Genomic DNA, 144,179 nt, shown 5'->3' with positions numbered 1-144,179 from the left:
TCCCCCCTCCTCCAGCCACACCCTATCACTCGGTTGCCACCCAGTTAATCCCATCAGGGGATTAATTCACTGATTTGGTTAAGACTCTTTTTTTTTTTTTGCATTACAATTCTTAATACATCATTATACCATAATTTATCATATCTCTGATTATATATAAGGTATGTTGTGGGTTAAGACTCTTATAACCCAATCGTTTCTCCTCTGAACCTTCTTGTACTATCTCACACGTGAACTTTTGGGGGACATCTCACATCCAAACCATAACACCTGGCGAAGAATAATGATCACTTCTACTTACTGGGCATTCACTATGTGCCCAGGGTTGTTCTGAGAACTTGGATATTTCTTTGTCCTGGTGCTGGGCATAGAACCCAGGACCATATGCAGGCTAGGCAAGTGCCACACCACTGAACTGCACCCTAGCCCTTGTTCTGACACCTTGACATTATTAACTCCATTGACTCTGGTTTAGATATGAGGAGACTCCCCCCACCCCACCCCAACCCCGTGTTAACACAGGAATGTTCAGAGGTGAAATGATTGGATTATGAGTGCTGTGACCTAATGCTTCCATCCTATTTTGAATGGACCAACTGGGTGGTAACTGTAGGCGGGGGACAGGACTGGAGGGGCTGTGTCACCAGGCCATGCCCTGGAGGGGGCACCTTCCCTGTAGCCCCTTCCCCACTCTCTCTCTGTCTCTGAGCAGGGCAGTGCCCTTCCACTGTGCCTTCCCGCTGTATGCTTTGCCTCATCCTGGGCCCAGAGCAATGGAGTTGGCCCATCATGGACTGATTATTGAGCTCAAATAAACTTTTTCTCCTCAAGATGTTCTTTTCTCCCTGCCCCCTGCAGTGCTGGGGTTTGAACCCAGGGCTTCATACATACTGGGCAAGTGCTTTGCCGTTGAGCTACATCCTCAGTTGTTCTTGTTGGGTGTTTTGATCACAGCAACAAAAACCCGACTAACGTACCCTCTTTCACCCTATGACTGAGTTCTGTCATTGTGCTCTATAAGACAGATGGGGATGTTGAGGACTGAGGGTAAGTAACTTACCCCAGGTCACAGAACCAGGACATGGAGGAACTGGGCTGCAATCCCAAACCATCTGGCTGCAAAGCCGGAAGTTTAACCCCTGGACCACATTCCTGCCTTGCATGGAATCTTTAAGAGACTCTCAGTCTTCATTATAAAGACATCCTAGCCAGGCACACATATCTGTAATCCTAGTGGCTCAGAGGCTGAGTGAGGCAGGAGGGTCACGAGTTCAAAGCCAGCCTCAGCAACTTAGTGAGGCCCTAAGCAACTCAGCAAGACCCTATCTCTAAATAAAATATAAAAAGGTTCTGGGGATGTGGTTCGGTGGTTAAGTGCTTCTGGGTTCAATCTCTGGTACAAAAAAAAAAAAAAAAAAAAAAAAGAAGATATCCTAGCCCCTCCCCCACTCAAGGGCAGAAGGAAACAGAGGGAACAGGACAACTCAGACTCCTTGGGGCTAGGGAGGACGAGAGGAACTCCCCCTGAGTAAAGGGAGCCTGAACCCTAACTTGGACAATATTCTGACATGGCCTTGGTGTTCCCTTTCAGGGCAAGAGAACAGCATTCATTCCCCACTGCAGGTCTGGGGTCCCAGGGCTCCCCCACTTCCACCCCTGGGCTGGCTCCATCAGCCACCTGTCACCAAAGCATCATACAGCAACTGTGCATGGGAGGTGGGCAATTCAACCCCAGTGTTTAGGGGCCCCTGGGCAGGGGAGAGGAGGCTGACCAGGACTGAGACCCCAGTAGGCTTTTCTGCAGGGATGTGTGACAACTCTCCCAAGCCAAGCTCGCCATTGGAGGGAAAGGAGGCGCTCCCTCCCCTTCCTGCACCTCTCCAGCCACACCCTGAAGCACGGACCAGCCCTGCTCCAGACCTGGGGGTCCTCCACCTGCAGTCTCCCTTTTCCCCACCCATAGCCACAATCCTAGCTGAGAACCCAGGGCAGGGGAAGGAGACCAGAGGAATGTGAGCCACAATGTCCCCAGAATGGGAAATAACCCAAGCCACAGCCTGGGGATCAGGATTGGAGAGAATTCCTAGAAGTGTCTCCAGAAAGACTCCTCCCCACAATGTGGCGTTGGAGAAGGCTCCGACCAGGCTCCAGATTCACTCTGTCAACGACTGGGAAATAGTCCAGGTCGCAAACAGCATCACTTGGGGCCTCAATTTCTTCCTCTTTGATATGGGGATACCATCCTCAGTAGATTACAGATGGATTCAATGGGCTAGAGGTAAAGTGGTGAATGGTAAGGATTAGAACAGGGGTCACATTTCAGCTTTGATTCCCAGAGTCAGTTATAGAGTAGATAGTGTTTTTGAATGAATTATTGTTGTGTGTGCACCTTACAGATGGCTTCCAAATTGAAGGCCACTGGACAAGCAGGATAAAGAAAATGCCAGACAGAAACCTGAACTATTAACTCTATAGCCCAATATCTTTCCATGGGTCAGAAAAACATTCCTGAGGAGTGGAGCTCCATCCACCAACACCTCCTCCCTTTTTATTGAACACCTACTGTGCACAAGGCTTCTTACTGGGAAAGCTCCCAGAGGGGAAGACAAGAGGGTATAAGATGTGCCTTTGCTTTGAGGAGCTCACAGACTGGGGAAAGGGAACAGATGAGGGCAAATCAGTGCCAGACTTGAAGGCAATTAGCAGGGGCAGGGTGGGGGGTAGGTGTGGGCACATGCTGGGTCAGGGACAGGCAGATCCAGTAAGCAGGAGGGATTGGGGGCAAGACATGGGAGTTTCTTTGCTCCTTCCTAGAGAACTCTGAGCATGGGGTCACTGCTGTAAAGAGATTCCTATTTAAAAAAAGAAAAAAAAATCAGGCTAGCCACAGGAGAAAAGTGAGGCCCTGAGGTCTTAAGAGGCTATAAAGATTCAGGTGCTGTAGCACACACCTGTAATCCCAACTACTCAGGAGGCTGAGGCAGGAGGATCACAAGTTCCAGACCAGCTTTAGCAACTCACAGAGACTCTGTTTCAAAATTTAAAAAGTCTAGGAATGTAGCTTAGAGATAGAGCACCCCTGGTTTCAATCTCCAATACCAAAAAAAAAAAAAAAAAAAAAAAGAGTTTATGAAGATACATCAAAGTATAAGAGATACGGACCTTACTTTTTTTATGAGTCAGTGGCCATGTTGCTGTCCCCACGTGGCCCCCAGGAGCCATCTGGTCTCTGACTCAGTAAAGCAGCAGCTCCCAGCTGTCACTTCATTGCCATCCTATCTTGACTCTGGCTTCTGGTATCTTCAATGCCTCCTGCGCTTGGCTTACCAGCCCATTCATTTCAAGAAGCCCTGTGGGAGTCCTAATCCTCCAGGCCAGACAACACCACCAGGCTGAAAGTGCCTTGCATACACGTGTCTAGTATGAAGTTAGGCCTGGGGTAGAGAGAGGGACAGGGAGGGGACCTGTGCAGGAGCACACCCATAGGCCCACCCTCCCTCCTTTAGGAACTCTTGTCTGGTCGTCCATCAGAGAGCCCTGAAGGAGGTCAACAATTCACAGTCTGCACTGGGGAGTGGGGTGGGAATAGAGCCCAGACAGGGTGAGGATAAGTTGGGCTGTGAGGGGCAGCTTGAGTTTTGTGGGTCTCTCTCCCTCTCCCCAAGTTGAGTCTCCTGCCTGAAGGACTCTAGGTTCGCCCTGTGTCTGCCTTTGGCATCTCAAAGCAGGCCCCATGGTGAAGGAACTGGCCCAGCCCAGCCCACCTCCAATTCAGGAGCCTGCAGTGGTTTCTGGAGCCGGGTCATTTTAGCAGGAAGGAGGTCCCATCTCTAACCTCCTGCCTATGAAGTCTGGGTATGGTTTACCTGTCCACATGATCCACCGCTTGCCCCAGGCCCCCTTATTCTCAGTTCCAAGGGTCCTCATGACACCCTGTGCAGTTGTTAGCGTTTGAGCCTTCCCATCGATCCCTCTGTCTCTGCCCTGCTTGGGTCCCTTCACACTGGGCTTTTGCTTAGTGATCCTAGCATGTCACCTAACCTCTTGGGTCCTGCATATCCTCATCCAAAGAAGGGGAGAGGAATGCCTACTGCTCAGATGGCTTTAGGAGGCACAGTGCCCAGCAAATGCCAAGACCAATACCAGGTCCTCCTAAGGCCCTGCTGTCCCTTGCTCATCCCAGGGGATTGAGGCAGACCTGAGCATCTGAGCTCCTGTCGCGATGGGAGCTCCTGTTGCGATGAGACTTGTTTGTTTTCCAGTGTCTTCTCTCCAGGTAAAGCCTGGCAGAGACTGTCCTTATAGAAATGACCTGGGCACCCGAGGGGCTTGGCAGCAGGACACCAAGGCCTCTCACAGAGCTTTGGAATGAGCAGAGTTTCCCAGGAAGTTCCCTGACTCCATGCCTTTAACCCATTCCCACCTGTGTGAAATGGGTTTTATTTTCCCAAATGATTTTCTCTAGAATTTATTTTTGGCCTTTAGTTCTTTGCCTATTTTGGATCCTGAAGTTTACTTATTGTGCTCTGGGTGTCCCCAAGTCCTACTGCAGGGAGTTAGTCCAAGGTCAGGGATTTCATCACTTCTCCCTATACCCTCAGGCTGCCAGGGAATGTGGGCCTTGGCCTCCAGGCGCTTCGCCCAGTGCCTCCCATAGGAAAAGGATCCAAGAACCTCTGTGCTTGAATTCTGCAGCCATGAAAGTGGATGTCGTAGAAAAACACTTTATAGCATGGGGAAATGTTCACTATAGATTGAGTAAAAATGGCAGGTAACAAAGCAGGAGGTTTATATGATCCAAGTTTTATTTTATATATAAAATATCTTGCTACCATAATGCCCACAGGGTAAAGTAATTATGGTAAAGTTTCAATTTTCTTTTTTGTGCATTTTGGCTTTTTAAAACACATTTACAGGTATTTGTTGTCAGATTGAAAAATGTTTTCCAAGTACCTAAAACCTTCATTTTCCCATGTTCATTTCCCTACCCTATGCAACTCCAAGGGCCCCCTTCAGTCCATGTAATAGAGTCAGTGAGAGGATTTTCTGTGCTGGAAGCTCCTGGGGTGGTGATTTTTAACTCTTTGGGAGCTGCACAATTCTCAGAGAATCTGACCAAGATTGTAGGCCTCTCTCTAGATAAGTGCACACACAGATGCGAAATGTATGCCTTTTAGAAGCCAGTGAAATGTGTCCATGAGTTTCAGGTTAAAAGCGTCAGGTCCAAGTGAATCCCCTGATTCTATGGATGAGGAAGTAGGCCAGGAGAGAGAAAGCAACTTTTCAATGTTGCCAGTGAGCTAGTGGCATTTGGGTTCCTTTAAGGCTCTAGTAGTCTGGTTCCCCCCACTCTTCCTCCCACCCTGCCCCGCATCCTGAGCAGACAAGTTGGTCATGCAGCATCTTATCTTCTCCAGGCTTTCTCCCACCATTGCCCTTACCCTCAGCCAAATGCTCCTTTTCCTCCTCTCTACCTTCCAAATCCTCTTCATCATTACCAAGATCAGCCTCAGTTACATATAGCTGAAACACTGCTCTCCCATCAAGAGTGACTCAAACACCCAAAGGTAGATTCTACCTGGGCAAAGGAAGACGAGAGGTGAGCAATGCAGACTGGGACAGTAACTCCATAAAGGACCCACGCTCCTCCTGGTCTCCAAGGACCCATGCTCCTTCTGCCTTTTTCTCTGCCATCCTTAGTATGCACAGTCCTCTGTGACCAAGTCAGCCTCTCAGACCAAGATGTCAACCGAGAGGCAGAATTAAGGAAGCAGGGAAGAGCAATAAAGGCACACCTCCCCTGTGAGTCCCTTCTTTTTGGGAGCCTTCCCAGCCCCCACTAACCCTTCTGTGTCTCACTGATAGAAGCTAGGCCCTAAGGGATAGCTAACTGCAAGGGAGGCTAGAAATGTAATTATGAACAAAAATGAGCACTCTGCTCAGGTTCTGTTACTAGGAAGAAATGGAGATGGACCAGGCAACCGTCAGCCTCTGCCCTGTCATCTCTGTAGCTCTTTCAGATCCCAATTCATTTATGAAGCCTTCCTTACCTGCCCTCTCCCAACTGCTGGTGGGGTCCTCTTCCTATGCAACTTTTTAGTCTGTGTCTAGTCTTTTATTTATTTATTTTTAATTTTCTACCTCTAGCTATTATTTAAACATTTTATTGCAATTGAAATGATTTTTCTCCCTAAACATAGCAAAGCTTATAGACAGCAGCAAAAGTGATTTGAGGAAATTTTATAACCCTAAATGCTTTTATTAAGAAAAAAGAAAGTTAGAGGTTGGAGCTGGGGCTGGGGCTCAGTGGTAAAGAGCATGCCTCGCATGTGTGAGGCACTGGGTTTGATCCTCAGCACCACATAAAAATAAATAAAGATATTGTGCATCTACAACTAAGAAAATATTAAAAAGAAAAAGGAAATTTAGTCATCTAAACTTCCATCTTAGTAAAAGAAAATCAAATTAACCTCCCCCCACACACACACATACAAAGAAAAAAAAAACAGAAGAAGAAACATGATAAAGAACAAATCAATTAAATCTTAAAAAGCAGAAAAACAAGGATAAAATTAATGGAAATAAAAGATGGTTTTTGGAGGTGGGAGGATTGATAAACCTCAAGTCAGACACACTAAGAAAAAAATACAGAAGACACAAATTACCAAGATCAGAAATAAAAGAGGGGATAGCACTACAGACTCCACAGCCATTGAAAGGAATTGAAGTACAATGGCCAATTTCTTACACAAACCACCAAATTTACTAAAAAAGAAAGAGATAACCTGAATAAACCTGTGCCCATTTAAAAAACTTATTCATAGTACCTTCCAACAAAGATAACTAGAGCTTCTTATTCTGTGAAATATTTAAGAAAGAAATAATACCATTTCTACACAGTGTCTTCCAAAAATGGGAGAGAGGAGCATTTTCCAATTTATTATATAAGACCGACATTATCCTAATGACAAAGTCAGACAAAGACATTTCAAGAAAAGGGGATTTAAACTCAATATCCATCCCTCATGAACGTAGATGTAGCAATCCTTGAGAAAATATTAGCAAATTGAATCCAGAAATATATAGAACAGATAATACACCAGGATCAAATGAAGCCTACTCCAAGAAGTCAAGACTGGATTGACTTTTGAAAATCAATATAATTCATCATATTGACAGAATAATAAAGAAAAACTGTATGACCATTTTATTAGATACCAAAAAAAAAAAAAGAAGCATTTGACATAATTTAACAGCCCTTCAAGATTAAAAAAAAAAAAATACACAACCCAACAAACTAGGAATGGAAGAAATTTCCTCAACTTGATAAATGGCATCTGTAAAAACCCTACAAATAACAACATACTAAATGATGAGAGGTTTAATGCTTTCTCCCTAAGATCAGGTATAAGTCAATGGTCCTCCCTCACCACTCCTATTCAACATTGTACAGGAACTTCTACCCAATGCAATAAGGCAAGGTAAAGAAATAAAAAATATATAGACTACAAAGAAAAATAAAACTTTCTCTAGTCATGGATAACATGATTACCTCTGTAAAAAAGCCCAGAACATCTACAAAAGGCTCCAGGAACCAAAAAGTAACTTTAGCAAGGTTGCAGGATATAAGATAAACATACAAAAAGAAGTTGCATAAGAATAGGTTAGTACATTAACAAAACAGCATAGGAAATCCAGAAATAGACCCTCACTAATACATTTAATTGATTGTTGACAAGGATGCAAAGGTAAAGCACTGGAGAAAGAACAGTCTCTTCAACAAATTTCTAGAACAATTAAACAAACTGGTGGGAATGAAACGTGGTATAGACCCTCTGGGAAACTTTAGCAGTTTCTTATAGAATTAAGTATGTAGTTATCATTTGACACAGCAATTCCATTCCTAGATATTATCCCAGAGAAATGGAAACATAATTATGTTCAAAAATGTTCATAGCAACTCTATTCATAATCTCTTCAAACTAAAACCAACCTAGATATTCTTCAATCAATCAATGGGTTGATTATGTCCTAAAATGGAATACTGTGAAGTAATAAAGAGGAAACAACACTTGATTCATGCAGGAATATCAAGTGCGTTTTTGCAAAATAAAGGAAGCCATATCCAAAAGCCTACATATTAAAATAATTCCACTTATATTACATTCTAAAACTGCAAAACCATAAGGACAAAGAACACATCATTGGTGCCAGGGATTTAGGGGAAGCACTGACTACTAAAGAGCAACACATGGAATTTTGGGGGAAGGAGGGCAGTGACAGAACTGTATCAGTTCTAGGCTTTGTGTGTGCCTGACTGTAAGCATTTTCCACAACCCTGAAACTGTCACCACCAAGAGTCTACTGGATTCATTTTATGTACACTTTAAAACTTTTTAAAATTTTCCTACTGTGAATTTCCTAAAAATTAAAAATATAAGAGTAGACCAGCTCCAGAACTTTGACCTTGGGGAAAAATAGGAAGCCAGTTAAAAGGGCAAGGCTGGGAATGTGTGGAGGAAGGAGGAAGCCTCTGACTACCAGGCCCTGCCTAGGTGAAATGTGACAAGGAAAGGAAGGTAGCTTGGGATTCCTCCCCTCCTGCCTCTTGCTTCCTTCCAGGCGTATGCCCTGCCCCTCCCCCCATCAGGGACATCACACAGGTGCACTCAGGGGCTCCAATCTCAGGAATTTACATATTGAAAGATACTACAGATATCACAGATCCCATGAGCATTGAGGGAGGAATTTCAGACTTCAATTAAAAAAAAAAAAAAGCAACAAGATGATGGGGAAGGAGAGGAAGCATCACTGGGAGTCCCCAGGGACTGGGCTAATCCTTGAAATTCCACCAGAAACTTGAGACACCCCTGTGCATCCCCAGGGGAAAGGCAGCATGATGCAGCCTAGGCATGAGTTCGTTTATTAGATTTCTTTAAAATGATGAAATGTGAGGTTTCAGGCCTCTGACCTCACCTTCCTGTGTTCCCCAGACCTTTGGCTCCTGCTCTGCCCTGCTGACCCAGCTTCCCAGGGAGGCCCCCATCCTGGGCCAGGGCCTGGCCATATGCTCCCTCAGCTGGATTGAATCAGGCTGTTCGCTTCACCACACAAGAGCCATCCCCAGACACTCAGCTGTTAGACAGCTGCCCTTTCCTCACAGCTGGAGCAAGGGCAGGACCTGGGGGCCTAGTGCTCAAAGACAGACCCTAACAGGCCTGGAGACCTACCTCCACCCTGCACTATGCTGCAACCCATGAAGGGGGCCAGGAAGTAGGTCATCAGGCAACTTCTGTCACAGCTGAACAACATAGTTCCAGAGAGAGTGCCTGGATGGAGCTCCTGGGAAGGTGTCCTTAAAGTCTTTCTTGCCCATGGTATTCATTTCCCAAACGGCTTTAGCAAATGACCACAAGCTAGGCGATTAACACAACAGAAACAGATCCTTTCACAGTTCTGGAGGCCAGAAGTCCAAAATCAAGACGACCACTGTTTTCGTCAGATTTTTTGCTGCTCTGACTAAAAGGGCCCAATCAGAACAACTGTAGAGGAGGAAAATTTTATTTGAAGGCTCACAGTTTCAGAGGTCTCAGTCCACAGACAGCTGGCTCCATTTCCCAGGGCTTCAGGTGAGGCAGAACAACACAGCGGAAGAATGTGGCAGCAGCTCACCTGATGATCAGGCAGCAGAGAGAGACTCCACTTTCCAGATACAAAATATATTCGCCATAGCCATGCTCCAATGCCCACCTCCTCCAGCCACACCCTACCACTTCAATTACCACTCAGTTCATCCCTATCAAGGAATTAATTCACTGATAGGGTTAAGACTCTTATAACCCAATCATTTCTCTTCTGAGTCCTTCTTGCACTGTTTTGTTTTTGAGCTTTTTGGGGACATCTCATATCTAAACCATAACAATCACAAAGTTGTACGCCTTCCAAAGGACCTAGGAGAGGGGTCCTTTGCCCCTTCCAGTTTCGGGTGGCTCTAGGCATTCCTTGGCTTGTAGCAGCAACACTGAAAACCCTGCCTCTGTGGTCACACGGCTTCTTGTGCCCCTGTGGCTCTAGCTTCTGTCTCTACAAGGACACTTGTCATCAGATTCCGGGCACACTTGGGTAATCCAGGATGATATCATCCTAATCACATCAGCAAAGACCCTTTTCCAGAAGGTCACATTCACAGGCATTTTGTTTTTGTTTTTTTGTTGACACAGTTGGGTGTTTTTTGCGTGTATGTGGTGTTAGGGACTGAACCCTGGACCTCACACTTGCTAGGCAAGCGCTTCACCACGGAGCCACATCCCCAGCCCTCAAGAATTGTATTTTTTTAAAATATTTTTTTATTGTTGATAGATCTTTGTTTTATTTATTTATATATGCTGAGAATTAAACCCAGCTCCTCACACATGCCAGGCAAGTGCGCTACCCCTGAGCCACAGTCCCAGCCCCTCAAGGATTGCATTTTGAAGGGTCCCTCATTCACCCCAATACACCAATCATGTCCCTTGGGCACTACATGGTCTCTGCCTTTATTTCTAGTAGCTCCTCCAAGAGAAGGTCACCTTTCCTCCCCTTGTGCTAGAGAGAGGCCTGATTTACACCTGTTACCCAATGTGATTGATAGTGTCCCTTTTCACTCTCAGAAGTGTTGAAAATTAATTCCACAGTGACATTATGCAAGGGCCAGACACTTCCCATGGCCCCTCAACATCCAGTGTCTCATTCCACCCTCTTGTTAGACTGGTAGCGAGTCAGGTCCAGTTTCATTTTGCAGCTGTGGACATTGAGACTATCAGGTCAAACCCTTGCTCAAGGTCATGCAGTTGGTGGTCATGCAAGGTTCCTGAGTTCAAGTCCTGCCTTGGAACACAGATGGTGACAATGTGCAGAACACCTAAAAGAAAAAGAGCCTCCTCTGTCGTTATGAGCATCTTTCAAACCAGTGGAGCTCGTGAGGACACACCTGTGTGGATCAGTAGCTGGGGTCACTGACACAGCGTTAACAAGGGAGACAGCATGCCCTGGGACCATGTGCCTCCCAGCCCGAGTGGTTAGAGAGGGGTTAGAAGGGAGTTGGTCTAGGTTTTGATGATTTTGCAGGGGGACAGGGTTCAGGGAAGCAGGGATTTTCTCTCTACTGGGAGATCTGCAAGGATCGGAGCCATCCTATGACTGGGAAGCTTCATGGTCCTGATTCAGAAGGGGCAGGAAAGTGAGGTGAGGCAGTCACCCCAGTTAACTGGGAAGGCAGGTACATGTGTGTTTGTGTGGTTTTGCTAGGATTCTTGTTTCTCTGTGCTTATGAAGAGAGCTCTTGTTTCTGTCTTGGTCCACCATGGCCTTTCATGGTGTTGGTGCTCTTTGTCATTGTTCCTGTTCAAGCAGGAGGGTCATCAGCTCTGATCTCACAGGCTGGCTTCCTTTTTGCAAACTGCGGTAAGTATCTCCTTAGTTTTGGTCCAGGTTGGGTCCCTAAGGGGTGGGGAAGAAATGAACCAATGGAGGTACTGCCAGACCTGAAGATGGGTTCCTGGGCTGGGCAGCCGCTTGGGGCCATGCCCAGAGTTAATTTCTAGGCACCCCCTCGTGGTGCCACCTGCACACACACAGAGAATGGAGAGCAAGGCACACGCGCGGTTTGCAAGTCTGGTGTATGAGCCCACTTCAGGGCAGTGGGGCAGCCCCCTTTCATCTCAAATTGCTCAGTGATCCTGGATCTTTGCTGGTGGTCTCCCTCACCCACTTCTAGTCATCTCCTGGCACCTGCCTGGTGAAGACTCTATTTGCCCTTGAATTGGAGCAACTGCACACCCAAATGTCCTATTCCCGCCATGGTAGAGGGGAAACTAAGGTAATTCAGTGGCCAGGTAGTCTTAAGGTGGGAACAAAACTAGGAAGCAGCAGGGAGATGGGGGTGGAGGGGTGTCTTACCAGAGCAGTGACATTCATGCTGAGCCCTGGGACTGACTGAGACCCTGCAGAGCAGCCAGAGCCCCATCCTGTTGCAGTCAGGGCACCTCCCCTTTGCTGTTCTGCCAACAGGGGCTCACAGCAGCAAGGTCTTATGGACCTCTCTGGGCTGGACTCCGGTCCCTCCCGCTCCCAGCTCCCAGGTACCCAGCCTCCAGCCCCTCTGTCAGTCTCTTTGATTCTGCTGAGGAGTGGGCTGAGATCTCAGCCCTTCTCTGATGGCAGGAAGAGACAAAATGACCAAGACACCATCTCTGGCAGAGGAGCTGAGGGAGGCCAAGAGTTCTAGTGAGAACTGGCTCCTCCGGGCTCAACAGCGACCCTATCACTTTTCCAATCATGTCCTGTCCCTCCCCCCAATACACACACAGGTGAGGTTGAGCCCAACTTGCTTGGGAGCAGGGGGATCCTACCACTTCCCACCCACCCATCATGAAAGATCTACCAGCTGTCCTCTCCCAGCAAGTTACTACCTCTGAAAGACACCGAGGAGCTTCCTTCTGTTTGACTCACAGCTGTCACCTCATCAGCCTATCTCATGCAACAGTGGGACAGGCAGGAAATTGAGGCACAGAGAAGAGAAGGTCCCACAACAGGCTACGGAGACATGATTTGGAGCCCTTGGTTCTTCAAGCATTCAGCATTTGGGAGAGTCAGGGCCAAATATTCTACAGTCAGGCAGAGCTAGCGTCAAACTATCCCCACAAAATAACCAGCAGTATGACCTCAGATAAGTAATATAACCTCTCCAAGCCTCAGTGTCCTCATCAGTAAAACGGGTACAGTGAAGTTCTTGTTTGGAAGTGTTGGGAGAATTGATGAGGAAACAGATGAAAAGACTCAGCCAGGCCCAAAGCATGGAAAGTGCCCAGAACATGAGACTTTTTTTTCTCCTCCTCCTCCTCCTCCTCCTCCTCCTCCTCCTCCTCCTCCTCCAAGGGATGGAATCCAGGGCCTTGCACATGCTAGACAAGCATTCTACCACTGACCTACACCCTCAGCCTTATATGAGAGCTATTGTTATTCTTTTTTTTTTTACTTTGTATTTTGTAATAATTTCAAATTCAGAAATGTCATAGGAATCCTTTGGTATATATTTCCTAAGAACAAGAATGCTCTTTTACATAACCACAGTGTAGTTAGCAAATTTGGTAGTGTTGAAACATTATAACCACTATTTTCATTTGTCACATTGATACAATTCTTTTTTTTTTTTTTTTTTTTTGTATTCCAATTTGTCAATTGTTCCAATAACCCTCTTTATGCTGATACAAAAAGAAAGCCAAAGAAGAAGAAATCAAGACTTACTTCTTGGGGCTGGGGATGTGGCTCAAGCGGTAGTGCGCTCGCCTGGCATGCATGCGGCCTGGGTTCGATCCTCAGCCCACATACCAACAAAGATGTTGTGTCTGCCGAGAACTAAAAAATAAATATTAAAAATTCTCTCTCTCTCTCTCTCCTCTCTCTCTCTCTCTTTAAAAAAAAAAAAAAAGACTTACTTCTTGTTCTGTCTGTAAACAAAAATTACTCAGGTTGCTTTCTTCCCCCCTTTCATTGTGGTTATTTTATTCATTTGAAATATGGTTGGATTCATGCATTTCCACTTAAACTCAATTTTCAAGTTCCCATGTCGTTGTTGAGTTTAATATATAGGATATTAGCATAATTCCCAATGTGAAGATTGCATGAAATAGTATTGTCACAAACCTTTTCTTCTGTCTTTGTACCCCTACCCATGACTATAGCTGACCTATTTCATTAATTTCTAGTTTATTCTTTCTGTGCTTCCTTTTGGAAGGGGGGCAAAAAAAGCAAAAGTCAGACACAGGCCTGTTTTCCTCTTTCCCTTGTTTCTTACATGAAAGATAATATACTGTGCGTTGTCTTTGCATTTTGTTTTTTCACTTAATAAAAAATCCTGCAAATCCCTTTCTGCCTGTCCAATGAGAGCTACCTCATTTCATCCTTAGGGCTGCATGGACCTGCCTATGCAGATGTCTCCTAGTGTATTCAACCAATCTCAGACACTTTGACACTTAGGTAGATCCTATGTTTGGCAATTACAAATAATGTGGCCACAAACTGCATGTGCTTATTTATTTGTATGTTGTTGTGGTGTGCCTTCAGGGTCAATTCCTAGAAATGGGCTGACTGGGTCGAAAGGCAAACATGTCTATAGTTTTCTTAGGTGTGAACAGATTCTCCTCTGTGGGGTGTGCAGCTCTGCGCTCCACCGGCAGTGAGAGCAGTCCCCACAGCCTTGCCACCACGGTGGGTTGTCCAGTTGTTGCCACCTGAGAGTGAGAAATGGTGTCTCAGCGTCGTTAACTAGGCTTCATCTAAGTAAAGTTCAATGTCTTTTCCTTTTCAGGGCTATTTTCATATCATTTTTGTCTCTCTGTGGGAAATGTCTGTTCATATCTTTTGCACATTTTTGTATAGAGTTTGAAATCTTTGGCAGCATTTAAGTAGTCTTTATATTTTGGGGATATATCATTTTATTATCACTATATTGGTACCTCCTCTGTGTTGGGTGCTAGAGTGGGTGCCATGGATCCTATGCCTTATGTAGGACACACAAGTGACTACCCAAGTGACAAGTGACAGAAGTGACAACACAATAGCCTAAGGCAGCAGTATGAAGCTCACACATAGCCCCTTTGAATGTCACTGAGCGGGTCCTGTGGCCCTGGGTCACCCCTGCAGATTGGTTCCTGAGGCTCCTTTTCCTCCCTCCCTCCCTCCCTTCCAGAAGGGACTTCTTTTTTGGCTTCTCAAGTGGGTTTTTTGTTTGTTTTGGTTTGGTTTTGGTACTGGAGATTGAACCCCTGGGGCACTCAACCAGTGAGTCACATCCCCAGCGCCCCCTCGCCTTTTGGTTTTTGTATTTTATTTAAGAAACAGGGTCTCACTGAATTGCTTAGGGCCTCACTAAATTGCTGAGCCTTCGAACTCATGATCCTCCTGCCTCAGCCTCCTGAGCCACTGGGATCACAGTCATGTGCCACCGCCCAGCTTCTCTGGTGTTTTGAAGAGGACATTGCATCTGCCCTTTGTCCTTTGTGCTGCATTTCTTGTAATGGAATTTACACAAGATAGAAAAAAGTCTGCTTTTAAAAAATTATTCACCGGGCTGGGGATGTGGCTCAAGCGGTAGCGCGCTCGCCTGGCATGCGTGCGGCCCGGGTTCGATTCTCAGCACCACATACAAACAAAGATGTTGTGTCCGCTGAAAACTAAAAAATAAATGTTAAAAAAAATTATTCACCAATACCATTTCCCATTTTTGAAAATCAATTTTTTCAAAATATTAATATAGGCTTTATACGTATACTAAATATTAGCATAGGCTTTATGATCTTAAAATATATATCACAGGGGCTAGGGTTGTGGATCAGTGGTAGAGCACTTCCTAGCATGTGTGAGGCAATGGGTTGGATTCTTAGCACCACATATAAGTAAATAAATTTTAAAAATAATAAATATATGTTATGTATATACATTAAATAAATCCAAATTTTATTCCTAGGGAAAAAAAAACCCTGCAGAGGTGGTGTGTAAAGACCTTCCTTCCTCCCTCCACCCCTCTGCAGCCTCTCCTCTCTCCTCCCTGAGCCTATCTCTCCCCTCTGGAATCACTCTCTCACAGGTTTCATACTTTTTTATACTTGCACGTTCTCGTTCAAGGTGCATATCCTTTTAATTCATGTAAATGGGTTGTGTCATGGATCTCCCTGTGACTTTTTTCTCTGACTCTGTTTTAAGCTCCTCCATTTGGCCGTGCGTACATCAAATCTGTTGCTTCTGACTGCAGTGTGGAGAGGAAGGAACCGGCTTTGGCATTGCATGGCTCCTAGGATAGAACAGGGAAGCTAGAGTCCAGGACCCAGGATGTTTGAGCATGCCGGGGTCGACCTGTCTGAAAGGCCCTGCAGTCACAGAATGGAGGCCTTGGCTCCCATGTGCCCATGCATGGGCTGACCCTGCAGCCTGGCTGCATGGATTTCAGAGGTGTTGGCCTTCCCTGGTGCAGGGAGATTGGGCAGTTCCAAGATGCATTTCGGGGGACTGGGAGAAATGAAGGGAACAGAAGGAGTAGATGGTGAGAGATCATTACCTCAGTTCAGCTGGACTTGGGAAACTGTTTCTAAAGTCCACCCTCACCCTCCATCCCTTCCCTCTGGGCCAGGGACACGGGGCTGTTGGGTTAGACACTCACTTTTCCCCTCTGCCAAGCTCCCAAGACAATAGAATGGGAAACCTCCAGAGAAAGGCTGTAGAGTAGGGAGGGCTTAGAGTAGGGAGGGGCTGGGGCTGGGCACACACCAAACACTGTGGGGGCCTTGTAGGCCCAGAGCTAAGGAGGTGGCCCAGAGGTCCCTTCTTATCCCCATTGTACCCCTGACCAGGGTCCAGCAGCAACTGGGGAACAGAGTTCTGAATTCAAGTGCTGGCCAGGTTCCAGAACTGGGAGGGAGTTGGCTTGTAGGGCATGGGGCAGGGACAGGAGGGACCACAGACTCACATGGCTGAGGAGACCCCAAAATAGAGATCTCTCTCCTTTGCTGTATGGCCCTGCTTCCTCGGTCCCAGTAGCCTGCACAGTGCCTCGGGCTGCTGCCTGTGTGGCGCGCAGCCTACCAGGGCCCTGACTCCTGGGCCTGAGCACTTGGGTGAGGGCAGGTGACGAAAGGGATCTGTGCCAGTGGAAGACCACATCTAGGTGCGGCCCTGTCTTGACCAAATGCATTCAGTCCTCAGCACCTTCATGAAAATGAGTTTATTAAGCCCCTTTGCCCCTGAATGGAGGGTGCTTTGGTTGTGTGAGTTCCTGAGCACTTTGGGGACCAGGGCAGCCTGCAAAGTGGAAAAGGGGAGGCTGGTGAGCCTGTGAGAACAGCTTCCCCTGCACGGCGCCAGCCCTCCGACCTCTCCCCAGCTGCCTTCTCTGGTTCCAGGCTTTCCACCTGTTCATGCTGAAAAGAAAGGACTGTCTGCACTGGGGACAGCCCCCAGAAGACAGAGGGCCCCGGGTGATACCAGAGACTCTCAGGTTCCCCTAACCAGACTCCCCAGCTCTGGACAAAGCAGGGTGGTCCCAGCTCCAGGCTGAAAAGAGATCTGGCTGGGCTGGATTTCAAGATGAGCCTCTGCCCGTTGACATGCCACCTCTTCCAAGCAAAGGAGGGAGAGGATCCACCTCTGGCATGGGCCTCGCAGAGACCACTGCTTCCCTTCACCCATGTCTGATGTCAGCGTAGGAAATCACAGCTGTGGCTGTGATTTTAAGTGGTATGGGTCAGATTCGGTGCTTGGTGCATTATCTCATTTGGTAAAGGCTTTGTTTATTTCCACGTTATAGATAAGCAGGATTGAGTGACTTGTCCTGGGTCAAATAGCTTGTGGAAAGGGTGGGCTAGTGACACCGCAGGCAGTCTGGCCCCCAGCCCCAGCTCCAGGCTCCTCTGGGAGCAGGTGGCTCCATTCATCTCTGAGCAGATCTGCATCCCCACAGGCTCCCCAGCACTCCCAGGAGCCTCAGTCATGGTTCTGGACTGTAGGTGGGTGTCAGATTTGCTCAGGAAACGTCCCAAAACACGCATATCTTCTTCCCGGCCCTCTTGTAGGTTAGACTAAGTAGCTCTTCCATGGTAAAAACTTCCCAGATGACTGTGTCTATCTTCCCAACTCCAAGGACTGCCATCCATGGATCTGTGGCCATCAACCGCAGGAAAAATAGCTTTAGTCCGTCTTCATGTCCAGAAGGAGCCTGGTAGCTCAGGTGGGGACAGTTCCCAAGCTGCTGCTGCTCTCCCGCCCCCAACCCAGAGGATCAGGAGTTCTGCCCATTTCCAAGCCAGGCTGAAGGGGTAGATGTGACGACACCATCAAATGTGCCAAGTGCCAAGAAGTGTGGGGGCAGCAAGCACAGAGAATCTAGGGATTTAACTTCTGCCCCCCACTGCAGAACCCTGTGCTATGGGACCTCACCAACATGGGCTTTACGCTAGAAAAATGCCACAGTGAAAAAGTGGAGTTTTTTTCCTAATTGTTTGCTGTGGATCAAATGACGTCATAGATGTCCTGTGCTTCCCTTCTGCTGGTGTGAGGATGCTTGCAGGATTAACTCATCTCTAATTCTGCCTGGAAGAGGGTCTGATGGAGGGTTGGGGATCCATCTCTGAGTAGGAAGAAAGACACAGAGACCCAAGGAGAGTGGCCAAGCCACAGATCTGCAGGCAGGGTACAGGGGTTTGAAACTTATGTAGCATGTGTTATGTAGTATGTGTCTATAAAATATATATATATATATATATATATAATGCAAAATTAATACAAAGATGAAAATTTATGTGGAATGAAAAATCATAGCAAATTACAAATGTTTAAAAACGGATAAATACCATGAATATCACAAAATTTAGAAAGATAACACTTAACTTTTAGTAACTAAGAGTCGATCCATCCTGGTTTTACTTTACCTCCAAGTTTTTGAGCTTCAGATGCTTTGATTACCTCTTCTTATGACAATTTTATAATTTTTTTCCATAGAGAAAATAAAAAGATGTTTCACTCTTTCATCTAACAGAGTTGATCCAAATTTGGTTTTTATTATGATTAGTTAAAAAAAGTTTATGAATTCTGATTGGCATTGTCATATAAATGTTTAGGAATGTGGTTAAATTTAGAAAAACCTCTATCAATGTCTTTTGTATATAACCCATAAGATATCAGGACATTTCGGGTTTTCTTGTTTAAGCCAGTCAGAAATCTAAGCACACAACAAAAAACCTGAGGAATTCTACTTCTTGTAATTTCTACTTTAAAAATAACAAATATGACCAGGCATGATGGCACATGCTTGTAATCCTCATGAACAGGAAGCTGAGACAGGAGGATCTCAAATTCTAGGCTAGCCTTAGTCACTTAGCGAGACCATCAGCAATTTAGTGAGACCCTGTCTCAAAATAATAAATTTTTTTTAAAAAGGGCAGGGAGCTGTAGCTCAGTGGTAAAGCACCTCTGTGTTAGATCCCTTGAACCAAGGGGAGGGGGGAAAAAGCATGGTATACATTACAGGTTTGAACTTCCACTTTGATGAGGAATTGATAAGAAGCAAAGCTTTTGATTTCACACATTCAACCCTCAGAAGAATGTTCCCAAAATTAGCTTCTAGCTCCATCTAGAAACTCTTCTTCTCCATTACTGCTGTATATTCTGTAATCAGCCTCCTGGGACACACTCATAGTACAACACAATCTCTCTGGTCTAGAGCCTCTACATCCCAGTGTTGGTGGAGTCAGCACCATGAGTCACAGGAACATCCCCTGAAGTCATTTCTACACTGGGACAACTGAGCAATAAGCTAATTGAACATGGTGGTGACAGTAAGCCATATAAATAATCTCCACTTAACCCTAAGTAAATGTATCTCCAACTCAACTTCCCCTTAGCTAGATCCCCAAATACACAGAGCCACTTCAACACCATCTGTCATGAGGGGAGTTACAACAGGGCTCCATCCGAGGAAAGAGACAATGGACTTAACCAATTACATTTAAGATTATTTTACTTTTGCAAATTTTACAAAAGCACCTTGGCCATGTGCACCTATTGCTGAGGCCTCTCCAGCACTGCTTTTTAAGTGGGGGGCTTTCACATTAAATCCACTTTTGACTCACCTTTGATTCAGTAAACATTCTCTCCATTGCAAAGTCAAGCACACACCACCATCTGGGCAGCATGAGGGAAGACTGAAAAATTAATATCCAAGCTCCCCCTTTAGATTTGGTGGGGGGTTGCATGTGCATGCCGGGCATTCTGGGCACTCAAATAGGGCCTCGTACATGCTAAGCCCATGTTTTACCACTGACCTACACCCCTAGTCCCTGAATATTTCATACTTAGAGGAGGGGACAAGTGTGTTCAGTGAGGTACTATAGAAGAGTGAAAAATTCAAAGAATTTGGCTCCAGGAATCCGGGGTTCCAGTTCACATCTGTCATGTCAGCCAACCACTACCACCACAAGGTCCCAGGTTCCTAAGTTGTAAATGGGCACAGATGATACCTCTTTTGACATAGCAGATATAGAAGCTCACTGTGCGCTGCAGATTTCTGAGCAGGTAGAATTGGAAAGGAACATGGTTAAGCTGCGTATTCAGTTGTATATAGACCCCTGCTGTCCACCTTGGGCGCCCGCTACTTTGGAGTTCTCATTCCTGGGGAGTTCGCGTTGGTTGGGGAAGTTCCGGAGGAGGGATTTCCGGTTGGTGGGGTTCCTGGAAGGGCCCCGCGGGAGTTCGGGCAATAAAGGAGTTCCTGTTTGAACCTTCAAGTGCCTCGTGGTGGCTCTGTTATTTTGTGCCCAGCCAGACTGCGGCAATGTCTGATATGACCACATCCACCTTCTCACTGGCCTTGACCCCAGGCACCGTTCCCACAAACCTGCTATTCATTCATTCATTCATTCATTCATTTATCAAGTGCCCAGGGCCCAAGTCCTGATAGCCTCTGGACACTACACTTTTTCACTAGAGATACAGCTCTGCACAGAAAGAGCTCAGAGGGTGTGAGGGGGCAGACAGGTGTGTTGAAGCAACTGTGAAACAAACACCTCCAGGATATCAGGTAGGCTAGTGGTGGTGGGGGAGAGGTACTTATCCTGTGCTGGGGCTATAATCCAGGTAACTGGGCTGGGTCTCGAGATGCCAACTCAGATGTCACCTCCTCTCTGATGCCTTCCTTGACCCTACAGGCTGAATGAATTATACCTTCCTCTCTGTTCCCCTTACTTTCTGGTGCATCAGCCTGCTCTAAGCACTCGGGTTACCTCTTTCAATAGGACTGCCCTATTGTGGAATCATTTGGGGTGCTAACTGCATCTCATCTCATAGCTTGGGCATTGAGCTGGCACATGGTAAGCATTTGGGGAATGTTTATTGCAATAAAGTGTTGATTGAGTAAATAATCATCCAGCATTGGAGGCTCAGTTCAAAGCCAATCTTGTATTCACAATAGCATCCCTATTACCAGCCTAATGTTTGTTGAGTGCCTGTGTGCACCCCACTCTACTCCAAGTGCTGAAAAGAAAACCCTTAGCACAACTGTGAAGCAAGCAAAGATCTTCTTTGAATATCACTGAAATTTCCATTCTCATCATTCCTGTTCCTAGGACTCAGAACCGCTTCTCTGGATTTCCAGGTCCCACTAACTGACCTAACCTTTCCAGCACCTTCTAGTGTGTCCTGCACTCAAGTCCCAAAATACTTGATGACATCAGTGTCTAGTGTAGAGCTAGGGCTTAGAAATTATTATTCAACTGAAGGAATGAACAAGCAAACCAATGTCACTCCCTTAATCCCACGAACCTCCCAATCGTAGTAGTGATGGTCCTCAATGAGTATTTGTGTCCTCCTGAAATTCCTGTGCTGAAGCCTTAACACCCAAGGTGATGACATTCAGAGGTGAGGACTTTGACAGGCAATTAGGTTTAGATGAGGTCATGAAGGTGGGATTCTTCTGGTAGGATATTATCTCCTCATAGGGAAAGAAGAGAAACCAGAGTCCCTTGCTCTCTGCCATGTTGGGACACAGTGAGAAGTGTTAGGTCGGTGGCGACTTAGTGGCAACTTAGAACAAAGCAGCCCGGGCCGGAAAAGAACATCAATCAGATGCCGGCGGAAACGCCTGTCAATCAGCCAGATCTCCTGACTAACGCCTGTCAATCAGCAGGACCCCCTGGCCAATCCTGGAGTTCAGCCAACTCACCTGACCAACTCCAAGGGGGCAAGGGACCCTAGAAACACCTTTTCCTGTCCCAAGCCCTTCCCTTCCTGCTGTAAGCCCCATAAAAGTCCAGTCCGGTGGAGCTTCCACGCGGTTTCTCCTCAGACCCTTCTCCTGTCCCCTCTGTGGGTCGAGTTCCGCCCGGGAGTGATAGCTCAATAAAGCCTGTTCAGCTGCCCTTTTAAATCTGCCTCCTTTGGCCACTGCCTGCCCCAACTGATCTGACAAGAAGGAGGTCCTCTGCAGGGAAGGAGGAGAGCCCTTATCACAAACTAGATGCTACCAGATCTTGACATTGCACTTCCCAGCCTCTAGAACTATAAAAAAATATTTGTTTAAGCTACCCAACCTGTGGTATTTTGTTGTGGCAGCTTGAGCCGAGTGAATTTCACTTACTATATTCTGTCATTGTGTCCCCATAAATATGCTATTTTTCAGATTATCACTCCTGAGTTTGGTTCAGCAAATAGGCTCATTATCATTGTCACTGTGATGACCATCAAATCTAAACAGCTCTGCTTGTCCAAGTCAACCCCACTTATGGATCCATCTAGAAAACATCCCCTTCTGCTCCACCCTGATCTATTGTCTCAGTAAAGGAAGCATCCTCCCACCTGACATATTGGATTTGAAAGTAAGTCAATTATTAAAAACGTTGTAAAAAATCAAAAGTCCAACAATGTAAAGCAACTCCCATAGACCAAGTTTAATATTCATTTTCTTGCCATCTCTTTGTTTTTTTTTGCCATGCTGGGGATTGAATTTAGGGCCTCAATCATGCTTGGAAAGTGCTCTGCCACTGAGCCACACCCCCATCCCACTTGCCATCTCTTCTTTTTTCTTTTTTTGGTACTGGTGATTGAACCTAGGGGCACTTAACCACTGAGCCACATCCTCAGCTTTTTTAATTTTTTATTTTGAGACACGGTTTCCCTAGTTCCTTAGGGCCTTGCAAAGTTACTGAAACTGGTCTTAAACTTGCAGTCCTCCTGCCTCAGCCTCTGGAGTTATAGGTATGGCACCACCACGCCCAGCTTGCCATCTTTTTTCAATGAATATGTACTTAACTGTATGCCTCTAAAACATTGAGAGCACACTGTTCTGTAACACACTCATCTCTCTTAGCAGTAACCAAATAGTTCCTGTTCCCTTCTTCACCTGCAGAGGCACAGGGCTTAGTGTTGAAAGGAGCCAGAGCAGGGCGGGGAATCTCCAGTGCCATTCAGAGAAAGTGACAAAGAACCAACTTCGGCTCAAATTCTCCCAACAAAAGAGCATTTCCTCTCTCTCAAGGCCTGCAGAATTGCTTCCTAGAAGGCCCTCCAGTTTTCCGTGAGCTAAAATTGGCCCCTCTGAGCCTTGGTGTTCTAGTTCCACCCTCTTAAACAGCACAGGATGGATTCTGCCTACCAACTCTAAAAGACTGACAGCAGGGCTCCTTCTGTAGGTTCAATAATCCTGAACCCCCGCCAAGAAATGTCCCCCAAGATCTGCTGTCACTGCCATTCTTCTCAGTTATGCCATTAAACTGTGCCACTCAGGTAGAGTTACAAGTGATGAAAAACCAGCCTCTACCTCAGAGCAAAACCTGTCCAAGGAAGGGACATCACCTTTGTCCTTGGAAAGACCCACAGCACACTCCTAGGCACATTCCTACCCTGCTAAATTGTTTATCTACAAATGAGATCTGCTGCACCTGGTGTCCCTGTCTCAGTCAGGCTAGGTAGGGACCCATAGCAACCCCCTAGCAGCCACCAACCGGCATGAGACAGGGAAATACCTGGGATGCCAGATGACCCTCCCAGTAGTTTAATGGTGTTGGGAAACCGTGTAATTCAGCATGAACACCCCTCTTGGCTTAAACCAATCAGTTCAAATGAATCCCTCTCTTTAGTAACCAATCACCCCTACCCAACTTGTTCCCACCAGTGAATGTGCTAATCATGTTTTAGAGTTGTTATTTGATTTTCCCGTGGTGTGTGATGATTTGCTAAGAGATGCTATGATGTATGTGGGGGTCCCTGCCTTCTCCAAAGAATGTATAAAACTGCTGCAAACCCTGGGCTTGGGGCCTCTCAGGTCACCAGTTGCTGTGTGCATGCGGAGGACCAAGCTAGCTCGCAATAAACACCTCTTTGCTGTTTACATCGATCTTGGTCTCTGGTGGTCTTCTGGGGGTCCCGAATTCGAGCATAATAGTGACTTTTAGTTACTTTGTTATGATTTTCTATATTTTTCAAATTTTCTACCATGAATTTACATTATTTTTTGTTACTAGGAAAAAAATAATTTAGCCAGACATGGTGGTGGCACTCTCCTGTAATCCCAGCAACTCAGGAGGCTGAGGCAGAAGGATCACAAGATCTATGGCCAGACCCCTCAACTTAGCATGACCCTGTCTCAAAATTAAAAAAAAAAAAAGGTCTAGGGAGGTAGCTCAGTGGTGAACTACCCCTGAGTTCAATCTCCAATGCCAAAAAAAGAAAGAAAAAATAACATTTCTACTTCTCTTTTTTTCTGTTATTAGTTACTTTTTGCTCTTAAGTAACTTTTGTGTGTGTGTGTGGTATTGGTAGGAATTGAACCCAGAGCCTCATGAAAAATATAAATTCTATTTTTTTCTTTTTTAAAAATGACCCAGCTAACACATGGTTTGGAACCATGACTCAGCCATTGTTTACTGGCAAAGGATTGTTTACAGTACACAAGTGTAAAACCTTTCTGAATCTCAGTTTTCTCATCTGCTAAATGGACATTATCATAGCATCTTTTAGCCAAACAATTAAAACTTTTATATATGCTTGAAAATATAATACAGTGATAAATAAGTAGTGAGTGAGTTAGAGTCCGTTAGCACAGTGCCTGGCAGAGACCAAGTGCCAGAGAACACACCTCCTATGTTCTAAGACCCACTATACTCTGCCATGCCATCCCTCCCCACTCCATGCTGACTCTTTAAGGTGGCTCTTAGGTTGCTGTTCTTTTGTTCTGGTTCTGGTGACCTATAGGAGTTCCAGAAAGGATGTCTGCTGATCCTGAACGGCCTGTGGAGGAGACGGGACTTACAGAGTGGGTTAGAGAGGAGAGGAAGGCTTCGCAGCCAAAGGGAGCAAAATGTCCTGATTTTCAAAAAGAAAAGAATACATTCTTGGCATGTAAGCTTAATGTCACTCAACAGCATTCTAGAATTATTAAACAGATGGTCTGGGAGCACTTTACAAAGAACCATACTCATTCCAGAATTAATTCATTAAATCATGTCAAACCAACTTCCCAGTGGCTTTTGTTACCAAAGGATTTTTTTTTTCATTCACTCTACATATTTATTGCCAGCCTGATAGGTAAGCACTCTACCACTGAGCTATATCCTCAGCCCTTAAATAGGTAAATTCTTTTTTTTTTTTTTTTTTTGAGTACCAGAGATTGGACCCAGGGGTGCTTAACCCTAAAGCCACACCATCCCCAGACTTTTATTATATTTTATTTAGAGAAAGGGCCTCACTAAGTTGCTTAGGACCTCATTTCATTGCTGAGGCTGGCTTTGAACTCCTAATCCTCCTGCCTCAGCCTTCCAAGCCACTGGGATTACAGGGATGCGTCAACATACCAGGCTTAAATAGGTAAATTCTTAAGTGCCAAAGATGTATAGCAATCATCTCTTATCCTCAGTTTCTGTTACCTATGGTCAATCTCATTCTAAAAATATTAAATGGAAAATTCCAGAAATAAACAACTCATAAGCTTTAAATAATTTTCACTAAAGTTTGTTGTTGTGATTCTACTTTATTATGAGTCATTATTAATGTCTTACTTACCTAATATATAAATTAAATTTAATCATGGAGCTGGGTATACAGTTCAATGATTATAGTGAGCTTAGCATGCACAAGGTCCTGGATTCAAAAAAGAAAAACTATATCATAGGTATTTCTGTAAAGAAAAAACATGGTGTATTTACTGTTGGTCCTAGGCACAGTTTCAGGCATCCTTTGGGAGTTTTCGAACACACCCCCTATGTTCTAAGACCCACTGTACTCTGCCATGCCATCTCTCCCCACTCCATGCTGACTCTTTAATGACTGGACTGGAGCCCCGTGACCCAGGGTTACAGACCTCACGCAGTGGAGCATCTCCTGCTCACAGGTCCACACAGCAGTTCCTTGCCAAGATAGCCTTTGCCTTTCCTACGATAACGTCCATTTAACAGATGAGAAAACTGAGATTCAGAAAGGTTTACACCTGTGCACTGTAACCAACCCTTAGCCAGAGAACAATCGCTGAGTCATGGTTCCAAGTTCTTACCTCTTCATTATTATGGTTTGGATCTAGAATGTCCCCTAAAAGTTCATGTTTGAAGGCTTGGTCCTCAATACAGCAATGTTCAGAAGTGGAACATTTGGAAAGTAATTGGATCATGAAGTTCTCTGACCTCATCAGTGGATGAATCCACTTGATGGATTAATAATTTGAATGGACTACTGGAAAGAGGAGGAAATTATGGGCAGGTGGGACATGGTTGAAGGAAGCAGATCACTAGGGGCATGCCCTTGTCCCTGGCCACTTCCTTTCTCTCTGCTTTCATGAGCTGAGAAGCTTCCCTCTGCTATGCCTTTCAGACGTGTTTCTGCCTTAGAACCAGTAGACCATGGACTGCAACCTCTGAAACCATAAGCCAACATAAATTCTTCCTCCTTCCAGTTGTTTGTGTCAGGATTTTTGGTCATAGCAACAAAAAGCTAACATACTTACCCCACCACCATGCCAACATTGTTTCTGGGGTTTCCATGGTAGTATTCCTGGCCTCTCCTATGCAAGATCTAACATGGCCATACACATACAGTAAGTTTTTCTTGAGCACTGGACCTGGTATTGCTTGTTGCTCGCATCCTTCACCTTCGTGCCAGGCACTGGGAGATGCCAACTCAAGGGGTTGGGCAGAAGCCCCAGGGCTGTCTCAACCTCGGTCTAAAGGATGGGAGAGGAAGCATGTTGGAGGGATGTGCCCAACCCCCTGAGGGCTGGGAAGGATGAAGGATGACACTGTGAGACGTTTCCACCTTCTGTTCTCTCCCACTGAGCCCCTAGAGGGCTGAGGCCCCAGCTGACAATTCTGATAATCTAATTTTCACCAAGGCCTTCCTGACTGGTAATTGAATTCTGTTTCCCTCCCAGCCCAACCAGGGGGCCTTACCCCACATCTGCTTCACAAAACACTGGGTCAAGCATCTTGGGAGGGACAGAGTCCTGAGAGACCCTTTACAGCTTCCATGAACCTCTATTTCAGGTGCCACAGGCACAGGGACTGAAATGCAATTGAGCAGCACCTCTGTGACTGCTATCCATCCCCAGGACCACCCCTGGGTCTGGAGGGCTTCAAAAAGGTGAAGCATGGTGTGTCTGTGGAGGAGTGGGGGTGATTGACAGCAGGATCCTGCTGCAGATAGGGAAAAAGGGAGAAATGAGCAGAGGCCTGGAGATGGGAATAAGCAAGACACATTCAAGCTGTAAGTGACCCTGCCTGGATGCTCCCTCACTGCCTTCAACCAAAGAATGACAAATGATTCCACCTCCAGTCCCCAGGAGGTGGAGGGAGGCATGCCAAATGTCCACTGTCACTATGCCCAGGACCCAGCTTTGACACCCAGAACAAAGAGAAATACTGGTGCTAGGACTGGGTGCACAGGGGTGCTCCCCAACTCAGGACACAGCCACCAGGTCTCTCCAGCCCAGAAACAGGGGCACTTCCTCATCTCCTCTCGCACACCTCATCCAGTGCACCTCCAAGCCATTTCAGCAGTTCTTTATTCCTTCTCCAGCAGGCTGTCCCTGGACGCCCCCCCTCACTCCCCCTCACCTGTTGCTCTCCAGCACTCTCCTCTCACATCCCCGCACATCTCCCCAGGGCCTGGCACTCTCCAGTGGCTCCCTAGGTCCAGTCTTCTGTGGCTTTGACCCCCCACCTCTCCAGGGCCATCTCTTGATGCACTGAGATCTCCCAAATGTTTTGGCTTACTTCTGCTCCTTTCACTCAATTTATTATTGTCCTCCTCACATTTTGTAGGTGTGCTTAACCCTTAATCCCATGTGGATGAGAAACAGGGAGGTTAAGAGACTTGCCAGTGCTCACCCAACTAGTGGCTTGTCTCCACAGCCCGGCTTCTTTTGCTTTATGTTTATTAGTGCACACTAATTGCCCAGAACCATGGGTTTCTTTGTGGCATATTCATACATGCATGGAATATGCTTTGATTATATCCACACCCATTTCCTTCCCCTTCCTGATTTCTCTGACCCCCCCACCACTTCCTGTTCTTTAATAGTCTTCTACTTTCATGTCATCTTTTTTTTTTTTTTTTTTTTTGGTGTGGCTATTTACTTGACAGGATGACCTCTAGTTCTGTTTTCCTGCAAATGACATGATTTCATTCTTCTTTATGACTGAATAAAACTCCATTGTGTGTATATATCTTACCTTCTTTATTTATGCATCTGTTGATGGGGTGCCTAGGCTGATTCCATAACCTGGTCATTGTGAATTGTGCCGTGATAAACACGGGTGTGCAGGGATCTCTATAGTATGCTGACTTTAATTCAGGTATATATTTAATTCAGGTATATACTCAGGAGTGGTATAGCTGGATCACAAGGTAGTTTTTTAAGAAACCTCCACAGTGATTTCCATAGTAGCTGTATTTTTTTTTTTTTTTAATATTTATTTTTTTAGTTCTCGGCGGACACAACATCTTTGTTTGTATGTGGTGCTGAGGATCGAACCCGGGTCGCACGCATGCCAGGCGAGCGCGCTACTGTTTGAGCCACATCCCCAGCCCCTCCATAGTAGCTGTATTAATTTACATTTCAACAACAGTGTTCCTTCCTGCCCTGCCCCCTGTATCCCTGTCAGCATTTACTATTTTTTGTAGATTTTTTTTTTTTTTTTTGTACTGGGGATTGAACCCAGGAACACTTGATCAATGAACTACATCCCCAATATGGTCTCACTAAGTTGCTGAGGCTGACCTGAAATTGCAATCCTCCTGCATCAGCCTCCCAAATCACTGGGATTGTAGGCATGCACCACTGTGCCTCCATTTTTGGTGTTCTTGATGATAGTCGCTCTGACTGGGGTGAGAAGGAACCTCAATGTAGTTTTGACTTGCACTTCCCTGATAACTAAAGACACTAAACATTTTTAAATGTGGCTATTTGTACTTGAGTGTCTGTTCAGTTCATTTGCCAATCATTGAATATGGTGTTTTTTTTTTTGTTTTTTTTTTGGCGGGGGAGGCGACTTTTTGAGGTTATATATTCTGGATATTAATCCTCTGTTGGAAAAGTTGCTCATTCCCCAGCTTCAGGGACACTCATAGCCTCTTCAGAAACTCCTATGGGCGCAGCAGGCCCTCCCCTTCTCCCCTCCGCTCCAGGTTCACTCCCAGCCCCTACCCGACTTCCATTTCTGCTTATATGACATTTGTCCAGGAAACTTGCTCTAAAAGCCCACCTCAGGTCAGAGTTAGGACAGAAGTCTCCCTACTTGGTTGCACAATGGCATCACTTAGGAATCTTTTTAAAAATACTGATGCAAGTGGACTGGGGCTGTGGCTCAGTGGAAGGGCACTTGCCTAGCATGTATGAGGCACTGGATTCGAGTCTCAGCACAACATATAAATAAATAAATAAATAAATAAATAAATAAATAAATAAATAAAATCAAGTTCCATCGACAACTAAAAATATATTTTAAAAAATACTGCTGCATGCATGCTGGGCATAGTGGTACATGCCTGTAATCCTAGAAGCTTGGGATGCTGAGGCAGGACGACCAGGAGTTCAAAGCCAGCTTCAGCAAAAGCAAGGCGCTAAGCAACTCAATGAGACCCTGTCTCTAAATAAAATATAAAATAGGGCTGGGGATGTGGTTCAGTGGCTGAGAGCCCCGAAATTCAGTCCCTGATACCTGCCCCCAAATAATGATGCCTGACTCCCATTCCTAGACACTGTGATTAAATTGGTACTAGACAAAATCCCCAGATGGCAGTGCAGCAAAGTCTGCTGGGATTGGAGCAGAAATCAGTCTCTGGGAGAACTATGCAGATTGCTGGCCATCCCATGAGTTCGTGACCTGGGTTAAGGACCCAGAATGTGTACCTGGCAAGTCCCCAGGTAAGGGTGCTGCTGCTTTGGATCCAGAAACCACATCCTGAGAGCCAGGGAGCTAAGGTGTCCTCCAGGTGCCCATGTGCTCCCAGAGCACTCAATGCTAAGCACACTTAAATCCATATCACTCTGTTGTAATTGTCTGTTTCCTCCCACACTGCCCAGGCCCAGAGCTTTCTACTTAGTTGCTACCTTTGGTAATAGGTGTCGACATAGGTCAGATCAATGAATCCATGAGACACCCAGGTGAGCACGTGCTTCTCAGCTATTGTTGTTTCTGAGTGGAAAGGAGCCGTTGTCACAATCAGTGTTCATTTTTACCAAGATCCTCCTGGGGGCCAGGTACTGTGGTTAGCAGCTCACATCCAGGGCTCCTGGAATCCTCACAAGCACCAAAAGGAGGCAAGTGCTATCATTCAATTTCAAAGACAAGGAAAGCAGATCAGATCTCCAGATGGACAAAGTGGCAGAGTCAAAATTCCTTTTTTTTTTTTTTTTTGTTTCTTTTTTTGATGGTACTGGGTATTGAGCCATCGGCTGGTGGGGCAGCAGTGGGGAGGAGGTCTGTCACTGAGCTACACTCTCAGCCCCTCCCCTTTTACCTTTTGACACAAGGTCTGGTTAAATTTTGAGGCTGGCCTTGAACTTGTAATCCTCTTTCCTTAGCCTCCTGACTCTCTGGAATTACAGGCTTGCACCACTGCCCTTCAAATGACTTGCAGTAATTTTTTGAATGAACAAGTCTCCAAAAGTCCTGAATGGAAACAGGCGAGTGCATCCAAGCAGTAAAAGTAAGCATGAGCTTAAATCCATGGGGCATCATGATGTAAAATGCATGTCTTACTGTGGATCACAGTCAAAAAAAAGTTTTAAAATACTACCTTAGAGAAAAAGCCTGCATCAGATCTCCATGCAAGTCAGCAGTTCTCCAGCCAGGCAGAAGCTGGGAAAGAGTTAGGTTGCCCTCTTCTGGGCATCTTCAGCATTACAGCAAAGCCAGGAGGAAGTGAAGACCCTGCCTGGTCATGCGTGTAAACCGGTTTCCTCCAGGCAGAATATCAAAACACAAAACAAACTTATAAACAAAATGGTAAACAAACATTTTTTATTTCCAAAATAAAATAATGCCCTGGTTATCAGTCCCACAGTCTTCACTGTGGTCTGTCCACAATTGCTTTGTCCGTTAACATTTCACCTTCCCAGGTACAGCAGAAGTTCCTGAGGAGCATCATCCCCACTGTGGCCACTAACCAGGAGCACTGTGAAAGGTGGCTGTCCAATAGTTGAGCTAATCACAGAGAATCACTTAGCTGACGCTTTTCAACCAGCAGGCAGGAAATATGAAAGCTCGTGTCTCTTTTATGTTGCAAAAGCAAAGGAAGGAATATGATGTCTAGAATATATTAGGTAGACATTTTGAGGCAGGTAATCTGATCTCCTACTTCTTTAAACTCTCATTCCTGCCTCCCTATTTTCCCTTTATGGATGCAAATACCAGGCCTGAGGTCCCATTACAAGGCTTATGAGCAGCTGGCAACTTTTAGGCTAGCCCACTGGCTATAGGAGGGTTGGGGTGGGGTGGGACCTTTCTCCCAGCTGTGCTTGCCTTTCAATCTCTCCCTACACAGTCCCTTCTAATACCTTAGAAGACAAGACAGTGGTCTTGGTAGAGTGGCGCCTTCCCAATTAGTGAGTAGCTTCAGTAGATTTGGGCATAACTCTTAAACTTTCGAAAACCCCACTGCTTAATTTGTGATCTTATGGAGATCACATTGTCATTATTTTTAACCATAACTGCCTTCTATTGGTGAAGAATCTAATAGAAGGCCAACTTGTGTACTGTGTACCATGATGGTTTGAGTGAAGCCTGTTTCCAGGTGTGGAGATCAGGAGAGCTGGGTAAACAGAGGATCTGGACATGAGACAATAAATGAAATATATGAGGAACTGATAAAAAGGGAAAAGGATGAGCAAGGTGCTCATAAAAGGACAGAGTGGGTACTCGAAGACCCTAGACCCCTACTTACCAGGAGGCTTGAAGAGGCAGGAGGCATCTATGTGGGGTTTTGTTTTGCTTTGGGGGGACAAGTATTCTATCCCCCAGAGCTACATCCCCAGAACACTTTTTTTATATTTTATTTTGGGACAGAGCCTTGTTAAATTGCTGAAGCTGGCCTTGAAGTTTTAGTCCTCCTACCTTACCGTTCTGAGTAATTGGAGATTACAGGCATGAGCCACCATGCCCAGCAAAAAGGGAGTTCTGTAGAACAAAGGGTTTTGTGTCTCAGTTTTAAGTCGAAGGCAAAACAGCACATGCAGACACAGGAACCAGAGACAGAAATGACCCCAAGAACCGAAACCAAGTTTATAAACATCTTGGAGAGAATTCTAGATTGTTATAGGGCATGCCACAAAGCAGGGGTGTTTCAGCTGATGTCTCAGAGGAAACCTGAGCTTCTACCAATAGCCCTGTGCTAGTCTCTGGAACTCATCAGGCAATAAAAAGGACAAACATCTTGGAGACCCTTTGGGAGAGCAGAGCAATAAAAATTTCAGCACAGTAAACAACCATGTGTAATGAATCCACAAGCAGTTATTAATAATAGGCCTCCTGCTCTAACCTTCTCTCCTGTGTCCTACAGATCCATCTCCTGGACTTGCAGAGAACAAAAAAGGCCTGCAATTCATTTCCTCACGTGGACACTCCCTCCCCACAACCACAGATACAACTCACCCGACTGTCTGCTTCCAGCCTCAGGGCAAGTTTTTCTTCCCCAGGCCAAGTTATATTGTCTGTACTCGGCTTCTTAGTACCATATATTTCCCTGCTCTCTGTCCCCATCAATCATCCTCCTTCTTGTGTCCCTTTATAATGGCACATCCAGGATGTTTGTCATTCCACTCTTTTCAAACTCTTCTTTGACCCAGTAGCTCTTAAACAATCCTAGCACCCACTTCTTTCCTTCACCTCTGAGATCCTAGGAAGATTCTGCCCTCACCTCCATTAACTGCCTTCCAGTCATGGCCTCTCCCATTCCAAACTGGCCGAACAGCCAACAGAACTGCTTTGGCAAAGGTTCTGGGTTGCTAACTTAATGGGCTGCTACTGGGTTTTACTTCCCTGGAGCCCTTGGGCAGCACAGTCCTGCTAGTCCTCTGGACTCTGGCTTTCACAGTGCCCTCCTGCTGCTCCTTTATAGTCTCCTAGAGCAGCTGTTCTCAACCTCAGCATGATGGCCATTTTGCCTGGATAATTCTCTGTTATGGGATCTGACTTGTGCATTGTGTGTTAGAGGATGTACGGTGTGTTCCTGACCTATACTTGTAGATGCCAGCAGCAGCAGACATTCCCCTCTTGTGACAACTAAAAATGTCTTCAGGCACTGACAAATGAGAACCAGTATCTTAGAAGGGTGCTTTATTTCCACTAGTCTCTTACAGATGAGTTTTCCCTAGGTCTGTGATTTTTATCTGCCACCCCATGCTAATATATAACTGTACATCTCCAGAAGTCATGTGGCCACTGCCTGCTGCCCATTTTCAGTGGATCTTTCTTCAGCCAGTAAAGCTCAGGGTGAAGGCCACTTCTTCCTTCCTGTCTTAGTTTGATTCTCCTGGACACACAGCCTAAGGCAAGGACTTGAGTGTAGGTGGTTTAATTGGGGGATGGCCTTGGGAAGTAAAAGTGAGGAACTGAGAATATGAAAGTGAAGGAGGAAAAGCCAATATAAGGCCCATCACTGAGGTCCCCACACTACACACTGAGGGCTCAATTCCACTGAGATCTTCCAAGCGGCATACAGAATGCCTCTCAGAACTGTCCAACCAAGAGAGGACTGGGACATTCATCCCATCATTGGGGCATATGAGGCTGGGACACTTATCATCTGGCTCCCATCCCATCTTCCATTGTTGAGGGTTGTCCCAGGGCCATTAACTCCCCTAACTTCTGGGCTTGAGCCACAAAAGACAAACAGACTCCTGTGGCTTTGGAGAAGGCCCTGAATAGAAATTGGATGGATACTTCATGTGCTTGGATTGGAGTGCTGCCAGCCTTGTGTCTGCTCACACAGTAGTGCAGCTGGAACCTGGAGCTGATGAAGGGGATGCAATGCAGACAACCCAGACGGTTCACTCATGACCCACAGGAAGTCCATCCTGTCACTGAATCTTCAGTGTGGTACAGACATCTAGTAAAAATGCTCTGTACAACAAAGACAGTGGACAAGCTATAACCCACTAACTGCTGTAGCAGGTCCAGAAGCTGAAACTGCTGTTCAGTATCTTCCTTTACCATCTCTCATACTCAATTTCCTCAATGTCAGCCAGCACTTCAGCTGATCCAGGTTTTTACTGGGTTGTTGACCCAGACCTACATCCCTGAGAGGTACGAGACCTACTCTGTCTTGCCCGATCACACCATGGTTGCTGCAAGGACCTATTCTCTGCTGTCACTAGTCACAGAAGCCCCAAAAGACATTCCCATGAATTTCAGGCATAATTTTTGGGCAAATTCCGAGTTCCAGGCATTTTTTTTTTCAACTTGGTGCAAGTGGATCACAGAATAATAGTGAGAGGGATAGTCGTACATTCATTACTTGCTTCCTGAACCTGTATATTCAGACAATTGGGGACCTAGAACTATGTATCAGCTGTATTCTGGACGACAGTAGCCAACCCCAGTCTTATCCTCGAATGCATACCTTAGTTGTTGTCCATAAGCTCTCCTCTCATTGTGGTAGGTCCACTACTTCCACCAACTTGACATACCCCAGACCATTGGCTTCCATGGTCATGTGCCCAATGATTTACCTCTTTTGCCATAAAATGGGCCTCCTGATCTAAGATGGTGGAGACATAGTACGTGGACAAATCAAAACACCCAAGAAAATCTTAGATTAAAACCAGAGTAGTTCTCAACCCTAGGAAATATTTTTAGCTGCCTTTTCCAAGGTGGAAAGGGCCTAATGTAATCAATATGCCTTCAGTGGCTGGTTGGTGGAGGGCTCAGGGCCTGTCTGTGATGACAGACCCATCAGCAATGGCAGTAGTTTGATCCCTGGGCCCATGCCTAACCTCCATCCTTATCACCATGGCTACCGCATTCATAGGTTCAAGGCTTAAGTCTGAGGACAAGGCTGACTGCCACAGGGTGAGTCACATGTCTACCTGGTTACCTGGCACTTCTTTCTACAGTAAATGTTCTCTGGTAGGCATTTGTGCCTATACCTATAGGATAATCCACATGCCTCTTCTCTGTACCTCAGAGCCCTTCTTCTCATCCTCTTGTCTTTCAGGCCCATGACCACTTACTGCCCAAGACTCCTTTTGCACCTTTACAGAAGCCTTCTCCAAGAGCTTGTGTATCTTTTATTCACCCCATCCTACCAGCTAGCTTAGAGAGACTTCTTTTTGTGCCCCTGGCTACTTTTCCCTCTACACTGAGTTGAATAGGTATACCTGAGCAGGTTTTGAACTACACCCACAAGGAGGGGTTCCCCTAACCATTGTCTTTAGGGCTACTTTAATTGGGCTGAAATAAAAACAATAGTCCATTTTTGGCCAATATCAACACCACAAACCAGGTCCAGGGTTGTTATTTTTCCATCAGCTGATCACAAGAAAACAAAATCCTTGGCATGATCTGAAGGCAAGTCTTCAGTTCAACGGGGTAAGGGCCTGGTAGCCAAGGAAGAAGCATGTGCAATGAAATCTGTTTATGCAGTTTACTTGTGCCTTCTGAACCCGCTCAGGCCCAACCCTAGATGTTCCTCTTCCATCTTAGAATGGATTGGTGTTAGGTCAGTCTGAATTTATGATCTGAGTGGTATATAACCACAATGAACAACTCTGATGCTTTGGTCAACTAATGTCCCATGGTCAGATGCTCTGTATCTATCAGGGACCAAAAAGCATGCTGGGAGCTGCTTTTCAGGCATAGCCTTGTTCCAAAGTCCTTAGGTGTCCAGACTCCACTCTGCATCCTTGTCCACTGCTTTAGTCAGCTTTTTCACTGCTGTGACTGAAAGACCCAACCAAAACAATTAAAAAATTTTTTTTTAGTTGTAGATGAACAATACCTTTATTTATTTATTTATTTAATGTGGTGCTGAGGATCGAACCCAGTGCCTCATACATGCAAGGTAAGCACTCTACCACTGAGTGACAACCCCAGCCCAATGAGAACAATTTTGAGGGAGGAAAAGTTTATTTAGGGGCTCACGGTGGTTTCAGACACCTCAGTCCATAGAAGGCCAGTTCCATTCCTTGGGGGATTGAAGTGAGGCAGAACATCACAATGTAAGTGTTTAGTGAAGGAAGGCTGCTCACAAGATCAGGCAACAGAGAAACTACACTAACCAGGTACAAATACATACTCCAAGGCCACACCCACAATGCCCACCTCCCTCAGCCACACCCTACACTTACCATTCAGTTAATCCTATTAGGGGTTAAGACTCACATGACCCAATCATTTCTCCTCTAAACCTTCTTACATTGTCTCACACATGGGCTTTTGGGAAACACTTCACATCCAAACCATAACATCCACCATAAATATCTACAGCACCAGTGAATTTGCTGGGTCATGTGGTCCAAGTAGCTGGTAGCCTGGATTTGCTGTAACCCTTGCTCCAAGTCACACAGTGAATGGGTCAGAGCAGTACTTCTAAATAAGGTATGTACTTGCTCCAAAGACAAAGGGCAATAACTGGCCTGGCTCAGTGGTGCACACCTATAATCCCAGTGGCTCGGGAGGCTGAGGCCAGAAACAGCAAGTTCAAAGCCAGCCTCAGCAACTCAGCAAGACACGGTTTCAAAATTAAAAAAAAGAAAAAGGTTGGAGATGTGCCCAGTGGTAAAGTACCTCTGGGTTCAATTCCCAGCATGCACCCCACCCCCCTCCAAAAAAAGGGCACTCAATGTCTTCCTAAAGTAGAAGGTACAAAAGGCAATAGGGCTCTGAATGGGACACTCGTAAGCATCTGCAAGGCTCTCCAAACCTGATCCCTTTTATTTCCTACTTGGTGGATGCAACACTGGCAGACTTCTTCCTCACCCACATGCTCTGCATCTCTCCGGCCTGTGCATCATAAGTCCTGTAGATTCAAACTCTCAAATATTTCTTCATTCTGCTCTTCGCTCCATTCCCCCCTCACTGCTTTGATTCCACTTTATCATTTATGTTTGATTCCTGTAGAAGCTTCCTAATAAAATCTTCCACATTTAAATATTAACTGTCCTCTCATTCACTTTGGGGTCAGGAAGCACTGCTCTTATTCCTTCCTCCATACAATACCTTAGTACTCTCCATCATTTCCTAAGTGCTTGGTTATTGCAGTCATGTATTTTGAAGTCCAATTCCTATCTCTAAATTTAGGCTTTTTCAGGGTAATAAAGTCTCCACCGCCAGTGTACTTGTGGGGTATTCAAAATGCATCCAAGGCCCTTCACCACAAGGCTCTTAGATCTCCAGCTTATTCCCTACTACTCCCCTTTCTCTCAACTAGAAGTTCTATGACAGTGAATGATACCTGCCCACACCCTAGACCCTCTATTTTGCCAGAAACCATAGTTCCTACCAACTTAGCTGAAGAAATCTCAGCCTTCTGCAAGAGCATTTCCATCATTCGTTCACCCCATCCTACCAACTGACTTGGGGAGACTTCTTTTTGTTCCCATGGCATCATGCATCAAGCTCTGAACTTAGCATTTGTCAGGTTTTATGACAATGGTTTATTGCACAAGATAAGGCCAGTTACATGAGGAATGAGGACTGACCCAAGGGTCTGGCCCAATGCCTAGCACAGCAAACAATTAAGTATTGGAGGAACCAGTGAAATTTGTACAGTACAGAGGTAGCAAACAAGTGGCCCACAGGCTAAATGAGGCCTTCATATGTTTTATTTGGCCCATACAGTTCCAGAGTTGGGCCAAATAGGATTTATTCAGGTTATGTGGCTGGCAAGATTTATGACACAGTTGGCCTCCATTTTCTTTGGATGTTTCTTTAAAAAGCCAAAGCTGTATTCAGGAAATACATCAGACCAAGGACATAAGATGCCATAGCTCTTATTGAGTACACTCTGTCCCTTGCTGGAGTGGCTCATCTATAGCTCAAAACTTTAGAAGCCTACAAAAAATGAAGGTTGGAACAGCAGGCACTCCAGACTCGTTTTTTACCCCATACCAAGAGGGCTTGAGGATAGGAAGTTGGGGAGGTGGCAAGTCAGTGATGGGTCCACCCTATTTTGACTTCTTCCAACCAATGAATCTATCAAGCTGTCCCTCCACAGGCCTGACCGTGGCCAAATACACACATTTATGAGTCAGAAATTTCATATTTTGAAAATACAGACTTTTATTTTCTTTGGAAAAAGTCATAGATCTGGCAACATCGAACTATACTGGCTCCCAACAAGAGTTGAAGTTTTCCCCTTTGGCCAAACAAATGCTCTCTCTAGAGTTTGCCACTCTCTTCTTCTATCTGGCCCAATGCATTACTTCTGTTACAAGGCTTGTTTCTGTAGTCATGAGTTTGCAACTTCTAAAAATGCTGTGATGCTGTCAATTATCTTATGCTATCCTATTACCTTATTCAATCCCCTCAATGTCTAGGGATGCTGGGAGGCCTACAAATAGGCCCCCTGCACAGATGAAGATGAGGTCTTGTAGGTCTCAGCTTATCAGTAAAGAAGGTAGCCCCTATTCTTGGGACTTTTTTCACTACTCCATGCAAGTTATCACAATCCCAAAGTCTGGCTTACTATTTCATTTAATAAAATATTTCACTCATATTTCCAAGAACACATGTAATACCATCATGTAGTTGCTATGAAATTATCAGCAGGCCAACAGACAAATTTTATGTGGTTTACACTTCTCAGTTGAGCTAGCCAAACAAGCTTTGGTGCAAGGCTGAAAGACCCATGACATGGACCTGGCCTCTATTCATTCACACCCGCTCTCAGTCTGGGGATTAAATCCCGGGATGCTTTACCATTGAGCTATATCCCTGGTCCCTTTTAGTTTGAGACAGGGTCTCACTAAGTTAATGAGGCTGGCCTCAAGCTTGTGATCCTCTTGCCTCAGCCTCCTAAGTTGCTGGAATTACAGGCATGTGCCACAGTGCCCTACCATTTATGTACTCTTTACGACAATCTAAGGAGTTGGATACTATTATTCCCATTTTTAGCAGGAAATCTGAAGCACAAAGAGGTCAAGTGAATGCACCAGTGTGGGTCCTATCATACTAGTGATGCCCTTTGATTCTGATTAGCAAACAGCCCCTGCCCTAAGCTGCTGAAGTGTCTTCCCCACTCCACTGGTCGCTGTCTAGCAGTGATAGGGTTGATATCGTATCTTCCACACACTGGGTCCCATGAGTATGCAGCAGCCATCTCTCTAGTGTTAGTTCTAACTGGTTGGTGCCTGAAAGAATGCTAAAAGAATCAACCTGGGGGTGAACCCTGAGTTCAATCTGCAGCATCACCAACCCCCCCCCAAAAAAAAACCCCAAAGATTTTGCACATCTCATCAGTTTGCATTTTTAACACTATACATTTTTAATGTAACAACAAACAAATATACTCTGGCAAGTACCCAAAGAGCAGCAGCAGAATTTAGTCAAGACTTAAGAGAGATCATGGAAGACCACTACATAGGTGAAAGTCAAGTACCCAACACTGCCTAAAGTCAACATCCTGTTTTCTGCCTCAGTAACACTGACAGGTACCACAAACTCTCCTCAGTTAACAGTGACTTTCCAGAGCTTACAACCAAGTGAAAGAATGGGAAAACGCCGTAGCAGAATCTTGGAGTGGGAAGGGTCAAGTATAGAAAGAGATTATCTCCAACCCAACCTAACACCCAATGGATGCAGTTACAGCCATTCCGGCAGAATGTCAGCTGTCACCTATGATCCTGTGTTAGCTTTTTTCTTTTTTTTTTTAATATTTATTTTTTAGTTATATATGTGGACACAACATCTTCATTTTATTGTTATGTGGTGAGAATCAAACCCAGTGTCCCATGCATGGTAGGTGAGCGCTCTACCTCTGAGCCACAATCCCAGCCCCTGTGTTATCTTTTTATTGCTGTGAAAAATACCTGAGAAAGTCAACTTAGAGGAGGAAAGATTTATTTCAGTTCACAGCTTCAAAGATTTCGGTCCATCGTCTCCTGGCTGTGGTGAGGCAAAGTATCATGGTGAAGAAGGCATGGTGGAACACTGGTTGCTCACATCTTGGCAGCCAGGAAGACGAGGGAGAACAAGGAAGGGGTCAAAGAGAAGATAAACTCTTCTAGGGCACACTGCCAATGACCTACTTCCCCAGCAAGGCCCTGATCCTCCGCTTCTACCACCTTCCCCAAAATGCTATTAAATATGAATCCCTTTGTGGATTATATACTGATAAGGTCAGAGTCCTAAAAATCAAATCACTTCCCAAAATTCCCACCTCTGAACATTGTTGCATTGGGAACCAAGCCTTCAACACATGACTGGGGAATACTTCATAACCTAAATCATAATGGGCCCTCTCAGAATGGCCACAAAACTTTCTGGGAAAAGCCAGGGTCTGAGCCAGAGGCAGGCTTCAGGAGCTCACAGGTTGTCCCTGAGGTAGATGCACCTGTACTCATCCACCCACCTCCCACACAAAGCCTGCTCCAAGCCTTTGCTGCAATATGGTCAGCACTCACAGTTCAGGAGGGAATAGAGGTTAGGTTTTTCCCTGAATAATCTTCAATGTCGGTCGACAAATATAGATGGCACAGAAACCCCAGCAAGCTACATCTCTTTCACAGAGGGTAGGTCTCCACCAGTCTGTAACCAGTGAGGAAGCTGGTCACGCCTTCAATTACAGTCATCTTAGTCTTCTTAGTCTCATGTAACTAGGATGTACCTTCCTACTACCTATGTCCCACTATTTTTTTAATACTTTTATTTATTTATTCATTTTTTTATGTGATGCTGAAGATTGAACTCAGTGTCTCACACATGCTGGGTAAGTGCTCTACCACTGAACCAGAATCCCAGCCTCTGTCCCCACTATTTACACCTATATTTAGAAAAGTGTGTGGCACTTATGCCAAAATATTAATAGTTTAAAGCATAGTAACTTGAATTGAAAAGGTTGTTGGCATTTTTTAATTCACATACTATAAAATTCATCCTTTCCTCCGGTTCTCCATGCTTCTCAGAGTCTAAGGGTTTCCCCGACTCATTTCTCCCACCCCTTCAGCCCATGACCGGCCTCCATCCCCTGCCCTCCCAGTCCAACCTACGATTAGTGACTGTGTCTGGCACAGCCGGTGTGAGACAATCCTTCTCTGGATAATCAAGAGTTTTGGCCGAACCTTTGAGTATACACGGAGATAGAGAAAAGCCAGACGAAAAGCACAGACTATGACACTGAAATGGATTAATGAGGAACTTAGTGATTTGGTCTGTGACCCTCCAGCACAATATTCTGCAGATCCAGTTAGGGATAATGTGTTTCATTGGCAAGCCACAATTATGGGACATAATGACAGCCTATGGGCTGTCAAGGTGGTGCATTTTTTGGACAATTCATTTTCCTTCAGTCTACCTCTTCAAACCACCTAAGGTTGCATTTACAACAAGAATTTATCATCCAAATATCAACAGTAATGGCGGCATTTGTCTCCATATTCTAAGATCACCATGGTCTCCTGCTTTAACTATTTCTAAAGTTCTTTTATCCATTTGTTCACTGCTATGTGATCCAAACCCAGATGACCCTTTAGTGCTGGAGACTGCATAGATCTATAAAATACAGATAAGTACAAGACGTATCTGTATAAGACTATCTCAGGAACGGACTCAGAAATATGCCATGTGATGCTACCTTAAAGTTAGAATAAACTGCATTATAGCTGGAATAAACTTTAGATTGCTGTTAAAAAAATTTTTGTCCTTTCAGGATGTACAATTCAATGTTTTCTAGTTACTCAGAGGGGCGTGACCATCACTACTACATACAGAATATTTTTATCACCCCAAAAGGAAACCCCCTATTAGCAGTCACTCCATTTTACCTTCCTCCAGCATCTGGCAACTAATCTACTTTGTTTCTATTGATTTGTCTGTTCTAATCATTTCCCAAAATGGAAGAATATGTGGTCTTTCATAACTGGTTTCTTTAACATAATTTCAAGGACCATTCATGTAATTAGTATTATGTATGACCAAATAATATTGCTTAACCATGAGCCAAAAATGTTTTCCAAAGTGGCTGTACAACTCTATTCCCACTCGCAGTGTATAATGGTTCCAATTTCTCTACTTCCACAATGCTTGCTGTTCTGACTTTTTGCTCTTAGACATCCTACTGAGTACGCGGTGGCATCTCTCTGGTGACATCATGTTCCCATGTTGAACATCCCTTCCTGTGTTTATTAACCAGTATATATTTTTCTCAAAGAAATTTTCATTCAGATACTTGGTCCATTTTTAAATTAGGCTTTCTTTTTACTGATTCGTAAGAGTTCTTAATATATTAAGAAGTTCTTAATATAAGTTCTTAGTATATTAATATATAAAGTCTTTTTTGTGTGTGTGATGCTGGGGATTAAACCCAGGGCCTTGTGCCTGCAAGGCAAGCCCTCTACCAACAGAGCTATCCCCATCCCTTAAAAAAAGTCTCATCAGATTTAAGGTTTGCACATATTTCCTCCCATTCTATGAGTTATCTTTTGAATTTCTTATGGTGTCTTTTAGAACACAAAAGCTTTTAATATTAATAAAGTCCAATTTGTCAAATTTACTTTTGTTGTTGTACAAGTTTTGAGTGACATCTACAAAATTCTAGGCATCTAAAAGGAATCAGTTTCAGATTTTACTTATTTCTACTAGCGAACTGGGAATGTCATAAAATGGTTTTTATTCTGTTTAAGACAGGAAAAACTTGATTTTATGATAAAATAATTGATATAGAAAAAGTACAAATAACAACATATATCTTATGTTTTCATTTTCCAATTTAAGAAATTTTACTAATAAAGTTGAAGTCCTTGTGTCCCTTCCATCTCCCCCTCCCAAAGGGGAACACAAACCTTACTGTTTATTCTTCTTGTGCATTTCATTATATTCTTATGATGTATGTATCCTATATCAATATATAGTATTATTTTGTCTTCCGAGATTTTGTACAAATGGTATCATATAGTACATATTCTACAATTTGCTTTTTCTCCAGTCTACATTGCTGAGATTAATCCATGTTGGTGGAACTGATATATGTGTATAAATATTGCTCAAATTCATTAATTTCCACAATGGCTTAACACTGCATAAATACTGTGTATCCTCTTGATGGATCCACAATGAATTTGCCAAAAAATGCAAAAACTGACATCAAGCATTTTGAGCACACTGTGTCCCTAAAACCATGGCTTTTTTTTTTTTTTTTTTTACTGCAACCCACAGTGTATTTTACCTCTCAGTGTGCTATGCGCGTGTAATCTTTTTGTACAGATGTACATCAGTATATAACAAAAGTTTCATATAATAATACTGTTTGCAATTATTTCCTACTATTCTATTTCCTTAAGCAAAATCGGATTTGTAGATAATGAACTGATCACGACTTCCCTATATAGGCTACAACCACAATGCCCAATGGTTATTATGCCAAGAAGTAGAAATGCTAGGTTATGGGGCTACACTATTAATAAGCTTGACTAGACAATTTCAGTTTTCTTAATTGCTGAAAAAAGTTATGTATGCTGCCACCGACAGACAAGCAAGTTGCCATTATTCTGACTTCTATTGGATTTAAATTGTAGTCCTACCTATGTGAAATATAAGTTTGTATTTCCATAATTAATCATGAGCCTGAACATCTTTTCCTGTTTATTGGTCGTCTATATTTTCCTATTCCATCAACTATGAGATAGGGAATCTGTCTATGGAAAGTTTCCATGGCTATTCCAGAGAGAGAGCTGGAACAAACACTCAGATGTGTAGTTCTGATCTATGATGTTTAAAATTGTGACCACTTGTCCAAGAAAAAAGGGAACTAATCAAGCATTACCTACTTAGGAAGAGTTCTTCTCAGACCAGAAGACAGCAAAATCAGCTAAAAGAATGATGAAAAACCAGGTAGAGAAGTGAGGTTTTGTTTTTCTTAAAAAGTCCTCCCTTGTACTAAAAAAAAAAAAAAAAAAAAAAAATCTGCTCAAGGGGTACGTTGTTCCTGTTCAGTTTTCAGTTTTCCCATCTGTAAAATCAGGGTAACAATCTGTACCATTTTTTATCCCACGTAGAAACTTTGAAACAAACAGTTTTTTAAAACTTTGAAAATAAAAACTTCACAGAAATTCAAAGTTGTGTGGGTGTTAGTCATTCAGTGCCCTCCGAAAGCTTAAGCAAGAGGAGCAAACTGAAGCCCTTTGAACAGCTTTTTGGAGTGAGTCGCTCTCTTGAGTTCTTGCCTGAAAACCTAATGGCTCTGCAGAACAATGAATTATCCCCTAAAATTACACAGCCTGAATTTTCAGTCTAGAAATCTAAGAGTCTCAATTTTACATGTGTCTGCTAAATCCATTATAGCAGACACATAGCCTTTCTGGGGTCTCCTATTTCCTGGATCAAGGCCTATTATAGCTCACTCATCCACCCTCTGGTCTGATCCCCTTCCACCCAAAAGTCAGTTTTGCTTTAGAAATCAGCCAAATGAATTAGAACTCAATACCTCACCTTCCCACTCCCAGGATGAAACAGTCACAGAAAGGAACAGATCTGACACCCCTTCATCAAAGCACAAAGGATAAAACTGGTATCAAATAGCTTCTTTCACCGGAGAGTAAGAAAGTAGACAAGTTCAATTTACAACCAAGGGATAGTCCCAACCAGTAGGCCAGGATCTAGGAGCAGATCACACCTGTCACTGCTGCCACCCCTCCTTACTGAGGTTTGACTTTGCTCCCTTTCATTCCCATCCTTTATATATCCACCCTACCAAATGGGACTTCAAGGTTTGGCAGAAAGAAACAGTGAAGCCTTAGCACACAAAGGGATCCCTGCCTACAGCCACTTCCACCTAGAGGGCATTTCACCTGTAGAGCTATATATAGGCAGTATTGGAGTGAGCAAACAAGATAGCATCGTATGACATCCAGGGCAAATAAGCGCTCTTTCCAGACTCTGTGACACTCATGAAAATCATCTGCATCTTTTTATGAGCTCATTGCTCCATCTGCTAACTTCTACTGCCTTCTTTTGCTCCAGATTCTCCCAAAGTTCCATTATAGCTGGGGAACTTCTCTATTTCTGTGCATCACTGCTTTCAAAGATGGAGTCAGGAAAGTAAAGAAAATCAAACCTACCAATAAAGTCAAGGAATATTCCTTCACAGAGAAGTAACAAAGTTGAAATAGAATCTAGAAGAAATTCACCTTACTCTGGTTGCAAAAATGAAGCTGAAGAAATATGTATGTATTTGGTAAGAGTTTTATTTGTAATTTTCTTCTATTTAGACTAAAGTTATAAATAGCTGGCATCTACTGTGAAAAACACTGAGGGAAGAAAAAGCCCAGAGCCAACAGAATAGAAGGGAGAAGCCCAAGTGAGATCAAGAACTACCCACAGAGGGCTGTGGATATAGCTCAGTTGGTAGAGTGCTTGCCTTGCATGCACAAGGCCCTGGGTTAAATCCCAGCACCACACACACACAAAAAAACCCTATCCACAGACTTTACTTACTTAAATCTGTCCTTCAAAGGCAGTTTTCAAGGATGAAACAATTCAAAAGTAAGGTCCCAGATAAATAATTTTATTCTAGAGTCAAAAAAGAGTTTCCCATAGGCACTAACATGCCTAGATCTCAAATACAATGAAGTATAAAAGAAGCATTAAAAAAAAAAAAAAAACTGAAAACATTTCCTACTTTTAACAGTTGTTAAAATCTAATTGTTGGGGCTGGGGATGTGGCTCAAGCGGTAGCGCGCTCGCCTGGCATGCATGCGACCCGGGTTCAATCCTCAGCACCACATACCAACAAAGATGTTGTGTCTGCCGAGAACTAAAAAAAAAAAAAAAAAAAATCTCTCTCTCTCTCTCCTCTCTCTTAAAAGAAAAAAAAAAATCTAATTGTTAATCTCTTTCAGTGCAGCCAGAACTAAATAAAAGATTCAGGAGTTGGGTGATTTAATAAAGATAGGTTTCATTCTCCTTGCCTCCTAATTCTCCCTCATGTGAAGTTAAAACCCCTTTAAAAGAAATTTCCAATGTCATAGGAATTATATATCACAGAATTTTATCATTTATACCTTGCCTGAAACCACATCTCCATTCCTCTGAATGTGTAGCATACAATCATGAGATGTTAAATATGATAGCCCCTATCATTTTGATAAACAAAAAATTTGAAAGTTGGCCCAAACTAGGGGGAAAGTTCATAAAGTTATTTCTGAAACAGTCTACACGGTATGTCAAGTGTAGGAAGTCAATGCATCTTATCCGGATGTGCCGGTCTCTGGAAAGTGATCAGCAGGTGAGTTTGGTTCCCAGGAGCACAGGTGCCCCAGCACTACATAGCTTTCAGCCCTCTCTAAAACCTGGTCCTAGCTGAAGGGCAAGTCAAGTCTACAGGAAAGCAGCTGTAAAGCTATTTTTTCTAGATCTGACAGATAACAGGATACCTGGCAAAATATCTTGGTAGTAGTATACAGATCTCTTTTGGAAAAAAAATCAGGCATCTTATTATGATCTATTAACAAAACATCCACTTTCACATCCGAAAGATAACTTGGGAGCTGCTCCAGGAACCATGAAATTAACTGAAGCAAACAGAAAAAAAAAAATCCTCAGAAAATATCATTGTTTAAATACACTCTATTTTATTTTGTCTTAAAATAGTTTAACCTTTATGCTACAGACTTATTTCAAAAAACAGAAAATCTTATCTTGCACCAAAAAATATATATATAACACTCTGTTTTATTATTTTTTTCTCCAAAGACCATTAAATACTAAATGGAAACAAAAACTAAATAATGAATGTAACGAACCAAATTTCATTTTAAAAACTAGAGTTGCACATTTGAAAACATTACTTCTACGCAATGATTTGTCGTCACTGCATCAAGTCCATGCTCACACCCCAGCAACAGCAGATCTGTTAACCGCCAAGTGCATTGGTTCCTAGCCATACAATGGCTGACATTTCGAGTTCACGGTAAGGGGAGTAAAAGGTTCGATGACCTTGTACTCTTTAAAACAAAACAACAACAAAAATATTTCCTAGTTATCCAGTGATTTTTTTTTAAGATCACTACCCTTTAAAATTTGTTAAAATAATAAGAAGTAGTGTTTTAAATAAAATGAAAAATTACAACAGCATTGGACTAAAATACGTGATTATTTTAAACAAACAGTGCACAATATGAGGAAGTTTGGTTAGGGTGCAATCATTTTTATATATACACATACTGGAGAACAGGGATTAGGGGCTCTGTTCTTTGCCTTTATGAAAACAAAAAGATTAAAAGACAAAACTGTGTCCCAAGCTTTTTCAAAAACCTTGTGACATGGTATAAAAAAAGCAGGCAACACAATTATTTTAAGTTATGTATGGTGTTAATCTGCAAAAGTAAAGATGAACAAATGGCTAAATTATCAAATCATATGGTTTGTGTTCGAAACTGGTAACAAAAAAAACAGTTTATGGGATGCTCAATTGTAAATACTGAAGTCCACTCGGTCTGGCCCCACCATCAAAATGAAAAGACAATTACTGGTGAGCAGCAATTTAAAATTACAGGGCAGTCATGATGATGCAATAGATAGATTGCTGGTCTATTTTTTCAAACTGGAGGGGCAGAGAATTTAACCAAGTTGGTGGGATCAGCCAATCTATGACCCAGCTGTACGACTGTAACAGAGATATTACTTTGAACAAAGTCCTGTAAGCATAAAGAACTACTTACATTACCAAATGCAAAAGTTTGGTTAAGAAAACGATTCCTTTAAAAGAAATTTCAAATGTTATGTGAGTTGTGTATCAAAGAATTTTATCACTAACACCTTGCCTGAAACCACATCTCCACTCTTCTAGAAATAGCAATGAATGAAGAGCTGAAACATCCTCTAGTTGTTAGGTGGCAAAGTTCCAACCTAATAGGTAGGGGAAAAAGCTCACTGCCTCTAACATCCCTTCCCTTTCCCTTTTTGCATCTTAATGCTTAAATCTCTGCTCTGGTACATCAGGTGAGGTAATGAAGAAGCTGGAAACAGAACAAGTGAGAAAAAAACTGCAACCTAATGTAAAAGCAAAAGGTCAGAAAAGGGCTTGGTTGCAGTCCAACTTCTTCCCCAATCCACAGTGCACAAAGCACACCAGAAAGTATTCTTCTTAGAGGATGACTATTAGGGGCTAAAGAAAATGTGTCATGGGAAATAAATGGACAAAACATACTATTAACATTAAAATAGATAATACAAGAAACATTCTTTAAAATGGGGCTGTGACCTGAAACTGGGGGGAAAATAAGCTGCAAGAACTTCAAGTTATATACTCCACTCTACTCTCTCCCCAATGATTTTCCTGGAAAACACAGACCAGAAATTGTACATTTCTGCTTTGTCTAGTATTTTAATTCAAGTAAAAAAAAAATGTGTAACAGTAAAATTCAATAAATTAATCCTAAAGTAAGATGTGAAGGTCCAAGGATACACCAGTAGTGAATCTTCAGAAGGTTCTGTTTCGCTCTGGCCTCTGGGTCTTTGGTTTTTGTCTAGGATTATAGCCATGTGAGAGAATGATACATGAGGCGCTAGAATTGGAGGTTTGTGCTCTTAAAGGTCTTACCAATTAAAAGTAGGTTGGAAAAAAATCAAAAGTTGGAGAAGAACAGAGGCCAGATCAAATGAGATGCTAATAGAAAAATCAAAGAACACATGCTGAAGTACATTTCTGTAGAAAAAGGGGCATATAGAATAACTCAAGTAACAGGAAGTAGGGTAAAGGAATAAACTTGTCTTTATATTTAAAAAAAAGAAGAAAAGGCCAGGCAGGTAGAGCCAGGCAGACTCTGATGCATGCACATGCAAGCTGTGCCTTCATTCATCTCAGGGCTTCCATGCACCCACCCTGCACAGTGCTTGATGCAGAGCAGGCACTTGGTAAATGTGTGTTCACTGAATGGAAACTGAAAACAGCAGATCTCGTGGTCTTATGATCAGTAAGAGCCACCAAGGCATTTGGGGAAAAAAGCAAAGGGCATAGCAACTTCATACCATAACAATAGAAACAAAAAAACAATTTAAGAAGCAAACAAAAACACTGAAAAACAAAAGGTGAAGTCTTCTGAGCCAATATTACTTCACACCTCCCTGTGCACAATACATAGTGTTCTAACTCTAGGTATTGCTTTTAAAATAATTCACTAGTATCTACATGTTATAGGAAAAAAGGTAGTAACTAATGCCACAAAACTCCAATGCTGGCATTTCCTGAATTCCCTGAAGTTTCCATTACCCTTTGCTATTATTACTTTTTGATACTGTGAGACTTACAGTGCCATTAATATGGTTTGCACTGACTTCTTATGACTTGTTTTTTCTTATGATATTTTTTTTTAGAAGGTAGAGGGAAAAAAACCCAAATATGATATCAGGTCCAGTTCAGCATAGGTACTGAACAGTTGTCATACACGCCTTATGGAGAGATCAGCTTTGAAAGAAGGTACTTTTCTCTCAAGTCTTGCAAGCACCTGAAGACTCAGAAGCCACACAGTTTTTCATAGTCTTCCTAGGTAATAGTTTTCTAAGTTCTCCCATTATTTTAATAAATCAGGGAAAAAAGTTAAAGAAAAAAGACTTTCCCACTAATCTCTCAATACTATCTCCACATGCCCAGAAAACCTCTTGATGGTTACCAATCCAGAATGCCTCTGCTCCAAAGGAGACATTCTTTAGAACATTATGAATTATTGCAGCAAGGAGACTAACTAAGTCACCTTAACAGTATTTAGAAATACAAAGGGGCATGTCAATTATTTGTGTTGTGAGGAAGTCAACCAGGAGTAAAGTCAGGAAAGAAGGCAGAAGACTTAAGCTGAAAGAACAAAACACTTGTAATACTTCTGTCTTCTATTTTTAAGGATAGATTTTAAAATACACATGCCCTATCAGGTGCCCATAAGGACCTGAGTGATATGTGTGCAAATGCCCTAAGGTGGGAGTGACAATGAAGTGGGCAGATAGTGGTCAAGTCTAGATATTAATTTCATTATACAGAAAAATAAATACAAGATTCAGAAACTGAAATCCACTTTACTTGGCAATTAAACTATTATTCTAAAAGGAAGGCAACTTTCCTAAGATTAAAAGTCACCAAGTAAAATGAAGTTGTCTAATGAAATTCATCATTTTCATATTCCTACTGAGGGAAAGAAGAAATTATTTTCTCTGTGATAAGTTATTTTCCTAAGTGACTTCTTTTAATTAAAAAAAAAAAAAAAAAAAAAAAAAAAAACAACAACAACAAGGTGTGGAGAGGTTTCCATGAGTTTCAATTCTACATATGTCACAAACAGCTTCTGAAGCTGAAGCTATGACAATGAACTTCTGTGTCACAAAGAGGAGGAGGAAGTGGGAGGAAACAGTGCAGAGGAAACACAGTGACATTGTATTACAGTAGGTATTTACGCCTGCTATCCTCATCCAAGGTAAGATCAACAACTTCTGCTGGTGAAGCCCAAGTCTGCTGGGGGGTCACAGTAGTCCATGACTGGTTTTGCCGGGTGCTAACATACTGTGTGCCAGAGCCGTGTTTCCATGAAGAAACACTCTGAATCACACCCCCTCTAGGATGAACACACCTGCAACAAAGATGAAGAATAAAAGCATCATTAACCCCACCAAAGGAAAACCAAAAGACAACATCACTTTAGTTGTACTGATCAATATTTTTACTATTATGCAAGTTTCATGAAACCCATAATCGATATTCTTCTTCCTTTTCTCTCCTCCTCCATATCTGCCTACCTCCCAACCCTCTCTGTCTCTCAGTTTAGCAGTAAAAAGGCCAAGTGCCTTGTCTCAGTCATAAACTCTGTGTCCAAATTAACTAACAATGGGTAAGATGATGCTTTCCTGGATGCATTTAAATCTCTGGCATCTTCATCAAGGGACAATACATATATCCACAACAAAATTAAGATTCTAAATCTTAGTTGGAACAAATGAAAGAGTAAGAAAAATAGGTAAAATTTGTTCTTAAAGTAAATTTTTTCTATATTTGAGTAATAATACCTTTAAGATAGTTACAGATCAGACTTCTAAATGTTTGTTAACCTCATACTTAACAAATGCATCCAGGAAAGCATCATCTTACCCATCTCATCCTGAAGGTCACAACAGAAACACATATCCCCTAAAAGGACCTATCAGAGACTCAGAACTGCCTTGCTGACAAATCAAAACCATTTCACACTGACAGCTTAAACACCACATTCCAGTCAAATGAGAGAACTCAGAGCCTCCAAGATGAAGCAGTGAGTAAGCTCTGACTCAAATGAGTGGAAAGCAGGCAGCTCGAGCTACCACTGCCACTTATGTCCTCACATCTATATCACTGACTAGTACCCACGCAGCTTATGTGAGAAATGTCAAGTGGCATGAGTTTTATTAACTGAACTCCTGAAGTGGCTCCTGACTAGTTATTCTGTCAATAAGTGTATCGTGAGTAATGTAGGTCACTTGAGAATTCCAATTTTGATTTAAATGCTGCCTGTATCACACAAGGTTTAAAAGAATATGAAAGTGACAACAAACATGATTCAGTGAAGACACTGCCCCAAGGACCCTTGGACTCCTGGAAAGAGGCCTGCCATCTGTTCAGAAACGGGCTAGTAATAGGCCAGAATAGGCTAGGATAGTAATAGGCTAGATTACCTAGTAAAAAGCATTAAATAAAGTAGGGGACAATATCTAATCCACTGCTGTCCAAACCATTAAGTAAACTACAGTCATGAAATAATGTCCACCAAAGGAGTCTATTCAGCATCTATGGAGATGGTTTTAATGACCAAGACCAACAGAACATGATGTTTACAAGGTAGTTTCACATAGCTTCACTGGACAGTTACAACAGACCTGTGAGAGAGACATGGAAGTTATTATCCATACTCTATAAGTAAGGAAATTAAGGCTTAAATAGATGACATAATTTGCACAGGTCAAATTGCTTTAAAGTTGTAGGCCAAGGAATTTCAAAGCAAATCTGACTGATTTCAGGCCCCAAAATGCTGTCACTTTACAAATGTATGTATTGTATTATATGAGAAGTAAAACTGCAAGATATCAGAAGAGTACAAAGATGGGTCCAAACTAAAATTTGGTTCCCCCCCACCACAGTGTTAGGGAATCTAACCCAGGGTTTTGTACACGCTAGGTAAGTGCTCTACCACTGAGCTACATCCCTCTCCCCCAGATTAACAATTAAAAAAAAAAATAAAGTTTTTCAACAATTCAAAAGCTCATTTGCATAAGCATTAACTGAAGTCAAATTATCCAGAAACCTAGTAAGAATTCAAAGATAATGGCTACCAAGAGAATTAATGTTATCTTTGGCAGAATCTTAGAAACTTCAAAGCAAAAGAGGAATTAAAAATCCCAATTGTTACTATGCACTGCTTTCCAAGTAACTCCACTATGTAATATATAAAGCAGAGTTTTTTTAAAAAAAGATCTAATCTAATCTGTTTATAGTACAGAAGAGAAAACCAGAGCCAAAAGACAATTGCCCTAGATCTTAAGCAATGGGAACTAAAACAAAACCATGTCTCCATTCAGGGGTTTGTTTTCCACTAAATTACTATGCTTTCCTCAGATGTAGCTTAAAGGACTATACTATGTGTGACTGACAGGAGCACTGCATGCATGGTCCCGACGGGGCCATATGACAACAGCAAAGAAGACTGTACAGAGCACCTGGTAGGAAAACAATTAGGAATAACAGGTTTAAAGAGACCGTATTTACTACCGATGAATGGATGAAGGAGAAAAGAATAAGGAGATGAAGCACTTCTTCAACTATTAAAACAGATCACTTTTAAAGTTATGCAACAAGTGGTGACAGTTCCACCAACCAACTTAGGCCTCTTGAGCAAAAGAGGAAATTTAATAAAAGGACACTGAAGCACCTGAAAGAACCTAAAGATAACAGAATGAGCCAACTCATGTCTGTTTCTCCTTAAAATTTTAGATTCTCTGGGCTGGGGATATAGCTCAGTTGGTAGAGTGTTTGCCTTACATGCATAAGGCGCCTTCCTGGGTTCAATCCCCAGCACCACAGAAAAAAAAAAAAAAAAAAAAAAAGATTCTCTGAAGAAAAGATACCATTTCTGGACCAAAGCTTTCCTACCTCTAATTAGTTATAGATGATTAAGTCAACTTTTGCCATGGCTAGCTTACCATTCAAAAAAAAAAAATGTTAAAAATTAATTTTATTTAGTCAAGCTCAGTAGCACATGCTTATAATTCCAGCAACTTGGGAGGCTGAAGCAGGAGGATTGCAAGTTTGAGGCTGGCCTCAGAAAGTTAGCAAGGCTGTAAACAACTTAGTGAGACCCTGTCTCAAAATAAAAAAAAATAAAAAGGGTTAGGGATATAGTTCAGTGGTAAAGTGCTCCTAGATTCAATCCCCAGTATGTATGCATATATGCATTAATTAATTAAACTGATTATTTTTGCTTTCATTTACAGATCATGAAGGTGACCTCTTAGATAATATTCCTACCTAGTTTTCTTAACTGAAATGAATTCTTTTGACTTTAGGGAAAAGTTTGTTTTCTTCCTAGCTTCTAGTGTTAATGTTATCCACTGGTTCTTTTTTTTTTTTTAAAGAGAGAGTGAGAGAGGTGGAGAGAGAGAGAGAATTTTTAATATTTATTTTTTAGTTCTCAGCGGATACAACATCTTTGTTTGTATGTGGTGCTGAGGATCGAACCCGGGCCGCACGCATGCCAGGCGAGCGCGCTACCGCTTGAGCCACATCCCCAGCCCTCCACTGGTTCTTAAATACAAAAGTTTAATATACCAATTCATTTACTGAGGGATTAACCAACATTAACATTGATGACCCCAGGGTTAATAAACTCAAATAAATTTATAGCCTGCTTATTTACAAGTCTTAGAACAGGTATCAAAGGAACTGTTCCCCAACAGTTCCCTAACAAAGATCTATGCTGTGTGCATTCATCTTCCTAGGAAAACTACTAATGAGGCTAACAGAAGAAAAGGACAAAGGAAAATATTGGCATGAGGATCAGAAACGTGTGGCAAGAATAAGCACTAGAGAGAACAGCTAGACATCTCAGGAAAGTCTTCATCTTTCTAGCAACATTTTTTTGAAACTGGATTGTCCCAAAATTAACATCTAGAAATAACAATTTAGATGCCAGGAGGTCACTACAGCACTACAAGGCAGATATACAAGATGCATTCAACCATTAACTCAGAAAGCATGCCTCTCATCTATGGCTAGAAGAAACATAGAAGCCAAGAGAACATATCAAAATCTGAAATAAAAGAATAGGGAACAATACCAGCATACAAGAAAAACTTTATGGGGGTGGGGGAATGCACATCACAACCAGAATGAATTCTTAAATATAAAGAAATGGCACCCAACACAAGTCAGAAAATACAACCCTAAAGAAAACAAAGACCAAGTATGAGTTTTTAAAACTTTCAGAAAGCCCATAACAATGTAGACTATCAAAAGAAAAATAAGAACAGTGCAACTAATCCAAACAAAACATCTATACATGCAAATCAAATGAGAACAAAAAGCTATGGATCAAAAACTAAAGCATTTTTCCAAGCGATAGCCCTGCCAGGAGCACCTCAGTACTTCGCAACTGCAACCCTAAACCTGTGGAAAAAAAGAAATTCCAAATGAGACACAGGTAGCCAAAGGAGTAAAGCTACCAAGAAGAAATCTTCTTCCCTACCTGCTTCCTAGTGTTTGAAACTCAATGTCTGAAAGATTTATCAGGTTACTTCTAAAGAAACTGCTGGGAAAAAAAATTAAAAAGAACAGAGTCAGTAAGCCTCTACCCAGCCCTAGACTCAAACCATATAAAATCTATCCTCAAAATGATAGAGGATTTAGTTAAAAATATTCCAACAGACTCTGTAAATTCTACAACCCATTGTATGGATAGCTACCAATGAGGTTTCAAAATGGATTGGTCACCTGTAAGACACTATTTTCCCAAGTTTCAAACCAATGGATCAGAATGAAGTACAGCTTTATGTCCAGGGTATGTAAGAAAAAGTCCTTGAAAGTCATGATATAGCATGGTATTTAAAATGTAGCCAAAGTCATTAGTTCAAGAGTAGAATGAACATGTCTCCAGAATGAAACAACAATTTGGATAAAAGACCTTCAGTTCAGAGATGGGATGTACGAGAGACAGAGACAGAGAGAGAGAGAGAGAGAGAGAGAGAAAGAAATGTGTGTGTGTGTGTGTAGGAGTGTGTATAGGAATGAGTATGTGTGTAGAGAAGGAGGGAGGGAATGGAATCCAGAATTTCAACTTCCAAGTTTCTATAAAAATATGATAAGCACACCTGCAATCCCAGCAGCTCGGGAGGCTGAGGCAGGAGTATCTCAAGTTCAAAGCCAGTCTCAGCAAAAGTGAGGCGCTAAGCAACTCAGTGAGACCCTGTCTCTAAATATAATACCAAAAAAAAAAAAAAGAACTGGAGATATGGCTCAGTGGTCAAGTGCCTCTGAGGTCAATCCCTGGTACCCTCACCCTCAAAAAAAAAAAAAAATTCATAATGGTAACAACTTAATGAGGCCAACAACAATGGAATCAATGACCCAGGTAGAATCATAACAGAGTAGCTTAGATTGTAGGAATTTCTGTTGCTACTGAGGAAATTTTTTATTCATACCAATAATACATTATTTTGAATTTTGTCAAAATATATGTACTGGGTTGTATATCATGCTATAGGATAGTAAATTTGGTGTATATCTTTCTAATGTTTAAAGTAATATAATAAATCTTTAAGAAATTTTTAGTTTTCAACACATTATGTAATCAGTGTTTAACATTTGACACAATAATTATAAGGAATTTCAACTTAGTGGTTACTATTGCCTCAATGTTCAAATAATAAAGAATAAAATATTTAAGGAAAAAAAATAATAAAAATTCTTCCCAGGCATGGTGGTACATGACTTGGGAGCCTGAGGTAGGAGGATCATGAGTTTAAGCTAGCCTCGGCAACTTAGTGAGACTCCTTATGATAAAAAAGCTCAGTGGTAAAGTGACCTTTGGCTCAATCCCCTGTCTCTCTCTCTCTCTCCCTCCACCCACCCCCCCTCACACACACACAAACACACACACACACACACACACGGAACAAGAACAAAAAATTCTTCCCCATCAAAACAGGAAAAAAAAAAAGAACTAACCATTAAAAACAAAAATTGGGGTAGGGGAGGGCAGCTACTCAGGCATACTTTTGGCATTGCTGTAGAATCAAGGATGAGGTACTAGAACAATACTAGGATGAGGTACTAGAACAACACTAGTTCCAATAAAGAAAGAATTGGCCACTCGGGGAATTTGCATGTTAAACTATAATGTAACTCTATATTCTTGAGTTCCATTTGTTTAATTGAAAAACACTCTTGAAATGTAACTAAGGGTTTGTGGGTATAAAAAATGTGCTCTAAGAACAACTGAAGACAGTATAATGTGTCTCAGAAAGTATAATCTGATATCACTAGAAAAAGGTAACCTCAATTTATATGCAATTTGTATTTCATTCCCTCTATACTCCTAAGTTCACCTTTTTTATAAATAAGAAATGAAAGAAATGCTGCTAAATGCTTTATTAATTTACTAACTAAAGAGTAAAATAAAACAGCAAAGTAACAGAGTTACTGTATTATAAGCCTATTTATCAGAAAAATCACAACTTAACCCTTGCATCATGGAAGAAAAGATTTTTGCTACATAAAATACAACCTAAAGTCAAAATTTTTCATTTGTATGTACATGTATATGTTAAATATCAAGAATATTTCTGAGAAGGCTATAACCAATTCTTATGAACATAAAAGCAGGAGTCAGCAAAAGTTTTTCTAGCAAAAAGCCAACCAATAAATCTTAGGCTTTGGGGGCCATACATTGTTGAAACAGCTCAACTCTGCAATTGGAGAGCAAAAAGTAGACACAGATGATATAAACAAACTAGCATAACTCTATAAGTTTATTTATAGACTCTGATATTTGAATTTCATGTTAATTTTCACATCACAAAATATAACTTTTCCCCAATTATTTAAAACTAGAGGGGCTGGGATTTTGGCTCAGTGGTAGAGTGCTCGCCTAGCACGGGCAGGACCGGGGTTCGATCCTCAGCACCACATAAAAATAAAGGCATTGTGTTGTGTCCACCTACACCTAAAAATAAATAAATAAATAGATAGATAGATAAAAATAAAACTAGAAAAACCACTCTTAGCATTCAGTCCATACAAAAACAGGCAACAGGTCAGATTTGGCTTTGTGGGTCATAGTTTGCTGACACCTATGTTACAGAATGCCAAACTTATGTGTGTAATACTACATGCCAGCTCAGTGAGAGGACTTGCCTAGCATGCATGAGGCCCTGGGTTCCACGCCCGGCACAGGGGAAGGGGCGGGGTGGAGACACCCCAACATACAAAAGGGATATGATATCAGACACATGGTTTCCAGATGTTTGTTCTCATTATATTTCAAGATAAGGGTGAAAGAAAACAGAAATGATAGGGCAGGAAAGCAGAAATACTTCTGCCTTAAGAGAAAAATCTGTCAAGCTTTTTAGACATTTGCTTAATATATAAGAGAAAATCAGCTCTGGCTCAACAGACACTGAAGCCTGCAATCATTCTGAGGCTCAGGTCATATTTTCAACAAAGCGTTTCTTGGATCCTAATTAGAAAAAGTTATATTCCATGTATGTATGATATGTCAAAATATATTTTATGCCATTTATACCATTTATACCTACAGAGAACTTTAAAAAAATTCAAAAACCAAACCAAAGCAAAAAAAAAAAAAAAAAAAAAAAAAGAAAAAAAGCAAAAAAGCATTTCTTAAACCAAAGAAAGATGAGAGGCCAACATTTCATGCCAGCCACACTGTAAGATCTGCCCTTTTCTTATCACTTATTTTCTGGTTAAAATAAAATTCACAACATAAAACACCAGAATTTTTCAATTAATAACCTACCTCGCATGTTCCTGAACACCCACAATCTCTACTTCACTATCTGAAGAGGCAATATTAATTTCTTCATTAAGTGGTGCATTGCCAGCAGATGTTTTGTCACTTGCTAGGAATCCTGGATCCAAGTGACCTGAGAGAGAAGAGGAGAGAGAAGCACTACAGTTTAATTTCTTACAAACAGCAGAAACAACCTGACAGATTTCTTACCAGTTTTAATCAAAGAAATGGTAACCTTATAATCCTATGACAGCTTGTGCCTCAGCAAAACTATTACCCACGTCAAGTAAGCTCAGCAGTGTTCTACCATTTTCTAAATTCATTTTAAACAAATAAAATAAGCTCATCACATATATTCTAACAGTTTGTCAGTACATAAAGGCATGAACTCAAAGTCACTCACTCTATACTCTTATTCCTTAGGAGAAAAAAAAAAAAACTTTCAATACTTTAGTAAATGTCTCTATCTAAATATATAAAATATATATAAAATACATAAAATTTCACAATGCTTTTTGTATTCAACTCTAGCCTACTTTTTAATGACCTACATAACCACCAAGAGGACAATGGGGTAGTTCTCTGCTGTTTATTGTAATAGAATAAAATTCTAAACCAGGCAATATAAAGGCATAAATGAAATAATACAAGTTTTCATTAGTACCATATTTATACTAGGATGCTTTGTGAAAGACTTTATATTTTTCTCTGTAATAAAGGAATGCAGATTTGACAAATCCTGACCCCAAACTATATCTAAAAGGGAAAGCTACAAGAAGATCACAATTCTGGCTCTGAGCAACTGAAGCAGTAACTGTATATTGTTGATAGTTCTCATTACACTTAAATCACACACACTGGAAAAGCACAACAGCTCATAAAGTTGTTTATTACATGATGAAATAAAATACATTCTCCAACATTACAGAAGCATGAGCTTCACAGACCTCTCTCTTTCAATAAAGGATAATGGCATAAAATCAAAGTACATGGCTCTACAAACAATTTTAGTTAAAATAACTCAGCTTATATGCCCAGCGCTTGAATGTTTTAACTTAAAAACATGAATATGGAAATGTCTAAAAGTTAAGACGAAATAAACAGAGTTGCAATAGATACAAATTTTCACTTCCTTTAAAGAGTACTTATATATTGATACATGATACAATGCGCTTTTTCCATGTTTAAAAAATTCTTCATGACACCTTACATAAACTATATCAATGTAAAGGAAGTTTACCATACAACTTTCCCTTTCCCCTCCTTTCACTTTTTCCAATACTTCAATGTCACTGAGAAATCTTGTACTTTCATATTCCTCCTGTCAACATTCAATATACTTCTTTCCTATACTTCTGCAAAAGTATAGGCAGTCTCAAAACAAATTTGACAATTTTTATATTCTCTGACCCTGTAAACCCATCCCTGAGAATTTACCCTAAGGGAAAAGATTTTAAATAAGCAATACATTAATGTCCAAAGACATTCACTGTAACACTAGATGGAAACTTGGGAAGGTCTTACAAATAAAATACAAATTATCACATACTAAAAAATGTGTAGATGAGGAGTAAAGCTGTGGAAAAAAAATGAATGAGACTGTGGGTCTTTTTCACAATTCTCCCCCCAATCCCCCCGTACTGAGGATTAAACCCAGCAGTGCTCCACCTATGAGCTACATTTCCCCAGCCCTATTTATTTAATTTTGAGACAGGGTCTCACTGAATTACTCAGGATGGATTCAAACTTGAAATCTTCCTGCTTCAGCCTACTGAGTTGCTGGGATTATAGACATTCACCACTGCACACAGCTCACCATTCTTTAATGTTAAGTTTACCTGTTTTTCTTCAATTGACAAAGATGTGCATATGAGAAAACAGAAAACTGGAAAGCTTAAAATGGACCCTAGACACAACTACATAGATAGACTAAGATATATGGGTCTGTAACCTAGATAGGATCCTGTACAGTGGCACAGGCAATACACACAAATCTTTGAACCCTACAAGCACATAAAAGGTACATCCGAAAACACCCAGTTTTTTAAAATCTAGTGTGGTTATTTAAATGGACTTTGGTTAAGTCTAGAATTCGTAACCTAATTCTTGCTCTGGCTCCCAACACCTTGCTATATAGCCAAGTCTTATCCAATTTCTACCTTGATGTTTTAATTATGGCTATCCACTGTGCACACTATTCCAAATGTACTGCTAGAGGAATACATACTGATAGTCCTCTGTCAAGCCTTCAACCTATCCATGGTCTTTACTGTTTTCTTTCTTTTTTTTTTTTTTTTTTGGTGGGGCTAGGGATTGAACCAAGGACCCTGTGCATGTAAGGCAAGCACTCTACCGACTACGCTACATCCCCAGCCCTTTACTCTCTAATTCATCTGTTTGTTCCTCAAAAAGCACTTGTTTGTGACATGCTCTACACTACTCCAGGTGCTCCAAGACTACAGAGCAAGGGCAGGCATAATCTCTATCCTCTATGAAACTACAACACATTCAAGGACAGTAAAAAATAGTCCATTGCACTGTGACTTAAAAACTGCTGATATGGAGATAAAGAATAGCCCAGAAACATACAGAAAAGGCACAGTCCCCAGATTTGAGGTCCATCTGGGAAGCTAAGTTCTCAGGGAAATTAGGCACAGGTGAGGATATGAAGTAGCACAAGGAACACTTTGTTGTCCTTGAGGGTCCAAAGGTTTATCAAGATTTGGGGTAATAGCAATCAATAAATTATTCCCAATGGGGATTAACTGAGTGGTATCTGAAGGCAGGTAGGATGTGGCTGGAGGAGGTGGGTCATTGGGGACCTGCCTTTGAGGTATATATTTTGTATTTGGCAAGTGGAGTCTCTCTCTTTGCTTCCTGATCATCACGTGAGCCGCTTCCCTCTGCCACTCTCTTCTGCCATGATGTTCTGCTTGAGCCCCGAGGAATGGAGTCAGCTGTCTATGGATTGAGACCTCTGAAAGTGTGAGCCCCCAAATAAACTTTTCCTCCTCTACAGTTGCTCTGTTCGGGTCTTTCAGTCACAGCAATGAAAAAGCTAAAACAAAGGAACATCTTGTTTGCATGTAGTGTCTAGAGATTGAGGAAAGTTGCTGTAAACATTCTTCTTTTCTATTTTAATATTGCCTTTTGCTTTTTGAGTTGTCTACTAAGAATAGAAACTAAAGTTTGAACTATTTTTTCCCTAGTCTGTTAGTTCTCTATTGACTTTATGATTTTTGCCTGACAAAATTTAGACAATTGAGCATGATTTTTTTTGTGAATGTTTTAGAAGCTTTATTCATAATCACTCAAATCTACAAATACTCCAAATGTCCAATAAGTGAACAAATAAGCACATTGTGGCACATCCATACAATGGGATATTACTCAGCTATAAGAAGCAATAAAAATACTGATGTTCTCAGCAACATGGAAAAAAAAAAGATTTGGGGTAATAGTACTAAAAGAGCAATGGAAAACAAAGCTGGCAAAGTCAGCAAAGATAACAGCATGGTAAACAGTCTGAGCTTGATCTTGAGAAGTGGGAAGCCACTGAAAGATCTAAGCTGAGAAGTGACATGATCTGTTTTTGTATTTCAGAGTCTCCTTCTGGAGCATAGAAATGAAACTAACAACAAAACAGGAGGCAAGGGAACCAAACGAACTACTACATTCTCCTGGGGGACAAATGACTGTGACTAAATTAAAAAAGGCAACTGTGTGTATGTATGTTCAGAGGGTTGGAGGTATTGGGAATTGGGCAAATGAAAGAAGAAACCAGGACATGAAAAAAATGATGCTTAGATTGCTGATTTAGGTAACTGTATAGAGTCATAGTACCATTCAATGCGCTAATGAAAGTGGAGCTGCTAAATATGTGTTTAAGATAGATATCCAGCAGGTAGTTGGAGGTACTCTTCTAAAGCTCAGACCAGAGGTTTAGAGAAGAAAAAGAGACTTGATAAGTCTTTGGTAACAGTGGGAAGAGAAATTTCATCCACAGGACTGTAGGAAGCCTACAACAGAACCCTGATGAACAGCAATAATTAAAGAGATGGGCAGAGGAAGGGGAACCCACAAAGAGAGAAAAACCTAAGAATGACATCATGGATAACAAAGAGCATTTCTAGAAGTGATTAATAATACCCTGAGAAATCAGGTAAGAAAAGAGATCCAGGAGACTGACTAGAATCAATGATAAGACAATCATAAATGACCTTGACAAGCAGAGCCTCAGGAGTAATAGGGCCCAAAGTCAATGTGGCAAAGCAAGCTGAAAAATAATGGAAGAGAAGGAAAAGCAGAAGTTTAAGTCTGAGTTGGAGGAAGGATACAGGTAGTACTGAGTGAGAATGCAGGTTTGAGAGGAGATGTGTGTGTATGTACAGTTTTTAAAGATAGGACAGTGAGACAGGTACAGTGGTATATGCCTGCAACTCTAGCAACTTAGAAGGTTAAGGCAGATGAATCACAAGTTCAAGGCAAAGGGCTGGGGATATAGTTCAGTGGTAGAGCACCCTAGGGTTAAATCTCCAAATCCCTCTCTCCTTCCCTCCCGGCACCCAACACACAAAGATGGGAGAGACCTGGTCATATTTATAAGAATAAAGGCAAAGAACAGGTTTGATGGCAGAAAGCTGAAGTGATAGTCACCTGTGAAGAACGTGCTGAGGCCATCTACAAAGCACAAATATGGTTAAGGTAGCAGGAGCTTAGAAAAGTAAGAGTCATTTTAAAAGGAGAATGCCCCTAAGGTAAGGGGGTAATTGCTGGGCAGCACTGAGAATAAGAATGAAGCTGCAGATATGTGATTTTCTCCAGCTTAGCTTAGCAGTGTAGACACAAGACTAAAAATTCATCAAGGGATCAGATTTTGTCAGGTGGGCACATCTGGAAAGTCAACTCTACAAGATAGCGGAGGAAGGATACTGGTAAAGCAGAGTTGGCCCAAATGCAGGCTTGACAGAGAAGAAAGTGAAGCTGTGAGGGGACTAATAAAGGGCTTTAGGGACAGGTACAATGAGGTACAGAAAAAGTAAAAATGGTATAGTGGAAATAAAAGTATGAGAGTACAGAAAAGCCCTCCAGTGGAAAAACAGAACGCAGTCAAGAGAGCTAGGAGGAAACTAGTGGTTAGGAGAAAACTGTATTTCCACCCTCTTAGCTACCCACAAAAATCCAAGTCCTGGGACCATTCCTTTTCTCCTGTCTTCCTTCCACTCTGTTGTTCTTTGCTGTGACTACCTGCAACTCACCTTCCTACAATTTTTCCATTGCCCTCCAGAATCCCAGTTCCTTGGTAAACTGAAAAACTGAACTAAATGTTCTACTTCCCTGTGGAAACAGCCTTTCCTGAAAATGCTGCCTCCCCTGCAGTCCTATTAAGAGGAAACTGTTTCTGACCCCTATTCTGGGATTGACATCACTTGTAAATGACTATCATCCATCCTACTGCACCAACGCTAGCAGTTGACATGCTCCAGAGTGTTACCTTTCACTGTCTTACAGTGACCCATGACAGTTTTACTTCATCATTAAACATTATTGGTACCTGGCTTAGTCTCTATTTCTACTTTCCAATCCTGCTTCATGAATAATTATTTATGTACACAACTTCAGAACTGTCATTGACTACTCACTAAGAAGCAAGGAGGTGAGCTCCAAAAGCCACTTAGAGTCACTTGTGGACACTCGTATCAAGGGGTTCAGTCTGCCTTGATCCTAAAAATAACAATGTGAATTAAATTAAACCAAGCTTAAAATGCAAATCTGAAGAGTCACTGTTGCTATAACCAAACTCTTTCTCCTTGATTATTCAATGCTCTTTAACAATAGTAGCTAGGTAAACACAAGAATACAACAGGATTTCATTTTTCTTTTTTTTTTTGCGGGGGAGGGGGGCAGGGGTACTCAGGATTGAACTTAACTGGGGGCACTCAACCACTGAGTCACATCTTCAGCCCAATTTTGTATTTTATTTAGAGACAGGGTCTCACTGAGTTGCTTAGCATCTCAATTTTTTTTTTTTTTTTTTTTTTTAGTTGTAGTTGGACACAATAACTTTATTTTATTTATTTATATGTGGTGCTGAGGATCGAACCCAGGGACTTGAATGTGCGAGGCGGGTACTCTACCGCTGAGCCATAACCCAGCCTAGCATCTCAACTTTGCTGAGGCTGGCTTTGAACTTGCAATCCTCCTGCCTCAGCATCCCAAACTGGGATTACAGGCATGTGCTACGGAGCCCAACCAGGATTTAGTATTTCTATCCCCAGTTCTAGCACCACAATTTTAAATCATAATTCCAACTTTTTTGGTAGGAATATTTTCTGATGTGTCTCAGTCATCAATATTTCTGAATAACCAATCTTACTGAGTAGGCCCCTCACCCCAGAGCTGGAAATGTCATCACTCCATTTTATTTTTCTTGCTTTCTTGCTTTCAAAGAATGGAAAAGAAAATTCACTATGCTATGTATTCATCTTACACTGTCTTAAGAAAAACAAGGTATCTATCACCAATATTTCAGACTTTTCTAACTTTATTCATCCGTTACATATCTAAAAACTATTAACTTATGCCCTCCTTTCCCATTATTAGATCCAAGCAAATTTGACAGAGTAATTTTGGCCACAGAATTGCAACCCAATACTGCTGGCATTTAGAATTATAACAAAACCTGCATAATGCTCTAAAACTGATCACTTAAAATCAGGATCTGTTCTTATAGCTAACATTATTTAGTCAAAAAATCATATGAGATAAATTAAGGGACATGATAAAGTAATAGGATCCTAAATAAAACTTCCTGGTAAATGTTAATAACTCCTAGACTAAGCTAGAGGGGTGGCACAGGCCTATAATCCCAGCTACTGGGAGGCTGAGGCAGGAAGATCACAAATTGAAGATTAGCCTGGGCAACTTAGAAAGACCATCTCAAAACAAAAACTAAAAAGGGATGGGGATGGAGTTTAGTGGGAGAGTACTATGGGTTCAACCTTCAGTACTGCAAAAATAAAATAAATAAATAAATAAATAATAAATTAAAAAAGAAACCCTCAGACTAATGGTGCAAGATTTTTGCACCATTTCTCATCACAGTCATTAGATAAAAGGGGCCACAAAGCCACACAGATAACAAGTGGGCTGGAAACCACATTAGTGGCCTGCTAGGTATATTAAAAAAAAAAATAGTATTAGCTTTAAAAATAACAATTATTAATTTGTGTTTAATTCGTTCAACAAAAACATGTCATACTCTACAAGAGACATGGAAGGCATTCATGGATGCCTCCCCCTGTTCTATCTCAGAGGTAGGACAATAGTCCTTTTCTCTCAAAATAACCCTCTAGAGCAAGCAACACATTCCTTTTGGACCTCTGTGTGGAACCTGACTTTCTCTGCAGTTGGGGTTCCTCTGTATCCCATGCCCCTCTAGGAACTCTCAAGAATTCAATGGTAGAACAGTCTCTAGAACATGCATAAAAACAAAAGCATAGCAAAGATTCTATGAGGTTCTGCACATACTGTTAGTGGTACTATCTTTGTTAGTTCTAAGACAAGAACAAGCCCTGTAGCAAAAAATATGAATACATGATTACCGTATATTAAACTGAAAATAAAGCAGAGTACGCATATTTAGTTATTGTGGCAGCTGGCTGTCTCCCTATAGGTCTTTGCCTGTGTAGATCTTTGGGAGAATTTCATTCACTGTGAAAAAATTCTAAATTTTTGTCCTCCCACTACAGACATAAATAAGAGTTACTAAGACAGGACTTTTAAAAAAAGAGAGCAGCAGCAGCAAAGAAAAAGTAGTAACTAAAATACCATGGTGAACTGGTGAACAGTTTCTTTTGTCTTCAAAAGAAATAATGCAGCTACTTTTAATCAATCCCTTTCTTATTCAGTCTAATGGACAAGCACTAGGCCTTTGCCTGTTTGCACATTAAAGCAAAGTATTACATACTGAATGACAAAGGGAAGGCTAGGTAAAACAAGGTTACTACCTTAAATCACTTTAGCCTTAAAAACATGCAAATTATTACTATGTGCTTACTTCTTTCAACAAGAACATTAAGGGGAGATGAGAACCTAAACTTATTACTTATGATCAAAAGAGGCTTGACCACATCACCTCCTTCACAAGACTCATACTTCTCTGATCTGCTATCAACAGAAACAGGGCCATTCTGGTCAAATTATTAAAAAAAAAAAAATCCTACATTAGGGACAGGAAAATCAAGGTTTGTTTCTCTACCACTATGCTTCTGTTATGCAAAGATTAAGATTACTATCCCTATTTTAAGGATAAGATAAAATGTTCACAGCCTACCTAACTTTGACCAGAAAGGCATGATGGAAAAATAGAGATGTTTAGAATTTATCATTTCCCAGGACAAAACCAACAAATTCTGTTTATCATCACAACTACAGATCTTTCTTACCAAGAGTATAACTCAGACTTCTTTTTGTAATTCCAATAGAATAGATACTACTTTTATCCCAATTTTTGCACACAAGGAAAACTAAGGCTTTACACAGTTTACCTAAGTAAGGTCACACAGTTTCTAAGTGGCTGCTTGTTGAAAACCACCCTATACAATTCTAGCATCAAGAAAGAAAAAGTAAACACATGGCAAGAGTTGAAATTTTAAGTCTTTTGTTGACCAGAGGCTTCCCTGATTTCAACTTATTTTTTTAAATCCGCTTGCTATTCAACTTTTTTTTAGGTTAAAATTAAAACTATTAAATAGCAACATCTATTTTGGATGTAAGAACTTCATCCAATTGCTTTGAAAAAGCAGCAAGTTATTCTATCTCCAATTACTACTTACATGACCCTAAAGGCTGTAGAACTGCTCTGAGATGCTACTACTGATTGAAATGAATTCTTAGTCTGTTCAGTCACTAGGATTCTACTTCATTATAAAGGGAACACAGAGGATCCAAACTAACCATTAGAATATTTATCTTAAGGCTTGGGATATAGCTCAGTTGGTAGAGTACTTGCCTCACACAGGGCAAGTACTGGGTTTTATTAACCCCAGCACGACCAAAAAAAAAAAAAAAAAAGAATATTTATCTTAAATTCAAATCTTAATAGGCCAAATCTTGAAATTATAAACTGACAAGCATAAACTCTTAACTATTTTGTTGTGACAATGTAAATATACTCAGCTTCGTAAGACGGGTTCCCTCTATAAATAACGACAATATTGTTTTATTTATTATTCACATTCCTACATCATCAAATTTTAATTTATTTGAAAGAGCAAATGGCTTCATTAGAAAACATCACTGGGAGCTACTAAACAATGGTGACTACATTCTATATCCTAAACAAAAACCTCCACACAATTAATGGTCCAATACAGACATGTGATCTCTATTATACACTATGAAAAATTATCACACACACATATCAAAAGACACATACAAGAAATGTTAACAACATCATTTAAAACAGCTCCCAAACATCCAACGAGAATATGTAAATTGGAATATATTCATATAGTGGAATACTAAATAGCAGGGAAAACTCAATGAACTAGACCACATAAAACAAGCTCAAAGTTCACAAAATGATGAACTAAATGAAAGTTTCAAATGATTACCTGCATGTGAACTACAAAGTTTTAAAACACACTTGTAATTACATAACACATGAAGTAAAAATACACCAAGAAATACATAGAACATCAAACATTAAATGTCAAATTTAGGACGGCTCTGGGGAAAATGGAAGAACAGAGATGAAACCATTGGTGCTTCCCTCCTCACATACTTTTGCCATGCTATAATTCTTAAAAACAATGGTAGGGGGCTTGGGATTTAGCTCAGTTGGCAAAGTGCTTGCCTCCCATGCACAAGGCCCTGGGTTCAATCCCTAGCACCACGGGAAGTGGGGGGAAACGACACAAAATGGTGAGTACCAGGATAAGATGTTTTAAATAAACAAGCTAACAATTACAGTGTGACCTCCATATCCACAGGTTCCACATCCACAGATTCGAGCAAATGCAAATGAAAAATATTGGAGGCAGGGGTGTTGTGACTGTACTAAACACATACAGTGTTTTCAGGTTACACAATATAGTATAAAAACTATTTACAAAGTTCTAATAATGTATTAGGTATTATAAGTAAACTAGAGATGACTGAAAGTATACAGATGATATGCACAGGTTATATGTAAATATTGAACCATTTCATATAAGGAACTTGAGCGTCCTTGGTCCCAGAACTTTCAGAGACCAATCTCTTATAGGTACTATAGGATTATATTTGAATCTGAAAATGTAAATGCTATCCTTATCCCTGATAATGGTAACTTTTTTTTTTTTAAATATGATCTTTTTAAGTGGCTGGTTTTTTTTTCTTTTTTTTTTTTTTTAAAGAGTGAGAGAGAGAGAGAATTTTAATATTTATTTTTTAGTCTTTGGCGGACACAACATCTTCGTTTGTATGTGGTGCTGAGGATCGAACCCGGGCCACACGCATGCCAGGCGAGCGCGCTACCGCTTGAGCCACATCCCCAGCCCTGATAATGGTAACTTTAATGATGTTTTAGGACCTCAAACCTTCACTATTTGGTTGAAACAAATAAAACTGCTAGGATTGTAATAGATCAAAAAGTTAAATTAGTAATTCTATATGGTTCTACTTACTATTAAGAATTCTCTACATGAAAAGCAAAATATTGAGAGTCATTCATTTTTTTTCCTACAAGAACTTTACTATAACATGGTCCATATTAAGGGACACACTAAGGGAATGGGGAAATAAAACTGAAGTAGAATGATTGATTGGATTATCAATGGATTAAAAAAAGATACAGATAAGTATACAGAACGAATTACATAGCTTACAAACCTATATTGTACAAAATGTGATTAAACTACTGTCCTTTGATATAAAGAATTATTATCATTGAATACTTTTCAAAATACTTACACATATTCATTGTATTAGTAAATCCTTAAAAAAGACCCTGCTTGGACCAAAAAAAATTATTTATAAAAGCCAAAGTCAAGAAGAGAAATGACTGATCCAAAATCAATGAGCAGGTTAGCAATCAAAACAAAGCCAAAATTAAATCTGGGCATAGGTTCAAAATCAGCCACAATAAATTAATCAAAAGGTCAACAAAGATTATAAGAAGAAGAATTCAGGACAATGACCAAAGGCACACTGCTATACTATAGTACATTCTAAACTATTACTCATTTTGGGGGTAATAAAATTCATTTTTCATAAAAATAATATTTTCAACAATGATTAAACAGATTTAGTACTTAAGTCAATGCACATAATCCTTCAAAAGAACTGAAGAAAATACACACTATATAACACTATATAAGCAGTCTGTTTTCTTATTCCCTCTTCCCTTTATCCTTAAGTTTTTTTTTTTTTTTTTTAAAGGTTTAAGTTAGAAAGAATGTTTAAGGATGACATTGAAGGAAACATGGAGACACTGTGAGAATTTTCCAAAGGAAATAGTGGTGGGCTTTTTAGTGAATAAATCCTCTTAAGAATAATCACAGAACCAAGATAAATAATGCAAGAGATAAGGACAAGGAGAAGAGTTTTTTCCCCTGAAATAACAGAAGCAGAAACCGAAAGAAAGGGTTAGAAGAGACAGAGAGAACTTACTGAAAAGAAACTAACAGAGACATTCCCCATCAAACAGAAGAAACAGTGACAGCATTGCAGATGAAAAGCTCCCTGTTACAGGTTACTATTCAGAGTTAAGTGACGAAAAAATAACTAACCAAAGAGTGCAAGAGTATCTGGATTGTTTTTACACGTTGGGCATTTTTAACTCAAGAAATATGCCTACTGAAATCTACTGATGCCTACAATTAACGTCTTATATATTCTTATTTTTGCTTCCTTCTGATTAAAAAAGATGATATGCTACCCAATTTTTTCAGTTATCAGTGGCAGCCTCGTTAGTCACAACCACTTGATGTTAGATGGCTCTGGTAATGGCCTGCTCTCCTCAGCAGGGTCCACCACCAGGAGATACAGCTACCAGGACACATGCAGATTACATCATTAGAGAAGGGAGAAGGGAGAGACCAACCTGCCTTGGCATGCAGCCCGCTGGTTCTCCAGGTAGCTCCTGTGTCCTGGCCGCCTACAGAATTAGCGTGCTCTTGAACTACTGCAGCCGCCAATAAATTGTCCACATTTACCACTTCTGGGTCAGAGCTGGTGTCAGACATATCATAATGAGCTACAACTGGAGGTCCATCTAGGGAGGAAAGAAAATGTATACTTGTATCTAACTTGTGGGGTGAAAAATACTTCTGAAACTAAACAAGAATCTTCTAAATGTCAGTTACCTTTACCATATTATTATCTCACTAGAAAAGCTGAACTTTACACATCTAATATTTTGTCATGATGTGAAAGTGAAAAAGATAATCCAAGTTTACAAAGATGAGGAACACATTTTGGAAGGAGGAAAAGGAGTGTTATTATGAAGAACAAAAGACAAGACTATACTGAACAATGTTACACTGAATTCCTGTCAGACTCCTAAAGAGCGACAGATTAAGAAAAAAGGGATGACTCCACAAAGAAAGTGAAAGTGACTTTTTAAAGGAAAAATCTGGTGTAAACTATTAAAATCCAATTTATTATTTTAAGAAAATGAATCTAGTTCTCCTTATAACTAAAAGACACTAATAGATTCAGAGAAGAAAATCAAATTTATATTTTCCTACTTAGTAAAGAAATAAAGTTAATACTAGAGCTCTACTTATTTATCTAGTAAAACCCTTTTATAATAATGTTATATACTCTACAACATTCTACAAAACGGCAATACCCACAGAAAATAATTATACAGATTATATGTGTATGTATGTATAGTTCCTGAGACAGACAACCAGCTCATACTCCAAGTAAATGATACGCAATTTTATGAATGATTTTAGAGAGAGACATAAAAGTTCTTACTGGAAAAATAAGAGATCTCTCCAATCCCCAAATCACCTTAACTAGTTGGGGGAAAAAAAAAAACAGTTGAATTTCAAAGTAATTACACTGCAGCAATTCATGCTAATATATCTCAATATTCATGCGTGTAAAATACATACATGCTTTAAAATGCTAATGCTACCTTTTTCCTAACATGACAGCAAAAGCAAAAATAGTTTTCTTTCAAGACATCCTCTACTACCCCCATTTTAGAATAAAGATAAAATAAAGGAATGCTGTTTCCTTCTCAACAGCTATTTATCAAATGCAAGCAAACCATTTATTTCTGGTTTTCTAATATCATCCAAAAAATAATAATATTAAACACTCCTACTTTATGAAACTTTGTCTAAGAAATGTATATGCCAATGAAAATATAAAAATGAAGAATTATTGTTTTAATTCATACATCCATTGTGTAAACTGTCACTGAACAATAACACAGAACACACCTGGGGTATTTATTACTTACAACTGAGCACCTAATGAACCATAGGTTTATGTAGCAATATCTTTAAAACAAAAGGTGACCAAACATAAAAGCAAATGAATTGTTAAGTGCCACTGTATAAAGAACAGACATGTCACAAAATGAAATTCTGACGATCATGGCAATTTTAGTTGGCTACTCAAAAATAATTTCCAGTTCTCCTAATGGGGTCAATCAAGTTCATCAAAGACCATGTGGTCTTGGTATCAGCTAGTAATGGATTTTAGTTCAAATAGAAAAAAAAAAAAAAAACAACTGTTGGTTTTTTTTGTTGTTGTTGTTTGAGATTTTTCTTTTCTAAGAAAGAAAAGAAAGTTTCATGATTCATGGAGTTTTCGTCAGAGTTCAAAATGATTATTATGGAATCAAGATACTGTGTGATGTCCAAATACTTAGGTGCAAAAGATATGAGGGCCAAGTACAATATTGACTATTTGACCATACATTCGATTTAAGTGGCCTTTGTGGATGTTTCAGGAATTTGCAATAAATTATTTAGTGATTTATTTTAAATTTATCAATATTACCATTCTGAACTTCTTGTCCTCACATTCCCCACCTCCACCCCTAAATTGAGGAACCAGGTCAACAGTCAAGTCAAAATTGTACCACTCCTACATGTATAATCATGCAAAAAGGTTTAAGTGTATATATCCATGCAGAGTGACATCACCTACCCATGGAAATAACTTGTCTGAAAGTCTTCATCAGTAGAAAATACAAGCAAAAACTTGTTATGTGGCTTCATTCTTGTATCTTCCATATTTCCAAACAGCATACCTTATAACTTAGCTTAAATTTAGTGTTTATCATAAATAAAGACAGCAAAATTTTCATATTTTAAATACATATAACAGTTAAATTATGACCACTGTCATTTTTCATTTCAAATATATTCAAACAATGACAAGGCAATACTATATTACTTCAATTTTTTAAAAAAGGGGTAATGGTTGCCTTTCCAACTTTCAAAGATAAATCACAATTAATGATCCTGTATTTCAAGGTCATCTCATACCTATCATTAGCAAACCAAGATTAAATAGCATGCTTAAAGCACTTGGCATCTAGGGCTTATACTCGAAACAAATACATGAATACCAGTTAACTATGACCCAGGAGGGCTTCAAACTTGTCATCCTCAAGTCTTAGGCTCCCAAGTAACTAGAATTACAGGTGTATGCCATACCTGGCTGTGATATTCTTTTAAAAAAGGAGATTCCTGCTACACAGAATGATGAGATAGGTGATATTTTGTAGTGATTTCATCTGCTTTTAAGAAAAAGTAGCTCTTGAAGGAAAAAAAGAAAGAAAGAAAAACCACAAAGAAGTAACTAAGAAAACTCAACACTAACAGGAGGAGTTCTCAAATCATTACAAGAAAGAACAAACGTGAGGACACCATCCTTGCTCTCACTTGATTATTCTTCTATACTGTTAAAACATTTGCACTGCTACTAACAGACTGTTTTGACTTTCAAGAACATCAAAATAGTCATTTAAATTTTACATGAAAACATGTCCAATTTAAGATTTAGTCATTAACATGAACACATTTCATGCTTACAACATTTAAGGTTACCCAATCTGCACATTCTCCCAGCTGCCAACTCTGATGTGTCACAATCTTTAAATATAAATGAACTTACTAGCTTTCCTAAATCATTAAAAACATCTCTCTTTAAAGGTAAATTTAACACAATTAGTTAATTACTATTCAATCTACAATTAATCCAGGCACTGTTTCTCTAATTGGAAAAATTTTTGCCATTTGTTACAAAGTAGAAAAAAAAAGTCAAGCAATCTAAAACTACTTCTTATTTAAGAACATCGATTCATATATACTATGCTAGATGTTTGTAATCTCTTACTAATCTCCTAGCCTACATAAATAAATTCTGACTTTTCAAATCCCAAAATGCTTACGTATCTATTGGCTCACACATTCCTATACAGTTTTCCTCTTTTATGATCTCAAACCTACATTATTGTCATTAAATGTTTAATGAAATTAGTTACCTCAACAAATATGTTCTAATGGGGGGGGGACCTGAAAAAGAAAAACAAAGCAAAACAAAACCTAACTTTTCCTTTACTATGTTTATCCATGACACATTTCTCTGTTCAAATCTGATGACCATAAGTACAGCATTTTAAACTATACAAGATAATGATGCAATTTACCACTCCTATGTACAGTCGAGAAATACAAGTTCCAATTAGGTAGAACCAAAAGAGACTACAGTTGTTCTTATTGTTGAAAGAAAGACTACCATACAGTTAAAGCCTAGAAGTACAGCACAGGAGCTACAGATTTCTGTAAGCAGATACACAAATTGAAGCCCTTCCCTGTCCCTCCACTTAAATGTGTGACTCTGATAAATTATTTCACTCCTCAGTTTCTTCACAGGTTATTATGAGGGTTAAGAAAGTCCTAATACAGGATCAAACAGGACTTCAAATACTGGTCTCACTGCCCTACCTTTCCATTGACTACAAGTAGTGCTTGCCCACTTCGTTATTTGTTTGCTTCTTCTTGCATATACACTCTGCTGAATACAGCCTACATTCAAAAAGCTTTGAGGAAACATCATTGCCTGGACTGATACTTTACACTGCACATACATAAACCCAAATTGTTAAATAAATGGTTTTCTGGGATTAAACAAAATTAGGTCATCACAAATGTGACATATTTTTGTTTGAAGTGAAATGTTAGACTGTATTCATATAAAAGTATTTCAAGGGCTGGGGATGTGGCTTGCCTAGCATGCATAAGGCCTTATGTTCAATCCCCAGCACTGGGGTAGGGATTGAGAGGGGACACGACCTAGGATTTCAAAACCGAATAGAAGCTGGGAGTACTGATGCACGACCCAAATCACAGGTACTCGAGTGGCTGAGGCAGAACAATGGCAAATTTGAAGCTAGCACAGACAACTTTGCAAAACCTGTCTCAAACTAAAAACAGATGGGGATATGCTCAATGGCAGAGCACCTGCCTAGCATGCTTGAGGCCCTAAGTTCAATTCCCATTAACAACATGCCCCACCCAAAAAAACAGAAAACAATTTTCCATTTGTCCATATTTAGCATCATCCTTTATAAAATCTAATTAGATCTAGAACAGAATTAGATCTTGTACCACAGAGACACCTAGAAACATCACTTCTCCTTCCCTATTGTGACATCTTAGGTTCAAGGAAAGGTGGTGCAATGCACCACTAAATGGCTCGTTTGACCTCATTTCTGTGGCTGTAGTAACACACAAATAAGTTCTAAGAAAATTCCTTTTTCTCTCTGCCATACCTGAGCTCTCCAATCCCCTCACCAGGAAATGAAACTTTTGTCTTGTTGCTGCTGAAGAACCATGTAAAAGCTCCTCCTCCCTAATCTTCAAAGGAACTAGGCCCAGGGCTAATTATCTAAAGAACATCAAGAGAAAGGAGGAAAGGATAGATACTATACTCAGCCTTGATCTAGATAGTAAGACTCAAAAATGTTAATCAGAAAAAGGGTTCTTAGAAATTAACAAAGGGACCTAAGACAGGAGATTATGTGCACACATGTGCAATGGTGCCAAGGTGTGGGCATGAGGCATAGAGGGAAACAGGCAAACCTCAAGAGATGTAAAAGGGAATTTGCATTTTAGAAGAAACTACATAAGAAAAAAAAATGCCATTTTCATTACATACTAGAATGCTTACTAAAGTGAAAATTTATATTTGCAAATGGCAAAAATACTTCTGCTACATTTTCAGTACAATAAGTCAAATAGAAAATACATGCAAAATAATCTGAAAAAACAGAAAGCAGTCATTGTCAAAGCAACTCTAAACAGATGAACTACATTAACCAAAGGCATTAATAACTTATACAGAAAAGTTCCATGTCCTTAAAAAAAAAATCTTAAATACCAAAAACATACATATTTTCTTTAGAATAATATCATAAAGCTATTTTAGCAAAAAACAAAACAAGAACAAAGGGTTAAATGAAAACGAAATGCAACAGTATGTACTTAAGTTTTATGTTTAGGAGTTAAGTCATCTTAAAAATAAAACTGAATCAATATCTGTTTTGTACTTTTCCCATTGCACTTATCTCAACTATTAAAAATTTAAACTTGACAAAGTTTCCAACATGGAAATAAAGTTTTAGGATCACACTTGGTCTTAATGTCATAATGGTAAATAACTGGTCATTTTATTATACCCAGAAAAGCTATATATGAATGATCTAAATGAAGAATTCATTTACCATTTTGAAAGAATTTCAAAGAAGTAGAAGACTCAAAGATTTTCAGAATAGCTGAAAGTTGATGAAAAGACATCCTTTTTAACATACCTTTAAGCTACAAAGTTAGAAAAGCTCTGAATCAAGTGGTTATTCAAAAGATAACTAAATAACATATCTGAATATTTAAGGGAACCTAGAAATACAGAAATAGGGCATTTGAAGAGATCACCATCCATGACCTATTGCTTTGAGAATTACCATGTGTAGAGAATAAAATTTAAATGCACTACAGTGTATATACCTAAGAGTACAAAAATCAGACATTAGATTAGCCACATTCCTGGGTATACTACATTGCTAAAGATACATCCTTTCCAGCTTATTACTCCTTGAAGTAGCCATAGTCTAAATTTTGCCATTTTTCAAATATTCCTTAGTTTTTAATAGGATAATTTAGTAGGGCATATACTTTAAGCAAAAAAGAATCTTGACTTTCTATGTTGATGGTGGTATTTCTTTTTTCAATGTAAAAATAATAAAACTGAAAATCATCTGAAAAAAGTCAGACAAAATCAATTATCTTTTATTCTAATTATAAAACCATTTATTTCATTAAAGAAAAGCAGGTTTCTTTACTCAGGAACACCTAATATGAAATCACTAATAGAACAACATTGTCCTCAAAAGAGTAACAAGAAACATTTCTTTTTCAAAACTTTTATTTATCTAGGTTAGTTACACTTCAAATGCACAGATGTGTAGAAGATAGAAAGAAACAATAATTTGATAATATTCTTCCCAGATCTTAAAAGTTATAAGGCGACTTCATTACCAAATACACTTAATGGACCATCTCTTCATTTTTTATGACATCCTCTATTTTATACTGTGGAAACTTAATACAATATGAAATTATCTACTCAATACTTATAAACTACTAGTTTGGTGCCAATTCCCACTAATTTTCCCAAACTTCTGAATAGGAGCAGAAAGAAAAAAATGAAAAGTATAGCGTTCTAAAGTTTTTCATATTATTTACAATTCATAAGTCCATATAACTTCTAGGCAAATTAAAATGGTACATTACTTCGCTGTACTTAAGTATAATATATGCCATTTTTGAAGAGGATGTTAAGAATTTTTAAAAATAATATTCAAAATTTCACCAAAAAAGTAAAGCCTATATTATGAATGTGTAAGTTTAATAAACTTGGATTTTTTTGGGGGGGTATCAGGATTGAACACAGGGGCACTCAACATGGAAATAAAGTTTTAGGATCACACTCAACTACTAAGCCACATCCCCCATGTTATTTTGTATTTTATTTAGAGACAGGGTCTCACTGACTTGCTTAGTGCTTCACCCACCATTGCTGAGGATGGCTTTGAACTTGTGATTGTCCTGCCTCAGCCTCCCAAGCCACTGGGATTACAAGCATGTGCCACCACACCCAGCTGGAATTATTCTTCTGATGTTATATTTTCTGACATGTAGCACTCCACAAAATCTTTTTCATCATGCCCACAATGTACTATACAAATAACTTTTAGAAGAAGGAAATCAACATGAGCTCAATAAAAATATAACAGGTACAATTACTTTAAAAAGGTTACCTTCTGCTGGATATGGTGGCAAGCACCTATAATTCCAGACTCAGGAGGCTGAGGTAGGAAAATCCTAATTCCATATTCAAGGCCAGCCTCAGCAAACTCAGTAAGGCCTTAACAACTTTGCAGGACATACACACACGCACGCGCGCGCGCACACACATGCTCACATACACCAATCTCAGAATTAAAAATAATTAAAGAGGCTGAGGGTGTGGATCTAATAAAATGCCCCTGGATTCAATCCTTAGTACCAAAACCAAAATAAAATGTCACTTTTTTTACTCAAGTAACTTGCTTATAAATTTTCTAGTCTAAACAAATGATGATAGCATGAAGTCCGCTTACCTTCTTTCTTATAATTTTAAGATACCTATATTATCAGGCAAAGTCAACTGTATATTAAAAATGAAATATCATTGCCAGGGTGTTCTGGCACATTTCTGTAATCCCAGCTACTCCGAGGCTGAGGCAAAAGGATCACAAGTTTAAGGCCAGCCTTGGCAAATGAGCAAGATCCTGTCTCAAAATAAAAAATGTAAAAGGGTTAGGATTCAAGTCCAGTGATAGAGCACCCCTAGCCTGGGTTCAATCCCTAGTACCACCACTAACCTCCCCCCACACAAAAAAATAATGAGATATATATATATCATTAACAGACTTAATGCACTTCAAATGATTTTGCATATAGCTTTTATGTAAATCTCATGTAAACTGAGAGACAACTATAGCCAGAGACCCTTGGTGTTAAATCTATTTAATTAGTAGGGGAATAGTAATGAAAAATACAATAAGCAAAATAAATTACTTTTCATATATTCTTCTATTCAATCTGATAGTTAAAAAAATTAAGTACAAAATATTTGGTTAATTTTTTAAAAGACTTTTTTTCTGATTTTTGTTGTTGTTATTGTTATTGATGGGCATTTTTTTATTTGTTTATATATGGTGCTGATCATAGAACCTAGTGCCTCACACATGCAAGACAAGCGCTCAATCACTGAGCTACAACCCCAGCCCTTTCCTCCTATTTAATTACCATAACTAGGTTTACAGGTGGGCAACTTTTGACTCACATACCTGGGAATGAATATTATGTTAGTGACCTGTATCCATTAGAATCACTGTAGACTAAAGCATTGTTAACTGCCTACCGTACTTGTCAAACATAACATTAAAGCAATTGCCAGAATTATTTCAGAATTCTGATCATGGGTATGCATGTGCATATACATACTCATATACAAATCCCTGAGATTAGGCTCATTTCTCTGACTTGGGAACAACAACAAACAGATAAGCTTCTAATTTTAAAAAACAGGATGCAAAATATTCAGTATCAAACTATTAATTTAACCATGTTATGTTCTAAATTTTTATTTGTACATTTAAAGTTATACTCAATTTTAGTACACATAAAATATGCATTAATACGACTAAGAAAGTTATTACTGCTTAGGAAAGTGGCTCAAATAACCAGACCTTCTAATCTGCTGGTTAAATTCTCTTGCAATGATTAGGTAACTAATGTTCTAAAACAACGAATTAGTAAAAACTAGGCAGAAGGCGACTGTGGACAGATTATCAGAAAATACACTTAACTTTAGATAGGGCCATCTAAATACTACCAACTAAAGAGAAATACTATGATGAAATATCAATAAATTATAACAGCCGGTAATAGTTATAACTAAAATTTTCCCCTAACATCTCTCAAGTGTTTCTTTAAAAGTAATTTTTTTAATGCAGTAACTTTTTAAGTATATAACTTAGTCATTTAATTAAAAGCTACAAGTGAAAGTATCTTCTGATATATTAGATAAAAATGCACATATTAGAGAGATGAAATATTCAGAATATAGTATTTTATTCTTAAATAGAAAGCACTTCAGCCATGTCTGGATTAGTGCTATAGGTTACAGATGTTTCCTGTCAGCATTAGTCCTTCATAGTCTGCAAATAAATCCAAATAGAAAACATTCTTAATCCTACTTAAAATTCTAGAAAAACTAAAGGAATTCAAGGGAAATGAAGGAAGGACCACTAGGCACTTAAATAACACCTAAATTACAGAGTCATCATCACATAATGCAAAAGTTATTCTCACTAGTATCAGTACTTGTAATCTTAGGAATACAGACGTTGCCTCTGTGAAGGAGAATTCAATAACATATAACAGTACTTCTTTAAATGTTCATAATACAAAACCAAATTATTTTGGCAGAAAAAAAATTTAAATTGTGCAATCTGGAAAAGGTGTTAATATTTTTAAGCCAAGTGTACTGCTTTTCAAAACAATAATCTTTATGACAGTAACATTATCTTTAAGGCACTGTACAAAAATGAAAATCAGAATTAAAAATTCTTTATGTTTTTGCTATAAAATTATTCTTAAGGTTAAACTCCAAACTAGAATGTCAAATTTTACTTCATAGTAAGTTTTTGACATATAATCTATTAATTAAAATCAATGTATTATGGAGCTCCTTTCTACCAAAACCTGTTTCTACATCTTTAAGCAAAATTGTGTAGAAAAAGGGCTCCAAAATTATTAGTACTAACTAACCTTGTAAAGTATTAAAATGATATTCTTATCTGGAATATCAAATACTCAAACTTGTTTTAAATTCCCTTCCACTGAAATTGTATTTATTTTTTTTAAATGTTGCTCCTTTTTTTTTTAAAGAGAGAGAGAGAGAGAGAGAGAGAGAGAGAGAGAGAGAGAGAGAGAGAGAGAGAGAGAATTTTTTAATATTTATTTTTTAATTTTCGGCGGGCACAGCATCTTTGTATGTGGTGCTGAGGATCAAACCCGGGCCGCACACATGCCAGGCGAGTGCGCTACCGCTTGAGCCACATCCCCAGCCCCTGTATTATCTACAGAGCTCTTACCCAATTATGCAATGATAAGAAAAATTAGAATATATCCAGTCAATACAATATTGGCAATAATTTGTTTAGATGTTATTCTTAAAAGATAAATAACCTTTCTAATTTAAAAATAAAAAGCATTTCAGACATGCTAAATATATTAAACATTTTATCATGAAACAGAAAACTGTGTTAAGTGCTTGAAGCAGTTTATACATGCATTTTAAAAGTCATTTTTTAATGTCATATTAACATGCTGAAATGAAGGTAATATTTTCTAATGTCCAAAAATTCATGTCTAGTAAAATCTGTGATCCTGAGAGAAAGGTAAAGACAGAATAAACATAAGCTTTTAAGATGGCAGATCAGTTAAAATTCAGTCCATCCAAAACCATATGCTCTTTTTGATGTAAGACTTAAAATACATATATATTAGCAGACACAGTGTGCAAGTGTTGTATTATCATTTCAAAGAAATACCCATCATTATAAATAAGCTTCTATATATTTTAGGGTGAAAAGTCTTGATGTTAAAAACCTATGCTTACTGGTCAAATACAAAGTTCAGCAATTCTGACAGTCATTAGACAATAAAAGTCTCTACTTATGCATACATAGATTTTTAAGTAAGTGAGCACATTAATAAGTCTTCCCCAAAGATAACTCCCAATTCTCATGCATCAAGTTCTGAAAAGAAAAAACTAAATCATAGTTATTTTTCAATTCAAGACTTGAAAAGGAAAAAACTTGGCTTAGTCTATTACTGTTAATTTACAATCTGTAAATATTTGGACATAGAACTGAATTTAAAAATGACAGGGCTATGATATAGCACAGTGGTAAAACATGTGCTTAGCATTCACAAAAGGCCCTGGGTTCATTCCCAGCAGGAAGAAAATAAAGCAATGACAGTTTTCCTAAGTATAGTTACTGACGAATACGAAGAAAAATTAAAAACAGTTTTTATATTAAACTCTAAATAGACCAGCTCTTATAAAACACTGGTTTAGATTTTTCAGAAGTTACAACTTCATCAAGTAATAAAATTAACATTTTTAATACAGTCATTAAGTTAACAAATGCTAAGAGAAAGCCCAAATTTCTATTTTAAGTGAAACTAGTACAAAGCACAATTTTTAAAAGCCAGTTACATTAGCAAAGTTACATATTCTTATTGAAGATTTTCATTCTAATTTAGCTGTTTCTCATGACATTCCTACAAATCCTGGGGCGGGGAGGGGAGACAGTATTTCTCAACTATAGGCCACATATAAAAACATATGTTCCAAGACTTTCAATCCTGTGATATTTCTTTCCTTTGACACACTCCATAGGTCTTTAACATAGCTAAGAGACATTTATTTTCAGTACAGAGATTGAAAACCAACAAACTTAGTCATCAGCAATTTAAAAACCCACTGAATACATATACTTGATAGAGTAACCATTTTGTCTGTCCTCTAGAGGTACCTTTATACTACAGTACCAGACAGTACCACTGGATGATATTTGCTAGATTATTACCTTGGGTACTGGGCTTTAAGTTAAAGCACAAATTAATTCATCCATTTAGTGATGAAAAATATAGTTAGTAGTCCCCCCCGTGGTTTTAGTTTCCTAAAGTCAACCACGATCCAAAAATAGTAAAAGGAAAATTACAGAAGTATATCCACAATGTATATTTTATCTGTCTATAAGTCACTTAATAGAAATATTGGCTATAAAATTGAGTGACTCAGTACCACAATTTTTTGTCAAGTAACCCTTACATAGTAGCCCATTTCTAGGCTACAATACCTACATCATTTACTTCATTTGTCTCCTCATGTAGGCATTATATCATTTCGTGTAATCACAAGAACAATGTGTACAATAAAATATATTTTGAGAATATTATTACAGTATATTGATTTTTCTATTATTAATTTGTTACTGTGCCTAATTTAAAAATTAATCATTGTAATAGTTATAGGAAAAAATAGGGTATATATAAGGTTTTATTTTTTGTGGAGTTTGTTTTTTACTATCCCCACAATTTCAGGCATCTACGAGGGGTCTTGGAATCCTCTGCCAATAAGGGAAGACTACTGTACTATTTTTCTCATACATAAAAATCACACTGCAATCTAATCTTTTTTCCCTACAATAGTAGGTACAGTCAACATTTGCTCAAAAAAACTAATGTATTCTTGCTATTTCAAATGTTATTTAATATTTTAACTCTAAATAAAGACTAGCAACAAACAGGTTCATTTAAATGAAATAGGTAACACTGATATAAAAACATTCATTCTGTACATTCATTCATCTTTACTAAATTATAAGACTTGAATCAGAAGGAGTCCAGTGTTGGTAGAGTATAAATGCTAATGCTAAGAGAGTCTCAAATTATTAACTATTTTCCTATTTTAATTCAATAAATTCCCAATGTTAAATGTTATTATTTTTTTGGCCTGAACGAGTATAAAGGTGAGAATTGCTCTGATTATTATATAAATACGATTCTACATTCCAATCTACATAACAAACTCAGACTAAAATTTATCAAACTCTACTGCTTTAGGACTGGAGATATAATGGTTCAGTGACAGTACTTGTCTAGTACACATGAAGTCCAAGGTTTGAACACCAATACCAAAAAAAAAAGAGAGAGAGAGAGAGAGAGACAGAGAACAAATAACCTTCTGTGCTTTGTTTTGAATACTTGATTTTTAAAAAAATTAGGTATTCAAAATTAGCCAGGCACATTGGCATCCACCTTAGCCAGGCACAGTGGCTTACATCTATAACCACAGCTATTCAGGAAGCTGAGGCAAGAGGATCTCACATTTAAGGCGAGCCTGGGCCAGATAATGAGGCTGTTTTAAAAATGTTTTTAAATAAACCATTTATTACTTTAGTTTTCAAAACATTATGAAATGAAACTTACAACGGGCACAATCCAAGAAGCAGTTAACAATTTTGTGATAGACCTTTAAATTGTTCCGTATTATTCCCATTTTTAGAAATATTAACTGGAAAATTGTTGTTTCTCTGGGCATTCTTACATTACTGTCAACATTTCAACAAGTCACAATAAGAATCAACAAAGGGTTATTGTGGCTGTACTTGGGAATCAGGCATCCATCTATAAGGGGATGTCACCTGATAGGGTGACAGGGGAAATTCTTTGACCAACTAGTGCATTTTAGGTACCCTGGGTTCCAGCAGCCGCTTGATCTCTTCACCAGCATCAAGATGAGTTAGTTTTTTCATTCGTATGCAGAATTTCTTCTGTCTGCTTCTGCATCTTGGAAAAACAGCTCATGCAGGGCCTCTTCTAGGACACTGCCTATGCAGTTGCTATCACACATAGAATCCCCATCAAGTAATCCTGGAATTTCCTTGGGTGCTCCTTCAGATACCCCAGCATGAATGAAGTCAGCTTTAAAGACATTGAGGTCATTTGATAAAAACAATATTAATTCTGAAAATTGTATTTTTAATAAAACATGCTTACTCAAAAAAAACAGCATAAATATTGCTAAGAAAAGCCTGATAAATACAGCACTGATAAGTAGCATTTCATTCATTAGCCAAATGAAAGTAACCAATTCCAAGAGAAATTAAAAAAAAAAGACTAAGATAACATTATCATTTTTCATAGCTTCAATGATTCTGCCTGGGAGCATGTATTCTGTTACTATACAACAGACTTAATATATAACAGTAGTTTTTAGCCTTTGCTGAACATTAAGACCTGGAATAATTTAACAATACCAAAACCTGGGATGGATACAAAGCATCTGAGGTTTATTTTGTTTTAAGCTCCCTAGATAATTTTAATGAACAGTCTTGATCCAGAACCACTGTATCCTTGAATATAGTGCTTTGACTGTGAAATTCTTAAGAATTATTTTGGCAGCTGATCTGTAACAAATCATTATATAATAATTCTCAGCTGACTGGTTTTCATGAAAAGTTTCATTAAAAAAAAACCCTATGGAAAAACACATAGAAGGCATACAGAATCCATATGTACCTTTGGGTTAGCTTTATATAAGCAATGATCTGTGCAGTATGTTCAAATGTATATATGCAATCAAAAAAAGAGTTTTATGGTTAATTGGGATATGATACAAATCGTATCCTACTCCTGTGGAGAAGTATGGCTGATTTGTCCTGCAGTAAAGAAAACCTGTTTACATATAATGCAGCTAGTTCCAAACATGTAAATATGTATATAGCTATTAATATCCAGTAGAGGAGTGATTTCATAGGATTCTAATTTAGGATATGGTCCCAAGCCATACTGTTTATCCTTGAGTTAGGCTAATTTAGGTCTCTAACAAAATTAACATTAAACTCTTCATTGTCAGGGACCTATTAAAAGTATTCATTCCTCAGACCACTCTTGACTACTCTGTTCCCAGTCAATCCCCAATGCTGCACATTAGATGTGCACAAAAATTCACTGAATAAATGATCAATGGAATCAATCAATCTTGGCTTTATACCATCTGCCTACATAAAGAAGTCATTTTGGGGGTAGAGAGAAGATACTAGTAATTGAACCCAAAGGCTCTTTACCACTGAGGCACACCCCTAACCTTTTTTATTTTTTATTTTGAGATAAGGCCTAACCAAGCAGCTCAGGGCCTCGCTAATTTGCTGAACTTGCAATCCTTCTGCCTCAGCCTCCAGAGCTGCTGGGATTCAGTCAGGCATGTGCCACCACACTTAGCATGAAGTTTTATAAAGAACTGTCCTATGAAATGGCTCTTATGTACAGGGTACTTTTGAAAAAATGGCTTATTTATCACACAGTGGCTGTTTATGAAGATAAAAAAGAATGCTTCAATATCAACCTCACAAGAATAGTTAGATACAACAAGAATGTTTTAATCAGTCACATCACCTATTTTCCATGCCTTTAGGCTATGGCACAACTTTTTAGCCCAATTCTACCCAGCAAATAAAAATCTCAGAAAGGCTTGTCCCTAACACCTCTCTAACTTCACCTTATTCCTTTTCCTCTGATTATTACTTACTCTATGTTATCTTGACTTTAAAACAAAACAAAACAAAAAACCTATAGAACTTGGGAAAATGGTGTACAAACACTTGTGCAGGGGGCAACGAAATAAGTTGTAGCCTCATAAAGATGACTACCAGCAATAAACACTGATAACCAAGACATTTTTGAGGCTTTAAAAAGAGGGACACATTTGCCCAAACCCACAGATCCCAGAACAAGAGGGCACCCTAACAGTAAAGGACAGACTCTGGATGACAATGACATGTCAATGTATGTTTATCATTGTAAAAAATCTAGATGTTAGTTCAGGATGGTGCGAGTGAGAAAGGCTTTTTGTAAGGGCAAGGGTTCATAGAAACTGCTCAAATCTGCTATAAACCTAAAACTGCTCTAAAGAAAAGCACATAAAAAATTCCAGTGGCCATATTTTCACTTTAAAGACACAGGCCACTTTTATTAACACTGATATATCCTATTTTGAGAAAAAGACTTATATCAAAAGCAACATTTATGCTTTAATATATAAAAACTTAACACAGGCACTCATTTTAGAAAATAAGGTAGGAAAAGCAAGTCAAAAATAGTATCTTACTGCTTTAACCCAACATACTGCCAAAGGTAGGATACCTACCAAACTTAAAAGCTTGTAAACTGAAGTTAACATCCATATTTTAATATACAGAAAACTACATTTTAAAAATTCATGCTTTTAAAATACTCATTTAAATAGAATAAAAGATGCTTATGCTTGTTAATTAATATAAGATAATGCATGGTTTACAATAATACAATTTCAAAAAAAACAAGGCTGCATTGTTTAGAACTTGAAAACCATTGCTATGAGAGACTTAGCATATCACTTTATTTTATTCTATTTAATTTTTCAGATGGAGGTCTTGATATGTTGCCTAGGTTGGACTGAATCTCCTGGGCTCAAGGGATCTCCTACCTCAGCCTCCAAAGTAGTTGGAGCTAAAGGCACATGCCACAGCACCCAGCTCACCTTTCACTTAACTGAAAGTAGTTCTCAATCCTGGCTATTCACTTTCATCACCTGGGGAGCTTTAAAACTGCTAATGCCATAGGATCAGACCCCAAAAATTCTAGTTTAATTGGGATAAAGTGGGTCCCAAGCATCAGAATATTCTCCCTGGTGATTTTAACATATAGCCAGGTTAAAGTGGATGAATTTTATCCACCTGGTTTGCATTTACTGAACAGTTTTTACCTGATTATTCTGTTTCAGTATTTTATTATCAGCTTTTTTATTTAGTAAGTCTCTTAAATAGCTATCAAAATATAACCAGATTACAAAAGGCCTACAATAGGGAAATGGAGCTTTTGTCACTAAGAGAATAACTTTGTAGTCAATCTAGGAAAAGGCCAATAATGTGCTTCATGGAATTCTCTCTATGGGCTTAGGGTCTTATGAGTTCATACTGCTCAAGTTATTCCAAACAATTAAATATCCAATAGGTTAAGAACCCTCACAGATTCATAAGGAAAAACAATAGCAACAAACCACACGCCAGAGGAAAATGTGAAAAGAACAAGAATAAACTGTTTATCAAAAAAATACAAATGGCCAAACATGATTTTTCAACTTTACTGTATTGATCAAAGAAATGCAAATTACTATAAGATACAATTCTTCTACTTCATCAGCAAGATTTTCTAAAAATAAATACTCAATAGCAAGAATATAATGGACAGACATCCAAAACTCCTGGATAGAATAAAATATATTTTATTATTTACTTGTTTTTGTGTGGTACTGGGGAACGATCCCAGGGTCTCATGCGTGCTAAGCAAGTGCTCACTGATCCACATTTCCATCCTAAACATTTAAAAAGCAGTAGGAAGTATAAGGTCAAGAGCCCTAGGTGTTCATACTCTTACTCATGATAGCAAGCTGTAAAAATAGCCCAAATGACCGACATAGAAGAAGTTATAGTTAGCTCAATTATTCAAAATCCAAATATCCTAGATAATAGCATTTTGGTTAAAGGCTCAAAATATAACTTTAAAAGGAAAAGGAAATAGAAGCATTATCTAGTGACAAATTTTGTTATATATTATGGAACGAAACATACTCAAATGTTGACAAAAGTGAATCTATGGGTGACTTTAATATTTTACTTCACAGTTTTCCATTTCCAAAACTTTCTACAAAGAATTTACCACTTCAAAAGAAATGTTGTTGTTGTTATTGTTTTAACTTCCAAGTAACAGTAAATTGATCAAGTATAATAATCTCTATCACAGGAAAAAGTGTGAGGTAAGACAACAGCTTGTTATGATACATTCAGTACATAAATCTGGTGAATAATGGGTGCTGGGATCCTAGCTTCGGCAGACTGAGCTACTCTGATTTGCTCATGTGGATTGAGAGAATTCAGGTGACCTTTAACAGCTGTCTTCAACAACATCTCTGACATTCTTCAAGAGAGGAAACTAAGTGAGACAACTGTCTCTTACCTATTACAATGGGTACCATTTTTGGAACCCTACTCTAGGTATTTTATCTGGTATACCATTAGACACACAAAAGCAAGCAATTATAGCCAAGACAAGATGAAGCTACCTGGGGTTCACCCTGTGTTAATTATGAAATTTTTTTCCTGCTGCCCATGTACACTGAAGTACATATCTATTCACAGAATGAATTTCTTGAACTGAATGGAGTCTAACGCCCATTATTCATATTAAAAAAATCAAAATCCCTCCAACAGCTTATTTTATAGAGTTAAGGAGTGATTTTACAGAGAGACTGCCCCCCTCATGAAAAATAATGCTCCAATCATGGAAATACATAAAACACACCAAAAAATCTGTAAAGATGAATCAGACACTTGATAAAAGTCATGAATAACCATTTTGACATTAATTCACTACAAAATACTACAAATTTTACTATAAAATACTCTTGGCTCATTTCTAAGTCACCCAAATGAAAGAATTGCCAGAATTATCTTGGTATGATATCTCCAAACAGATTATTATAACATCCATATTCCCAAAACCTTCGAGAAGAAAATGGTCGAATGCTAATAACAAGCCACCTGTCAGTTAACTGATATTATTTTTTAAAACCTTAATAAGCATCTGTTGCCTAGATATCAAAATAAATTATTAAGCTTGATCATGCACTATATTAGTCTACATCATTATTTGCACTTTTTAAAAGAAAATGCACTAATTGTTATATTACTTGGCATAAGAGTACATTCAAGATAATTCCTTCAACTTTTATGCTGCTGCCAAAATCTTATAAAGCATTTTCTGAATTATCAACTTGGTTGAACCTTGATGAAATAGCATGTAGTAAGAAGTTTTTACTTTTCCCCTTGGTTTCCATTCTGTGTAAACAGCTGGATGCAAATTTCAACATCCAAGATATTCTCTTAGGCACATCCAGTTTAAGTTTCCCTGAATGTCCATGTTATTCACTCAAGTTAGTTCATAACACAACTTTTCAACAATTGCTCTTGCTATATGGTTGAACATGTCTCCCCTCTTGCCCAAAGTCATAATCAACTCAGGAAACTAAAGTATACCTAATTTACATTAAAAATGCATGATGCAAAATTTTTCAGAGATAACAATATAGACAGCTGACCTGAAGTTTCTAATATTTAAACTCTAGGTTGTTCCATCTTTGCTGCTTTGCATAATAACAGAAAAGACCATTCATAGTTGTCTTATATGAATGGCACTTCCCCCGCAAAATTATGCAGTGCCCAACATAGGTAGTCGTATACGTGGGTCTGCACCTTAAACTGTCATTTGATTCTTCATCATTACCTTAGAAAACTCTACATATTTCCAAAAGCCAAAAATTCACTAAATAGTATAAAAAAAATAGAAACTATAGATTCAGATTAATTTACTTTGGTGTTTGATTAGTATACAATTCAGAATAGATAAGAAAGAGACTACTGGTGTTTTAGAGGTTTTAAACAATGGTCAAGGTAGTCAAATATGACTAAAGCATACCTAAGCTATTTAAATAAGCCAAACAGGGAGAATTACCCATGAAGATATTTATCATGGCACTTCTACAATGGGGTTCCACCTTCAAAGAGAATTCTGTCCACTCATCTTCTCCCTTTCCATAAAAGGGTCATGTATTGGGAAATTACATAAAAACTATTTGGTTAGTGGAATGAAAGACTGTTCAAGAGAGCTATCATGATCTTGATTAATACACCAGATCAGAATATAAGAATGCATGAGAACAGGATATAAAAATTCATGAACAATTTATGGGTGTTAATAAGGCTTTCTTAAAAACATTACTAACTCTAAAATTGAAATATACCTAGAACCTACCTTAGAACAACCCTGAAGTCTGCTTCTCTAATGAGCTTTATGTAAATTCCCTCTGAGTATTTTTTATACAAGGAACTAACAAATGAATTTTCAAGAGATATTCAAAGAATAAAAAGCATTTCTAAAGACTGTTTAAAATTCATATTTAATATTTCATATGGATGAAGCTTTTATTTGTAAATTGAACACCTATAAAGTGCTTCTAAAACCAATCATTCTTATTGATGAATTTATATAAGTTTGGTTAGTTATAGGCTTAATTAACCAATATGATTTTCCTTGAAATATCCTTTGTATATCAGCAATATGCTGTCTTTGTGTGTAGAAACAGAAAACTAGGGGGGGAAGCATAGTCACCTATAAAACTTTAGAAAACCAAAATCTCCCCCTCTTTAATGCAGCAATAAACAATATTATCATGATCTATTAAACATTAGGTAGTTTACAAAATTTTTCTAATCATCATCAGTCTTGACCAGTGAGAATTTCCCACTTCAAAATCATTCATATATCATCTTTCTTCCACTATGAAATTTCAAGACTGTCTGTCATAGTACACAGTATCAGATGTGATAATACAGGGAAAGTAGAAATGTCAAACATGTAATAAATTACAGACCCTTACACCAATGACAGCTGGAACAAATAAATTTCCAACAAACTTTTTAAAGCTTTGGGGATTAACGGGAAATTCTGCCAAAAAAAAAAAAATCTGTCCAATGTGAGTATGCAACAAAGATAACTAGTTTATCATTCATAATTGGGGGAAAACATAAAATTACCATTTTAGGAGGAGCAGTTCTTAGAAAACTTTAATGAAAGACAGAACGTGTCATTTCAGACACATAAGTGCAGTGACTATATAATAAAGCAAGTTGCCTATTCCTGAGGAAAACATACTTCATAATAATGCTGAATAGTAAATGTTAAATCTAAGCCGTGCTAGAAAGGCAAAGATGGGAGTTCAGGTAATGTATTACAGAGAAAGAGACTTGTGAGAAATTCCATTACTTAAAAAATAATCTTGTCCCTACCAGTAACAACTTAAATAATTTTTCTGCTGATGTGCTAAAGTGCACTGGAAACCTCAGAAAAGGTTTGGTGTTTTTTGTTTTTTTAATTGGCCACATCTTGTTAACAGACTGCAGTCTTCAAATTTACTCAGAGCTGCAGGTCTCCTGGATTTTTTCAAGTGTCACTCATCTAACTGAGCCTGACAGCTGAGAAATGCCATCAGTTGCTTTACAGTCAGTTTAAAAAACATCCTCTACCTGGTATCTCTGCAGTGATTGTCTTGCTGCTCCCTGAAACCTCTTCATCATCATCTGAGGAGCTTGTACTTGAGTCACAAGTCAGGTCACTGTCACTGGTACTACTGTCCTGTAGCAAGTTGTACTTCTTTCTCGCAGCAGCCTCCCGTTTCTGCCTCAGTAGTCTGATCCGCTCCTTGTGCTTTTGGCTCCGATGACCTTTAACCTTGGCAACTCGGCCATTCTGTTTATCACTGGATTGCCGGTTTTTCTTGGCAGCCATAGTAGATGTTTCACTTTCAGAACGGGATCGCCTAGACTTACGCCCAACTGTGGCACCAGACACTCCAGAAGGGTCTCCTTCCACTGCTGTTTCTGCCTGGGAGGGTTCATTTTCTTCTGCAGAAGACAATGTATCTGAATCAGCCAGGTGACCACTAGAGGAAGGGGAAAGCATGCAATGATTAGAGGAGTCACTCTCATAAACTCGACCAGTTGTCGGCTTGTCACTCTCTGTGGATGCTAATTGAGACTCAGAAGAGTCTCTTCTCAGTTCCATCAACAAGCAAGGCATTGAAGAAAGAACTGCAGAATCTGCTACACCATCTTTCTGAACTTGAGATTCCAGTTCTACAGATCCGTCTTCCTCCTTGGCTGTCTCTTGTTCAGATGTTTTTGGTGGGACTTCAGACTCAATGAGTTCTTCAACTTTTCCCACTGCCTCTTCCATCTTCATTTCAGAATTTCAAGTTAAATCATGGAGCAGAGTCTAGGAAACGATATCAAAGATGCAACAGGAAAGCAACCTGTACAAAAACACACAAAATCAATAAAAAGAAATGGAGGATTATTCATTCAACAAACATGCCCACTTTCTAAGATTTTTCTAACCAAAATTACCATTTTGAAGGCCTTTAAAATATTATATGTCCTTATCCATTTGCTTTAAACAGTCTGAAAATTCAAAGAGCTTAGCAAAATCCTAACAAATTCAACTACTAAGAAGGGCACATTATTCCACTATTACTAAACTTACAAAGCCAGCAAATAAACAAGAATTTTCAAGTTTAGAACTTTAAATAGAAAAAGGATCTTCAAAACTCTGATGTACTTAATGTGTATATTTGACTTTAATATAAATGAAAAAGAACACCTTAAAAAAAAAAGTAGTCTGAGGGCTGAAGCTGTAGCTCAGTGGCAGAGCGCCGGCATTGCATGTGAGAGGCACTGGGTTCAATCCTCAGCACCACATAAAAATAAATACATAAAGGTATTGAATCCATCTACAACAAAAAATAAATAAAAAAGAAGTAGCGGAGCTTTTTTACAAAACAATGCATGCTTTACATGCATTTGACAAATGAGCAACCAAAGTATGCATATCAAACCTGTCTATACCCACAACCCTCCTGGTAAGACTGCTCAAAAGTAGCATTAAAACAAATGGCCAGATTCACTGTTCCCTCCGTCCTTCCTAGTTCCCATATCTCTCTCATGCTGAATTTGAGTATAATGTCTAAGCAACCCCCCCCAATAAATAATGGCCTCTAAATACAGTTCAACTACTTTGTGAACCCAGGAAACTCTACTCTATGAATGACTCTAAAGGGTTTAAGAGAAGGCATCCTACACACATTTTACACCTTACATGCTAAATTTAGAATTTAACACCCACACCTCCACTGTGAATAATATAACTCTAATTAATCATGAAGAAACAGTCCAAAGGAAGTGGGCCAATGGAAGGAAGGCAGGGAGGGAAAGAGGCAGGGATAAGTAATCTTTAACCACAAAAGTCTATGACCTATATAGTGCAGATTTCATTAACTGGTAAGTTTTTAAGAGGATGCTAAGAATGTGCAACACAAGTCAATATCTTGCCTGCCCATGGAACATTACAGAAGGCAAAAACCATCATGTTCCATAAATCACAGACATAACATTAATCTAATGCTAGTCATGTGCACTGTGGCAAATTTATCAGTTGACTCTACCAAGTTACCTGATGGTTCAACTTATAATAGAAGATAACCCAAAAAAATCTGAAAAATTTTTTTATTGGTCTAACAGGCTAAGCCTTTTTGTTAATAGAAACAGAGATATTCTATACCTGTTTTTATTTTTCATAGCCCTGTTCTCAACTGCTAATAAAACAGGAATTCTGATAGGTTTCCTTAATACTTTTATGAAAACCAGAACATTCATAGCTACTGGAATATTTTATTAGGTTTAAAATACTCCCATGGGGGGCTGGAGTTGTGGCTCAGTGGTAGAATGCTCGACTGGCATGCGTGAGGCACTGGGTTCCATAATCTTTAGCACCACATAAAAATAAATAAAGTTAATATACTGTGTCCAACTAAAGAAAAAAATATTTTAAAAAATACTCCCATGGGTAGCCTACTTCATAAGCATATTTGTATCATTACTAATTTTTCAATTAAATGAAAATAAGCATAAATGTTTTCCTAACACTGTTTCAAAAGTAATGTAACACTTTTGAAAGCCAACAGAGTAAAAGTTAAAACCACAAATTTAAAGTGTCATAAATGAAGTATGTTTGCAATACAAACATGAAAAAAAATTGTCAATTTAAAATACCTCCCACGCACAAAGAATTAACCCTAGATTTTCTAACAATGAGTGTTTGATGTTGGTCATGGTGGTGCAAACCTGTAATCCCAGCAACTCAGGAGGCTTATAGAATCACAAATTCAAAGCCAGTCTGGGCAACTTAGCAAGACTCTGTCTCAAAATAAAAATAAAAAAAGTTCAGTGGTAGAGCACTTGCCTAGCATGTGTGAGGCCCTGGATTCAATTCCCAGCAACAAAAAAAGAAAATTGATTTTTCTGTTGATATATAACCAGGTGACCAATAGAGGAAGGGGAAAGCATGCAATGATTAGAGGAATCACTCTAATAAACTTGACCAGTTGTCGGGTTGTCACTTTCTGTGGATGCTAATTGAGACTCACTATATATATAAAGTGAAATACAGATATTTTTTCCTTAAAGTTAAAATATCTGAGAAATATAATGAAATGAAATTAATATCAACCATAAATAACAAACATCAAGCCTCTACTTTTTTAAAGAAGGCAGCACTTTTCAAAGATGGACCTTTTCAAAATATCACAATACAATGTCATGTTGAAAAATAAAATTTACTGCCCCATTTATTCAGAAACTGCCAAGGGGGTTGGTCCTTCCAAAGAAGCTAAGGCCTTGTTGGGGCTCTCACTTAATCTGGAGATAAGTGTCATGGAGTCCGGCACTGCCCCACCATGGTCTTCTGATCTCCCATATCACCTAGATCTACATTACTCTCCTTATGCAGGACAAGGAGGTAATCTATACAGAGAATACCATCAAGGTTGTCACAAGAGCAGCTAGTAGAAATGTAGACCTTTTTGGCCTGGCTTATTTGCAAACGCCCTGGCCAAAGTCTACATTGGTAGCCTCCTTGGTAACATAAGTGATGCTAAACCTGCTCTAGCTTCTGGTGCTACATCAGCAAGTCCTTCTCCAGGTGAGGAGAAGAAAGTGGAAACAAACAAAGAATCTGAGAAGTCTCATGATGACGTGGGCTTTGGTCTTTTCAACCAAATTTCTTTTGTAAATGTTTAATAAAAAGATGAAAAATAAATTTGCTGAACAACCATAACTCTTATTTCTTCTGGAAACAAGTTGTGTGGGTAGACAAATGAATATAGACTTTTTCTTAAAAGAAAAATGATAATACCAATTATTTTCAATAAGGCCCATTAATCAAATGATCTTTCAAGTTCCTTAAATTTAAGTATTAAATGAGATTTAAATTTCTGCTGTCTAAATAAGCAACCAGAATTGTGGTCAAAACCACTCACATTTGCCCAAATCAATCACAGAAGACTAACATCAACCATAAACAGGATACCAGTTAGCTCATTACGGCATGTCTATACAACAGGGCCACAAGAATGAGAAAACTCTTTATATAGTGACATGGAGCAATTCTCATGAACAAAATTTAAAGGAACAAAAGAGATAATTACACAATTTGTATAAAGGCAATTATATTTATTTATGTGAATTTGTTTGTAGAAGCACAGAATCTCTGGCAATGCCAGCTGCTCTGGTAAGGAAAGAGTGGATAAAGAAACAGGAATAGAAAGATTTGGTACTGTACTTAGTTTTGTACCTCTTGAATTCTATATTACAAAAAATCGTCTTTTACTCCTCTCTGACATAAAAATTTTCTGAAAAAATCTTCTGAATAAAAGGGAGCTATGCTTTTTTTTCTGGCCCTGACACCAAACTACTTTTGGGTCAATTTTATTCAGTGAATTCTACTAGGCTTTCTCCTTATTGTACAAATTTAATTAAATATAAGCAGGGGAAAGTCATCAGAGGTGGAAAACCAAGCTCTGACAAAACTCCCTATAGTGGAATTAAATTGAAATTCCCTAAATACAAGAGGAAAAGATGTCATACATAGAGTTTAACTTTTCCCAATCACCAGACTACTTATCGCACAGATTGGTTTGGTTGAGGGAGGCTGTTTTTGATAGGGATAGTCAAGTAGATGGCAATAGAAAGCGATAAGATTATCAAATGGGAATTGCATCAGGTAAATGAGTTGAAAGGCTCTTGAACTTTCTGGTTAATGTTTGCAGTGAATTTCTAAATATGCAACATATTTCTTATTAGAACAGCATTTTCTCCCATGCTGTTCTTCCCTCAATCTAAAGGCGAGACCCCTTCTTCTACAGGTATTAGAGTTCAACTACTTATGTCCCTATAACCTTACATCATTATTGTTACTTGGTTCTCATCAACCTCTCACACTCAACTGGACCACTCATTCATTCACTCATCTCTGAAATTCTTTTCTTTTTTTTTTTTAATTTTTTTTTTAAAGAGAGAGAGAGAATTTTTTTAATATTTATTTTTTAGTTCTCGGCAGACACAACATCTTTGTTGGTATGTGGTGCTGAGGATCGAACCCAGGCCGCGCGCATGCCAAGCGAGCGCCCTTACCGCTTGAGCCACATCCCCAGCCCTGAAATTCTTTTCTTACCACCACTTAAATCTCATATCTCCTTCTCCAGGTATTACTCTCTTCTTTCCCAAGATATTTCACTATTTTGTTGTCAGAACACAAAAGATCCCAAACTGATCATTGGGGTAATCATTTGACTAACCCTCTTTCACCGTATTAAAGGTTCCAACCCTGAGTTACCTAGTGAAGCACAGAACTACAGAAAATCTTTTCTACCATGGTATAATGTAGGTACTAAAGAAGAAATGATTACAGAATTTAGTTCGTTACTCCAGGAATCTTTTGTTTTGTTTTGTTTGGGGGGGGGGGGGTTGGGGGGGAGGTAAACTGGGATTGAACCCAGGGGTGCTTAAACCACTGAGCCACATCCCAGCCAGTTTGATTTTTTGAGACAGGGTCTCGCTAAGTTGCTGAGCTGGCTTTCAACTTGCAATCTTCTAGAGCCAAGCCACTGGGATTACAGGTATGCTCTACTGCACCCAGATCTAGGAATCTGGAGCAGAGGCTATTGCTCCACAGCAGTACTCATTCAATTCTCTTGCTAGAGTGACTTTAGTTAACAGAATAGCTCATGATTATTTCCTGGCCCACCAAGGTGAAGTCTGTTGTTGTTAATACTATATGTTGTACTTGGATCATTCCTCTAGGCAAGATGATACCCAAACAGACAAAAGAACAAGGCACATGGCTACTAATCTCACTCAGTCCCCCTTGATCTTTTGTTATTTGTTTCTGTTTGTTGTTTTTGTTTGTTTGTTTGTTTGTGATACTGGGGACTGAACTCAAGGACTGCTTGGTACATGCCAGGGCAAATGTTCTACCATTGACCATGGTACCTGGTTGCCTGTCAAATTTCTGAAGAAATACAACTTCTAACAGAATAGTGCTGGCCAAACACTTTACAATGATAGCTAACTGACAATGCTATGATAAAACTAAACTTGACAGTAAAATCCAGGTGGAATAGCCTGAGAGCTTCGCTTTCTAAAGTCCCTGTTGCTCCAATGTGGCAATAAAGAGTTTTTAAATCAATTCCTAATGGCTAGCCATTACCCTCCATTATCCTCCTGGATGAGAACCACCATGACAGGTCCAACAACAATCAAACCTAATTTCAGAATGGTTGATCAACAAATGCTTTCAGAGAAATTTCTTCATCAAAGGAGGAAAATGTGACAGCTATCAATATCAAAATGGAGTCATTTGTATGTGGGATAAAGGAATAGCCCTCTTTCATATGTGCTTATGATGGAAATAATACAAAGAATTCCTCAAAAATCAAAGTATTCCAGATAAGGCCCTTTCACAAGGATACTTCCATGACAATGCAGTCTCCACCAACGAGCTAATGTCAATTCTTGCAATGAAAGTTTGCAACCAATGGTCTCTGTTTCAAAAAAATAGTTTACATAAACTTCTTGTTTTTGTCTTTAGAAGTTTCCTCTTTGGGGCTAGGGTTGTGGCTCAGAGGTAGAGCGCTTGCCTAGCGTATCCGAGGCCCTGGGTTCGATCCTCAGCACCACATGAAAATAAATAAATAAAAACAAAGGTATTGTGTCCAACTACAACTAAAAATAAATAATTTTTTTTTAAAGTTTCCTCTTTGTCATCACCCCCTTGGATGTACCTACGGTCCTCCACAGAACATTTATCAAGACTATAATTTCCTACTACTCTCAAACTCTTTGCTTTGAAAGGTGGGTATCTCTAACATTCACTTCAGGTTGACTAATTCTAAATAGCTTTCTAGCCTGTCCATTAGTCTCAGTGTCCACTCTCACCACTCTAGACAGAAACTCTGTCAGGTATTTCTCAATGGAAGCAATGATGTCATATTCTGTCCCTCTTCATGCTCCTTCTATCTTGATCCTACGTGTGAATCTCTTCTCATAAGGTAGGCTGGACGATACTTTCACAAAGAATTACATCTTTATATAAAAAGGTATTTTTAAATGTCCTAGAAGGAGATGGAGATGTGGTTCAGTGGTAAAGTGCTTGCCTCACATGCATGAAACCCTGGAGTTCAATCCCAGAGTTTACAAAATAAATGAATGAATAAATGTGGAGGGGAAGTTAAAGGCAACACGAGCTTTTTTTGTTTGTGCCATGTGTGGTGCTGGGATCTAATTTGGGGCCTTGTGCTAGGTGAAGGCTCTACCAGTGAGCCTCATCCCCAGCCCTCCTGCAACATGGGATTTTGTGTTTTTGTTTTGTTTTGGGTTACTAGGGATTACTGCGTGTCCACAGAGCTACATCCCTAGCCCATTTCTTTTCTCATTTTCTTTTGAGACAGGATTTTTGGTGAATTGCTAAGGCTGGCCTTGAATTTGTGTTCCTTCTGTCTCAACCTCCTGAGTAGTTGGCATTACTGCACCAAGCCTGGTACATGTTTTTCTCTCCTATTAAAAAAGAATTAGAGAGGCTGGGGCTGGGGCTGAGCACTAATTAACTTGCCTGGCATGTGTGAAGCACTGGGTTTGATTCTCAGCATTATATATAAATAAATAAAGGTCTATCAACAACTAAGAAAAATATTTTTAAAAAAAGAAAAAAGAAAAGAATTAGACCCAGCAGCTCAGGAGGCTGAGACACGAGGATAGTGAGTTCAAAGCCAGCCTCAGCAAAAGCAAGGTGCTAAGCAACTCAGTGAGATCCAGTCTCTAAATAAAATGCAAAATAGGGCTGGGGATGTGGCTCACTGGTTGAGTGCCCCCGAGTTCAATCCCTGGTACGAAAAAAGGACTTAGCTGAACTGTGTGTGGTGGCACATATCAGTAATAACAGCAATACGGGAGGGTAATGCAAGAGGATCACGCATTCAATGCCAGTTTCTGCTATGCAGTAAGAGCCTACTTCAAAATTTTAAAGAGGAATGTGGGGGAGACTGGGGGTGTAGATCAGTGGTAGAGAGCACCTAGGTTCAATACCCAGTACATACATATATATATATATATATATATATATATATATGTACACACACACACACACTGAGTAGAGCATGTGCCCACCTATAACCCCAGCTACTCAGAAAGGCTGAGGCAAAAGAAGCCAAATTCAAGCCAACTTCAGCCACTTGGCAAGACCCTGCCTTGAATTTTTTTTTTTTTAAGTGGCTAAGTATATATGTAGCTTAGTGATAGAGTGCTTGCCTAGTATCCAAAGGCCTTAGGTTCAATCCCCAGTAAGGCAAAAAAATAAAATAATGTATGCAGTAATCTAAAAGGCTAAATTAATTTTAATTCTGGACAACAAAAACGTGCTTGTTTTATTAGATGTTGTAAACCTTAAGAAACTAAGGCAACAGAAGATGAATACAGGGGTAAAGTTAATAGAATCGAAGCAGTAAACTGCCTCCATGGGAAGAGACAGGAAGTAGAAAGTATCCTGCTGAATGAGGTTATTGTGAAGATCTAGGAGAAAAGTTGAGCGAGTTTGTTTCAGGTCAGATGTCCTTCTTGGCCAGCAAAGATTAATACAAAATGAAAAAAAAGGGTAGGCATGGGGGTTTGCAAAACATGTAAAGGGGGAACCTGATATAGCTCAGTGGAAGAACACTTTTTGCCTACCATGCACAAGGCCCTGAGTTCTATCCTCAGCCCTGGGGAAGGAAAGACAGAGGGGAAAGAGGAAATGCTCAGAGAGAGAAGCTGGGGAGGGGCACGAGTTATAACATCTGACAGAATAAAACTGCTGGGTAGATTAATTTATATAGAGTCAAAAAGAACAATTTGAAATATTCAGTTTTCAAACTATGTAGGAACAATTAACATAAACTTAAAGGTAGGGTGGAGAATGTGATTGCTCTCCCCTGCTCACCTCTCCAGTTTCCTCTGGGACATCACACACCCTAGCTCCCTCCAGCTACAAAGAATGTCACAAAAACAGAGTTTTTTTCAGATCTCTGGCCTTTCACACTCATTTTGTGTTGCCCTCTTGCTGGATACTTTTCACAGAAACCAGAACAATACAGACTAGTACCCCTATTATGTGTATATTACCATGTGTATATTATGTTCTTCCACAGCATCTGGCACAATTTTAAACTGTCCATCACCCAAATATAAGAACATGTATTAATTTTAAGGGAAAAAAACTGTATAATCAACCCCTACCCCACCCCCCCCCAGCTTATTTACCTCTGTTTGCAACAAGCAAAGCAGACCTTCAGGCAAAAACTATTATCAAGGCAACAGGAACCTATCTAATCTTTCACTGCCTAATGATAAACAAAACAGGAATCCCTGAAAGTTTCTCTGGACTACAAATTTTCCAAGAAGGTAGAAAGCAGGATTATTAAAGGTGAAGATGAAGGAGATGATGCCACAGTATGGTCTGAGAGTCTCCAAGGGTCCAATGTGATTAAAGGCTTGGTCTCAGGATAGTTTCTATGAGTGGGGACTGGGGAAGGTCCTGAGGTCACTGAGGGTGGGCATTCAGAAAGCAGTTCTGGTAGTTCTCAAGAAAGGGTTGTTATAAAAGCCTGACTTTGGTCCCACGCAGCTCTCTGCTCTAACTTGCTTACTTTCTCCACCACTGCTAACCATGCTGTGAGGAAATACAGCCAAGGGGCAGCTCTCACTGAGTCTGTATTAGGCCATTTGAATTTTCAGACTCCAAACTGTGAGGGTTCAATCCCTAGTATAGGAAAGAAAAAGAAGGGAGGGAGGGCAGAGAAAGAAAGGAAGTAAGTTGAGGAAACAAAAGGAAAGGGAGGGAGGGAAGGAAGGAAGGAAATAAATGGCAATGAAAAACAAGAAAACCACTTATCCATCCTCCAGGCCAGACAAGATGGAGACTGCAAGAGAAAAAAAAACAAACCACCACTAGCAAGGCGAAGCCATTTCCTCAGTGAAAAATCAGGTCACTGTTAGTGTAAGAAGGTAAAGTTCAGAATACGTTGATAATATAGTACTGATGATTTTGCAGATGAAGAACTTCACTGGACAACATGAAAGGGCATTACAGAAGGAAAGACACAGAATAGGGATGGTGCATTGCTTTCTCTAGAGATGGCAGTATATAAGAAAAAGGGTTATCTTAGGAGTTGGGGGTGTCTTCTGGTGATATTCATGAAACAAAAAGATACCCTTATATGTGTAATACACTCAGATCATGACTGAGTCAGCTTATTTCACAACCAACAGGTAGCAACTGAACCTTTAAAAACACTGTCTAAAGAAACTCATATACAGCTGGTCTTGGTGGTGCACACCTATAATCCCAGCGGCTCAGGAGACTGAAGCAGGAGGATCAGGAGTTCAAAGTCAGTCTCAGTAACTTAGCAAGGCACACAGCAACTCAGTGAGACCCTGTCTCTAAATAAAATATAAAAAAGGGCTGGGGGGTGTGGCTCAGTGGTTAAGCACCCGTGGGTTCAATCTGCAGTACCAAAAAAAAAAAAAAAAAAGAAAGAAAGAAAGAAAGAAGGAAAGGAGGGTGGGAGGAGGAAGGGGAAACGAAACTCATATACAGGTAAAATAATGTTCATGTCATCTTTGTTTTGTGAGATACTAACAAAAATAAACATATACTAAAAATAGAATGGGAAAATTATGGTACATTACTACAATGAAGTAGCATAAAATAATGGAGACAAGTGAAAATCAATGAATCAAAATGGATGAATTTCAAAAACAATGGTAAGTCAGTGGGTAACACAGGACTATAACATCAGTTCCTGGGGTGGGTAAGGGAAACCTTGAGGAGGATCATACATTCAGGGCTAGCCAGTCTCCACAGGTTATGGAGATGCTGTCTCAAAATAAAAAATGAAGGGCTAGAAATGTAGCTCGATGGTAGAATGCACTTGAATTCAATCCCCAGGACCAAGGCGGGAGGTGGGGAGGGTTTCCCCAAATGTCAGTCAGAACACTGATTACCTATAAGTGGAAAAATTGGGAAAGATTGTGAATAGACAGAGCTTTAAAAATATTGGGAGAGGAAGACCACAGTTTTTCAGTTACACTGTTGGCCAGCACAGGACTCTTCCCCATGGCCTATGCTGTCTAATTGTATTTGTGTGCAGCAGAGGTTTCACCTGGCTCCTGAGGTCCTCGTCACAGGTGTCTGTATCTTGACTGGGATCTTGTATAGAAAGACCTACAGGGCATATGTCACAGGCATGGCTTGATGGTGTTCAAGGAGATGCACTCCCCAAGAGAGACCATGTGGCTGGGTGTAGTGGCATATACATATAATCCCAGTGGCTTGAGAGGCTGAGGCAGGAGGAGCGTGAGTTCAAAGCCAGCTTCAGCACAAGGAAGGCTCTAAGCAACTCAGTGAGATCCTATCTCTAAATAAAAGACAAAATAGGGCTGTGAATGTGGCTCAGTGGTTAAGTGCCCCTGAGTTCAATCCTTGGTACCCCCCCACACACACAAAAAAAAATTGTATTAGCAGAGCAGGGAATGATGGTGCCTGCCTGTAATCCCAACAACTCAGGAGTGTGAGACCAGAAAATCAAGTTCAAGGCCAACCTGGGCAACCTAGCAAAATCCTGTCTCAACATAAAAAATAAAAATGGCTGGGGATGTAGTGCTGTGATAAGGTGCCCCTGGATCTGATACTCAGTGTACCACTACCACCAACACCACTCCTACACACATACACACACACACACACGTATGTATTGGAAGGTCAGGAATTCTAAGGGCAAGTACTAGAGTGTGCAAATCTCCCCAAAATACTATTATAAAGCAAGTCAAAATTAACAAATAAAACCATTTCAATGCTCTGAAAATCCAGTGAACTTTGTAAGAAATTACAGGAGAAACCTTCAAAAAGTCAAGTTCTTTATATATCCAAGAGATTAGTGCTCTACCTGATGTGCGATTGGCAAAAATTTATTCCCAAAACGTAGGCTCTTTTTTCACCTCACTGATTGTTTCTTTTGCTGAGAAGAAGCTTTTTAGTTTGAGTCCATTCCATTTATTGATTCTTTATTTTAATTCTGATAAGAGTCTTATTAAGAAGTCAGGGCCTAATCCAACACGATGGAGATTTGGGCCTACTTTTTCTTCTATTAGGTGCAGTGTCTCTGGTTTAATTCCTAGGTCCTTGATCCACTGAGTTGAGTTTTGTGCATGGTAAAAGATAGGGGTTTAATTTCATTATGTTCAATAAACGGGCCAAGGAATTGAACAGATACATCTCAGAAGAGGATATACAATCCATCAACAAATATATGAAAAAATATTCAATATCTCTAGCAATTAGAGAAATGCAAATAAAAATTAATCTAAGATACCATCCCATTCCAGTCAGAATGGCAGCTATTAAAAATACAAACAACAATAAGTGTTGGGGAGGAAATGGGGGAAAAAGCCACACTCATACATGGCTGATGGGATTGCAAATTGGTACAGCCAATATGAAAAAGCAGTATGGAGATTCCTTGGAAAGCTGGGAATAGAACCACCATTTTGACCCAGCTATCCCACTCCTCGGTCTATATCCAAAGGACTTAAAAACAGCATACTACTGGGACATAACCACATCAATGTTTATAGCACCACAAAACACAACAGCTAAACTGTGGAACCAACCTAGTTGCCCTTCAGTAGATGAGTGGATAATGAAAATATGGTATATATATATATATATATATATATATATATATATATATATATATACACACACAATGGAATATTATTCAGCATTAAGAGAATAAATCATGGCATTTGCAGGTAAATGTATGAAGCTGGAGAATATAATGCTAAGTGAAGTTAGCTAATCCCAAAAAACCAAATGCCGAATGTTTTCTCTGACATAAGGATGCTGATTCATAACGGAGTTGGGGGTGGGGAGCATGGGAGGATTAGACGAACTCTAGACAAAGTAAAAGGAAGGCAAGGTAAGGGAGGGCGCATGAGGGTAGGAAAGACACATGAGGGTGGAATGAGATGGACATCACTGCCCTAAGTAGGAGGGCGCATGAGGGTGGAATGAGATGGACATCACTGCCCTAAGTACATGTATGAAGACACGAATGGTGTGACTCTACTTTGTGAACAACCAAAGATATGAAAAATTGTGTTCTATATGTATAATATGAATTGTAATGCATTCTGCTATCATACATAACAAATCAGAATTAAAAAAATTTTTTAAAAAAGAAAGAATTGCTCTGCAAAAAGATAAGCATAAAAAAAAAGTCAAGTTTAAGATTAAAAAGAAGAAAGGGGGCCGCCGGGGTTGTGGCTCAGTGGTGGATATGCATATGCTTGCCTTGCATTGCAAGGCACATAGGTTCCATCCTCAGTACCACATAAAAATAAATAAATATGTCATGTCCATCTTCAAATAAAACAAAAAGAATTAAAAAAGGAAGAAAGAGGAGAAAGTATATAAACTGGGCAGAGAAATCAAGTAACTATACACTGCAGCAGACATATTTCACAGATTTGTCTTAGTGATCTAAGAGGAAGAACCGTCAATAATACTTAAAGGGAAAAATATCAAAATTCAAAATAGCTACAATACTTTATCTAAAATGCCCCATTTCAACAACAAAAAATGAACACTTTCAAAGAAACAGGAAATTATGACCCATTCACAGAAGAAAAAAAAAGTAGTTGGAAAAAATGAGTGTCCTCGAGTGTTGGGCTGAGCAAAAAATTCAAAACTTATTTTAAATATGTTCAAAGAAGGGGCTGGGGCTGGGGCTCAGTGGTAGAGCGCTCACCTAGCACGTGCAAGGCCCTGGGTTCGATCCTCAGCACCACATAAAAATAAGTAAATAAAATAAAGGCATTGTGTCCAACTACACCTAAAAAATAAATATTTTTTTAAAAAATATGTTTAAAGAAAAGAAGGAAGGGACTGGAGGATGTAGCTCAGTGATAGACCATTCCTTGGGTGATTATGAATAGACTATAGAAGAGGTAAAAAGTCTAAACCAGGCACAGAGGCACTCACCTGTAATCCCAGTGGCTTGGGAGGATGACACAGGAAAATGGTGAGTACAAAGCCAACCTCAGCAAAAAACTCAAGTGAGACCCTATCTCTAAATAAAATACAAAATAAGGCTGGGGATGTGGCTCAGGCGTCAACTTCAATCGAGTTCAATCCCGGGAACACATTCCCCGCCAAAAAAGAGTCTAGTGGTAGAGAAAGAATCAACTTGAATTTGAAATGGATATTAGCTCACAAGAATACAAGCCTAGGCGCTGGGTATATAGCTCAGTTGGTAGAGTGCTTGTCACACAAGCCCAAGGTCCTGGGTTCAATCACCAGCACCAAAAAAAAAAAAAAAAAGAATACAAGCCTCAAAGAAAACTAATGGAACTAGGTATATAGCTCAATGGTACAGAGCTTGCCTAGCATGCACAAGGCTCTAGGTTCCATACCTACCACAGTGCAAAAATAAATACAGACTTGAACATCATCAATACATGATGGCAGAAAACATCTAGCAAGAAAGCACAGGATGAAGAAATTTTAACAGACATTAATATTAAAAAGATGTGAACTGTGGGACGTGGTGGCATACACCTCTAATCCCAACCACTTGGGAGGCTGAAGTAGGAGAACTGCAAGTTCAAAGCCAGCTTCAGCAATGTAGGGAGGCCCTAAGCAACTCGGTGAGACATTTTCTCTAAATAAAATACAAAAAGGGCAAGGAATGAGGATCAGGGGTTAAGCACCCCTGGGTTCAATCCCTAATACCCCATAAAAATTTAAAAGATATAAACCAGTTGCTTTCATGTACAAAGTAGTAGATAATTATCTTTGGAGGAAAAAAAAGACATAAAATACATAGAAAAGCCTTCCTTCTCTAAATGCTCTTCTATGTTTAACAGCTTCATGTAGACTTGAATTGTGTGCAAGGACCATGATTAATGGAGTCTTACCTAAGACCAACTACTACCGGAAACTTTCCTGAGGATTTTGACGTAACAGTGTATAAAATCACTAACCCTTCAACATTAAAAAGGCTTGCCTTTTACACCTTTCAATTTTACACTTGATGAACAACTGTCGTTAACCATCCTTCATAACAATGACATGAGAGTTTCATTAAAATAAATGAGAAAACTAATTGTATTATTGCTCTTTCTGGTGACAAAATGCAAACTGAAATCATTTGGTGTTACAAGTTGACTGTTGCCACAGAGACTTTTCCATTTAAACCACAAGCCGACACAAACACAGCCAATTAAATGATATGTTCCTAAGATCGGAATGTTATCTCCATGATAGTCTCCGCCTCCCATGCACAGGCTCTGGGTTCTATCCCCAGCACTACAATAAACAAATAAATAATATGGTTTCTTAGACAAAATTTTGCTCCAGTCATATAGAATGGGTCATTCTAATCGCTAGCCCTTCTGGAACTATACATCACTACCCTTGAATTGTAAGAAATATAAGCAGCTACTGTCTCAAACAGGATCTATATGAACTAGTCAACTACTGCTGCTCCACATGTATAAGCTACAGCATTAGACAATGCTGAATTGTCAATGCTAGAATTCATGAGTTCTAGCTTTGCTCTTTTGCACAAAACTAAATATGGCTTTCTAATTAATCAGGAAAAAAAAAAAAGCTTTAAAAAGGGCCAGTTTTCTACTGACAAACAAGAATGTTTTTGTCCACTACACTAGAAGCTATATTCTTCCTGTCATACTGGAGACAGAATTCAGGGGTGTTCCACCACCAAACCTCCAGCCCTTTTAGAACTTTTTATATTTTATTTTGAGAGATGGGGTCTCACCAAATTGCCCAAGCTGGCCTCAAACCTGCAATTCTCCTGCTTCAGTCTCCTAAATCCCTGGGATTACAGATATATGCCACCACCAAAATTTGTCATAGAAATTTAAGCTTTAAAAGAAACTTAGAGTTGATCTTGTCTGTGCCTTTTCAATGCAGGACTTGTCAAAACAAGACACCTTCTATTTTATCTACTATAACTTCAAATACTAAGTGATATGGCTTACACCAATCCCCCTTGAAAGAGTAGTGTGTGTGAGTAAAATTAAAGGCTGTTTTTATATGATACAAAATAGGGCTGGGGATGTGGTTCAGTGTTTTAGTGCCCCTGAGATCAATCCCTGGTCCCTCTCCCCGTAAAAAACACAGCAGTTCCAGACCAGCAAAAAAATAAAACTTAAGTGGCTGAGCTCTCTGCTCTTTAAATCCGTTTTTCTTTTCTTTTTTAATTTGAAACATCACCACAGAGAATATTACGTATTACGAGTGTGCAATTTGATGGATATTTTTTCCAAAATGAACATATCTATGCAATGATGACAGAGAATATTTCCAACATTCCAGAACTATCTTTCATGCCTGCTCTAATCATTATAAAACAGACTGAAATTAAGGAGAACTTCCTTATAACTTTTTTCACACCCCATACTTCCTCATACTGAGAGTAAAGACTAGAAGGCTGCCCCTCTTAACCTAGCAGAAGCCAAGGACACTAAGTGGAGACTGAAGACTATTCCCACCACAGTGTCTAGGACTGCCTAGCTAGATCTGCATGTGCTTAGCACCTGGCTTTTTTGTGTGTGTGTGGGGGGGGGGGGGGGAGGCAAGGGATTAGCCAGGTCCCCAGCCTTATTTTATATTTTATTTAGAGACAGGGTCTTGCTGAGTTGCTTAGTGCCTCGCTTTTGCTGAGGCTGGCTTTGAACTCCTAACCCTTCTGCCTCAACCTTCAGAGCCGCTGGGATTATATGCATGTGCCATCCTGCCCGGCTACCACCTGGCTTTTATTTCCAAAAGGTGTAATCACTTCTGTGGAACTGGAGGAAAAGCTATCTAGTTGCTTCTCCCATGTCTGATCAAATTACATAAAGCATATTTTTCCTTTTCCATCATTTTGCCTATTTCTTGTGAGGGCAGCCAAATCCAACCAGCTGGGTTTCCAGCAGGGTCCCTGGGCTAAGCTGCCAGAAACAATTACCCACCCCAAAAAACAAACTATTTCAAACTTTATCATCATAAACAAGTTTTGCCTATTCCAAACTTTCACCTAAAGAGAATGCTACTAACAGGTACTCTTTGGTGTCAAACCACTTTAGTTCAACATCATGTCTCATATATACATTCAATCATATACCAGCATTTCATTTTCATTCTTCCAAAGTATTCCATTTTATGACTAGACCACAACTTATCTATCCATTTCATTCTGATGGACATCTGGGTTGTTTTCAGTTTGTGCTGCCATGAGCAATATAGAATGTTCAGAAGAAGTTTTTTAAAATGGTTGTGTCAATTTTCCCTCCCGGTCATAAAGTGCTTGTGTAGTATGTTCAAGGTCCTAGGTTCCATCCCGCCACTGATTTGGGGGGTAGGTTGCCTTCCCACCAACAATGTCTGAGAAATCTTCATCCCCCCCCACATCTTCATGAATATCAGCATTGTTCTTGTTTTCGCTTTAAACATTTAGTCATTCTACTGAAAGTAAAATAATATTCCCTCCTCTAAGTGTTTCCTATTCAATAGACATAACCAGATCTAATACAACCCTAATCTAGACATTTCCTTTTTTTGGTGGCACTGGGGATTGAACCCAGGGCCTAGTGCAAGCACTCTACTCCTGAGCTACATCCCAGCCCAAGATATTACTATTTCAGTGTCTCCAACAAAAAAAAAAAAAAAAAAAAACAAATTTAATAAAATGTCTCCACCCAAATGCATTATCTTCCTTCTCTATAATCACTCTAGTGACACTAAAATATTACCTTATGTGGCAATTATTTGAAAATATCTTATTTCCCCCCCTTAACTCAAGTGCTAGTTCTGGCAAACTACAGACAAAAAAAAATTAGTGCTGTGTGTGTGTGTGTGTGTGTGTGTGTGCGCGCGCGCAGTATTGGGGGTGGAATCCGGGGCCTCAAGAAAGCTATGCAAGTGGTTTTACCACTGAACTACTTCCCCCAACAACAAAAAAATTTTTTTTTTTTTTTTGAATCTTGAAACAGGGACTTGCTCAATTGCCCAGGCTGACCTTGAACTTGGGATCCTCCAGCCTCAACCTCAGGAATAATTTAAGATTACAGGCAAGTACCACTGCAATTGGTGTAAGTTTTGTTGCCCTGCCACCTTGATGATATAGAGGTCCTAAAAATTTAAGACCCTGCCAAACAGATAAAACTCATGCCTGACCCAGAAGCTGGCAAAAGGAAGAAGGGGAAGGTGGAAGAGCTGCAATCATAGAAGGTATCTCATTACAAAGAGGTGAGTCAACAGATAGGCCACAATGTGCATAAACTACAAAATCGTTGCAGCTTCATTTCTGCCCTCCAAATCTCATACAATAATCTGTACATGCCCAACCTTTTTAGAAACATACAGGAAAGGAAATTCTGGCAAAGGCAATACAGCCTAATCCAACTGAGAGATTATAAACTTCTATGACAACAATGTAGAAGATAACATAAATATTAAGAAAGCAAAATAGAATATGTAGTCTAGGAATGCAAGACAAGGAAGAACATCATCAATACTGACTAGTGGCCATTCTCAAATTCGATTCTGTTTTATCTCATCAATTCTCAGGCCATTATCAAATCCATGCCACTGGCAGCAGGGTAGGTACCAAATGCAGTGCTTCCTACATGCTACAAAAGATCTCTGCACTGCACTATATCCCCAATCCTTTATATATTTATTTTAACACAGGGCCTTGTTAAGTTGTCCAGGCTATTCTCAAGTTCCTAGGCTCAAGTGATCCTTTTGCATTACCTTCCAAGTAGCTGCCAACTACAGGTACACACCAATATGTCTAGCTCTCAGGTTCATTTTTAAGGAAAATTAGTGTGTATAATGTCCCATTTGTGTAATAGTGAGAGGAAAACCTAAGTGTATCTGTGCATTTTTAAAAAATTACAAGGAAACAGGAAATCAATAGTGGAGGGTAGGAAAGTAGAAAGTTTAGAAGATGAAGAAGAGACATTTTTCATTATTTTATTTTATCAACCAACATAAAAACTCACCTTTAAAAACTACATTTAGGTTGAAATTGGCAGCACATATCTGAAACCCCAGGCCACAGGAGGCTGAGGCAGAAGGATCTCAAGTTCAAAGCCAGCCTGGCCAACTTACTGAGACCCTATTTCAAAAACAGTTATTTTTTTAAAAGTCTGGCAGCATAGCTCAGTGGTGGAGTGCTTGCTTAGCATGCACAAGGCACTGGCTTCAATCCTCAATTATGGGTGCCTCCGTACCCAAGGGAGGCTGAAAGCCAAAAACAAGGGAAAAAAATCTTACAAAGCAAGAAGAGAAAAATGACTAATTACCTATACAAGAACCCCAAAAAGTTTACAAATGATTTTTCAACAGAAACGAAGAAGGCCACACAGTTGTGCATAGCACAAAGTGCAAATCTTAGTTGGGCGCAGTAGTGCACGCCTGTAATCCCAGAGGCTCAAGAGGCTGAGGGAGGAGAATCACAAGTTCGAAGCCCTAAGCAACTTAGTGAGACCCTGTCTAAAAATAAGAAGGGCTAGAGATGTGGCTCAGTGGTTAAGCACCCTGCTGGGTTCAATTCCCTGTACCAAGAAAAAGAAAAAGAAAACAAGAAAGTACAAAAGTATAAATCTTATATCCTGAACAAAGCTAACTTATGAAGGTGAGAGCTGGAATTGTAGCTCAGTGGTAGAGGGCTTGCCTAGCACCTGTGAGGCACTGGTTCAATCCTCAGCACCACATAAAAATAAATAAAGGTATTGTTAAAAAAAAAAATGAAGGTGAGAGTCAGCAGTGAAAAAGGAAAAAAAGGAGAAGGACGAGGAGGAGGTGGTGATGGAGGTGGTGAGGCCTGGGATGACTCAGTGGAAGAATGTTTGCCTAGAACATGCATGAGACTCTGGGTTCCATCCCCAGCACTGCAATAAATAAGCAAATAAAAATGATTAATGGACAACTACAGAATCTTAAACCTCTATTACAAAGCAAGAGAAATGTAAGAAAAAACAAAGAAAAGAGCTGGGGGCAATGGCATACAATTGTAAACCCTGCTATTCTGGAAGCTAAGGAAGTAGCTTAGCATTCCAGGCCAGCTTCAGCAATTTAGTGAGACCCTGTCTCAAAATAAATGTTTCAAAAAAGGACTGGGAATATATCTCAGTGGCAGAGTACTTGTCTACCATGGATGAGGCTCTGGATTTAATTCCAAGTACTGAAAATAAAAAAGAAAAAAACAAGAAAGGTCATAGGCACCCAAGAAAAGATTTCAAAAACTCTATCATCTGAGATAACTTCAAGGTATTTAATTATCCAAAGAATCAAGGTTAGGAAATTTGCACAAATTCCCAGAATATGAGAGAATCAGGATTTAAACCAAAATGGTATCAGACTCCAAATTCTTAACCACATTCCATTCTGCAGCATTTACCATAGAACATTACTTCCTGCAATCATGAATTGCTCAATAAGTAGATGCTGTTGATGATAATAAAGTCAAAATAAAGGGTGCTTCTATTATAAATAATTCTCCTAAGATTGATTTTCATTCAAAAATGCTGAAAATATCCAGCCAAAAATTCAAAGCAACCAAAGATATCCTTCAGTTGGTGAACGAATAAACTGGTACATCCAAACAATGGAATATTATTCAGTGATAAAAATAAAAACGAGTTATCTAGCCACAAAAAGAGGAAACTTAAATTCATATTACTAAGTGAAATAAATTAATTCTGGTGTGTGTGTGTGTGTGTGTGTGTGTGTGTATTGGTTATTGGGGACTGAACCCAGGGTTGCCCAACCACAGATGTGCATCCCAGCCCTTTTTTATATTGAGACAGGTTCTAACTAAACTGCTCAGGTTGGCTTCTAATTGCAATCCTCCTATCTCGATCTGTAAAGTAGCTGGAGTTATAGACATGTGCCCTGCTAAAAGAAACCAATTTTAACAAGCTACATACTCTACAAATTCAACCACATGCCTTACTAGATATGGCAAAACTAGAGTGGCAGTCAAAGATCAGTGATTGAAAGCAGTTAGAGGAAAGGAAAGAATGAAGAAGAGATAAGAGTTCATATTTTTAAGTCAAAGAAACTATTCTGTATGATACTGTAATGGTAGATACATGTCATGATTCTCTTCTTCAAACTCCTAGACTACAATACCCAAAGTGAACTAATATAAACTATGGACTTTGGGTGGCAAACATTTGTCAATGTAGGCTCATGGATTGTAACAAATGCACCACTGTGGTGGGAGATCATTGATACCTGACATTAGGCACTGTCCAAACCCATGGAACTGTTTATTCAGTGAAATGTTTTAGTCAGCTTTTTCATCGTAGCAACAAACAGATTTGAGAAGAACAACTTTGGAGGAGGAAAAGTTTAGTTGTTTCTCAGATTCAGAGGTCTCAGTTCATACAGCCAACTCCATTGATCTAGGCCCAAGATAAAGCAGCACATTATGATGGTAAGGGTGTGGAGGAGGAAAGCAGCTCAGAACATAACAATCAGGAAGCCTACAAAAAACTCCCCTCACCACGGAAAAAAACAAACTCCAAATGCACACTCTCTGGATGACCCATGTCCTCCATACACCTCACCTGCATACAGTTACAACCCAGTCATCAGGTGATTAATACCCTGATTAGGTTAAGAATCTCATAACATAAGCATTTTACCTCTAAACTTTCTTGCATTATCTTACACATAAACTTTTGGGGGATACCTCATTACTAAAACATAACAGTTAATCCACATAGAATCTCAGTTATTGAACATAAAAAAAAGCCAAACCCTCATATAAACTATGAACTGTAAAAATATATCAATACTGGCTCATGTACTAAAACAAAACTATCAAGGTAATGTCAAGATGTTAATAAAGTCAGGTATGAGGTGTAGTGGCTCACTCTTGTAATTATAAGACTCTGGAGGCTGAGGTAGAAGACTTGTAAGTTCAAGACCAGCCTCAGCAACTTAGTGAGAATTTGTCTCAAAATAAAACAATAAAATTTAAAAGGACTGAGGCTGTGGCTGATAGTAAAGCATCCCTGGGTTCAATCCCTGGTACCAAAAAGAAAAAAATGTATTTAAAGATATTAATTAATAAAAAGGCAAACTGGGCAGGGGGAAAGGAGGTAATACAGGAACTTTGTACCTTGCTCAATTTTTCTACAAACTAAAACTGCTCTATAAAATAATGTGTATTTTTTAAAAAAGAAAAAAAAAAGTTAAGCCTCATGGTTCATGCCTGTAATTCCAGAAACTCTGGAACTGAGAATCTATCTCTGATACAGTGCTTGCATAGAATGTGCAAGGTCCTGGGTTCAATCCCCAGCACTGAAAAAACAACCTTGGGAGGTGGAACAGAGGGAGGAGTTGCAGGATCTGGGGCAAAATGCTGAGGAAACTTGTTACCTCACATCTGCCAACTTTGCCTCATGAGAGGAAAATGTGGCTGAAAATGAAGTCCAAAAAAGCAATATGCAGCAGCCTCAGCAACTTAAGAAAGGACTTAAGCCACTCAGTGAGACCCTATTTCTAAATTTAAAAAAATTATAAATAGTTGGGGATGCGGCTCAGTGGCAAAGCACCCATGGATTCAATCCTTGGTACCTAAAAAAAAAAAAAAGTAGCGCCTCTAAGCCACATTCTAAGGTGTCAGCTCCTCGTAACCTGCTCCCATCCCAGTAAATTTTAAACACAATCTAAATAAAATATGAATCATAATCTAAATCTAAATTTGGGGGGAGGGTTGAAAACAAGGGTGCTTAACCCCTGAGCTACATCCCCCAGCCCTATTTTGTATTTTATTTAGAGATAGGGTCTCACTGAATTGCTTAGTGCCTTGCTTTTGCTGAGGCTGGCTTTGAACTTGCGATCCTCCTTTCTCAGCCTCTTCCTACCTAAGCATCCGGATCCGCTGAGATTATGAGCATGTGCCAGCCCTGAAACCAGGTCTCTCAAAAAATGCTTAGGGTCTCGATAAATTGCTGAGATTGGCTTTGAACTTGCAATCCTCTTACCTCAGACACCTGAGCCACTGGGACGACAGGCGTGTGTCACCTCACCCAGCTCAACCTAAATAATCTTACCATGAATCAGCCAAGACCTCAATGTTTTCGATGTTCCAAGAAATATTTAAAATATATACATACACAAACAAACAAAAAAAAAACACATGCAATTTCGTTTTTAAAATGCACTAAAAAATGAGCATGGTGGTACACATATGTAATCCCAGATACTGGGGACAGCTATGGCAGGAAGTTCCCAAGTTCTAGGCCAGTATGGGAAACTTAACAAAGCCTTGCCTCAAAATCAAAATTTTAAAAAGGGACTGAGTATGTAGTTCAGCTATAGAGTACTTGCCTCGCATGTTCAAGGCCCTGGGTTCAATCCATATACTGCCCCCCCCAAAAAAAAACCTGTAATTTCAAAGCACTACAAGATAAATGGCTACCCACACTGAAAACTAAACAATTCTATTTAGGGTTTAGAAACATTTTAATTATTTTTATTAATTACTGCTCATAGTTAACCTACAATGAATAATCCTCATTTCTAAGAAAAGAATATGTAGGTCAATGGCCATGATATATTTAGAAAAAATATATTTAGAATACTTTCTGAATTTCCAGCCTGTTCCTCAGCCTAAGACTGGATCATGCTACAAAGCAGTCTTCTTTAACCAAACATGAAAGTTCTGAAAATCTGAATTGGGGGGGGGGGTGCGGGAAGTGCTGAGGATTGAATCCAGTGCCTTGTGCCTATGAGGTAAGCACTCTACCAACTGAGCTATAACTCCAGCCCTCCCCCCCCTTTTTTTAATACCAGGAATTGAACCTAGAGGTGCTTAACCACTGAGCCCTTCATTTTCTTAAATATATTTTATTTAGAGACAGGGTCTCATTGAGTTGCTTAGGGACTCACTAAACTGCTGAGGCTGGCTTTGAACTAGTGACTCTCCTGTCTCAGCTGCAATCCAGAGCCACTGGGATTACACTGCACCTAGCAAAATCTAAATCTTTATTTTTTAATATTTTTTTTAGTTGTAGGTGGACACAATGCCTTTATTTTTATTTATTTATTTTTATGTCGTCTGATGATTGAACCCAGTGCCTCACCCGCGCTAGGTGAGCACTCTACCACTGAGCCACAACCCCAGCCCAGCAAATCTAAATCTTTACAAAAGATAAATTAGACTATCCACATTAAAGATATACATGTTTAACCAGGTACAGTGTCCAGGCCTGTAATCCCAGGGATTTGGGAGGCTGAGGCAGGGGGATCAAAATTCCAGCCTGCTGGACCCTGTGGTGCATATCTGTAATCCTGCTGCAGCGGGGATGAAACATGAGGATTGAAAATTCAAGGCCAGCCTTGACAATTTAGTGATGCCCTAAGGAACTTCGAAGGACCCTGTCTCAAAAAAATGGCAGGGTTGTAGCTCTTGTAACTCAGTAGTTCAGACCCCTGGGTTCAATCCCCAGTATAAAGGGGGAAAAAAAAACTGAATAGCTTTAAAACCAGAAAGGTATTCCTCATAGTTCTGGAAGTTAGGAAATTCGAGTTCAAGGCACTGGTAGATTTGGTTCATGTTAAGGGTATATTTCCTGGTTCAAAAAAACGAGGACTGAGCGCTGTGGGCTGGCGGGCTAGTGGGATGGCAGATGAGGAACAAGACCTGACCGTGAGTGAACACCAAGTTTGAGGAGGAAAATAAGAAATTGGAGGAAGTACAGAAGGTGGACAGGGTAAAAGAAAGACTTTTTTCTAAAGAATTACGATGTATGATGTATGGGTTTGGGGATGACCAGAATCCTTACACTGAGTCAGTGGATATTCTTGAAGACCTTGTCATAGAGTTCATCACTGAAATGACTCACAAGGCAATGTCAATTGGAAGACAAGGTCGAGTACAAGTTGAAGATATTGTCTTCTTGATTCAAAAGGACCCAAGGAAGTTTGCTAGGGTTAAAGACTTGCTTACCATGAATGAAGAATTGAAACGAGCTAGAAAAGCATTTGATGAAGCAAACTACAGATCTTGGTAATTTTTGTACTTCATAAAATTTCATTATCTTCTGTGGAAATAATATATAATAATTGTGTATTTTGTTCAGTAATGTCCTAAAATCTAGGCATGTAAATGAAAGATGGAGAAACAAAGTTTTCAGCCTTTATTTTCATGTCTTTGATTTTAGAGTGATCCATGAGCCTTTAATTGCCTGCCTTTACATGACTATACTTGAATTACTTACTGAGTTTTAATGACTACACATAAGTTAAAGTACCTTACAAATTATGCAGTTCCTTCTGACTTTTGACTATGATGAAGGATGAAGTAGTATTTATGTGTTAGGTATATTTGTACCATTATAAGCTATACTATAGCTGTTTAATATGTGAAATCTAAGTGTCATTTTTGACTATGACAGCTGAGACATATGCCTTACATATTCTGAATTTTTCAGAAAACAGTGGTCTGAGATGTTATTAAAGATAGTGAACTGTTTTTTCTTTTAAGGAGATGATATTTGAAACTAGTTTTTGTAAGAATGTTTGTGTCTTAAACGATGTTTTTTTTTTTTTTTAAAGATAGAGTGAGAGAGAGAGAGAGAGAGAGAGAATTTTTTTTTTTTATTTTTAAGAGAGAGAGAGGAGAGAGAGAGAGAGAGAATTTTTAATATTTATTTTCAGTTCTCGGCGGACACAACATCTTTGTTGGTATGTGGTGCTGAGGATCGAACCCGGGCCGCACGCATGCCAGGCGAGCGCGCCACCGCCTGAGCCACATCCCCAGCCCTTGTTTTAATATTTTCTAAAGAGTGACTTTTTTCTTTTTTAGAAAATTAAAGTTTTATGTTGATGCTTCCATGTTGAAAAACTTTCTTGATAAAAAATAACCTAAGTCCCAAAAGGTTTTATAAGTTTTAGAACTCATTTTCCCAATCATCTACTTTCAGTAGCAGGAATGGCAATGTTTAATGAGCTAATGGTAAGATAAGCATTTGGGGTAGTGTTTTTTTTAACATATTTGTAAGTACTTGTGGAAATATGTAGTTGACTAAAACCATATGTAGCTACAAAAACCACTTTGTAGTTCAGAGTATACAGGTTTTGTGTGAATTTAGCTTACTGCATTAATTACTGCCCTTAGCTTAAAATAAGGATTAAAATTGCATGTTACTGTTTGTGAAACTGAACTTTTTGATTCTACTTATAAACAGTATCTATAAATCAGTACCTGGGAACATTTTACTTTCTTAACCTATTGATACAAGGAACAAAGTATAAAAAATTAAACAGGGGGGGAAAAAAAAACAAGGACTGAACCCAGGGGTGCTTTATCCCTGAAGTACATCCCCAGCCTTTTTTATGTTTAGAGACAGGGTGCCAATAAATTGAGAAGGCTGACCTAGAACTTGTGATCCTCCTGCCTCCACTCCCAAGTTGCTGCAATAATAGGAGTGGCCCAATAGGCCCAGCCAGACTACTATTTCTTACTGCAACCTCACATGGTAAAAACGGGTAATAAATCTCTCTTTGTACTGTTTCATAAGTACACTAATGCCATTCCATTGGGCAGGCACTCATGACCCAATCACCACCCAAAGGCCAATCTTCCTGATATCTCACCTTGGAGGTTAGGATTTCAATATACACATTTGGAGGAGACACGTATTCAGACCATAGCTCAATGCTCCTCTCCCTCAAAATCCATTATTCTTTAGTTTTCAATAATTTCTAAAACTGGGCTGAGGATGTGGCTCAAGCGGTAGCGCGCTCGCCTGGCATGTGTGCGGCCCGGGTTCGATCCTCAGCACCACATACAAACAAAGATTGTGTCCGTCGAAAACTAAAAAATAAATATTAAAAACTCACTCTCTCAAAAAAAAAATTTTTTTTAAAGTTTCTAAAACTGAGCCAGGCACAGTGGTATACATCTATAATTCAGGAGGCTAAGGCAGAAAGATCACAAATTCAAGGTCAGCCTCAGCATCTTAGTGAGACCCTCAGCAACTTAAAGAGATCTTGTCTCTAAATTAAAAATTGGGCTGGGTCGGGGGAACACGCCTGTAATCCCAGTGGCTGAGGAGGCGGAGGCAGGAGGACCACGAGTTCAAAGCCAGCCTCAGCAAAAGCTGAGGGCTAAGTGTGGGAGGCCGTCATATCATGTGACCAGCATTTTCCTCTCCTGATTGGTGAGGCTCTGGCAGTCACTTCAAGTGATCTGGCCGCATCAAAGTGGCTGTAGGGGTGGCCCAGATCTTGAGAGTTGTAAAAATGTACCAAATGTGTCTTCATGCCTAGGCATGCCTTCCTGTAGCCCCCTGGGTCAAGCTATGCTCACCTGTTCCTTTGTGATATTAACCCTTTGCCCTGTTTGGGATAGAATGTTTCATGGAAATGCCCTTTTTGTGTTCCCTTCTCTTACTCTGCCTTTGGGTGTGGCCTTCCTAGATGTCAGTCAACCTGCTGACAGCAGACATCCTGAAGCTAGACTCAGCCCCTTGAAACCTAACCCTTTGCATTATTTGAATGGCTTCTCCTCAATAAAAGGGGCCGGCACTGTCCAACTGTGGGTCGGTCCCTCCCTCCCTCCCTCCCTCGCTGGATAATAATCTCTGGTATTATTATTAAGGTCACAGGAGCCATCACAAGACCCCCAAAGAAAAAGGTATCTCTGTCTCTTGTGTGGTTATTTTGCGCAGCCCAGTTCCCCTGGAGTGACCCTGGGTGTTTTTGTCACCGGGGAAAGTGACAGCTAAGCAACTCAGTGAGACACCCTATTTCTAAATAAAATATGAAATGGGGCTGGGGATGTGGGCTCAGTGGTTGAGCCCCCCTGAGTTCAATCCCCAGTACCTAAATAAATAAATATTAAAAATTAGAAGGACTGGGGATATTGCTCTGTGGTAAAGTGCCTTTGGGTTCAATTTCCCGTACCCATCCCCTCAAAAAATTGTCATGATTTCATGATTAGTTTACTACTGTCTATATGCCTTGCAACATATAAGATACAAGGGAACAGGGCTTCTGTCTCATTGATTACTTATCTGAATCAACTAGAAAAATACCCAGATGGAGACCCTTAATATCTATTGAACAAGATATATTTAAGCAGGGTTAGAGATGTAGATCTGTGGTAGAACCCATGTGCAATGTTCTAGGTTCAATTCCAAGCAAACAAAAAATATTAAACGTAAGACATTTTGCTAGGCCTTGTAGATACAAAGCACCACATACATTTGGGTTTTCTTTTGGATTATCATTTGTTTGTTTTTTTGGTACTAGGAATTGAATCCCGGGCCTTTTACAACAGAGCTACATCCCCAGAGCTCTTTTTATTTTGAGACAGAGTCTCACTAAGATTAGGAGGCTGGTCTTGAACTTCTGACCCACTGGCCTCCTAAATCTCTGGTATTATAGGCATGCACCACCATGCCTGACTATACATTTGGTTCCTTAAAAATGTTTTATTAGGGGGGCTGGGGGTTTGGCTCAGCGGTGGAGCATTTGCCTAGCATGTGCAAGACCCTGGGTTCGATCCTCAGCACCTCATAAAAACAAATAATAAAAGTATGACGTCCAACTACAATTAAAAAATAAATATTAAATAAATGTTTTATTAGGGCTGGGGATGTAGCTCAGTGCTACAGTACTTGTTTAAGGTGTGAAAGGCCCTAGAATCTATCCCCAGCACTGCAAAAAAAAAAAAAAATTATCAAAATAGATTTTTTATGATGGGTTTGTTTGTTTGGTACTGGGGAGTAAATTCAGAGGTGCTTAACCACTAAGCCACATTCCATATCCTTTTTTGCATTTTATTCAGAGACAGGGTCTCACTGTGTTACTTAAGGCCTCAGTAAATAGTTGAGGCTGGCTTTTAAACTCATGATCCTCCTGCCTCAGCCTCCCAAACCATTGGCATTACAAGTGTGTGCCACCACTCCCAGCCTTTATGATGTTTGGATTCTTTAAACATTATGACATTTTTAAAATGTTAGATTATTTGCTATAAATGTTCATTTTAATAATTCCCAAACCATTTAAAAATGGTAAAGACAAACTCTGCTATAAGCTATCCTTTACCTCACTTTACCAACAGATGCATTATTAACATAATATGAGCCTCCCAGAAGAACATAACAATGATAAAAGGCTTTAGAAATTAATTATTTTTTCAAAATAGCAGCCACTGAATTAAATACATGCAAATCAAAACTACACTGAGATTCCACCTTACTCCAGTCAGAATGGCAATTATCAAGAATACAAGTAATAAGGGGCTGGGGTTGTGGCTCAGCGGTAGAGAGCTAGTCTGGCACATGCGAGACCCTGGGTTCGATCCTCAGCACCACATAAAAATTAAATAAATTAACAAGTGAAATAAAGGTATTGTGTCCAACTACAACTAAAAAATAAATATAAAAAAAAAAAGAATACAAGTAACAAGGGGCTGGGGCTCAGTGGTAGCGCACCTGCCTGGCACATGTGAGGCAATGGGTTGGATTCTCACGATCATAAATAAATAAATGTCAATGACTCAAAAATATTTTTTTAAAAAAAGAATACAAGTAACAATAAATGTTGGCAAGCATGTAGGGGAAAATGGCCACTCATACATTGCTGGTGGGAGTGCAGATTGATGTAACCACTCTGGAAAGCAGTACGGAGATTCCTCAGAAAACTAGGATGGAACAACCATTTGACTCAATGATCCCACTCCTTGGTTTATACCCAAAGGTTCAAAATCAGCATACTACGAAGACACAGCCACATCAATGTTAATAGCAGCTCAATTCACAATAGCCAAGATATGGAACCAACCCAAGTGACCTTCACAGGAGAATGGATAAAGAAAAGGTGAGATATATATAATGAAATATAACTCAGCCATAAAGAAGAATAAAATTATGGCATTTGCCAATACATGGGTAGAACTGGATACTATCAAGCTAAGTGAAATAAGCCAATCCCAAAAAACCAAAAGCCAAATGTTCTCTCTGATATGTTAATGCTAACCCACACCAAGGGAGTGTGGGGAGGGGAAGAATAGAAATTCATTGGATTGGACAAAAAAAATGAAAAGAAGGGTGGGATAGGGGATCAGAAAGACAGTAGAATTAACAATTGGACATAACTCTCCTATTCTTTTATATGAATACATGACCAGGGTAACTCCATATCATGTACAACCACAAGAGTAGGATCTTAACTAGAATAAATTATACTCCATGTATGTACAATGTGTCAATATACACTGTATTGTCATGTATACCCAAAAAAGAACAAAAACGCTGGGGATATAGCTCAGTTGGTACAGTGCTTGCCTCATACGCACAAGGCCCTGGGTTCAATCACCAGCACCACAAAAACAAACAAAAAGAACAAAAATAAATAAATATTTTAAAAAAACACCACAGGATATGCAACTTAGGGATTATAAGAATGAAGAAAGAAAGAAAAAATAAATAAATAAATAAATAAATAAATAAATAAATATCAGGTTTTTAAAAATTGTAGTACTGCCTTTCAAATTAAAAAAATCAATGAATGCAGAAATAAATAAATAAATAAATAAATATCAGGCTTTTAAAAATTGTAGTACTGCCTTTCAAATTAAAAAAATCAATAAATGCAGAAAAAAAAAAAAAAAAAGAAAGCACGTTGGAAGTCACCGTGGACAACTTTGCAAGACCCTGTCTTAAGATGAAATTTGAAAAGGGTTAGGGGATATACTTGGTGGTAGAGCACCCCTGAATTCAATCCCTCATACAATGGTGGGGGGGGGGGGGATCTATGACTCAATTAGTACAATCTAAGGCTTCCCCTGCACCCTGTACTGGAGGTTGAACCCACAAGCACTTTACCCCCAGTAAAAGCTATACCCCCCCCAATCCTATTTTTTATATATTTTATTTTGATATATGGTATTACTAAATTGCCAAGACTTGCCTAGCAAATTGATTCTCACCTGCTGCAGTGGTGCACACCTGTAATCTCAGTGACTCAGGAGGCTAAAACAGAAGGATCCCAAATTCAAAGCCAGCCTCAGCACCTTAGAAGGCCCTAAGCAACTCAGCAACATCCTGCCTCAAAAAGTAGGGGTGGGGGAGGAAGGAAGGAAAAGAAAAAGAGCTGGGGTGTGCCTCAGCGGTTAAGTACCCCTGGATTCAATCCCTAGTACCAAAAAAAGAAAAAAAATCAAACTTGCAATTCTCCTGCCTCAGTCTTCTGAGTCCCTAGGATTACAGGGGTGCACTCTCTACTTATGTATTAACAACAAATACCAAGCCACTTCATAAATTTAAAAGCTATGCTACTGATTTCATAATTTTCCCTAAAAACACAAAATCCAATTTTTAATAGATTTTTCTCCTCCTAGTGTTGGAGATATGAACCCAGAAGTGTTCTACCACTAAGGTAAATCCCCAGCCCTTGTATTTTTGAGATAAGATCTCACAAAATTGCCCAAGCTAGCCTCAGTCTCGCCAGTACCTGGGATTTACTGGTTCGCCAACATGCCTAGCTAACTGCGAATTCATTTTTTAAAAGTAGTAGCAATTTCCCTATCAGTTGAGACGAAGATAGTGTGTGTGTGTTTTACCGGGTATTTAACCCAGGGGTGCTCTACCACTAGGCTACAACCCCAGCCTTTTTAAATTTTTATTTTCAGATAAGGACTTACTAAATTGCCCAGATGAGCCTCAAACTTGCAATCCTTCTGCCTCATCCTCCAAGTTGTTAGGATTACAGGTATGCACTTCCATACTCAATTGGATCAAGATTTTTTAAAAGAAATCCATTAGCAATCAATCATCTTTAGAGACAAAAAGGTTTCTGCTTTTTTTTTTTTTTTTTTTTGCAGTGCTAGGGATTAAACATAAGGCTTCTCACACACTAGGCAAGTGCCTAATCACTGAGCTACACACCCATAATTGTGGGTCTCTGAAATCACTTATTTAGCTACTTTGCCTTAGCTCAACTGTGCCTACTCTATACCTAGATGCTTTAAAAAAAAGATGCTCAAGCCCAGCACAGTGGTGCACCCCTATAATCACAGCTACTAAGGAGGCTAAGGCAGAAAGATTACAAATTCAAGGCCAGCTTCTTGCTTCTGCGGCAAGACAACTTCCACAGTGAGATCCTCTCTCAGAACACAAAATAAAAGCCTGTAGATGTAGTTCAGTGGTAGAAGTGCCCCTGGGTTTAATCCCCAGTACCAAAAAAAAAGAAAAAAGAAAAGAAAAACGAACAACCAAAAAAACATTTTGAAGTTCTATCTAGTTTTATTTTTTAAACATAAACAAATAGCCAGGCACAGTGGTACACACCTATAATCCCAGCAGCTTGGGGGCTGAGGCAGGAGGATCACAAGTTCAAAGCCAGCCTCAGCACCTTAGTGAGGCCCTAAGCAACTTAGGGAGATCCTGTCTCTAAATAAAGGGATGGAGATGTGGAGGGTTGCGCACCCCTGGATTCAATCCCTGGTACCAAAAAATAAATAAATAAACCAAAAACCAGGGATAGGAAACACACAGACTGGAAAGCAACAGACAAATTGTAACATGAAAATAAGAAAGATGAAAGCTTTCAAACAGTATTGTGTGCCTATTTCCTGCTGGTTTTAGCCAATGTTCTCGAAAAGTTTTAAAGTTATTAATATTTCACAGTGTTAGATAAGCTAGCTATCAAAATAGAATACTGTGAAATATAATGGGAGGGGAGAATCATAATACTAATAACTACCCAAGAAAATTAACCCCTATTATTACCTGATTTTTCTGACCATAGCACACAAATACACTCCACTGTCTACTGTATAAAAAAAGATAGTTTTCTTTATTTGATCCCAGGGACACTCTACCACTGAGTTATGTCCCCAATCCTTTTTATATTTTGAGACAGTTTCACTAAGATACCCAGTATGGTCTCAAACTTGCCATCCTCCTACCTCAGCCTCCCGAATTGCTGAGATTATAGGTGTGTACCATCAAGGTAATTTTTAAAGCAAACAAAAATAAGTACCTTTTTGTTCTTAGAGCCGGTCACTGATTTCTTACACTGTTTCGCTCTATTACTACCCAGCTCCCAGACACGGCCAAGGCCTGTGGTTTTGGAGATATGAAAAATCTTGCCAGCCTCCAGTTACTCAGCATTTCCCTGGCAGACAAGAGATACATGGAGGGGTAGGTGCCATTACGAGCAGATATGGGAAGTATTTGAAGCAGTTTCCAGCCCATCGCCTGTTGACTTCTTTCACGGCTTACATCAGTATAAGCACATCAAGACTTGTGAAAAGGAAAAGGCCAGCCTTTTCCTTTTGTGAAGAAAGCTTTAGGCAAGTGTGGCTCTACCAATACAGATGACATAAGATGTGGAACTACTGGCAGTAGAGATGATGAAGATACTGGTCTCTTTGGATCTGAGGATAAGCAAAGAAGCAGGAAGCTAAAGGAAGAATGCCTTGTACAGAATCAGTCAAAGATAGCCAAAAAAAATCTATACTTCTTGCCAAGTCTTCCCTCTCACTAGATGTGAAACATAGGGATGATGACATAGATATGGCAAAATTAGAAGTGTATCAGAAGCATTCAAACAGAGAGGTTGGTTTGGGACTTCTAAAACTACTTCTGGTGGGATATGAAGTTTAAAGTTTCAAATACTGTCAAAGGGAGATCAGTAGAGTAAACTGACCATGGGCAGGGAGGATGGCAGGGAAAGGGGAAATACAGGGGAATTACAGCAGCCAAATTAACTGTTATATTGTGTGCATGAACTAATAGATAACAAATCACTCCATTATGTATAACTACAAAGCACCGATATAAATCTGGGAAAAAAACAAAAACTTCAAATACAGTGTGTAGTTGAACATGATACAGTTGGAACACACATGTTAGAGGAGCACATCACTGCTGTAGAGGACTAAGGACAATCCCTAGAAATGGTCACTTTCACGGAAGATCTAAAATCCACCCTGGGTCAACGTAACTAAATAAAAGTTTGAAAGATTAAACACAAACACACAAACACTAAGGATACTTAAAACCAAGAATTTTATGCTACTTTATTTTTGTAGTACTGGGGATTAAATCCGGGGCTTCAAATTGCTAGACATTAGTTCTACTAAGCCACTACCCTGCCCTTTTTTGAGACAGAATCTCTCTAAATTATGTAACCCAGCCTCAAACTTGCTATCCCACAGTGTCTACCTCCCAAATAGTTGGGATTACTGACATGTGTTACCACACCTGGCAAAGCCTAAGGACTGAAGCAGGAGAACCCCAAACTTGAGACCAGCCTGGGCAATTTGGTGAGATTCTATCTCAAAATTTAAAGAGGAAAGGTGAAAAAGCTGGGGATGTAACAAGTGTTAAAGTATCTCTGGGTTCAATCCCCAGTACCACAATAAGGGGAAAAAAAGATTAATTTTATACTTGGGGGAAGAGAAAAATAAATGGCACATTATGAGAAAAGCATTTAAAAAGAAACAAATTATTTGTATAAATGTTTTCCTCATCTCCTCAGCCCCATTTCCTTATAATATCCCATAAAAACAAGGATCATGTTAATTCCATTCATTCACAGTTCCTAACACATAATAAATACTTATCAAGAGTTGGGGACATAGCTCAGTTGATAGAGTGTTTGCCTTGCATGTATAAGGCCCTGGATTCAATCCCCAACACCACAAAAAAAAAAAAAAAAAAAAAAAGGGGGGGAAAGAAAAGAAATTGCCAAGACCAGTTGGGCTTGATGGCACATACATAGTTCTACCTACCCTGGAGACTGACAAAGGAGGATCACAAGTTCAAAGTTAGCCTCAGCAACTTAGAGAGATCTTTTCTCAAATATAAAATAAAAAGGGCGGAGATGTAGCTCAGAGTAGAGTGCCCCTGGTTTCAATTCCCAATACCACCAAATACACACACAAAAAGAAAGAAAACACTATGGCCACTAATGAAATAAAACTCTTTGTAGCCAGGCACACTGGCACACACCTGTAATCCCAGTGACTAGGGAGGCTAAGACGAAAGAGGAACATCAATTCAAAGCCAGCCTCAGCAACTTAGTGAGGCCCTAAGCAACTCAGAGAGACCCTATCTCAAAATAAAAATATACAAAAGCTAGGGTTGTGGCTCAGTGGCTAAGTGCCCCTGGATTTACTCCTCAGTACAAAAAAAAAAAAAAAAAAAACTAAGGAACTTCATAGTTATGGATATAATGGATTCTCTCCTTAGATCTTGAGGGGAAGGGACTTTCTTTTGATATTTAACAAGATACTACTTTTTACCCTATTCTTGTGCCATGTGGCTTAAGATATTTAATTTTATAGTATCTGATTTTGCTGCTTTATGCATAAATATGAAGTCACTTTATTTATAGTATTCTAGTAAGGAAACAGCTTTACTAGGCTATTAGCAACTGTGTCACTTTTTGTCTTATGTTTTATGGAGAAAAATAAAATCAAAGAGAAGTTACTCTATGAGAAATCATACTGATTCTATGTAATGTAATATTGTCCTACACCATAAAGCAAACACTTTTTTGAGGGGGGAGGCGGGTACTAGAGATTGAACCCAGGGGCACTTAACCCCCGAGCCACATATCCAGCCCTTTTTTATATTTTATTTAGAGACAGAGTCTCACTGAGTTGCTTAGTGCCTAAGTTGCTATGGCTGGCTCTCAACTGGTGATCCTCCTGCCTCAGCCTCCCAAGCCACTGGGATTATCACACCAGGCCCTTTTTATTTTTTGAGATAGGGTCTCACTAAATTGCTTATGCCTAAATTGTTTAGGGTTCACTGAGTTGCTGAGGCTGACCAATAAACTCCAAGTTTCTGAATCTTTTGAAATATTGGGGGGGGGGTCCTCTTTCCTAATATAATATAAATATTAACTTACTTAATTGACTACTAGTACTTTTTTTTCCCCCAGTGCTGGGGATTGAACCTAGGGTCTCACACACCCCAGGCAAGACATTCTACCACTGAGAGGCAACTACTACTTTATATAAGCACCAATACTTGAAAACAATTTTGTGTCGGGCTCAGTGGCCAAACCTATAATCATAGCTACTCAGTAGATGAGGCAGAGGATTGCAAGTGCAAGGCAGGCCTCTACAACTTATTAAGACCCTGTTTCAAAATAAAAAATAAAAAGGCTGGGGGTATAGCTCTGTGACGGAGTAATCCTGGGTTCAATCTCCAGTACTAGAAAACAAAGTGTAATTGAGCCCAGCCCAATGACAGACCTGAAATGCCAGCTACTCAGGAAGGAGGCAGAAGGTCATGAAGTTGGAAGCCACCCTGTACAATAAAGTGAGACCCTGTCTCAAAATTAAAAGGGCTGGGAGTGTAGTTCATGCATGACGTTCTGGATTTAATTCCTAGTACTAAAGGGGGCAAGGGGAACAGGAAAGAAAATGACTGAGAAGAGGTTTAAAGGGTTAGAGTACATAAAGAAAATGCTAAGGACTGGGGTTGTGGCTCAGTGGTAGAGCGCTTGCCTAGCAGGTGTGAGGCCCTGGGTTCGATTCTCAGCATCACATAGATAAATAAATAAAGGTGTTGTGTCCATCTACAACTAAAAATACAGACATTTAAAAAGAAAGAAAAAAATGCTTAAAAATTGTATTTTTTTCCTTTTTTCTCCATTTTTTTACTGGTGGATTATAGTTGTATATAATAGTAGGATGTTATTACATATTTGTATATGCTTACAATATAACAATATAAATTGGCCAACATAAGGAAATGCTAAAATAAATAAAGCTAAATGAATCTGTCTACAGTAATATATGCTGGATTAGGCCAACGGAGAACCTGAAATATAAATTGTGAGACTGAAAATATGAAAAGAGAGCAGCTTTGCTTGCTTTCCAGCCAATCTTTTCTCCACTGATTAAAGCCCTATAAATAGGCCAAAAGTGATAACGGTTGCTCAAATCACTTATTACTGCAGATACTACCACTTCTGGCATGTACCTGGACCAGCATCGGGACTGTGAATAAACTAACATCAAATAAGAATCCACATAAGTTACTAAATGCAAAAAAGGTGAATTACCCATTACTCAAAAAATTAGTGTAAATCAAAAATAATTTAAGATACAGGGTCTAAATTTCTCCAAGATTTCTGTTCTGGTCATTTTCTATCTCCCTCAGAAAACAATTCACATAAAGAAGGGTCACTAAATGTTGGAACCTGAAGTCCCCAAGACAAATTGCTAAAAATCTATCCGCTGTACATACACAACAAATTGCTTAGTGGATTGCAGAGGAAAAAACAATGGGAAACACTTAATAAAAATGCTGACTTCAAGCCAGGTGCAGTGGTGAATGCCTATAATCCCAGTGACTCCAGAGGCTAAGACAGGAGGATAGAGAGTTCAAAGCCAGCCTCAGCAATTTAGTGAAGCCCTAAGCAATTCAGTGAGACCCTGTCTCTAAATAAAGTACAAAACAGGTCTGGAGATATGGTTCAGTGGTCGAGTGCCCCTGAGTTCAATCCCTGGTACTGCCCACCCTGCCAAATGTTGACTTCAGAACATGCTTCTCAGCTGAGCACAATGGCATACACCTGTAATTCCAATTACTGAAGAGGCTGAAACAGGAGGAATTCAAGCTTATGACCAGCCCGGGCAATATAAATATTTTTGTTTTGTTTTGCTTTGCTTTCTGTTTTTGGTTCTGGGGATTGAACCCAGGGGCATTTAACCACTGAGCTACATGCCCAGCCCTTTTTATTTTGATTCAGGGTCTCACTAAATTGCTTAGGGCTCAGTAAATCGCTGAGGCTGGCTTTTGAAATTGTGATCCTCCTGCCTCAGACTACTGAGCCACTGGGATTACAGGCCTGCACCATAGCACCTGAGAAGCCTGGGCAATTTAGCAAGACTGCCTCAGAATAAAATAGAAAGAGCGAGGGATATAGCTCGGTGATAGAGTGCTCCTAGGTTCAATCCCCAGTACCACCAAAAAACAAAAACAAATAAAACTTTCATCTCTTGCCTAGCATGTGGAGGCCCTGAGTTCAACCCTCAGCACTGGATAAAAAAGAAAACCTGTTTCTATGCTATGTTTTTAGTTTATGTTTAAATAAGGCAGGCAGGATACTGCTTACAACTTGACTACATGAGGTTTTTGTTCTTAATACAGAAAGGAAAACAATCCTGTTTTCCTAGAGTTTTAGTCCACACCCAACTTCCCTATCCCCAACAATACTCTTCTCTAATTATAAGGAACTTAACAAAATAGTGACTCTAGACATCAGGAAACTTATTTTTTTAAAACCCAGACAACACAGTAAAAAGATAACTTCTGATTTCTTTGGTCAGTAGCTTGTTTCTCAAGTATTAACCATACTAATAAAAATTTAATATCTAGACTACCGTAGTTTATATCTTTCTTAGGAATAACTATTATAAGTAAATTTGAACCCAAGGGTGCCCTACCACTGAGCTACATTCCAGACTCCCTTTTAAATTTTATTTTGAAATAAGGTCTTGATAAATTGCCCAGATTCACCCCGAATCTGCAATTCTCCTGCCTCAGCCTCCTCAGTAGTAAGTATACAACACTGTGCTCAGTTCCCAATACATACATTTAACAGATTTAATTTTATTGCTCTAACCAAAACTGATTAACTAAAATGTGGACTTGATTTTCAGGTAGGAAAAAAGTATTTTGGAGCTGGTGCAGTACACATGGCTGTAATCCCAGGAACTCGGGAGGCTGAGGCAGGAGGATCACAAATTTGAGGCCAGACTCAGCAACTTGGGGAGACCCTTTCTCAAAAGATAAAGAGGGTTGGGGATATAGCTCAGTGTAAAACATCCCTGGGTTCAATCTTGGTTACCCTCTCCTCAAAAAAGAATATTTTGAGAATGAATGGGCAGTATAAAAAAGAACATTCACATTCAAGTCTCCAGTCTTATTCTTTTAAGCTTTTAGAGACCCATTTAAGAAAAATGTTGTAGGTCAGAGTGGCCCAATTTTATAATCCCAGTATTTTGGGATGCTGAGGTAGAAGAATCACAAGTTCAAGGTCAATCTAGGCAATTCAACAAGACCCTATCTCAAAAAGGAAAAATAAATTTTTTTTTTGGGGGGGGGGGGCCTGGGGATGTGGCTCAAGCGGTAGCACGCTCGCCTGGCATGCGTGCGGCCCGGGTTCGATCCTCAGCACCACATACAAACAAAGATGTTATGCCCGCCGAAAAAAAACTAAAAAAAAAAAAAAAAAAAAAAAAAAAAAAATTCTCTCTCTCTCTCTCTATAAAAAATAAATAAATAAATAAATAAATAAATATTTTTTGGGGGGAATAAGAAATTGAAACCAGGGGCACTTAACCACTGAACCATATCCCAAGCCCTTTTTTACATTGTATTTAGAGACAAGGTCTTTCTAAGTTGCTTTAGGCTCTCACTAAGTTTATGAGGCTACCTTTGAACTCACAATCCTCCTGCCTCCGCTTCCCAAGCCCCTGGGATTACAGAACTGCACCACCAGGCTGGCAAAAAAGAAAAAAAAAAAAAAAAAAACATTCTAAGGGGGGAGGGGCAAACAAGGATGTAGCTCAGGGACAGAATGTCCAGTACTCACAAAGAAAACTTTTTAAAGTATTCCTTTTTGAGGAATAGATATGATCAAAGTTACGTTATTTGCATGTATGACTATGCCACCATGAAATCCCTTATTCTGTATAATTAAAGTACACTAATAAATAAGTCCAGTTAATAACTTAGAGATCTGCACCATTTACCTACTATTTTAAGTGATAGCCTAAGCAAATAGAAATGAGCTTCCTTATTTTGGATAAAGACATGAAAAACAAAATTTATAACAAACACTGTAAATTAAAAGCACAAATTCTAAATAAGAAAACCAATAGACTATGAGTCATTGGTTATTTTAAAATATTTTTAGGACGGGGGATATAACTCAGTGGTAGGGTGCTCACCTAGCACGTACAAAGTCCTGGGGTTAAATTCCCAGCACCACAAAAAATGAAATATTTAAAAATCATTTTTACTATTCTCAGCTGTTACTAATATGTTCTGATAAATGTTTATAGTATATTCAAAATGTTTCCACTCCTAGCAGTTAAGGAATAGATTTAAAACAAGCAAAACACCTTTTCGTTTCACCCCGCTTCTTCCTTTTACAGGGCCCTGTAGGCTGAGTATAAAAACTGACTGACTAAACATCAATCCCACCTCTTATGAGAGAAGCTGCCCACACAGAAGAAAACACTTGCTTCTTTCTCTTAAGCTCACTAAAAGTTTTAAAAGAATAAGGAAAGTGGGTGGGATTAAAGATAAAGAATACTGGGACGAAGTGGTACATGACTAATCCAGCTATGGGGGATGCTGAGGCAGGAGAATCACAAATTCAATGCCAGCCTCACCAAATTAGCTAGCCTGTCTTTTAAAAAGCAGGGGAAAAGGGTACTGGAGATATAGTTTAGTGATAGAGCATCTCTGGGTTCAATCCATTATGTAGTAGGGGGTAGGAGATTATTAAATTTCTTTAATCTGGTGATCATGAATCCAACTAAACCGGCATGATGATGAACATGTGTAATCCCAGAAAGTGGGGAGGCTGAGTCAGGAGGATTACAAATTCAAAACCAGCCTCAGCAATTTAGTGAGGCCCTAAACAACTGAGACCTGTTTCAAAATAAAAAATAAAAAGTGCTGGGGATGTGTCTCAGTGGTTAAGCACCCCTGGATTCAATCTCCAGTACCAAAAAAAAAAAAAAAAAAAAACCCAAAATAAGTAAATGAGACCTGAGCTTGGGTGTTCTTCAGTGATAGAAGTTGCCTAGCATGTGCATAGCCCTGGGTTCAATCCCCAGCAACAACCACCACCAAAAAATTGTTTTAAAGTATATATATATATATAGAGAGAGAGAGAGAGACAGACACACACACACACACACACACACACACACACACACACATCCTATATATAAATAGGAGCAGTACAATTTCTACTTTTTAAAGCCCAGGAGGCTGAGACGGGAGGATCCCGAGTTCAAAGCCAGCCTCAGCAACTGAGCGAGGCACTTAGCAACTCAGTGAGACACCGTCTCTAAATAAAATATAAAAAAGGTCTGGGGATGTGGATCAGTTGTTAAGTGCTCCGGGTTCAATACCTGGTACAAGGAAAAAAAAAAAAAAAAAGGCCTATCTCATCCTTCATATACCACCTGAGTTTTTCTTCACTAAAAGAAGAAAATTCAAACTTGTTAGCAGACTGAGGTACACCTTTTCATTTCACCCGCTCCTTCCTTTTACAAGGCCCTACCTCTATCTACCCTATCCACCCCTCTGAAAATTCAAGGCACTGGCCCAACAAGACTAATTCAAAAGCTTGATATTCATGACTTTGCCTAGCCTGTTCATTAGACTGGAATGTCATCCAGAAACCCATCTCAAACCTCAGGTTTAAATGTTGAAGTTTCAGAAGCACCAGGACTTTGTTGGTCTTAATTTCCTCCACAGCTTTTGCAACTACAGCACTACTGGCACACAATAGGGAATCAATAAATTAGTGCTGTGAAAATACAAGAGGTTCCACATGAATATTTAGTCTTCTGCGCTTTCTCAATAGCTATTACCCCTTCTATAGTCTCACAACCTTTTACTCAAGTTATTATATGTCTATTTCATTTTGCCTACACAATTATAACTAGCCTCACATGCACAAGGCCCTGGGTTCAATCCCCAGCACCACAAAAAAAAAAAAAAAAAAAAAAAAAAATTTAATCTGTTATAGGTGTTTCAAGCATTGTCAATTCAGCAAACACAACATAACATTACTTTCATGTCCCTAGTTACATGCAAGAAAATGAAAACAGTCTAAGATAATTTATCAAAGTTACCATATGTAAGTTTTGGGTCTCTAAAATATACCAGTTCCAAACTTTAAAAAACAGGGAAAGGACTAGGAATGTGGTAGAAAATCTGCCTTACTAGCTCAAAGCTCCAGGCTAAAGGTTTGATTTTCAGAACCACAGAATAAAAAATACTTGCCAGGCAAGGTGGCACAAGCCTTTAATACCAGCAACTATGGACACTGCAGCAGGAGGATCACAAGTTCAGGTCAGCCTCAGCAATTTAGCAAGGCCCTACCCACCTCAGTGAGACCTTGTCTCAAAATAATAAAAAAGGCCTGGGGATGTGGTTCAGCTGCTAAGCACACTTGGGCTCAATTCCACTACCAAAAGGGAAAAAAAACAAACAAAAACCATAACATTGCAGATCACAAAGAAGTTGATAGTCATACAGTGAAGAGATTTTTAAAGTCTAAAGTCAATATAAATATTAAAACCAAACAACCTTTGACAGAAATACATTAGCATACAGTTCTAGCAGAGCTGCATTAAATTATAACCTAAAGCTGAATTTATCTTTATATGAGTTTTTTGGTGGGAAGAGGATACTAGGGACTGAACCCTGGGGTGCTGTACCACCAAGAAAAAAACCCAGCCCCTTGACATTGTTTCGTTTTGATTTGTTTTGTTGTGGTGCCAAGAATCGAACCCAGAGGTGCTTAACCACTGAGCCACATCTCCAGCCTGTTTTATTTTTGACGCAGGGGAAGTTGCAGAGGCTGGCCTTGAACTTGCAATCCTCCTGCCTCAGGCTCCTGAGCAGCTGGGATTAAAGATGTCCACAACCACACCCTTAAGCACCTTTGTTTTCAGACAGGGTTTCACTCATTTTGAGAAAGGGATCTGCTACACTGCCCAGGCTGGCCTCAATCTTGCAAATCCTCCTCCCTCAGCCTCCCAAGGTGCTGAGATTCAGGTGTGCACCACAGTGCCCAGCAATACATGGGTCTTGAATAAATCATAAAAACTATAAAACAGTTTTATGACAGTAACTCTCACATAAATGGATGAAAGAGTAATATAAACTGAATTGGTGAGTAACATAACAAACAAGTACAATATGAACTTAAAATGAAGCCAACAATGGGGAGTAAGGTTCCAGTTTCAAAATCCAGTCCACCCTATTTTCCATAAAAAGGTTCAGGGAAAAAAAAAATCCCAATTAAAAATCTGATTTAGGCCAGACTCATGCACACCTGTAATTCCAGCAGCTCAGGAGGCTGAAGCAGGAGGACAAGTTCAAAGACAGCCTCAGCAACTCAGCAAGGCCCTAAGCAACTTAGCCAGACCCTGTCTCAAAATAAAAAAATTAAACGAGGCAGGAATGTAGCTCAGTGGTTAAGCACCAAAGGGTTCAATCCCTAGTAACAAAAATTCTTGTTTTAGTTAGTCTTTTAAGTACCTTGAAGTTTCTCCTTGCCTTATCAGACCTAAACACTTATTCTGATCTTTACAACTATATGTTTTTTTTTTTTAAAGAGAGAGTGAGAGAGGAGAGAGAGAGACAATTTTTTAATATTTATTTTTTAGTTCTCGGCGGACACAACATCTTTGTTGGTATGTGGTGCTGAGGATCGAACCCGGGCCGCACGCATGCCAGGCGAGCGCGCTACCGCTTGAGCCACATCCCCAGCCCACATCTATATGTTAACATTATAAAAAACATATGGTTTGAGCTGGGCACAGTGGCGCATGCCTGTAATCCCAGAAGCTAGGGAGGCTGAGACAAGAGGATTGTGAGTTCACAGCCAACCTCAGAAATGGTGAGGCACTAAGCAACTCAGTGAGACCCTGTCTCTAAATAAAATTCAAAAAAGGGCTGGGGATGTGGCCCAGTCAGTGGTCGAGTGTCCCCTGAGTTCAATCCCCGGTACCAAAAAAAAAAAAAAGAATAAAGGTGTTAGTGAAAAGCACTCTAGAGGAACCAGATTTAAGCCAAGCATAGTGGTACATGCCTGTCATCCTAGCTATTTAGGAGGCTGAAGCAGGAGGAGTATCACAAGTTCCAAACCAATCTCAGCAATTCAGGGAGACTCTGTCTCAAAACGGCTGTAGCTCAGTAGTAAAGCACCACTGAATTCAATCCCTAGTACCACCAAAAAAAAAAAAAAAAAAGAAAGCAAGAGTTGGGTATGTAGTTCAGTGCTAAAGTGCTTACCTAGCAAGCAGGAAGGCCTGTGTTTATCCCCAGTAGCGGTGGAGGAAAAAAGTGGGGAGGAGGACTGATTTATAAATTTTAAAAGTGTTTTTAATTCTCATTTAATGAATCTGCCTAAAAATTTCATTCAGGTTCTTTTTAAAGTAGCATACAGCTCACTGCAGTGAATTCAATCTTGGTTACCTGGAATCAAATATAATTCATAACTTTATATTTACTGTACACAAGGCACTCAACTAGACATTGTATTGGGCATATTAATCAGTCAAAATATTATACTTTCTACTAAAAAAAATAAATTATCATTGTGACTCCTCAGGACACCAGGTAACAATTATCCTGTTAGTCTGTAAAAATGCTTGTTAAACCAAAAGGCAATGCTCTGATTACTGGAGAAATCCAGACTGCCAGGATCAGCAAAACTACCTTAAAAAGTTAATAGCCTCCACCCTTAAAATATCCCAAGAGAAGGGAGTGATTCAAACTATTAGTTAGCATGTGCCCAGCGATACTACACAATAATAACCTAAGCAAAACTGCCAGATGCATTTGTAATTAAGAAGTCCAACATTGATAAAGCATCATCAGTGGGATTTTCATCCAACTGGGTGGAAGGATTCTGCAAGCAAAAGCTCAGGCAAAATCCGAAAAGCATACTTAAGCATAAACTGCCAAGCAGTGAAGGATCTAAGAGGGCCAGTAAAACCCTCTCTTCCTTCAACCTGAGAAGCATCTCTTCTTTTGTAACCAGGACAGAGCAATTTAAAAGAATGAATGAATGGCCTACAATTCCAATAGGGACTGCTAGATAATCGGTACGATACATAAATCAGTACAATAAGAAAAAGTATGAAATGCTACTATGGAAAGGAATGGAACCCTGGGAAATCAAGAAAGACAAGAAGTTTTTAAACGGGGGATCGTCAGTGTACGTTCTAGCCTGCTTTTAAAGAAAATCGCAAACTCCCAAGAAGAGGACAACTTTGGATATATCTCTCCCATTGATTTCTGGCATCTGCCGTCGGACAGTCGTGGAAGCGTCCAGAGGCAGGCAGCACCAATCCTATGACAGCCCTTTCTCCAAGGCCACGGCAGCGCGGCGCTGGGGAGGCCGCCGGGACTCTTCGCGGCAGGGGCAGGTGTCCGCGCCAGACTCCGGCTCGCCGACTTGGCGGAGCTGCGGCTCCGCTTCCCCTGCCCGCTGAGCGCCGAAAAGTTAAGTGAAGACAACTCCAGGGACGAAGTCGCTTCCCCACGCGGCCTGGGGGCTGCGGCCCCTCTCGCCTTCCCCAAGCCCCAGCGGCCGCGGAGGACAACTCGGCGACGCCGGAGGACGCGGGGGTCACCAGCAGCAGGCAAGCCACGGGGTGGAAGCTGTACGGACCGCGCTTCCCAAGTTCTGGAGCAAGCCCCCAGCGAGCCTCCGACATGCCGACCGGGCCCGTGACGACCCCGCGCCCGAAGACCGCAAAGCCCTCACCCGCGGCCCGCAACCCTCCGCCTCGCCCCGACCCTTCCCTGGGACGCAGCCCGAGCACCGCGGCTAGACCAGCAGCCAGGCCGCAGCCCTGCGCCCCTTCCCGCCTCACCTGCGCTCCGCTGCTGCGCCGTACCTTCTCACCCGCTCCGCGCGCCCCGTCGGGGCACGCACGGACCCCCGGCCCGGACTCTCCCGGTCACGGTGACTAGAGACGCGTCGGCCGCTGCCGCCTTCTCTTTCTAGGCACAAACCCCGGCAACCAGCAGAGGGTCGCAGTCAGCGCCCCCGCCGGGGCCAAGAGAACCTCGCCGCCTCCACAGCCTCCACCACCAATTCCCTTCAGTCGTCCGCGCCGCCCCAAGAAAATGTCACCAGAGGCCGTTCCGCTCTGCGCCTCACTTCCGCCCGGAACCACAGAGCTAGCGCGGGTCGCCTAGAGCGGCCGCTGCGGCTGGAGCCTCTGAGGACTGTAATAGAAGGCCAGGGGAAAGCCCGACAGCGCCATCTGGCGGGAGGGAATCCGCGCTCCTCCCGCTGCAGAGTGTCGGCGCGTTGGCGCCGGCTTCGCGGGCGTCTTTCCCACATGCTCTCGTTCCTTCCGAGGGGGTGAAAAGCCAATCAGTGCAAACCAAGGATAGCGCTTTCATTCCCGTGCACTGCCCAGTACTCACCCCCTCCCGAAGGTTTCCCGATGCTAGCGAAATCTGAATCCTTGAATCACTCCAGCAGGAAGCCGGCTCCCTTCCCTACCCACTTTTCCTCGGAAGTCATCACCTTGGCTTGGGGAGACCAGGCTGTGCTCCTCTGGTGCGGTGGCACCAACGTCCTGTTCAAGTTTCTGCACGGGAACCTTGCGAGCCTTGCAGATAGCGCGCCACCTGCTGGTACGATGGGATCCGCCAGGGAGACCCCGCTCTGCCTCTACGTTGGTTCCAAACGCCCCAAATTCCACCTCTGCAGAGTCATTCCTTGCATTTGCAGCTTGCCCTGGGAAGAGTGACGCAACGGCGCTGTCTCGGAGTTTTCTAGGCGCGTTCCTGAGATGGGGCGGAGGAGGGAGGAGGGAGGAGGGAGGCGGGGGGGTGGGGTATTAGTTCCTGTTGGGGGACCTGGAGAAAGATGAAGCGATCACAGCAGTCTGGAGAGTAGAAGGCTTCCAAAGGAGGAAAAGGAGATGCGAAGCACAACCTCATTACTCAATATCTGGCTCCCTACAAGCAATACAAAGTTCTGAAAGGGGACAAAATAAACGACTGTAAGAGAAAATATCAAGAGTCTTTACCTTTTTTTATCATTTATATTTTTCTGCTACATTTATTATTCCTACCTTGATATTTTTGTTTTTTGTTAGTGCATTATAATTATACATAGTAGTGGGGTTCATTATGACATTCATACATGTCCCTTTTAAACAGCTGGATTTTGATGTGGTGACCCATGCTTGTAATCCCAGTTACTTGGGAGGCTAAGGCAAGAAGATTCCAAGTTTGAGTCCAGCCTGAGCAATTTTATGAGACCCTGTCTCAAGAGGAAAAATAAAAAGGGCTAGCGATGTCGCTCAGTGATAGAGCGAGCCTGGATTTTATCCCCAGTACGGAATGTTAGTGTGTTGTGTTGGAAAAGATTTTGAAAATCCCACAACTCTCCAGCCCCTTAACAGTCTCCTCTTTAGACCTGGCCCTTCAGAATCCCCACCTCACCCCAATAAGCTGAATTTAAATATATTTTCTAATATATATATATATATATATATATATATATATATATGGATTGGGTACTGGGGATTGAACTCAGGACACTCAAACACTGAGCCACATCCCCAGCCCTATTTTATATTTTCTTTTATTTTAAAGACAGGATCTCACTGAGTTACTTAGCACCTCACTATTGCTGAAGCTGGCTTTGAACATGTGATCCTCCTGTCTCAGCCTGCTGAGCCACTGAGATTATAGGTGTGTGCCACTGCACCAGGATTAAATATATTTTTATTAACATATGATAATTGTATTATTTATGGGGTACAGTGTGACATTTCAAAAAATAATGTGTCATGATCAGGTCAGGTAAATCATATATCCATTACTTCAGACACTTATTGTGTTGAAAACATTCAAAATCTTCACTACTAGCTATTTTGAGATCCTTCACTACCCCCACCATCACCACAGTGTATTGAATCCAGGGCCCCAGCCCTCCTGTCTTTTTTATTTTACCCAGGCTGGCTCCAACTTTCCCCCTCCCCCATTTAGTACTAAGGATTAAACCCAGGGACACTTAACCACTGAGCCATATTCCCAGCCCTTTTTATTTTTTATTTTGAGACTGAGTCCCACTAAGTTGCTTAGGGCCTCCCTACATTGGTGACACTGGCTTTGAACTTGGGATCTTCCTGTCTCAGCCTCCAGAATTTATGAGGTTACAGGTATGTAACCACCATGTCCAGCCTGCCCTCCAAATTTTGATCCTCCTGCATTAGCCTTCCCAGTTTCTGGGATTACCTGCATGCCTGCTCACGGCTTCTAGTACCTATTTTGAAATATTCAACTAATCAATCATACTCATACTTCTCTGCTACAAAACATTAGAAGTTACATCCACCTTAGTTGGGAATGTAACTCAGTGGTACAGTGCTTGCCTATCAGTGTTTGCCCAACACCACCACCACAATAACAACAAAAAATGGATTCGTTCATTTAATCCTCATAACAACCCTGTGAGTTTGAAGTTATTACTAATCCCAGTTTGCAAAGAGGGAAACTGAAGCACTGAGTGATCTGCCCAAGATGACACATTGGTAATGGGATTCTAACAGACAGTCTGATTCCATAGCCCACTTTTTAAACCATAACCACGAACTGCCTTCTTGAGATTCACTGAGAATATACTATGTGCCAGACAAATATTTTATCTGTGTTATTTCATGAATTCATTCATTCATTTTCTGCTATTTTAACTCTCAAGGAATTTGAGAAGTTGTGGGGTACTGACAAAGGCCCAGGATCTTTCAGGAGAAAAAGAGAAAGGAAAATAACCACTGAGCCACATCCTCAGCCCTTTTTTGTTTAGAGACAGGGTCTCTTGAACTTGCTTAGGGCCTCACTAAATTACTGAAGCTGGTTTTGAACTGGTGGTCCTCCAACCTCAGCCTCCTGAGAGACTGAGATTACAGTACAGGCATGTACCACTGCACCAATCTACAGGCTCATTTTTCCAGAGCAATAAGTTCCCTTAGAACCAGAACCAGAATGGAATAGTGCAAAGAGATGTCATGAAAGCGGAGCCAGGAGGTGGTCAAGAATGGCAGGAAAGGGCATCTCCCTGGACTTCTCCTGTCCTCTGGGATGGATGTTGGAGTCTCTGATGTCTTGAGTAAAGGACTCTGGAACCCAGCTCTGATGTCCTCTTTCCAATGAGATGATCTACCTAAAACCTGGTGCATACAGAAAGTCTCTTTTTTTTTTTTTTTTTTTTTTTTTTTGTACTGGGGATTGAACTCAGGGACACTTTACCACAGAGCTATATCCCCAGCCATTTTTATTTTTTAATTTTGAGACAGTATTTCACTAAATTGCTTAAGGCCTCACTAAATTGCTGAGGCTGTCCTTGAACTTGCAATCCTCCTGCTCCATCCTCTGGTATTGTTGGAATTACAGGCATATATTTGCCACGCCTGGCAAAAGTCTGTAATTTAAACAGGTAGAAATAAATGTAAAGAACAGTTATAAATTTATCAGCAAGTATGAATTCACCTCTCTTTTATCTTTGCATCTTTTTTTTTTTTTTTTGGTAGTACTGAAAATTGAAGCCAGTGCCTGTACATACTAGGCAAGCACCCTAGCAACTGAACTACACTGCCAGTTCACCACATACCTTTTTTTTTTTTTTGAGACAGGGTCTTACTAAATTGCCCAAAGTAAGATCCTCCTGGCTCAAACTCCTTGGGAGCTGGGATTATAGGTGTAGACACTGTACCTAGCTTCCTCTCATTTTTTAATGAAGGGGTCAACCTTATGATATGGTACCTGACCCTGACCTTGTGATCTGTATGATATGGTACCTGACCCCTGACATCCCATCCAAACTAGCACCTGACTATCCATCACAGCACCTGTGTGTTTACCTCCTAACTTTCCCCCTCCTGTGTTCTAGGAACCTATCCTTTCTCATGCTTCTGACAACCAGAGTAGAGCCCCACAGGACAGACTCTGTTGTCCTGCTCAGGCCTTCACATCATGACCCAGGAACACTGGGTGCACTTCTGGTCAGTGGAAGAAATATGTCTGAGATTCAGAAACTTGCAAGGATGAGTCAGGCACTGTGACACACTCCTGTTGTCCCAGGGACCCAGGGGACTGAGGCAGGAGGATTGCAAGTTCTAGGCCAGCCTAGACAACTTAGTGAGACCCTGTATCAAAAATAAAAATGGCAAGGGCAGGGGATGTAGCTCAATGGTAGGGCACTTGCCTGGTATATACCTCCAGTACTGCAAATAAATAAATAAATAAATAAAATTTTAAAAAGAAAGGAAGAAAAGAATCTACAAGGATGCAGTGTCAGGTGGCAAATAGATAAGAAGCTGCAGCCGGCAGGGGGTGGGCAGGGATGTCTTGTCGGTTGACCCACCTGATTAAATGTGCCCCTCCTCAGCCTCTCACTGTCTAGCAAAGGACTTGGTAGAAAAGATACACTTAGCTTGTAATGGAGAAACAAATATGCAGAGCAATTGATGTCTTTAGGAGGGAGCAAGAGTCTCTGGGAAATCTGGAGGACAATGATCTGAGGGCCAGACTGCCCATGGCTGATCAGAGAAACCAATGTTACAGAGTTGGGGACTTCAGAGGAACTGAGTCAGAGGGAAGAACCCCCCTTCAAACCCCAATTGTTGCTATCAAGTCAGAAAGATTTCAGACATACTGCTCAAAGTAACAGGAATGAGTTTATTGAAGGGATAGCAAAAGGGAAAGGGGGCACTCTCAAGGGAGAGAACAGGTCCTCTCAGAGAGAGGAACATCTTGCCTCACTGCACTCTAGTTTGTTTTTTGGGGGAGGGGTACTAGGGATTGAACTCAAGGGCACTTGATCACTGAGCCACATCCCTATTTTGTATTTTGTTTAGACAGAGTCTCACTGAGTTGCTTAGTGCCTCCCTATTGCTGAGGCTGGCTTTGAACTTGCAATCCTCCTGCCTCAGCCTCCCAAACTGCTAGGATTACAGGCGTGTGCCACCATGCCCAGCCCTGCACCCAGTATTATTGGGGATCCCAGAGAAGTTTCCAGAGAGTCCTGCCCATATTCGTCTCTTGACTTTTGACTGACAGCAAGATGACATCAGACTTTCAAATACTCACTGCCATGACAGGGTCAGCATGAGCCAAAGTGACCTAAAGTAGGTCATGCTGACCCTTTCTAATTGGAACCATAAATTCTTTTTTTTTTTTAAAGAGAGAGTGAGAGAGGAGAGAGAGAGAGAGAGAGAATTTTTAATATTTATTTTTAGTTCTGGGCGGACACAACATTTTTGTTGGTATGTGGTGCTGAGGATCGAACCCGGGCCGCACGCATGCGAGGCGAGCGCGCTACTGCTTGAGCCACATCCCCAGCCCGGAACCATAAATTCTTACAGATTTTGTGATTGGGAGAATCATCCTTATATCTGTGAGTTTTGGAATCTGGTCTGTTAAATGTCACAAAATCTCCCCTGTAAGGTCCTTGCTTAGCCTCTGGATTGCCATTTTAAGTGACAACCTCTATTTTAAGAAAAATTTCCCTTTCCCACCCAAGGGCATTTTTGAGAACAGCCTGCCACTCCTTCATACCAACTCCATCCTTAAACCCCTTCCCCCACTAGGACCTGAATATCTCTAATCCCTGAGCCTGCCCTTTAAAAGTCCCAAACCCCAAGCCTGTTTTGCCTCTCCCTGTCTATGGAGAGCTGTGCCTTTATTTATCAGCTCTGACAAACTCTCACAGGTATCTCTGCCTGGTCTGCATCTTTCACTTTTTGCTTGCCCGACTCCCGGTTCCTTGCTTTCCTTTTATCCCCTTCATGGTAACTTGGGTTCCTCTTATCAACATTATTTCCGGTCTGCTTTCCTCCTGCAGATAGCAGGCAGTTTGCCGAATGTGATATATCCTGACCACTTAAGCAAGACAGGACAGCAGATAAATTGCTTCTGGGAAAATAAAGCATTTTATAGAATTAATCTCTTTATCTCATGTTCCCTCCATTCATACCTGTCTGTCCCCTAACATGAGGAAAGAGGAGCTTGGAAGGGAAGTCTGAGGTCTGAATGTGAACATAAGAAGCCTGGGCTTCAATTATTAATTTTTATTTTATTTTGTTTGTTTGTTTATTTATTTATTTATTTGGACCAGGGATTAAACCCAAGGGCACTTAACCATTGAGCCACATCCCTATCCCTTTTTATATTTTATTTAGAGACAGGGTCTCCCTGAGTTGCTTAGGTCCTCACTAAATTGCTGAGGCTGGCTTTGAACTGGTGATCCTCCTGCCTCAGGCTCCCTAGCCACTGGGATTACAGGTGTATGCCACTAGGGCCAGCTTTTATTTTATTTTCGATGCTGAGGGTTGTGTCCAGGCCTCATGCATGCTAAGCACGACTTGTACCACAAAAGCAATCCCTGTAGCCCCCAGGGTTTTCTTGTTTTTCCAGGGCTGGACTGAGGACTGAACCCAGGCCCTTGCAGTTCATGAGGCAAGCCCTCTACCACTGCGCTACATCCCCGAGGTCCCTGGGCTTTCTTTTTTAAATACTGGTTGTGATACTTTTACCTAGACTTTCCCCTCTGCTGGGTATTGAACCCAGGAGCGCTCTACTAATGAACCACATCCCCAGCTTTTTAATTTTTGAGACAGAGTCTTGCTAAATTGCTGAGGTTAGCCTCAAACTTGCAGTGCCCCTGCCTCAGCTGCCTAGGTATGTGGGATTACAAGTGTGTACCATGGGCACTCAGCCTAACCTAAACTTCCACCTGTCAAGGTCAAGACCAGCAGAAAAAGAGATCCTCCCCCAGCCCACTGACAGCTTGGAAAGAAAGAAGCAAAGGACTTCATGCTGACCACCTCAGGAGGCTAGTAGGAGAAGAAAAGGATGAAACAGGCTGGGGAAGAAGAAGAAGAAAACACTGGGAAGGAGGGAAGTGTCTCCAGCCCTAGGAGACTTCCACGTGAGTAGCAGCAGGAGACACCAAGTTCAAGCTTTGGCTTCTATTAGCCTTTTTTTTCCTTTTCTTTCTTTTTTATGGTGCTGGAGATTGAACCCAGGGCTTGTGCATACAAGGCCAGCACTCTACCAACTGAGCTATATTGCCAGTCCCTTCTATTAGCTTTAAAGTCTTTGAAACAGCCTGGCCACCACCTTCCCTCTCCATCCCTGACATCTATGGTATTTAAATAAGGAAGTCAGAAGATTTGTGGTAGAATTTTATGCCAGTTGCTGGCACATGCTTCTCACACTCTAGGAGCTTCCTAATAGGAGTCTCTTTTTTAAAAATATATTTTCGAGTCATCAATGGATCTTTATTAATTGATGGATTGATTGATGTGCGGTGCTGAAGTTGTAACCTGGGCCCCACACAGGCCAGGCAAGCACTTTACCACTGCACCACAACGCCAGCCCCTGACAGGAGTCTTTTTATTCATAAAAAGCCCCTTT

General features: G+C 40.0%; 1 protein-coding gene across 2 annotated transcripts; it reads right to left on the bottom strand.

The window, feature by feature from the left end:
• Positions 1-47,738: 47,738 nt before the first annotated feature.
• On the bottom strand, positions 47,739-137,733 carry ARK2N (arkadia (RNF111) N-terminal like PKA signaling regulator 2N). Of its 2 annotated transcripts, XM_081263446.1 has the most exons (5): positions 136,613-137,733; positions 91,011-91,795; positions 70,281-70,451; positions 58,199-58,325; positions 47,739-50,773 (listed from the first exon to the last, which is right to left on the bottom strand). In XM_081263446.1, exons 2-5 carry the CDS (start codon positions 91,723-91,725, stop codon positions 50,584-50,586), a joined length of 1,203 nt encoding a protein of 400 aa, XP_081119572.1. In that variant the 5' UTR covers positions 91,726-91,795; positions 136,613-137,733; the 3' UTR covers positions 47,739-50,583. The 2 variants fall into 2 exon arrangements, with proteins under 2 accessions (XP_081119572.1, XP_081119573.1); XM_081263447.1 differs by lacking the exon at positions 70,281-70,451 and having other exon boundaries at positions 136,613-137,729.
• Positions 137,734-144,179: the final 6,446 nt, after the last annotated feature.

Source organism: Spermophilus citellus (assembly GCF_964194105.1).
Source record: "Spermophilus citellus genome assembly, chromosome: 12".
Taxonomy (NCBI): Eukaryota; Metazoa; Chordata; class Mammalia; order Rodentia; family Sciuridae; genus Spermophilus; species Spermophilus citellus.
The sequence above is the reverse complement of the archived record's forward strand: the minus strand, read 5'-3'. Positions and strand labels throughout refer to the sequence as shown.

Coding starts and splice junctions, on each gene's coding strand:
- ARK2N (XM_081263446.1), bottom strand. CDS start 91,725: ATGAAGATGGAAGAGGCAGTGGGAAAAGTTGAAGAACTCATTGAGTCT. Junction 58,326..70,280: donor CGGGCTGCATGCCAAGGCAG/GTTGGTCTCTCC, acceptor CTTCTCTCTCAG/GTCACTTGGATCCAGGATTC. Junction 50,774..58,198: donor GGTGTTCAGGAACATGCGAG/GTAGGTTATTAA, acceptor TCTTTGTTGCAG/GTGTGTTCATCCTAGAGGGG.